Here is a 125,616-nt window from a genome sequence, read left to right as displayed (position 1 = left end):
CAACATATTTTTAAAGAAATATTCCAGCTCTAGCATAATGATAACTGTACAACAAAAAGGCTTTTTGAGTCTTTTCAGGATTTTGACAAATGTAACAATGGCATGCCAGCACACACTTTATCTATCTATCTATCTATCTATCTATCTATCTATCTATCTATCTATATATATATGTATGTATATATACATTAAACAATGTGACTGGCTATATTTTTCCAGATAAATTGATCATACAAGTATTGTGTGTCCAAGTCTGATATGTGTCAGTCCTCTGCTCCGTAGACTTGTATTGTTGTCCAAAAGCTATTAAAAACATGGTGACATATTCCTTCACCACAAAGGGTTTTGGGAATGGTAGTTTGTTGAGAAATGGCTCCAAAGACTAATAACAGCAATCACTTTAGCAATCACTTGAGTCTCCCGAGAGTAGTTCTCTGAAAGGCTGACACCGCTGGACATGAAAGCTGTTCCATCTACAGAGCTTTGCTAGCTTGTTGTGCTACATATCACAACCTCTTGACTTTGTGCTACATTGTAAATTTCTCACAGAACTTAAGTATAAAGGGAGCCATGTTTCAATGCATGCACAATTCTATCTGCCTCGCATGGAACTACTTTGGGGACTGAAAACGTGGTCGCAGTTCTTAGTCTTTGAAGCCATTTCTAAACAAACTACTGTCACTGTGTCAAAGGAACATGTCAACCAATGCAGCAGTGTGGCTCATTTACATATTTTTGATAGCTTTTGGACAATGAGCTTTGGATTTTGGATACACAAACATTGCTTGTAAGTAAGATCAGTTTATTGGTTTTTTGTGTCTGCACACAGAATATTTGTTGACAACTATATACATAAAGACAATCACCAGCCTTATCATTGTATATAAGAGTTGTTGTGTCCTTTTCCACATTGTATAGTTACATTACACTGGAGTGTGATGTTCCTTCATATACAAGTCCAATTACTTTTCCCCTCTGATTTTTTGGTTCTTTTTGGCCCTGTTGCACTAGGAGAGAGGGGAAAAAAGAAGAATGGGCCACCCTCCAGAACAGCCTTTTATACCAGGTTGATTAGCATGCTGGGTTGTTTAAATTGCCTCCTGGAGGGCTGACGTGAAATCGAACAATATCCTCTGACTTTAAAGGCTAGCCCCATAGCTTCTCATTTATTTTTATGCAGAGTTAGGACAGAGCCTTGGCATCGCTCCACTGAGGAAGCTGAGCCCAGGGAGGCCAGATCTGGGTAGGTCAGGACAAATCAATTAATATCAACTCAATAAAAGTTCTTGGCTCTCTCTGGGCCATACTTAAGTGTGCAACCTGGGCGTCCACTATAATTATGTGGATACATTTTTTGTGTGGTTGAGACACTATAATGGAATAATATCCCTTTCCTATTTCTATAAAAAACCTCTATTAAGATATGATTTGTCTTTGGACTCTGCTTTTACCGTATGAGGAGTAATGACAGGCCATTGTTTGTCACTGTTATTATTACGTTGTAGTAAACCAGGCTTAATTAACCTCTTGGGGAATGATGTTTATGACTGCATATTTGGGTCCAACCCAATTTGTATGCTCTTATTTTTCTGCTAACATTGGGTCATCATGTAAAATTCAACTGCACCCAAAGGAGAAAGATTATTATACCCACAGCAGTGCCTTACACAGTGGAAACACGTATTAATATACTACTTATATTCCAATAAATGCTACAAATGGGACAGATAAAAAAGGTGTAGAGTAGATTGAAAGTTGTTTGACTGTCCTCTCTGAACCAAAAATGATCTCAGTAGTCAGAAGAAGTTAATGCAACTGCAAATGTATCTCAGCTTCTTTGTGATCTTCATGAATGAGGCCTTGCTGTTAGTGTGTCTGTGTGTGTGTGTGTGTGTATGGGGGGGGGGGGTCATTATTATGTGATCATTATAGAGATTTATACAGCTATAATGTTGTCATTACTCCACTAATATGCAATTTAATTTTAGGATGTTATGTACTGTTTGGTTGTGCCCGAACAACACAGGGCTTATCAAACACAGCACTGTTGCCATGTTCATATTTGGTGACCACAGTATAAACACCAGTTATAGACCTCCAGGCTCAAGGAAGGTGTGCGCTGTACTAGCAATGTTTGCGTGAGTCATGGTGGATTCTTTAACATCAGGACAGCTTAAAGCTTATTAAAGTCCTTTGTGGCTTTGCTTTAGTCACATTTTTCTCTGTCACACAATGTCTTGATAATACTTTACCTCAATAATATAATTTCTTTTTTTAGTTAATAAGTAAATATTTTCCTTTGTATGGCCAGGAAAAATCTCATCCACATGTTTTCATTATGGTTTCACTTTAACATTTGCTTTCATCTTTGTGGAAGGAACACAGAACCCGGCCTAACTTGTGTATTTTATCTAAACAGTATGGACAAAAATCGTTTGTTAAACATTGGAAAATATGTTGACTTAAGTAATGTGCTGTATGTTGTTAGTCATATTAGCAGCTGGCAGTGTGGTTCAGTCTGTCCACCACTTCTGTCCAGACTGAAATATCTCATTATTGGATGGATTGTACAGGCATTCATGGTCCTTATTGACTCCTCTGGATTTTTTCTTTAAAGGATTTTGTTGGCATAGACACCTTTACGGTGGCCGAGACCCGCCATAGCTGCAAATAAAAGTAACGCTGCAAACAAAAACAAACGCTGCTGCATATAAAAGAAACGCTGCAAATAAAAAGACACACCGCAGCAAACAAAAAAAAACGCTGCAAATAAAAACAAACGCCGCTGCAAATAAAAGAAACACCGCAGCAAACAAAAAAAAACACCGCAGCAAACAAAAAAAAAACACCGCAGCATATAATAAAAAAAACGATGCAAATAAAAAAACGGAAGTGGATTACCGGGGACTGTTTTTGCCGAAACACCGGAAGAAGTTGTTGCTTGTACGTGTAGGTCAGGAAAAGACGTAAAAAGGACCGTATATGGTTTGTTATTTGTGTTATTACGTTACGTGTTGGACTAAATACATGGACATATTGAGGAAAGTATTTCGATGTTATGGAAACGGATTTCATATTTCACAAGAATGGATACTTGGCGAGCTGTACACAAAGTCCTGGGTCATAAGATGATCGTTGTGGATAAAGGGAAGACTTTGAAGGTATGTAGAGATTATGGCTGTTTTTACTTTAGCTGAGTGGCTGAATACTATTACGGCTGTGAGCAACCAATATAATTCGTGAGTGGTCTTGAATGAATCAGGGCAACCTATGCTTTCTAACAATGTACGGCATGAATAAATATGTTTAAGGGTTGGTGTTTAAAACATTCAGAAGGACTTGTGGCTACCTCCCAACCTACGACCCGTCCCGTAGGCGGAACAGCGTGTTTTAAGTGTCTGCAGTTCCGATCCTCATCCCCATGTTGGCTGAAACAGACAAGTCACCCTCAAACACTACCATTTTCACTTACTTTCTAGTTCGTTTTCCAATTCGTAGTCCTGTTGTTGTTGTTTCTTCTTCCGGTGTTTCGGCAAAAACAGTCCCCGGTAATCCACTTCCTTTGTGTCTTTTTGCAACCACTCGACCACCTGCGCACCCAACTCCCCTGACAATTCTCTTTGATTGCAGAACAAATCTTTCACTTATATACTGAAATAGTGTTTTGCAGTATCCAACCAGATGGATTGGTACAATGATTTGTGTAGATCTTCATGGTTTCAAGGGAATGTATGACTATGATCTTTTCATCTAATGCCACCATGAGCTTGACATTTGTGGTTCTGAGTGAAATAGTTCTACAACTATTTGATGGATTGCAATGAAATCTTAGAATGATAATGGTGATGATCCCCTAACCTTTCATTAAGCACCATCGTCATGTTAAACTGTGTCCAGTGCTGTCATTTATGACACACGCAAATGTCTGCAAAAATAATGTCAATCTGCATATTAACAAACTAAAATGGTGAACATGGTAAACATTATAGCCTACTTACAAAACATCAGCATGTTAGCATTGTCACTGTAAGCATGTTTACATGCTAACATTAGGATGTAGCTCAGTTCAGTCTCACAAGAGCATGGACATCTCTTGAGACAGTTGGATGTCATGTTAACATGAGTACAACTTCTCATCTGATTTCATATTTATTTGTGTCAAGCAACCAGCACCATATGATGCTATTTGTCAAAGATAAGCTCCACAAAAGTTGTTGAATGCTCTTGACTTTCATCAGCAAAGTTTTCACAAAACCTTGTTTTCCATTTGCTCACATTTTTAAACTAACCCACTCTGTAACCATTTCTAATTAATTTGGAGTGACAAAGTATGCGTTGCCCTTTTCATCAAATGGATATATATTCCCCCAGCACCATGGACAAACCGTTTCTGAGAACCAACCGAGGGAATCACTTTGTTTTTGTTTTCTGTTGTCATGTGCATGTGTTTCTGTAAATACTTTTCTCAAGAGTCAAGTCATTCAGTTCAGAGATTTGTCAGTTCTTTATTTGAACAAGCTGCCTGTCAGTGTGCCACGCTGACGTATCTTTGCTTGTGCACTTTCAGAACCTGACATAATTCTCTTGTGGCAAAATGGAAAACACTTGCAGCACATTGCCTGCTTTGTATTGTCTGATGAGAAGATTAAAGCCAATCCAAACAAAATTCACTCTCTTCGACTGTGAGTTGGTCGATGGCGAGACCACCAGAGGGGAACAGCTCGTGAATCTATGTCATCAGATCACATTATCATTGATCTCAGTCTCCCGCTTCCCTCCTCTGTCTGTGTTTGCCTTTCTGAGTCTGTGTTGTGTTTTTCAGTAACATTTCATATGGCCTACAGGTGCCTCTCATGTCCTGAGAGATGATCATTTCACCAGAATAACATACTACACGAGCACACTGAGATGTTCTTTTAACTGCTTTTGTCCCATAATATAATCACTTTTATTTGACTCTAAAACTTAACAGCCTCTGCTGATAATGGGAGGAAAATAATGTGTTGGGACCACAGCTCTAGATAATTGTTGCCAGTGTGATGGTGCATTTATGGCTGCTTTGTCTTCACACTGAAAAGATGGCATGGCTTCCTGCCACCGTCACAGAGCCCCATGTAGGGTATTCTGTAACAGCAAGAACCAAGTGGCATTGTTCACAGCAGTTATGAAAAAATATTTCACAATATTTTAGAGCCTATATGAACATTGCTGCTAATTTGAGAATATAACTAAAGATTCAAACTATAGAAGGCACAAGTTACCTCTCACACTTGCGGAAATGTAAATAAATGCAGCATGAAAAGGGAACATTTTTCCAATAACACAGTGCAGATGGTAGAAACTAAAACTTTGACATGGAGGTCACCCACATTTAAACTGTGCCTCAGTTAATGGTTTAATCTTAGAACTCTCTAACCAAATGGAATTGAACAATTAAGATCTAACCCAAAAGAGAGAAACTCAAGGTAATTATCCAAGTAATATTTTTTTCCATCAAAGCCCGTGTCCTAATAGAATGAATTAAGTCGTCAGAGGAAAAATATATTGAAAATATCAAATGATAATTGAGTTCAATGTGGTTCTTTCAGTAAAATGGATCCAGAATTTTTGGGACAATTGTGACTACTTACACTTTTTTATGAAAATGAGATGTTACCAAAACAAGATGTACAACACTCTGTCTGGCTCTGTTGTGGTCGATGTAGAGTCTGAATATTTCCAAATGCTCTCCATATGTCTGGCAACTCCACTGACCCCTCTTACTTCAACATGCTAGTGTGGATGTGTTCCACGCTCGGCCAACACTCTGTGGTGTTGTTGTTTTACTTTGCACAAGTATCACAGCAGTAAAAACTTCCAATGAAACCTAACAAGGAGAGATGGATCTACTTTTGTGGCAGGTCTAAATCTGGAGTAGAAGAAGCTTGCCACTGATTCAAATGTTCTTGCCAGCAGAGGACTTTTTATGGACTCCATAATGATGCATATAGTAGGTGTATGGAAAAAACACTATGTCAGAGTATGCTGTATAAAGCATACTGTGAGACAGACAGTTACTGTTTGTGAAAGGGAGCGTTACAGCCAAATGTTATTGTTTATTTGTGTCTGCTCAGCTTGAAGGCAGCGTGTCACTTCTGTTTCCCGGATCTGTGAGGGAATGATTCATGCGGACAGCACCACAGATTGGGTTGGTGATTACCCAAAATAGCCCTGGCATGTTGCATTGTACAAGATCATATGTGCATTAATACATAGAGAAGTGTATATGTTATTGTAAGTGCATAAATGTTTAGTCATGTGTGTATGTGCACGTAAAACATGTCTACTAGTGTGTGCACATTCCTCCTCTCATGTGAATGTAGTTTGGGACCTGGCGAGTTTCTTTCCACCCATGGTGGGCCTCTCTGAGCCAGATGGATGGTCTCAGCCAGTGTCAGAGGGGTGACAGCTGGCTGGCCTGGCCTCTCCTGGCCAAGGGTCTGGATCCTGTCCTCTGACAGCTCTTGACAGCTCCTGATGGGTGACACGTCTACCACTCCCCCCACCCATGAGCTTGCATCATGGAAACTCCTGGTTTGCTGAGAAATCAATGATGTCTCACAGCGTGCTTTAATGAAATGTAAATGATATGAGCCACACCCCGGTGAGATGACGCCTGAACTCATAAGCGCTCTAAAGGAAGTAGCCACCCTACTGATGATTGAATAATTAGGTCGTTTCAATGGCTGTAAAACATGTTTTACAGAGGAAAAGAGTAATAGCTGTTCCACTCCAAACTGAAATAAGACAACAGGTCATATGCTTCATATTGAAAAGCTATAAGAACTCATGTACCATGTCAAAAAGCTCATTAGGTTAGCTACACAAACTGTCACAAAATCTCTCATGAAAGTCATAAATTTGACTAAGCCAGTGCTACTTCTTTCACTTCACATAACACCCTTATCCCCCCGCCTGGCTCTCTCGTTCTCTTGTTCTCGGTCTTAAATGGACTCAACACTAAAGTCAACTCATTAGAGAGGCTGGGGGTCTGAGCTGCAGTAACCTGGGGAGTGGTGCTGGAACCAGGGACAGTGTGGAGGGACTTTGTAATGTGTGACTCATTATTTTCAGCTTCCATGCAGCAGGCTTCAGTAGGACAGAGATGGGGCTATGCTAAACCGAGCCTGCTAGGCTCTGTGTTAATGAGACAACTCTGCAGGGATGAGAGGAACACACACAGAGCAACTCAGGAGACGTCTGCTGGCCTCCCAAAGGTAATTCCCTTAAATGAAAAGCAGACTACATGCTAGTCGTTGTTGCATCAAGGGGGTGAGGATGAATAGTGACGGGGTTGTATTTCAACACACCTCCCCATGCTCTTATTATGGGGCTGAGATGAGCAGAGGCAGGGGTACCTTGTTCAGACATTCCCCGCTGATGTTCCTTTTTACCCAATTATCCTTGACTAGAATGACTTGTGTAACACTGGCTGTGTCACGCAGCTTTGGAATGGATGTTTTATCCTATCAAGGCCTTTTCATTTTTCAGATTAAGAGTTTTTCTTGCTTCCAACCAAGGACGCCAACATGACTGTACTACTCTACATCTGGGAGACATTAGGATACATGGAAGAGGCTCATTTAAGGCTCTTGTTAGCTCACCTGGCGCTTTAAGTAGGATCATTAATATTGATCTGCTTAAAATGTGAGCAACCTAGGTTCACACATGTCCGTTCGGTGAGAAAGACACACAGTCCCTCGATGTGCTCCAGCATGTCAATTCCAGACTTGCATCAGCCATCACTATCAAACTGGCCCAAGTTAATAAGCTTTCCAGATGTTCTCCCTTGAATTTCATTGAATCCAACACCTCTGCAGGCCACTGTCCAGCCATAAATCACAGGCCGCGTGCTGCATGAGAAGAGCGAGGGGATGTGGCTTGATGCATAAGTCACATGCTTGATTCATGAGCTCACTGCGAATATCTTCAGGACACAAGCGAAACAATTAGCTGTTACCTTAACCCCAAGGCCACAAAGTCTCTTAAAGGAGTTTTAGTATCCCCTTTATAAGCTCTGAAGCCCCAGCTGAAAGCCGTGGGGACAGCAGAGCTTTATAAGAATGATTTGGTTTTATGTGGTATTCTTGGATGACAGTCCACCACGAGTCACTGTGCAGTGTTAGAAACAGTTCACGGCTTTATTTGGTTCTGCAGGCGAGCTTCACTTCCAACTGTCTGAGATTAGCCGGGTTGAACAGATGTCTGATAAAATGTTCTGCTCTCATCCGTCTAATGTAAATGTACTGTGTGACCAAGGTTGTTATTAATCTCTGTACTGCATCAGCCAATGTTTTGCTTCCAATAGCTGGGCCAGAATAAGGCCTTGGTAAGAATTATGTCTGTATCAATATTCAACATTTATGCATAAACACACATGCATCCATTTTTTGCACCCAATTGAATTCCCCAGTGTGTAGTTTGTTTATCCTCCTGAGCCATGCTAACTAATAAGCATTTCAACCTTGAGCTGCATTGAGTTTTTATTGCATAGAGCCTTCATTTATCTGAAATATTATGAATCCATATACAGAACAAATTGCACAAATTCAAGATGGTTATATTTCACTCTAAGTCAACCCTCCAACTGCCTTTCTGTTGCTTAGGCCTTTGGGAAATCTCGCCATTTTAAATCTTTCTCCTTCCTGATAGGATGTCACCTCTGTCCTGCTTTTATAAATGGCCATTGGCAGGCCTGAAATCTTTTAATGTGTAATCCATCTACTCTTTGGCTCATACAGAGGAAATGAGCAGATCCATAATCTGTACCTGTGCTGGCAAGGTGAGCTGATGTAATGACAAGAATGATTGATCTGTTAAGGTTTATCTGTCCAAGAGATTTTTGTTTGGCATAAATATCTCAGTGGAATGATAGGGTGAAAAAAGAATAAGAGTAAAAGCTGCCTTTACTATCTGAGTGCTCCAATATCGTGAATCATCAAACATCAAAAAGAGGAAAGAAATGCTGCTTCAGACATGGAGGTTTATGGCCCGTTACTCACACGCTCTTAGACATTTCCCAAATAGTTCTCCACCCTTCACGTATGCTGGTGTGTGAATCTGAAGCCATGTTTAACTGTCAGTATATTCATGCCCAGGTTTTAACCTATGTATAATAAAGGGCCTCTGGATATACTGTTCCTCTAAATTAAGTCATACAAATAGGCTAAAAGATTTTCATACTTCAACACAATCTAAGATTCAGTATGGAAAGTGTATTTAACATAAATGGTGTGAATGGTGAAAGCATGTATTGAGTCATAACCCCTTCTCCCAAATCTCTGATGAAAGTAACAGGTGGCATAATATTCATATAGTTCTTTGTAACAAACAAGTTTCAAAAATAGCGATTTAATAAATCATGTCGCACCATTAAATGTTTTAGTAAAGACTTTATTAATGTGTAAATCTTTCGTTAGAAAAAAAAGATTGTAACAATGTCCATTGAAAAGAGATCCAATGTGTACACAGGAAGTTACTGGGACACACTAACTAAAGGATTAATGGTTAATGGATTATTATGGATCCCACTGCTTTTTTTGGCACAGCATACGCTGCCTCGTACTGGCTACTCCTTGTTGCCTTTGTTGGTTGAGTTGATTAGGTTTAAGTGAGATCGATTTGGGTAAGGGTAAGAATATCAAGGTAAGGCAATCAAAGGCAGAGGAGGGCAGGTCTTGCCAAGAAAAGCAGTGGGATCCATAATAACGGATAATTAATCCTTTCTAATTAGTTACATTTATTTATATACTGTACACATAAATGGGGAAATGTATTGTATGTGTTTCAGGTTTAATAGTAATCACGCAATTTAAAGTGAAAATCATGCTCACGTCATAATGACATCATTAGACCAAATGTTATCGGGTTTGGTTTTTGAAGTATGTTATTTGTTCTTTTATGAAATGTCATTTTAGTCAAGACAAATGTGTCGACGAAATTCTATATTGCATTTTTTACTCCTCACTCTAAATGGATCTTATATTAGCCAACTAACTTTAGCTTGCAGTTAATGGTCAGTTAGCTAGTAACTGTTACACTGTGAAGTTAGTGGGTATAAATATAATCTCAATATAAGAACTAGATTGTGTGGTGAAACCCATTTTTATCTCTTGATGCGTAAAAATATTAAGGTACAACTGAGCCAAGTTTGAACTTACAAAGAGCTGATGCAAGCAGTTCCATGTTTCCAACAGTGACAGCTAGCAGCCTGGCACTGTTACCTTCAGAGAGCTGCCTTTTCTAAGCCAACAACAAAGCCCAGAGCAGCTGCACTGACTGTCATAAGATCATCCTGTTATTTATTCTACACAAATTACTTGCACATGTTCAACGCTGTCTATCTGAACCCGAGGAGGGATGCAAAGAGGACAGTTGGCAGAGAAACAGATCTACTCTCAGCTACAGTGTTGCTTCTCGCTTCCCATCCACACCTTCCAGCGTGGTCCAGACACTGAGAGAAATGAGTTCCAGAGACATTCATGTGCAGCGTTATACAGATTCTTGGCCTGGTTGTGATCACACCTTTAAATTCAGATTAAAGTCAAATCAGAAGTAACTCAAGGGAGCACCTGCACAAGGCAAACAATTACAATCAATGTCACTTGTCCAAGTTGAGCTGCCTGGTGTGATGGGAAGCGGAGTAGGTGATGAATTGCTGTTGTTTCCATATCAAAGAAGAGCCCTTGGTTTTGGCATCCCTTTACATCAATGGTATGTATTGAAGGGTCACTGATAAATGAGGAAACTAATTAGAGGAAGTCGTCCCGCGGTGCTACAAGGAGGCTTGAGCTCAAAGTCCGGATGTCTTGTCACCAGATTTGTAACGTGGACGTGTCAGGAGGATACTCTGTGGTTGGTGCAGATGCTGGACAGGCTGACATTATGCCCTACTCAGCACCGTACATGTGAGAAGATAAAGCCTGCAACAGTCATCCACATTTATCATGGGCCTTGTAAATGTCAGCACAGGAACTACTCCAGACAGGACATGCGATGAAGGTGAATCTAAACAAAAATAGGTCATAACCTGGATTCCATTACATACTGTAGCCTCTTGCCTCATGCGGCTTCTATTCGGTAACTTGCTGTGCTGTTGCTCCACTTGCATATAGCTTTGGCTACAGTGGAAGATCTATTTGTAACAGCTTCTTAATACACTACACCAAGGTCATATGTAGGAAAAAAATCATTTGAATTTAGGCTGGATACCAACTCAAAGGTAGCAAAGTCAATGACACCATGAACAATAGCACAGACTCGGAACCAGCAATAACAAACACACTTTTATATCACTTCCGAGTTACGTTCCAGGAAAATTTTATGATATTTCAGGTCATTGGCGCAGTTTGTTAGTGAACTTTTCATATTTAATAAAATATATTGATAGCAAAAGCCATTCAGGAAAAAGATTCGGAGAACAGTTCTCTCTTAAAGGCGGGGTTGTTCCACTGGGGATGGTATATCCACGTGTTCCTTTCCTTGACATTCTCCTTTGCTTTTTAACAAGCTTGCAGAGACACATAAAGCCTCCTTCATCTATCCAGAGAACAAGGTTGATGCAACTCTTTTGAGCAGATCCTCAGTGGAATTCTCCTCCTTCAAATGCAAATCCAACTGGAAGAAAAATAAATCAAAAAGTAATCATCATATCATGTTCAGTGGCTTGAAAACAAATTCTAACATTTCTAAGAACGGTGTAAGTTTAGACACACTCGGCTGAGTTATTATTATATAAACCCACTCTCCACTAAATGGAGGCTAATTTTTATTCAATTGTATCAAGTATCACTAAAACCTAAAGTCTCTTTTGTTCCTTCATGTTTTGAAACTCATTTCCTCATGGTAACATAATTCATAATGGTACTGACAAGGATGTAATGATTAAGATGAACACTTTGATGGTTTGCTTTTGTTTTGAGATATGGATCTATTATAAATGGGTGTCTGACAAACAAACACATGGCTGGCTTCCCCCAGACGTCCTCAGAGGCTCGCAAAGCTTAGACAGAAACAATCCTGCAGCAATCATGAAAGGGAATAGCAAATCCTCTGCATGTCATGTGCTCTCACTATATCCATCAGCTTGAAAGGACTGTTTTGGAATGGGTGGACAAAATATACATATCCCTGGATTTGACATGGAATTATTTGAATCTCAGTCAGGGCATAAATCCACCCTATCCTAATCCTGTGGTAACTTGTAAACAGCCTGCTGCTCAAATATCTCATGCACGCTCAAGTGTTTTTCAGTATCTTTCTTGTCTTACGATGTCATGCTTTTAAAATATGTTTCCACATAATTCCACAAAGTCAATAGAAATGTATTTTTGTTGTTTTGTGCACATACCCTACAGTGTCATGTTGTCTTGTGCAAAGAACGTGAGTTCTGTGCTGCTTTGTGAAGTGTTTGCATGCTGCGCCATGTCTACTACTACTACTACTTGGCCCAGACATTAGCTCCATGCATTTGAATCAGAAAATAGTTTTTCACTGGATGGTGTAGTCACAGAGGAGCGGGTCTCAACTCTCTCCTCTCTTTCCTTGGACTTTACAATAACTCTGCGTCAAGGGACAAATATTCTTATTTTTACTGCAAGCCTTATATCAGCTCATGCTTGGATAAATTATTTTTTTGCAAAAGTTAACGTATGCCTGACTTTTATGATTTGATCTGAAGCACATGTGGAGAACACCTATGATTATAACAGCCATAGCTGTTAAATGAAACAATGCATGATGTTTTTTTTGCATGGTCACAGATAGACAAGTCATCTTTTCAATGACGTACGTAGTTAATTTTGCGTTCAACTCTATCTATCAAATCTATTAATGACGAAAGCACAATGTCACTCCGGGCATGCCTTCCTGTAAGAGTCCAAAGCTCAGATCAGCTGCATTGTATACATCCTCCGCAGTATATTGTACAGGCGTCATATCCCAGCCCCTCTGCCCTCATAAACACATCCAGAAGGGAGTGATTATTTCTCAAGATGTGGAGATCGAGGACTTGCCAGTTCATGCCTTTTTATGAGTGTTTTGGCATGACAGCCTGTTCCGTCTCACAATGCTTTTGTTCCTCTTCTTAGAAGAGATGCTTATCCCAACCACCCTGCCAGCCATGTGTGTCTCTGTCACCTTGAGTGCAGGGTCTGGGCTGATAGAAACAGCGCTGTGGGTTTCTGTGTTTGTGTCTCCCTCTAATGAAATGCACCATATCAAGTGTCCCCAAATTAGTAACAGTATTGCAGGTCATAAAACATGGCATCTCCTTTAATCCACAGTGACACAACCATGCTCGCATTCCCTCGTGTTGCAACATCAGGAATGCATTTTCGTCTAAAATGGTCTTTTTTTTTTTTTTTTTTGCCATGTTCATGCATTTTTGAGGAGACCAATTTGTCCCCAGATTGTGAAATTTGAAGATGTAATAAATCAGGACATTTTGCATGGATATTGTGAGTGGTTAAAGTGTGGGGTTTGGAAAAGGATGAATAAAAAATATGTGCTCCATCATAAGAAAGATTTTTTATTTTCCCTATTTTTGGATGGGTCCTCTGAAAAAGTGCCAAGAAGCAAATATGTGATTAAAAAGGCACAGATAAGCTTTGATGAGTCAATTCTGAAAGCTTAACTGCAGTATGTCTTACTTCATCTTTTCCCGCCTCAGATCTTCATTTAGCAATAAAATCTAATCCTAATACCTCCTGCGCCACACAAAAATCACATCATCTTTTTGTCACGCATTATTCCCCACACACACCTCTGAATTAAATTATATTCTAATGGGAAAAATTAAAATGGGAAAAATCTATCTGCTGATGAAGAAAGCATGATATGACTGGAAGATGCAGAACAGCCATGGACCTGGCGATATCTCAAATTATTCCTGATTTTGGAATAACATCAGTTTTGAAAAGCATTCTGTTTATTACACTGAAGAAAAACCCGGACAGTAAGGTGAAAAAAGTTCAGCATATGAAATCCATCAAATGTGCAATATTTGTTTTAAGTAGCCCCGTGTTTATTTCACTCTGCGTTTCTTCATTACTCACCACCGTCTCTGTGTCCGCCATGAGATTTGTGCTCTCTGGAGTCAACGAAAATGACTGAATAATGAAATCAGCACTACTCCTCAAAGAGCAACTCATCTCTGAATACCTATCATGTTATTTATATTGTGATACTACTGGCTGCTTTCCCAGATCTGTATGTATAGAATCAGTCACACAAGATCAGGCTTGGCAAATGTTTATTTTCCAATACTAAACAGGACCCCAGGGATATTATGCTTCATTCTCTCACTTCAAAGGCAGTGCTGGTAATCAACTGACATATTTTACAGACTAAGAGAGCTTACTTGTCCTATGAACTAGACTGAAACATTATGTAACATATAAATGTAGTTATACAACACATTTATCAGTGTATTACTTGATCATTTTTATTTAAAAAAAAGAAAGTTCTTCATCAGCAAAATGAATCGAACAACTACACAGTGCAACAAGCATTAAAAACTTTTTTTTTATTCCACTTAGTATTTCCCACAGCCAAGCATTATCCCTTTGCATCAACATTAGGGAGGAATGTGCTGGCTTCTATACCTACAGACCTCATAAATTCAGAGTGTGGACAAATTACTCACAATGGCAAAAAGTTAGACGACAGAAACTCGAGCTGTGTGTTTAGCAGCATGCTGCTTGACTCTCTGGCTCTCTAACAGAGCTCTTATTATTGTGCTGCTTCCCAGCACTCCTTGAAAGAACTCTCACACTCGCTTAATTAAATCCTCTATTGAAAAAGTGTTTGTTGAAAGAAAGGAGATATTCCGTGCAGAAAACACTTTTGCAGACAATCCGTGGCCCTTTGTTTTCCCAAAGAGGGCTGCTCTCACTCCAACCCAGATTGTGTCTGTCTTTGTTGGCTTATAAGAGAGTGAATTTATTTCCAACAGGCTATTTTTCCCTGTCAGCATCTTGCAGGCTGTGGCGGTGTTATTGCACTGCTGTAAGCTGACAGTCAAACACATACCCGGTTCATATGAGCAATTAAAATACTCAAGGCATCCAGGATTCCATACTTGACATTGTGGTGGGTTTTTATGACACTAATGAGGCATCCCTCCTGCTGTATGGTCAGGAGGTGTTTCCTTGGAAAAGCCTGCGTTCTTGATTCGTATGCTTTCACCGCGTCTAATGATTCATGTCCTCAAAATGGTTGTTTTCTGAGTGAGAGGATGAACTTTGGGATTCCACTGATTTCTAACTAGCTTGCTAGGGATGAACAATTAGACACCCTGATTTCTTCACAGCAAAGAACTCATTCTTCTTATTTCTAATATCTGCAATCGTATACATCTGGTTTTTAAGCTCCAACTAAACATAATTGTTTTAGTCACTTTATTTTTTGCCACTTAACATGAAGTTAAAAGGCATTCCTCTTGCATTATCATACAATGTGGGGAGTAGATCCAAGAGGGAAAAGCCACAAACTAATTCATGCATAATGCTGCTTGCTTCATGGTCAGTGGTTTTGGATATTTTTGTTGAATTTTAGCGGACTGACCTGTTTTGTAGCAACAGGCTTGTTGTGATTGACACCTTTCAAGTGGGATTTGCAGGGAATTTTCAGAGAACATGGGTGCATTCAAGTGGAGACATGGCGCCAAAGGCAATACCTGTAACACAAGTCACAGTTCCTCTGTGTGTGTGCTCTGCAAGAAAATGAAGTCTATTGGTGAGTAAAATCCAAAGGAAAAACAGTCATGTCTGTGGTGACCTCTGTTTACCAAAACAGGGAGATAATGAGGAATTTAGCTTTTCATTCCCTGCATTTGGGTTCATCTTCAGCAGCCAAATACCTTCCGTTATAGGTACGGCCAGGGGGTGCGGGAAGCAGGAATGCAGGAGGGATGGTAGCTCTGAGAGTGTACTTACTGTAATGAGAAGCAGACAGGAGGAACTCTGAGCTGCCATTGTTGTGCACAGGTTTGCTTTGGATTCCTGTCTCACCCCTGCAGGCTATAGACCCATGAATATTTAAATAGGAAAGAAACTTCCTCTAAACATCAATCAAAACCCTATCTATTCAATTACTGGCCTCAGATGTGAGATATTCGACCAACAGCAGCTTCTGATGAGAAGAAATTCTGCCCTTGGCGATGCCCGTGAATATCCCAACCATGTGGACAATGAGACAATTAAAAACAGCCCCTGAATGGCTGGCAGACCTTCAAGAAAGGGAAGTCATTGGATATTTATTCAGTGACACTGCATTTGGAAGAAAGTCATAAGAGGTTTTAGTCCACTGAAAGAGGATCAGAATACAGCAAAGTAATCGCAGCAAAGAAATATAATCCTCCTGTCTTGTGAAAAAAATAGACCCAGTATGAAAATTTAACTCAATTCAATATTTTCTCATAAAGTATGTTGAATGGGCTCAAATTCAAAGGCAGACTCTCTCCCTCTGAACACATTTCATCCTTGATAAATGCCAGAGGCTAATGCTATTCTTTTGTATGAAAAGAGCAAGACAAAAAGCGAGAGTATGCGTGTGGGTGTGTGAGAGGGGTGAAATGATGGGATCAGATACACAAACAGTAATGTTAAAAAAAATAAAAAAGAAGCTATATGGGAAGAGTGATGAGAAAGAACAACAACAGCTTTGGACACCTGTTCAAAGATGTTTTGTTAGGCCTCTGTCATGAGGATTAGATGACTCACACTGGCACAGGATCAGATGATTGGAGGTGTGTCATTTAGCAGCCCCGACATCTCTGTCAGTGAGTGATCGCACACAGTCTTCCTCATCAGTCCTCATTTTTGTTGAACCACAACAACAAACTCGGTCCAGCCTACAGAGAAGCTGTGCTTGATACAAACCTATCCTCTGCTAACAAGAGCCAGACACATCAGCCCGAGTGCTATTCTTGGCAATCCACACTGGTCGTCACATAAAAAAAAAAGACAGATCATGCAGCGAGGCCAGAAGATTACTAGAGGGATTTTATTCAGACCACTACAGTGGTTGTTTAATAAAATATTTTGCTTTATGTGTTATCTTTACATATTGTGGCTTCCTGTTCTTGATTTGGTCATACTAATAATCAAGAATCAATGGATCAGAAAACTGGTAGTAGTCCTATGAAAATAAGAAAATCAGGTTTGGCCAGTGACAGCCCTTAGTATGGTGAGGTTCAGCAGTCTGTCCTATACTGAAAAATATTAACATAGTACTGAGGTTGTAAAATGCATTAATGGAACCACGGGTCTTTTGTGTTTCAGCATTTCATACCTGGTTCATGATAATAAACTTATATATCAGTGTGATCAAAGATTCATGTATAACCTACTGGCATTTATCAGTTTGTGGCATTGTTTTTCCACTTATAAGGGTGCAAACGCTATCAATATTTGCTTGAATTTATAATGTTTATAATGTAATAAGTGTGCTCAACATTCTGGGGATAAGTTGGTCCAAAATGCAGAAGCTCGTCTGGTCTTCAACCAGCTAAAAACAGTACATCTCTCCACTTTCATTAGTCTCCACTGGCTCCCGTTGTTGCTCACATAAAGTTCAGGTCACTAATGCTCACTTATAATATAGCCTCACCTGAAGGTTTGCCTTATCTTTCACTATGATCTGCAAATGAACAATAGCTTATCCTTGTCAATGCAAGGCCAGGGAATTTAAGATAAAACTCTTCTCTTCAGTATTGAAACAATTTGCAGAATGTGTGAGCCACATCTTTTTCTGTTTTCTAAATAGCTTGAAGACTTTTTCCAAGAAACTTCACTCACCTAAACTTGATGCACCTGCAGTCTCGTGGCACTTGCAGAACATGGAGCATTGTAGGCACTAACTCTTGAAGGCTTCTCCTTGATCTACTGTGACTTGGATTGTACCTCATTTGTTCGTCGCTTTGGACAACAATCGTTTTCCAAAGGAATAAATGTAATTGTAATTTAAAGGCAACCCAGAAAGCCACTAAAATGATGACGGTAAAATATTGTCAGCGCTGAAAACAGTCTGCAACAGATTAAGAGCCTTTGCTTGGAGGAGCAGATGAAAGGTGCTGCCCTTATATTAAAAGTAGTGCCGGGGAGGTAAAGGATTCTCCTCAAGAGAAATCAAAAACATTCTTTTCCCACTGGCGCACTGACAGTAACTCACCGGGCTGTCAATCCTTTTTAATCAAATTACTGCAATATTTCAAACGGTCTATTTTAAAACTGGAATGACATAGTCTGAGGGATCACTTGTTTCACATTATGAAGGCTGTTTTCAATCAGATTCGCACAATATTTCATTGTCTTTGGAGCTTTACTTCGAAGGAATAATGTGAATATGAGGTTTAGATGAGCACAGAGACAAGCTGAGTTGAGGAGGAACTTTGGCAACATCATCACATCACATCATTGTACAGTCACAAACGTGAAGAGAAAGTACGGGTAAACACATCACAAATCATATTAGGCACTTAATCATTTCTGAAATGAAAGGAGTAAAATGTTTGTTTGCTTAACACATGTGAATCTGAAAGGAACTGTGTGGTTTTTCAGAAGTAATCTCTCTCGAGGTGCTTTGCATTGCCAAATTACAGAAACAGAGTCTCTTGTGTACAGCAATTAAACATAAAGCAATTAAAAAAACGAAAAAATATGTTGCTGCAGCCATCAAATGGTGATATAAAGCATTGGGTAATGAACTGCGCCTGAAAAATAACATGTTCTAGGTTCGTGTCATAAGTGATGAAAAGCAGATTGTCCCAAAAAAGTACCAGATAAGTAGTTGATAATGTCATTTATCCCATAGGTGAGACATGGTTAACAGCCACTTACCATCAAAGCATGGAAAAAGAGAGATCATCGTTCGTTTAGCTGTGCTGTGTAAAACTTCCTAACATGTATACCATATGTTTTGCCCCTCTTGAGTATCATAAACGTGTTACAGGCTGCACAGGCACAGTGGCCTGTCCTGACACTGAATCACACGATTCCCTCAGCTCACCTAAATCTTTGGACCACTCAACACCTCGACACAAACGGAACTGTTTATGTTGCAAAACTGTGTTGAGAAAGGAACACATGCAACGCTGCATTTAAACAAGGGATTTATGATGAAGGTGTCACTTCATATTGTTCAGTTTATACAGTGCAGGATAAATGCTGTTTTTCTTAATATCTTTACAAGTAACATCCATTATTAGCGACTTTAACAACACAATGATACCTGTTATCTGTTAAATGAGACACAGAGAAAAACTTCACTGCAGGGACTGTGAGAAATAGAGATCAGAGTGTGCTCCAAAGCATGAAGCACAATAAATGGTCATCCATCACTAGTTGTGTGTTTCCAGTAATGTAGTTTTATGTGCATTTTGAAGTTATGCATTAGAAAAGTTTAATGAAAACAGCAAAACTTGAAAAACGTCCTCATTTTCATCAAAAAGGTTCTTTATGCTCACTTGCCTTTTTCAAAAAAGTGTTACTGCACTAAATGGGAGATGGAAACATTTTTTGTGTGTTGTATGTGTAATAGTTTTTGGACAACAGGTCTACAGCACTGAGACATGTGATATATCAAGCTTTGGATGCAAACACAATACTTGTAAGCAGGATCAGTTAATTGTTGATTTGGAAGAAACCATAAGAAAAAGAAAATTGTAGAAAATGGCCAACCTAAGAAAAATATAGAAAATTGATATTATGTCTTAAAGAATATTTAACTATAACTTTACTATAACTTTTGATTTGATTGGAAATTTAGTTTTGTTATGTTATTGACTTAATTGACATCAATAATCAAACAACTTGTGAGACTTCAGGCTTATTTTTATTATCATTATTATTTAGTGAGTCAAGTCATTAATAAAGGATTATTAAACTAAACTATCAGAACAAAGGCTAGTCAAAAACAAAGCACATCAGGAGCATATACCAGCCCAAACTAATGTCCCTAGAAATGTTTTATTAATAATGTATAAGGGTGAATACATTATTTATTAATAATTAACAAAGCTTCATTAGAAAATTATATCAATTTCTCACCTTGTGTGTGATTTCTCAGAGAAAGTGCCTTATGTAATTCAGTCTATATTATCTGGGAGACATTACTGTATTAATTGATAATTATGTGAAAATTAAATAATAAATTATTTCTTTCCTGAAATCTTTCACAGATAGAACCACTATTTTATTTTATTTTTATTTTTTTGATCAACATTACAACAAGGATCAGGTCCACTAGGCTGATGAGCTCTCAGTGACTGTTGCTGGCGTATGCTGAGACGAGCGGAGAGTGAGAGCAGTTGACTTTCACCAGCCAGGCCCTCTGTTTGACATCGTGTTTTCTTAATGAGAGCCAGCTGCCCATCGCATCAGCATTCGACTTCATACCAGCGTAAAAAAAACATGAAAGTTAGTGCTTTAAACATGTCCAGATGCCTTTGTATGCCACGGGCAGAGCTATCCTGCTCGTCAGCATTACAATCAATGGTGCCTGTGATCATCAAGGGTGGAAATGAGCTCTTAGCCTTGGAGCACACACACACACACACACACACACACACACACACACACACACACACACACACATACAAATACACACTGAGGCAGGACAAAATACTGCATATTCATTATATAAACATTGCGGGTTGCTGCACCATGTGCTGGCTTTGTTTGTAATGTTTTAGATCAAGATCTTCATGCAATATAAATTCAAAAATGAAACAATCACATTATCCTGGTGCTAATTTATTTGTGGAGCCAATTGCTGTTCCATGTTGTCAGAGGCTGTGAAAGCTTTTGTCCCCATTGAGTGTCCAGTGATAACATGTAAAGCTGTTTTTTTTCTCCAGCAAAGTCAATTCCACGCTCCCCTTTCAGCTTATGCCTAATCTTGATTTTCTTAGGACAACAAATTGGCGTATTTTTAAGAAATGTCACAGGGCTCATTGTGACTAATGACTACCTCTGATGGGATCTTATACATTTAAACAAATAGGTTGTTTTTTTAAATAGTTTTACTTTGGGTATGATTCATATTTTGATCCATTACAGTCCTTCCATAAGGAGACAGAATACAGCAGAGAGACATAAGATCTTTGCCAGTCTACAACAATCAAGATAGAGACAGAGCAGATTGCACTCTTAATTAAAAATGCAACTGTTTTTCATTTTCAGTGGAAGTAAGTGATAATAAGGATATTTGTCTAAACAACCATCAAAACCCTTTTTCACTGATCTTCTTTCTGGCACGCATGTTTATTTCAAGATTCTCAGCAGAGGTGCTGAAACTTAGTGATGATTTGATGTGTAAACACTGTCGTAATTTCCCTCTTTTACTGCAACAGCCTCTTTGGATGCCAGATGTATTATCTTATTAACACCTTTGAATTAGTGCTTGGAGTTGAAAACTTGTTATGACATCTTGTATCTGGTTCTGTGCCTGCCTTGCGTATTATTCTCAGAGGCATGGGCCAGCAGGAAGAGAAGGAAGCGCTGTTCTCCCCTGACAATATCTATTTCAACATCCTCTGTATGGATTCCATCTGAACTCAACCCCTGACCTTTTCCTTGTCCCTGAGCCTGAGTCCTGCCCTCACGCTGCCGTCCACCCCCCTGGGTACATGGTGACCTGTGAACTTTGCCTCGCCTCAGAGGCTCTGCTGTCGACCCCGCACACCGACTTCACAGGAGGAAAGAACACAAGACGGAAAGTTGCCCCTCATTGCTTGTCACGCCCTCAGGGGTGTGCTGTATTGTGAAAAGCTGACACTAGCCAGTGGTCCTAATTTTAATATGTCAGCTTTTGAATTGTGGGTAATTAACTATAAAATTATATCATTTAGAAAGTTTGCTTCAATATAAGCTCCTTTTACATTTGTTTGACCACAGGGAATAGGTCATAGCATACAAAGCACAATGGCTGGAGAAACTTCCTAACTTCATTAATTAAGAGTGGGTCACTCAGGTCAAAATGTCTTTACTCTCAGGAAGGAGAATTAAGGGGATTAACACTAATCAGAGGGGATTATAAACAGCTATTACCCAGCTGGATGTTACTTTCCTGCCTGATCTCTTTGCTTTCTACGCCTGTGGAGAGGGATGTTTGGTTTGGAAAGAGGGATCTGGATAACGAGTGCTCTGGTGCTGTTGTCTCTGTAAACACAAACACACTGGACCTTGCTTACCTTTGACCCAAAGAAGCAAATCAGAGAAAGGTGTTAGATCAACACCTCTCTCTGCTTCATGTGGAGGATGTAGAAACAGTAAAGTGCCCTAAAGCTGGGATTCGTGATATTGGACTATATGAATAATAATTGACTTGACTTGAAAATACCATCCTAGTACATTTTGTCGATAACACTTTTGTACATAATACAATTTTGAGCACATCTTCCACCACTGATTATACCCCCCATCTAAACATTAAAAATATCTCTCCCTATAATGAAGTCCAATATATTTGAACTATAACTACTCTAAAAAGACCATGAAATTGAATCAGCACCTGCACCTCTCTAACAAACTGTATACAAAAATGAAATTGGACTTATTATATTGGCCTGCGTTTGATTGCACAGGTGTACTCAATAAACTGGTAACTTGGTGTACATTAAAGGATTCAGCTGTTGTGTGACTGTGGTACGACAGCTCAGTACAAGATGGCACATCTTCCATATCATCCAAAATATACACCACAGAAGCTTTTCCTGGCACAGAGTCTAGCAAACCAGGTTCCCCATGGAGCCACAGAGGCAAAGGAAATTGTTACTAAAATGAAAGGCAGATAAAACAAACACATTATCTTTCCCATCTTTGGATGTGTCAATGTTTTTACTTCAATGCCCCAGTAGGACTGTTTTTTTAATCACAGTACACACACACAAGTGCTTATCTAGTGTTTCTCTTTGTCAACCTTTAAAGAACAGGAGAAAAATACTACGCCTGTCAACAGTGTTGTAGCTCTGGCTCTTGTGTAATGTGTGGCATGCATGTTCTCAGGTCTGTCCATGTGTTCTGGTCTTCATTAGACTTAGACTGAACATCTTTGCGGCCTGAAAGAGAGAGCCTTTCATGTGTCCCCTGCCTGGTCCCACTCACCAGAGCCTAACCAGAAACACGCCACTGCCCAGGGCAAGGTCAGATTTCTCACCGTACCACAGCATTAAAGCTACATTGCCTCTCCTAATGGAGGGGGGAAACACTCTGGTTATTTTTCATCAATCTCACAGACAATATATTCCATCTCATCATATTGAAAGAGTACCAAAGCAAATGGACATAGTCCATGTGGTAGTAATCTGGAGAGAAGGTCTGGCTCTGCTCGATGATCTCACTGACCTGAGACTCACTTCAGAGTAAAATTTGGAGCTTTCAAATCGTTCAGGTTACGATCGATGTCATCTAAAAAGAGAGAGTAAAGTCCATCCGTTTTATTTTTCTGCTTCATACTTCAAAGTCAAGCTAGGATTGTACCTATCATCAAAACTCAAATTCCACTCATCCCTTAAGGAGTAATGTTACAGTTTCTCTGTCAGCTATGGTATGATGACCCATAAAAGTGGCTTACATTTGATAAATAGTGATGCATGGCTCATTGAGATGTTAATCTGCAGAACGGGTGCTAAAGGGTCAGAGGAAATGTGTGGGAGAAACAGCCTATCTTTGTTATGCTCTGCTGAAAGGACTCACTGTGTCATTCTCATTTCTAATAAAATAAGGGCTAATGTCAACCAGAAGACAGGCAAATATTTAACTGACTGTGATTACTCAAAGAGCCAAATGAATAATATTGTTTTCAGAAAATATGTGTTTCAATTTGAAAGCAATATCCTTTGCCTAACTTTCACAATAGGGATGTAATGTCATGCAAAGTGAATAAGCCCTCACTGGCCTTGTACCATCAGAGACAAAGCTTTTGTACTGACGACTGGCCTATTATTTAGCTGTTGCATTTTTTTTCTTTCTTTTATGTCCTCTGAGACTTGGACGTCTTGCAACATGCCTCAAAGGAGGCTGGAGGCCCTTTTGTTTTGAGGTTTTCACACTTGAGGGCCATGGTATTTGGTGTGTGTGGAGAGGGACTGTGACGGCCTGAAAGGGAGAGGGGCTGGGCTGGCTCACACAGAAAGGAGCCTTGGCTAAACACTGGCCCGGCTCCTAGAAAAGAGAGAGGGATTAGTGTGCACAGACCAAGAGGAACTAATCTCCTGTGACATAATAGAACTGTACATAAACAACATCCCTGAGAAGTGAGTGGCGAAGCATTGACTGACTGTAGAGGCTGAGTGTGTGAAAACAAGGGTTCAGAATAATTTGTTGAGACCAGCGATGAGAACAGACTGCAACCAGAAATATAAACATCTGGCAAACAACATCATATAGAAAAACAGGAACATATACACACACACACACACACACAAATATTCAATCACTGCCCTTTTCATACACACACAAACAATACAGTCCAAGATTGATTTAACAAGCTCATATTTGCAACACTGAATTAACTGAGGTTAACCTCTAACAGCAGAATGCCACAAGCACACTGCAATGATATTTAGTAATCTCAGAACAGTGATTAAACTTTTATCAAAGGTTAAGACAAGTAGAATTTAAATCTGAAGCAAGAACATGGCTGTGTAAAAATGAATGACAGTGCATTGATTTGAGGCTGGACAGCACATAACTGCAATGGTTGGAAAAGCTAGCAAAAATGTAAATTGATTACTATTGCTTGTTTGTTTGTTCTACTGCAATGCACCAGTCTTTTGTCCTTTGGGGCTTACATTTGGCTTGAATAAAAGTTATTCTTGGTATATGGATGACTTTTGCCATTCTTGACTGAGTAACCTTGGCAGAGCAGATCTCTGGGCGGCACTGTGGTGCAGTGGTTAGCACTGTCATCTCTCAGCAAGAGAGGTCTGAGGGTTCTGGGATCAAACCCAGTGTAGTCTGTGTGTTCTCCCCATGTCTGCACGGACTAAAAACAAGCAGGTTAGATGCTTGTCTCTATATTATATGTTAGCCCTGTGATTGGCAAACTGTCTAAGGTGCACCCCATCTCCCAATGTCCAATGTCAGCTGAAATTGGCTCCACCTCCACCATAGCCTCCTACAGGATAAGTGATAGAGAAACTGGATGGATGGAGCTGATTATTGGAAATATGTCTAATTTGGCCAGTTTAGATTGAATCCTGGACAGAATTCATGATGTATTCAATCTTCACTGAAATAATATCAATTTAAATACACTAGCAGATTAATCACATGCAGGGTTTACCACAAAGACTAAACAAGAAGTGCCTTTTGAAGTCATGCACAGACAACTCTGTTCTCTGAATGCTACAGTATAATGGCCCATTTAAAGGAGGTGAATAAAGTGTTCCTCTAACATACTTGAATAACCATCAAACTTCCCTTTAAGAAACTCATGCACCACAAACTGGAAGAGATAGTGATGTTCAATAGCGCAGTAAAAGTCACATTTTTAACAACTGTTCTAGTTCCTGTGGAGGTTGAATGCACTTCTTGTAAGTCACTTTGGAGAGAAGCATCTGGAAAATTAACTTAAGTAATGTAATGTAAAGGAAACGGTCACACATCATATAAACCTGGTGTATATAAACCCTTTATCCAACTGAAAAGTTGTCTTTAGGCTGAACTTCTCAGGAGAGAGTAATATAAGTTGACTTGTCTGGATACACTCATTAAAATATATAAAATGTGTAAAAGTACCACTGAACTATTCAGCATTCATACCTTACAGGATAATGTTTGCTAAAGAAAAAGTTGTTTTCTGACATACACAAATAACTAAATAGCTTTTTAACACTAAACTCATACACATGGCTTAATTCTCAGAGTTGCACGTCTAGCTTCATTTTCTTTTAAACATTTCCACTTTTCATTTTATGGGAATGAAAGGCACAGGAGGGATTTAACGCTTTTCAAACACACAAGTGCTCTGAGAGGCAGAGCATTATGTTGAGGGGTGCCCGACCTCTGCAATGGTAATTCACTCGGGACTGCTGAGCTAGATGACCTGTTTATTTGGACTTGCAGAGCGCATGTCTCAGGCTCCTGGACCGATCAGTGAATATGCTGTACACAGTCTGCCATGTTGGGTTTAACAGCCAAAATAAGCAAAAGTAACTGCCAAATAGTTCAGCACTGGGAGGAGAAACATGTCTATTTACTGCTCACAGCAGCTTCAATTAAACAAACAGCAAAGGAAACTGGTTAAGGATTATTTTATTACTTAGCAGTTTGTACAGTTTCTACCATGGAAAAATAACATGTAACATAAGACTGTATTTACAATTCCATTTTTACAAAACGACTTTACAAGATTTTTTTTGTAGGTTCAAAAAATTTGAGACTAAAACACAGAAAAACATACACATCCACACACATCCAAACCAAACTTTGTAATACACACATAAATAAATATAGACATTCACTGACTGTTCCACGACAAATATTTCTACAGCCAAGAACATGTACAATTCATCATTTCCACACGTTATAATTTCATTAATAAACATTACATATTACTCCCAATATAATTCTTTGTTAATCTGTTAATGAAATATTGCTAACATATTGAAAAGAGGTAACACAGACATCATTTCATGCCAACAGAATGCTAACGGTTGTCATGCAAAACCATTACAAGCTTTCAATTTGAAGCAAGTAATTGTAATTCATTTACAGCTCAAAAATCAAATGTACTACATGCAACATACTATGTGAAATATTCTGAGTTAGACAACAATGACTTAAGTTACATTATCCATCAGTACTGACTGTATGCCTAAGCGCCTCTTTAATGAGTAACACAAAATAAATAGATCAATTTCTACTTTTACAGTTCTATGCTGTTTCCCATCATCCGTGTTCAACCATCTTCAATTAAGTTGCAAGTTTTTTCTTTAAATGAACTGTGTCACATTCAGTTCAACTTGTGTTGCATGTTCTGTTTATCAAATCAAGTTGAAATTGTTATAATACCGTTTTGCTGCTTACAACGATTGCTGGATCACAACAACTTTTTGGGATTCTTGAATCACACTTTTGCCTGGACTATTAAAACTTCCTGATGAGTTGTGGATCTGTTTACTAACATTATGCAGAATATGGGACCTTGCAGTAAAAATTCAACTGTACAGACCAACCCGTCCGGTGACATATCAGTCAGAGGGGTTAAGAAGGAATAGCTGATGTATAGTGGAGCCTGGGAGGAAGAGGACCCATATTTCACGCGCAGGGGGTTCAGTTCGTGGTCTGGTGTGCTGTGTTTCTGTTTGGTTCCACACATTCCTTCTCTGACAGACAGGAGCAGAGAGCCACTGGTACTTCTCCCTATTGGGTTTGCCTCCATTTGCAGCTCAGTGTCTCTCTACTGACGGCTTCTGGTGATGAGAGTGGTGCTGCCGGAGTCTGGGCCCTAGAAAACACACATGATCAGAGATCCATTGTATGCCGACTCAGAAACTCCTTGCAATAATTGACTACATTTTTCCACCCAGTATAAATGTGCTACGCATCCTATTTTAAGTGGGACTTTTCCAGGAAAATGCCTCCAATAAAGTCATGTGGCAGAAGCAAAGCATATCTTCTTAAAGCTGCTATGCTTTTGCAATCCTATTATTCAGATTCAACCAGATTCAAAAACAGATTTTTTTGGGCACTCAAAGGAAGTGGAAACGATTTGTAAACAACACTGATATATCATTGTGCTAAAAAAAAGTTTAAATGTTGAGTTTTTTAACAATCAGTTGCTGATTTCCAGCAAACAGAGCAAATCTAGCATTCATTTAGTCATATTTTTGCCCACCTGATGAATTTAAATATGATATGAATGCTCATTTTACCTCTGTTTTGCTCTCTGCCAATTATTGAACTAAATATCTGACTTTGTACTTGCTAAATGGCCCACTGTGTTCACCAGCTTGTCATTTGATGGTGGGGAGGTACCATTTTTAGATTGATTGATGAGGGTGCTGAGACTGAACCAAAACAGTGAAGCTGTAGCAGTGAAATCAAAACAATGAGCTGAAACATACTAACATTTTCCACAGAGCTTAGAGAGTGTTATAACTCACTGTGGATCCATTGTTAATATAAAAATAATGATTTCAGCTGCTTAAAGGATGAAGGGAAGATCTACAGTACGCTATAAAGGACAGAGCAGTGACACTCCAAACAAATCCTCCACAGATAGTCCAAAAAATAAGATCTCATATTGCAGAGCATGATGTGGCACCAAATATGTTACTAAACTATAAATCCACCAGATTTAAACTGAGCTAATTCATTTTCAGCTCACACATTTCTTGAGTAAGCTGACATAGCAATAACAGACAGTGACTTACGGTGTTGAATGACTGGTAATATGTTTGGGGTCTGGAAGGTCTTGACAGTGGCGGGACCTTCCCCTCCAGTTGTTATTACTTGTACCTCCAGTCTGTAGTAAGTGGATGGTCGCAGGTTGGACACTACGAGCAAATTATGATCCTGCCAAATGAGGAAAGAGAGACATTGCATTGTGTGAGTGTAGCTGTCTTTGCACAAGCCACAGACAAAAACAAACACTTTGTTTTCATAAGGCTTGCTGTCTCTCTCTTCTTTGCAGTCAGCCTGATAGAGTGTGCGGTGGGTGGTTTTATTTATAGTCGAGCTCCAGAGGCTGGGAGGTGCAGATAGGCGGAACGTGTTGTTGATGGAGCAGATTATGTCAAAGAGCGGCTTCTTCAGAGCTCTCACCGAGGATGAAAGAGGAAGACGTGAAGGCAGATGAAAAGGTAGAGGAGGGGAACTTCAAGCAAGACGGAACCCTTCCTGAGATCTATCCCCATGTCTGTCTACACACCAGAGCTTATCACAAGATTCATGCAAAGAGGCCATAACAGTGTTATCCTCAAATCACCCTCACCTCTGACAGATGCTGTGAAATGAAACGCTGAAGATAAAACTTCTTTTCCCTACAGCACAGGACTATAGACTGACTGTATGTGACAGTGCAAAGCCCCCTGTGTCATGTTGAAACAATCTGCAACATTTGAAACCAGCCAATCCTGTATGGCTATTTCAGGAGCTAAAACATTAAAACCACCAATTCCTGTTGTAATCCAAATAATAGACTTACTGGAGGCAGGATCTGGGACTGGGAGATGATGCTGTTGGGCAGGCTGTTTTGCCGGCTCTCTGTAGTGATCTCAGCCCAGGTGACTTGAAAGCCTGTGATTCGCTGATGGGGCATCACCTTGGACACACGCCACAGGAAGCTGCCAGTAATGTTTCCCTCATTGATGGAAAAGGAAGCCGTAAGATTCTCTGGCTTGGCCAAAACTTTCGGAAGCCCGGTAGCTGTTAGGAAAAAGGTGGTCTCAGTCAGGGTGGTGATGTTAAAGGAAAAGCTTGACATTTAGGGAAAAAACGCTTATTTGCTTTTTTGGAGAGAGTTATATGAGAAGATTGAAACTTAATGCCTGTACGCTAGCTATGTAGCTAAAGGCAACAGCCTGGCTCTCACCAAATGTAACAAAATCCACCCACAAGCACTTACACAGCTCACTAACCGTGGTGGAAATTTACTGAGATGCTGAAGTTGTGTACTGAGAAGTCTAGTCTCTGGTAGGTCAGGGTCATTTATGATGCTCATAGAGCTCATTCAGTACAAATTAATTGAATTGAAAAACTGAATCATATATATATATGTTTGGTATACTTCATTGAACCTAGCTGAAAGATAAGATATGTCCTTGCAGGGAATCTTCTCGTATTAGTTGAAAGTCTGTGTAAAGTGGGAAGATTCTATGTGAACTTTAAGCATTCTGTATGTTCAATTCCTGGGCCCAGAATAAGTGCTCTCTTGTAAGACAATGGAGACTTGATTAGAGAGTTTCATTTTTCATAAATCAAACCAGTGTCACAAACAGGGTTTTAATACGGCTGGAGGCACAGCACCGGGTGAGTAAAAAAGATTTAATGTTTTCATTACCTTTTTAATACCCTGTGCTCCATCTGACAAAACTCAGAAAAAGAAAATTTTGAATGATAGTCATCAACGAATTAATGAGCGGTAAAAAGGATTGTAATAACACTGAATTTTAATAGGAGCTCTGAAAAAACCCAGATTTAATCTGGGATGCTCCTGAGTAGTGCAGAGCTGGGTACAAAAAATAGCGAACAAGCTAATGGTTGAAAAGTTTGCAGTGATGGATCCACAATTTACCACAGCTATTTAATTCACAATTTATTAACTCCAGTTGCATTGAATGTAGTGTGTGTGTTTTATGTTGTTTTGTGAAAATTGTTGCTGCTTTAATCTGTTACATTCACAGAAAGACACCACTAGCTTACTTGATCCCCTACATCAGTTAAAAGTTATTTTCTCATCCCAGATCTGTAAGACCACGGGGTCTGACATTCCTAAGATTCTGAGTCAAAATGAATTTAAAGGTCCAAAAACACAAAAAACATCAACATCAAAGAATTAGAGAGATACATAAGGGGATAAAAAGAAGATCATGAGTAATGCTCCACTTATTCTACCTGGCAGTACAGCTGCATCGATTGCAAAACAATTTGGAGATTATTTTGCCTTGCCTTTCTGTACTGAATTAAAAAAAACAAACCTAGATAAACTCTTACACCATGAAATGGAGAACATAAGTGCTACAACTCTAACATTTTCTCACAAATGCCATGCAGATTAAGACAAAAGAAATCCAAAATAGATCTAAACTACACAGGACTAAAAATGGATAGCCTTCATGTAATTCACTCCTGGGTCTTACTCTAGTAAACTGCCTACAACCTCACTTGGGAAATATCTATAAACTCATTGTTTTGGATTGGCAAAGAAACACATATTCACAGGCCAGACACATATTAACTTATTTGGAAAAACACACAGTCCTTAAGACCAAATAAAAAAACTAAACAAAAAACCTCCTCCTCAAACAAGGCTCATGTTACCAGAGTCTCTCACAGAGCGTAGAGAGCATTATTGTCCTGTTTAACACATTGCTATGCCTTCTTCTGACTGATTTCTTTGGAAAATCTCAGCACAGGGTAATTTGAATTGTTTTGGCTGCCAACACCATCAATGCAAAGTCAGTGATGCTGTGCTGATTATCAGTATGAATGTGATTGCTTGTGACTGTGTGGCTTTGCTGAAAGCTCTGTCTGGGTTGTTTTTGGTTGTATTCTGTTGTGTTAAGATATTGTTGTCCTATATAGGTTGAATAGGTTTCTCAGTTATAAAAGACATTGCCTTTTTATCGTCTCTATGAGTCTGCAGGGTAATGTGAACATGATGTGTAGAAGTTAATCAATCTGTTGCTTTAATAGTGCTGTGTTTGAAGTACCATTAGCATTATTAAGGTGTTAAGATAATGATGAGTTGATTTTCCTTGCAATTGTTTGTGCTGACTCTAATACATTTTGACATTTGTGTGTAGTTTAAGTTTACTCTTTACTGTAACTGCTGTTTTTTGTGTGGATGTGACCAGAGAACCATCATTGTATAGTAGATGTTTTAGATCTTTTCCCCTTACAGTGGGTGACTATGTTGTTTGGTTGCTGTCAAATAGCCACATGCATTTAATTTACTGTGTTTGTCCTTTATCCCATGAAATGATTTATTTAGCTATTTTAGCTTATAGCATGGCTTAATCTAGTTCTTTGCATTGACAACTGAAGCTAATTGCTAACTAAAGCTAAACTAACTTCTATTCAGAGATAAGCTACTACACGCTGAGCTAGCTGCTATAGCATAACATTGTTAGCATTGTGCATCCATGAGTTATAGCAAGTTCTGTTCTGCTTCTATTTTGATTCAGACCCAAGACAATGTTTATATGGTCCAGTACTGCAAACCTTAGGATATAGTAACTGTTTTCCATCTTAAACTTAACTGTAACCACTTGACCCCTATCCGAGAATTGGGACTTATTGTTATTTTGCATTACTGGTTATTCAAGTCAGGCCCGTGTCTGGTACTGAAATTGTGAATCTGTATAAGCCACTGCATATGCGTCACCATAGAGATTACAGCACATTCCAACATATTGCAGGTGTCCTAATTCCATCTTTTGACATCTTTATTTATCAAAAGGAGATCACTGCCTTGACACAAATACTAGAAAGCCACATTAACTAATGGCTTCATTGTTACCATACAGACACAAGAGAGATATCAATCCTCTCATCTAACTCTCCGCAAAAAAGCCAATAAGTGTGTTTCCAAAAATATTGAACTATACCATACTATAGATTTTTTCCCATCATTATATCTACTGTATAACATGCTGCGGTGTCTGCTTACAGTAATCACACTAATGCAGATTGATTTTAAAATGCCCTTTATGTGTCAAACAGCTGAATACTTGCCTCCTTCCCCTGGGCAGGGGATGTGTTTGTGAGTCTTGCTCCGGATGGTAGCACAGGATGGGGTGAGGAAGGTGGTGCTCTCGTCCTTGGAGCGTCTCTTGGACTTCAGCATGTGAACTGTGACTTTGTACTTGCAGGAGAACAGCAGGCCCGGGAGGTTGATGTAGTTCTCCTGAGCCAAGAAACACATTATTCAGCCCTGATGACTTTGACATGTCACCCAGGTCAGGTCCCATGTAGCTTCAGAGATAATTAAATACACAGCACCAGGGCAGATCACATTCCCACTCAGGCCTTTGGAACATGCCACACATCACAGGAGCACTCTGAACATTCACATGGTAGGGTTTAGAAGACTATTTCTCTTTTCAAAACTGCAATATTGTTGAGTTTTATAGCTTTCAAATGTTGCATAAACACAAGAACTTAAATTAAAATTGAGCAACCAAAGTGGCTTCATGTGTAATTTGAAATGAGAATGGCCTGTAAATCCATGCGAATGAATTCTGTGCAGCAGCATTACACCTAACACTCATGACAAACTTGAATCATCTATCTCAATGAAAAAAAAGAAAACAAAAAAACACCTTTGCTATCTTTTTGAGGAAACAAAAAAGGAAAATCCCACTGTCTAGTGAATTTAGATCTTACATTTGTAATAAAGAGACTCTACATTGATAGGCAATCCCTTGAGAAAGGGTGTGTGTATATTCCCTCTGATATGAAATAGCTTTGATTAAAAGTGAATGAGACGCTGTGCTCACATAAAAGCACAAGCCTGGAATCTTTCCCAGTGATCTACAGAAAATTGATGTATATTTCCTAGCAACCAGAGTCCTGGTCCCCAAAGAATGTGCTGATTGCCAGGCTTCTGCCATCCTGTATCAGCCTGAACCCAAACAGTTAACACTCCCCGCCCCAAGACCCTCACAACCCCTACACAAACCCTGATGCACCCTAGAAGAAGCCCCAGAATGCAGAAGCATGACTGAGGCCGTTGAAGGTGAATGATTATCCATTCCGGGAAACATTGTTTAAGTAAATGCCTTTTATTGGCCAACACACCACATGCCTGACCACACGACTGACTCATAATTTTCAAAACAACAGCCAGCGATTTGCTCAGTGCAAATCCAACACAACAGGGCCTCGGGTTCACTTGCTGGAGTTGTTTTCTTTAGAGGAGCTGTCCTCTCTAAGCATCAGACAAAAGGCTAGGCACGTGCTTTGCATAGCACAGAGCTGCTGATCAAGCCACAGCTCTGTGCTCTGCCCTCTTTGACCGGATTCTTAGTTGGAGGATGTAAAAACGGTTGCTGGACTAACCTGTGTGACAGATTTCTCTGGTCCTCGTGTCTCATTGTGGCTGCAGTACTCCGTCATCCACTGGACATGGTAACGACTCACTGCAGGGTCTGAAACATGTGACAGATAAGATATCAGTGGCTGAAGTTAAAATAGCATGTACAAATCCTGTATTTACAGAATTTTAGTACAAGTATGGCATTGTTATAATGTACCTAGATGTATATTAAAGAAAGGTGTAATTGGTTTATTATTACGTCATTTATATCATCATATTATATGCCAAAATGATTAGTCGATGAATCAATCAGTAGATGACAGATGACAAGTTAGCGACAATGATATGTGATTAACCTTTCAAGTCGTTCATGAAACAACGATTAAAAACTTGTGTTCGTTCTTGCTTCTCAAATGTGACGATTTTCAGCTTTTCTTATTAAACAGCTCAACCAAAAATAACAATATGACTGATGCACTGAGAAGAAGCAATGTAAATGTAGTAGCAGGTCAAGGTTAATAATGTAAGGTTAATATCATAAAAAATATATAACTAATGTCCTTCTACTTCTAAAACTGAAATGTAGTGGCATAGGAGTACACAGTAGTCGCAAGAATCATATATCAAAAGACAAGGCTGACAGGCTGAAATGATTAAACAATTGGTATCACAAATTAATACATACACTATCTGAAATCATATCAATATTTCCATCATTGATGCCCATGATAACTTATCGGTCTCTGAAAATGTAAAACTTGAAAGCTTCCTTCCTTATCTTTGCATGATGCCTATTAAATATAATTTTCCTGTTTCCTAAACCTTTCCGTTTGTAAGATGAAGGCTTGATTCCCGACCAAAACTTGGAAAACTTTTCTACTTCAACTTAAAAGATTTCTAATGCTCATGTTGGACACACTAGCTCTCTCAGCTGTAGCACCATTTGCTTCATTACTGTACAGTAGCTCCTCATGAGCTCATCATCAGTGTTTATCTGCCCATCACCCTCATCTTATGTTACTAGATTCATTATTCATTCGACTGTGTCGCTTGGATATGTGAAATACTTCTACGATTAATAATTAAGTTATGCTATGTTCGCCCCTCGGCAGCGGCCTGGGTTGTAGTGGGGAGATAAAAGGGGTCCTTTGAAGGCTTAGACACAGATCTGGCACTTGGAGCCCTTGAGCTCTTTGGAAGCAGAAGAGAGGAATTACAGGGAACCAGGAAATCTGGGAAAAAATAAACAAGATATGCTTAGCCGGGGTCTAACGGAGAGGGGAAGTAGTATGTAAAACAAGAAATGGGACATGAAAATCAGGTAGAGAACAGAGCCTCAGTGGTGTTCGATAAATCAAGACTGGAAGCGAGCCTTAGATGTGCCGCCACCGCCGGACCGCTGCCTATTGTCTGGGTGCTGGGCAGACAGCGATATATTATCTGAGCTGGTGGACAGTAAGGTTCTCTTTCGTCTGCTGGAGACAACCCAGAGGCTGGGCTGCTTTGGATCACGGAGACAATGAGTGAGAGTTTAATCATGGTTCAGTTAACCTGTCCCCTTCTCTCTGTCACACAAACCAGATGTCCAGAGACTCCAACTCTCCAGGCCATCTGTATGTCTGTATGTTTACAGTAGTGAAACACAGGTTGTCAGAGTCAAAGACAGGGTCATTCTTCAGACTAATGAGTGGCAGTGGCACATATACTGCAGACCAGGACTGCAAACAAGAGACAGAAAAAGAAGCAGGACCGAGATTAACTCTGCTCTGCAACACTGTGATTCCCCAGCCATGCTTGATCCCCGTCAGCATCACTCAGCTCTCTGAGTCCAGGCCAACCTTGCTAACAGTTCTGGGCCAATGCCACCCCCCTCCTCTCTCTCGCTCTCTGATTCAGCAGTTGGTGTCTCACTAGGCCTCTCCTTCAGCCAGGGTTTGCATTCTTGACTCTAAGATGTGGAGTTTGGCTTGGGCGATGACATATATTAGTAACATAACATAGACCAGTGAATGGGACTTGACAGGTTACCCTGAGAGCATTGCTTTCAAGGTTTCAATATTTCCACTCTGGTATTAACAGAAGGGTTGGGGAATGGATGCCGCTGGGACAGGCATTCCTATAGGCTTTAACCCCTTGCAGTGCTGCAACCCACGACCATTTCTCTTCTCTATGACATCAGGTCTTGTAAAACAAAATGGACCGCTGCAACACTAATGCGAGGGCGAGGATCTATTAAATACAGCTGTCAATAAACCCCATCGCACGGCTCCGGCTCTGTGTGTTTATTGTTCTTTACTAAACAGTGGCTCCGCTCTACCAGTCCATGTGCAGGTTTACACCAATTTCCCCAGCACTCACATTACCCAGGACTCACAAAGACACATTGTTTCATTTATTTCATTTGGAGCATCACATACCACATTTCTTAGAGGAATCTTTCATTGTTTGAGTAACTGAAAACCAGCCATAACCCTTTATCATGGTTTACATGAGTCATGGTGATTGATGGACATAATGGGGTGCTAATTGGATTCTAACAAAGCAATAAATCAATACAATATCATGCATACCTCCCCGGTTCTTCCAGTAGACACGGACCTGTAGCTGGCCATCCTGGTAGAAGGGCGTGCCTACCTCTAGAGGGCCAGAAGGGCGTTTGGCCAAGGTTGAACCAAGAGGGGATATCTCCTCTTTCTTTGACTTGAGCACTAATTTCACAGGGAAGAGAAAGGAAAAATGTTTTCTGTTGTAAGACACAATACTGGCAAACTCTTCAACATGGTAACAGAAACACACAATTATTTCTTTTTAAGATCACAGCAGTTACAACATGCCCTTTATGCATATATGTGGTGTAACTCGATGGGTACACGCTACCACTGCCAAGGTTAGAGGTTCAATTCCCTGTAGAGCCACACATGCTTAAAATATACACATTCATAGCACTGAGGCTTGGTCTGTGCTTCCTAAACATGCTGCAGCTCCAAATAAATGCAGATGTGCTGTCAGCGTACCTTGGCCATCCCTGCTTTTTTGCATTTCTCATGATGATTGTTTGCCTGAAGACTCTTAGTAATTTACGAAAACATAGACAAAGAAAATTGAATTTTGTTAGCCCCATATGGATGTGCAATCACAAAACTGCAGCTCCATCCAGGTTTTTTTTTACATTTCTATTTCAGGTAGTTGCATGACTTAATGTTAATAGCAACTGCCAAGCTAGTTGATTTTTGGTTGCCTTCGGCTCTGGGATGCTGTACTTAGGCACAGCACTACTTTGAGGTACCATGCTCACAATACAAATGTACTGATATTCAGCAAGTATAATGTTTATCATATTAATCACCTTGGTTTAGTATGTTAGCATGATAACATTTGCTAACTGACATAAACATAAATGTGCAACAAAGGACACAGGGATGACATTAGTTTTGCAATTTTTTGCCCTGAAAGTGCATAACTTAAAACCTGGCCTGATGATGGCGCTAGATGAAAACTTAGGGGTCGCTGAGTGATTATAATTCACCCTGAGTGGGAGGCATGACTGTCTGTACCAAAAATATACCCCATAATTGGTGAGAAATTTCCCCTAAAATGTCATGGTGGTACTAGATGAAAACTCAGTGGATTATTAGGATTCATCATCTGGGTACCATTAATGCCTGTACACAATGCCAACCCAGCCAGTATTTATTATAATATTTCAGTCTGGACCAAAGTGGTAGACCAACCGACAAGCAGACTGACATTGCAATTCCTAGTGCCATACCGCTAGCATGGCTTAAGTAACATTACATGTTTGACAGCTGAATGAACAAGTGTATATTATCCAAAGCGGTCATGCTTACCTGATTCGTTACTCTGGGTGGTACTGAAGTGGAGCGAGGCCTTGGAACTCTTTAGTCGCACTTGTCCCCAGTATGTGACAGCCTGCAGCTCAACAGTGTAACTGCTATTTGCCTGCAGTCCCCCCAGATCCACCCAGCTCTGAGCCTGTGACAACAAAAAAATCCTGGATGTTGGCATTTCCATGTTACCACAATGTCACTTGAGCCTCCATTCGAAGCCCTGTCACTGTGCTCGTCACAGTTCCAACTTAGCTTAGCCCCAGCCAAACCAGGCCTGTGGGAAAGCCCTGCTTATTAAGAGCACATGTGGAGCTGAGGAAGGTATCGTGTCAAAGAGATAGCCTTCAGGGTCTTATGAGGGAGCCATGTTATCAGAGCCTCCCAGGGCTTCCTCACTGTGTTTGACTGCCAGCATTCCACCATCAGCGTGAGCTTGATGAGTTCTTGTTATTGACTGTGTGTGTTTTGACATTCTTCTACCAGCAGGGTGCTTTCAAAGCCCCGAGGTGCCAAAGTGGAAACCAGTAGTACATGTGTCAATAGGTGTCTAGTGTCTCCCACCTCTATCTTCTCTGTGCCACATCTGCTATGCATTTCAAAAACTAATTCAGAAGAAGACTCTATAGGAGGTGCGTGAGGACTGTCTAGACAATCCGTCTATCTGCTCAGGTCCTTAATGAAATGTTCCTCACAGATACTGATCCACAGGGATGTAGCTAAGAAGTCCTATGTTACTGGATGCAAATGGATCTGATTGGACTAAATGCCAAGTCATGCATATAAGGAAAGCCTGTGATTTATGGAGAAAGAAAATGATCTAGTCATATGATTTATCCATAAGGTTGAATGAATTAAAATATGTTTATCAGTCTGCTGCCCAAATCACATTTCATTCTTAAGGTCTTTGACAGTATATTTGCAAATATGAATATTGTATTGTTAATATAGATATACACTATCAACTATATACTATTCTAAAAAATATCTTTTCTACACGATCATATGGAGGTTTTATGTGTGTGAAATCCCCCAAACTCTTCTCTCTGACTGGAGCAAACAGTTGACAATGTTAAAGTCTGCAAACTGCTCCATGCTATCTTCCTTTAAACTCATTTCTGTCATAAACAATACATGTTTCTTAGATGTTTTAGTTGTTTTGCCCTGTTTTACTGACACAACTTAGTAGTTAGTTTGAATATATGTATGAATGTAGAAGAAAGGATAGGACTCTGAGTATTGTTATGTAACCACTTCACTTTGAAGATACTGAGATCTATGTTAAAAATACAACAAATAAATATATAAGTGCACTTTACCATTTTAGAAATAGCTGCATTACACAATCAAAAACTGTGAGTAGGATAGAAAACAAAAAGCTCCAAAATATCAACTGCCAAAAATTTGAACAATACAAATTGAAACCTTATGAAACATGTTTCCTTGAAATCATGACTTATCACGATAACAAGACTATCTATCACAATCAATGTGTTTTCTTTCAAAGCTTAAATGTACGTTCTTAGTATAAGGAATTAGAACAATGAAGAACACATTGTATCAATAGTCTCGAAAGTATGTATAAATAATTGCAACTCCCATTCCATGTTTATCCTTTCTTCCACTGCAGGCTTGCATGCGTATTTACACTGATGTGTTGATGCCAGAGAAGAAGACACTGAGATAATCTTGGACGGGACCCCAAAGAGAGACAGAGAGGGAGATGAAAACACAGAAAGAGAACACATCTCTAAGACAGGGTGAGAAGATTACCCCGTTGGTGGTCTTTCTCCTTTTCTTCTTGGATGGCACCATTGATTTGGTGGGCACAGTCCAGCTCCAGAACACTTTGTAGTGATGTACGGGGATATCAGGCTCCTCTGGCAGAGTCCAGTTGAGACGAGCTGTCAGCATGCCTTCATCGCCCAGCGTGATGTTGGTGACATACAGATTGGTTGGGCTGGGAGGGGCAGATGGATCTGAAGACAAAACAACAATAAGAAACAACACTGTTAGTGGTAATGGACGTTGTACATCTGTAGATGTTTTGGGAGGGAGACAAAGTGGGCCTCTGGTTCTTGTATGTGATCAATTTCAGGCCAAGGCAGGCTTTTTTTCATAAATATAATCACAGGTTGAATGGATTACAGGCCAAGAAGCCTTTCACCACTTCAGGGTTTGCATTGCAGTTGAGGTGGGGGACCAGTATGACACTGTGTAAAGTAATTAGTCTTCCATTGACAATCTGCCATGAGATGTTATGACAGGTGTCATGTCACATCCATGACAGTGTTCGACGGGACCGAAAGCGCAGGTCAGGGGTTAACAAACACATGCTGCTCACTTTGGCTCAACATTCCGGGTCTCTAACTTATGTGTGTGTGGTTCTGAACCGATCCGTGCGCAGCCTGCTGCCGGATTCTGATGTCAGCTCGGGGCAGGAGGAGAGGCAGGGCCACATGCCAGACGCCAGACCAGAGGGAATAGCCTTGTAATGAGAAAATGATTCATGCCACAGCCCAGTTGGCTCCTCTCCCCTGCCCTCTCCCACCTGAAACACATTTAAACCAGTGCAAAAACACAATTGGACACATTGGTTCTCTGTACCAGCTGATGTTGGCTCTGCAAGATAAATAAGCAGTCAGTTCTTACAAATTGCCCTAACAAAGTGTAGTAGAGCAAAATTGCAATCAGACGATATACCCATACTATGTAAATAACAATGGCATGACAGAATGTCCAGGAGCTCATCAAATCCGTGACAGCTCCCATCAATCTATCAGCGTTCTGGCACTGATTGGCCTGATTGCGGATCAGTTTCCATCCCCGCAGCAGAATCCTTTTCCCACCTGGTGTCTGGCTCTGTCAGACAGCCATCTACAATGCTCTGGGGACCAAATGTATGACAAATGTTTGACAGGACAGGTCAACATACACACACCACTAAACACACTAATACTTTTTGTCTTTGGCACTGACTTTCAGTATTTGGCAGAACATGGTGTGTACATACAATCCCTGCCAGAGTTCAACTGGTAAACACTTTTTTCTATCTATGTGAATAAAAAGTTTAGTGACATGTGTTGACGTGCACTGTGCATTAAATAGATGGCCCACACACTGCAGACACTATTCTATATGACACACATTTACACACACTGTGCTTTCTGAGCCAGCTCATTATAACATGAAATGGAGGGCACATGGCTCTGCCTCTACATGTCAAACAAACACACTGTATCTCATCTGGATCAGATGCAATCAAGACACAATATTATTTTCGCAACTTGTACTCCCTGGGAACCACACAACAACTGGCCAGTAACTTTAACAAATGCCATCTGTAAAACAATGTGGCGATATTTAGTGTCATTCAGCACTGTAAACACAAGGAAGGGGAGTCAAGCTGTAATGCAGAAAGCCATCGGAGCTCGTTCACTTATCTGTGGCAAAGATCTTAAGTGCGCCTATGTTACGTCACTCTCTGTGGAGGCAAGACAACACTTGCATTCATTTGAAACCTGCGTATCCTGACTAATTCAGACATATTACATTTTATGTGGCTGTAAAGAGGGGGAAACCCCTCCTTTGAAGACAGAAATGAGTATCTGGTTGCAACACAAAAGAAGTGCTATGTGAAGTCAGTCCTTCCTCATTAGTTGTATTCTACTCAGCATCTCTCTGGATTACGCTTTCCTTTAATCTGGCTGGTTATATGTGTGGAAACTGTGGAGGGAAATATTTATTTACAGTTCAGGTTATCAAAAATGATAAATGTATGTTTGGCTTTACTGAATATGATTATATTCAGTATTTAAAACACAAAACAAAAACGGGCAGTTTGCTGATGGCATGTGGAGCCAAGAGGTTAAGTCAAACAAATGACGTCAGTTCTTACTAAAACCTTTATCCCACTGATTTATAGGTGCAGTGCAGGTCAATAAAGATATCAAAACATACATTTTCTTGTCAGTGATCAAGTAAACTTCACTGACATGCAAATATGACATGCACCACACACTGATTGTTTGCATGGCCAGATAAAAAGTTAAATCAGCTTTCAAAACTGTTTCCCAAAGGCTCCACCTGTTCCAAGGTCTTAACCATAACAAATGGAGGGCAGTGGGTGTCAAACAGGAACTTCCACACAAAGCAAGGCCACACACACACACACACACACACACACACACACACGCATATGTGCATACACACACAGACCTCTGGAGGAGCGGAAGTGTTTGCTGGGCGCAGTGAAGCCGCGGGTCCCGTGGACGTTGACTGCAGCAACTCTGAACTGGTACCATCTGCTGGCTCTGATGTCAGCCAGTTGGACATGCTCCTCTGCAGTCTGAGGGACAGATGGGGAGAGAGCAAACCACAGGGGTCAGGGTTCATGCAGGGTCACAGCCCCATGTGAGTTTGCTGCCACATCAGTCATCTGTGTGTTTCTCTTTACCAAACTTTAAAAGACACAGTGACTGTGAGGAATGTGCAACCGTGTGCAACTGTCTGTCAGCGCAATGCAGCACTTTCACAGCTGCAGCATGTGGCACGCTGGGACATGTGAGGCCTAAAGTTTCATTTTGATACAAATCCCAAAAAAGTGTGATCAAAAGAATCACTCACGCAACAAAAACTGGCAGCCAAAATATTTTATCTTCCTCAGTATTTTGAACGTATGGTATGTGGAGTCCTACCTGTGCCACAGTCTGCCACTCTGTGGCATCGTCTTCGCTGGGATGGATGCCATAGTTCCAGCGGCGCTGCACCACATAGAGGACGGGCTCCACAGAGATGTTGAACTTGGAGGACCAGCGGATCTCCAGCTGACCTGACGGCTGCTCCAAAAACACAAGCTCTTTCCTAGGCTTCAGAGGGACTCCTAAAAGTGCAAAATGATATTGTGACAAGAGTTAATATCACCACTGTGTGGAACATTATAGGTGAACTTCAACATGAAAATTGTTGTTTTCCTCTCTTGGGTGAAAGTCACTTGGAAAGATAAATGACACCATCAGAGTTGGACAGATACAGATTTGAGAATGAGACATGACCTCACCGCAATAGATTCAATGCATGCTGTGGGTCAACAGCATCATCTTTCTACTGTGACAGATTGTGATATTTCCTGGCCATGAAGATATGTTTTAGTAGCTGTGCTTCTTAGTAATGATTCACACAGTTAGCATCTAGGTATGTGAGATGGCGCAGATACAGTAACATCATCCTTCTCACTCTTTTGTGCAGACACAAAATACACCAGTGCAAAACATATACACATATACAATGAGTTAATTTGCATCATCACACTTCACATTCAGCCTTTATGATAAAGTTGATGTGGCCATGTGCAATAACTTAGAAATATATTAAATACTGGACTGGGCCAAATGCTCAGCCAAGTCAGACTGAGTCTCCCAACTGAATTTATTGCAGATGAGACGTAGTGAGTTGTTGATTGAGCGTCGGGCACAGTGATAATGAGATGGAGATTGGAAAAGCAAGTTTGGAAGTACAGGAGAAGGCTGAATACATCCTCCACTTCTCAATAAATCACAGAGCACTTTCAGACCATTATGTTAGGCCTCTCTCAATGCTGAGCTGTCCAGCACTACTCTGCATATATAAACAGCATCAACACACGCTCAAGGCTACGGCGAGGGTTGTCGGTAAACAACATAATCAAGACTGTGTTTTGAATGCAGAGTATTTGATCTACTTATATCTCCATTCAGTCTTCATACAGGGCATATAAAAAGTGATTGATTGAGGCATACAAAATCCTGGAAGATGGAGGAGGGTCCTTGAGCCACATGCATATGGAGGCAGTGCTTTGTTTTGTCGTGCTGATAACAGCTTTCTTCATACTAACAGCTGGGGGTCATTGTGCTGTGGTTTCACAGCTCCACAGTGTGTGCGTCTGCGTGCGCGTGAACAAACGTGTCACATTTCCTGCGCAATAATGAATGCCAAAGTAACCACAGCATTCCTCTGCTCCCTCTGCCTTAGCTCATCTTCCCACAAAGTCACACAAGAACTCCTGCGAAGCATAAGCCACATGCACAAAAATACAAACACGCGCACACACACGCACACACACGCACACATACGCACACACACAATCTCTCTCTCTCTTCCGCAATACGTGGGAGGGCAGCAAATACACTTTCTCAGTTTGCTCTTTCCAAAGATAACTTTTGGGTCAGGTTTGGTCCAAGAATCATACAGTGTGTTCATTTTTCAACGGCCGCACGCTTACTCCATGCTCTCCAAACCATGATGTAACTACTGCTGAGGCACGATCAGGAGTATAACGTCCATTCATGTCTTAATCATGCCAACAATTACACTCCAAGAATATAATTTTCAGTACTCACGCACATACTGTCATAATAACTGCTTATAATCACAGGGGTTGCTGCTTGTATCACACAAAGGATTTCCCGTAAACTGAAAATAGCTGATGGACTGACTTGCTCTGACGCTGTGAATATAAAACTGGCTAAATTTGATTTTCATTCTACCACCTACATCTTTCACATACACTTATTATTCCCAACGCTCTCTTTTTCCTGTCTCTCACAGTATACTGAAGAACTCTGAGCTTCTTTTGATCAGGAAAAAAACAAGTTGGGTTGCATCATATTCAGTATCTTCTTTTAAATCACTACTCAAAACTCATTTCTACAGACTAGCTTTGATGTGATGTCATCTGCTTGTTTGTTCGTTTTGCTTATTGCTATACTGTCTTTTATTTAATCTTATTTATTTTATATATATTTACATTCTCATTATCTCCAACTGTATTCCATTGTCCTCTCCTCTCATCTTGTCAATGCCAGTCTTGTTACCTCTCTCTGTGTTGTGTGTCTTTTTTTATTGTAATGCTCTTGCTTGCCTTGTCTGTCAGGTGCTATATAAATAAAGTTATTATTATCATTATTGTATGTGGTGCTATTTATTCCAAGGAACTGAGAACTAGAGAGAGGAGAGTATAAAAATGAGAAAAACCTTTACAAACCACGTATTTCCATACATGCACAGCATATTTAATCTAAGACACACCTCCACTAACATAATTTGAGACTACATTAGAGAGGAGTGGATGATGTGCAATGGCATTGGGCTCTTTTGATGTAAAGAAGAAAAAAAGAACCTTTGTTATTCATCAAAAGCCCAGTGGGGGTTTCAGGGTCTCTGTTCTTAAGACAGGGATCCTGAACACTAAAGTTTTTTCTGTCAGGCACATACACACCGGCTGGGGACCTGGACACACACACAAACACACATCTGAGAGTGATCTCAGTGGGGGAAACGCTCCATTTCGCTCCGCTTGTGTTTGCTAATGGCTTCCAGCATCATGGATCATCATGGCAAAGACTACACACACACGCTTGCGCACACATAGAAACAATTACACTCTTCAAACCATGAGCTACTAATTAGACCTTTAACACTGAGGACCAGGACAGGAATTCCATCTGAACTTTCACCAAAATGCTCAGTGTAATTCTGTATAAATGTAGTGCTGACTGCTGCCCGTCATGAGCTCAATGTTTGGACTAAATCAGCGGGGTAGGCGGCCTGATTTGGAGGTCTCACAGCGCTGTGAATGGTTTTCATTGACTGGGTGGCTGTATTGAAAATTGTCAAGGTTACGCCTCTTTTCATCTTTCCAGATTAACGTGCCGTTCACCTTTTGAGCATGACATCTACCATGAAGTCCCTCAGGATTTTTCCAAATCAAATATAAACACTAGCATGTTCTTCTGTGTGCACAAGCTCAAACTCAAAATCTCATGCACTTGCCCTAGTAAAGTACACAAACATGCACTTTACTGCAGTGTGATTCAAAGCATACACACAGTTTAACCACAGCTGCAGTTCAAAGCTTGATTTAGACTCATCTTCCACTGCTCTCACTTCAACATCTCAACTTTGTTATGGCCTCGGGCTGCCAACAATTGTGCGCTGATGGTGTATATAATGTAGTTCCAGCTCCATCTCCAAATTCAGAGGCTCTTGGTTCTCTCACATAACGACTCCGCAACCTCTAAACATCAGGCCGCCTTGGGCAGCGCTACTAAACAGTTTTACTGGAGTAAAGATTCCTGGGTACAAACCCTCAAGCTTATCCAACATAATTTAAAACTGGCGATAGATATTCCAATTTACAAGAGCAACAGCATGAGGGATGAAGGATGAAGAATAACAAAAGCAGATAAATAAAGAAATAAAGATTTATGATTCTGAGGAAGTTGTCAGAGATGATCTGCAGTTGGCATCGATGAGATTCAAAATGAGAGAGAGAGAGAGAGAGAGAGAGAGAGAGAGAGAGATTAATTGGTTCAACACTATATATGAAAATTATGGAAACTGCAATAGCTAATCACATTAAAAACATGACGTTTGCATTGGATCTTTTTCAGATATAAAACGTCATTTCTTGAATAGGATGAATAGAGAGCCAGTATATATGATTCAGCTGATGAACCATGCTAATCTCGTTCTTGGAAACAGCATTGAGCATTGATTAAATAAAGAGTTAAGTTGTAAAGAACATGGACAACTAAGCAGCTTTATCAGTGCAGTTTGTCTGTCGTCATGTCATGGTTTGCTTTCCTTAATTTATCTAGAAGGTGGGAGGATTCTACATATCAATGCATTTTCAAGTAAGGTAGTCCCTCTCTCTCAGTGTCAGAAATTTTAAAGATACAAAATAAATTTGGCAGAATTCTGGGGAGATGTGTAAAAATTATTCAGAAGACATCAAGAACATTATGATTTGATCAAATGGTGCAACATAAACACTTATTAAGAAATCACTAGCTTCTCTATTATTACATATTCATGAAGCTGACAACATGTATTACTATTTAATACTATGTTTATACTTCAAAATATCTTGCATTAGTAATATAGAAAAGTGTGGCAGAATCATTTCTTTGCAATGTAATGTAATGCATGCTTGTTGCATTACCTTTGTAAAGGTTCTTGGGCAGCTGACAGGTGTGACCGCAGCCATTGGGGCAGCACTTTTTGACGGCTGAACACTCTCCATCCTCCTCGCAGCTCTCCACGCATGCTGCTGCAAAGCCGCTGGCCTTCTCCGGAGCGGGACAGTCACCCTGCTTCACTCCCTCTACCGACTTCAGGAACTCACAGCTCGTAAGACACTCATAGTGCTTCTTGGGAAAGAGGGGCTATGGAGTGAAGGGGGAGGATGAGAAGAAAGAGGAGGAGGATAAGGAGAGGAAAAATATATGTAACATTACTTTTCATGTCCGACCTGCCTGGCTTCATACAGGCAGCCCTGTGAGCTAACAGGGATTGTCCTGTTTACATTTCAGCTTATGACTCAGGGCAGTGGTAAGTACATTAAACAGCTTTGATTCAACCTCACAGAGAGTGTCGTTACTGTCCAGAAAGTGTTACTTCACACACCTCTCAAATTTTCCTCTTGTTGAATTTTCCCATTAAGTCGCTATGCAAAGCTCAAATACTCGGGTCTGAGGCAACCACGGTGTTTGTGGTGGTGACATACCTCGCATAAATCCTGGCATTGGTTTTCCTTCAGGTCCCAGGATTCCTTGCAGGGCTCCAGGCACTGTGAAAAGGAGAAGGGTGTCAGTTCTTCAAAGAGTCAGCCACATCAAAGGGCCACTGCTGTGGGGAAGGTGCTTTTCTGTGCTCGTGCGCTGGCTTCCTGACAGGTACCTCACTCAGTCACTTCCCCTACATGTTCACAGTAAGCAGTCACACCTTTTTTTGTTACAGATGCACAAAATACCTTGGCAAAGAAGGGTTTATCCATTATGAGTAGACAGGCACGCCCTGCCTCTAAAAAAACCTACTGATTCTTGGATTTAGCCTAATGTGGCCCCTGACAGATTTCCCTCTTCACGCCTTAACAGTACTAGCCTCCCAAACCGTCTATGCCTCATTCCCCTCCCTGCCACTTTTCCCGCGCCTCGTGTTCATGTCTGGGCCTGATGCTGTCTGGCATCGGCACCAAACTCCCTTCTCTTCACCACACTGAACAGAGAGTGCTTAATAAATGATACACTTGGTTTAATGTTCTTGGGATTCCCTTTTTTAACACGTGGAACAAATTTACTGAATGTTTGGCACAGGCGCGGGATAAAAGCAAAACCTCAGCATGAGTGCAGCTCAAAGTCATTTTGCCAAACATAATGGGATGATAAAATTTTAAATGAAAGTTTACCAATCTAGTCAAAGGGCTTTAAATACAACAGCTCACCCCGAACGAATCAAATTCAATAATAGCAAATGTAATATAACACAAAAGCCAACGCACGTCTAACAGAATCAGGCAGATGCTGCCGCAGGATAGGGCAGGCGTTCAGATGGAAGAAGCAGTTGCGGGTGGGGTGAAGGGGATGGGGTGGAGGGGAGGGAGGGGGGGGGGGGGTCTCATGTGCTCCTGCTGCTGGCCACAGAGAGCTGGTGTGAAAGAGAAGAGCAAGCTCAGTCAAACACTCAAAAACCTCTGCCAGGCTGCTTCTGTGTAGCACTGGGAGAAGCCCAAACCACACCAAGCGGAGACCTGCCAGAGTCGCTCATTCAACTCCATTTAATTTAGGCTCCTGCACCAACTACAGCATTAAGACAAGGCATAGCAGTAAATTTTCAACACATTCCCCTACATGCTTCATCTGGGACAGTCCAATAAGTTGGACAGCGGGAGGGTGCGATATGATAGGGAGAGCAGAAGTAGTGATTCTAAGGTGAACTTTGAACAAAAAAAAAAGACAATAAATCTCCTTTAAAAACAACTATCAGAGGAATATGCAGTGTTATGTAAGGTACAGTGCAGAAGACTGGTTAAATGAGGGCATCTACTGTAGGGAGTGCATTAAACACAATGTTGATGTAACAAATTTCGAGTCTCAGTCGGGGCCAGAGCTGTATTTATGAGTCTTTAATTTGCTCATTAGCTAGCTCTGTCGTTATTATGCCATTGCCAGTGAAAAGTTTATTTGCTTTTTATGGAGTGCGGTGGACGGGCACATGATGAAACATAAACCTTGCTTCTGGAGGAACATGCTGCAATCAGGGCCGCGCACACGCCTGCCAGCACTCAATTACACTCAGCTTCTCTGTCAGCTCTCCGCTTTGCTCAGTCTCGTCTCGGGCGCCCGACAAAAACTGTGTGGACAGTGTGTTGAGTGTTTAACTGCCAGTTCTTCAATACAAAGAGGGGTGGAGGAGGTATTTTCTTAATTACTTCAGAGGAATATAGATATCAATCCAGTGATGATATAAAATAAGTGTCAGAGGCAGAATTGGACGCCTTAGTGGGAGAGAGAGCATAGTTATGACTGCTGAGAGCTCCAAAAGAAACTGCTGTGGTTTCTCCAGAGGTGATCAGGTGTAACCGCTGGAACACCTCTGAGTTTTAAGAAGACATATAAGCACAGCTGCCACTTCCAAACTCTTTCCTCGCGGTCCAGAGGGTTTGCAGTTTTATCATTGTTCTGCTATTAATAATAAGGTGACCTTCTATCATTAATCCTGTTCTCAATTGTGTCCTCTGAGAGTTGTGCCTGTGGCTCAGACGGGCAGCAGCAGCAGCAGCAGCAGCAACCTCAGCATCCCAGCCTTACACAAGCGCTGCGCCGGAAAACAATGAGGTGTTGAAGCAATAACTTGAGCCGCACCAACGTCTGAAGGACATTCTGCCAGTAGACGCACATGTTAAAGCCCCAAATCCCTTCTACAAATCACTGAACATACACTCATAAGCCAAGGGATCAAGCTCATTTTACTCATTGAAAGATCCTGTGCACACGGACTGAATGCATTCCATTGGCTTTTTCTCGAGGACAAATCTTTTTCTGGTTCACCACAACTCACAAGTGTACAAGTGAAAATAGATTCATCTTTACATCGGGATGCTCAGGGTTGCGTGCCAAGCAGTGTGAATTAATACACCGCATTGGGAATTGAGGATATTGCGACACAGATCAGAATGCTGGCTGTGTGTTTCAGTGACAGTGACGTCTCGCCCTCCCATTACTAGCAATACAAGTTTTTGTTTTTTCTAACTCTTCAGGACATAAGTCATCATCAAACAAAAAATTCTGGATTCTTACAGGAACTAGTGTTTAAAAAGAAATTATCAGAAGAGGTGGGTAATGAGGGAATATTTCGTAAACAGTGCTCTTAAAAAAAAAAAAAGAAAAAAAAGATAAACATTTGTGCCGAGGCAGCGAGAGCTCCTTGCAGGTGTGCTGAAAAGTGATGATCTGTCAGCGTTTCTCCTCAACCACACCCACAACCTGACATTTAAGTAGGGAAGAAGAGGACCGACGACAGATGTCTTGCCAAAGCAAATACGACAGCTGTATATAATTACAAAGGTGCTCTCATCAATCAAGTGCCTGATTCCTATTTACACAGTTTGGAGCTCAATCTTAACTATACCAACGTCACCAAATACATGTTTGGGAAAGTGCCAAAGTAAGATTTCCTATAAGAACTGGACCCCATCACATGCAGACATACACCCCTCATCCTCAGGAAGCATATGCTCCTGCTATTTTTTTTTTTGTTGAGTTTTGCATTTGGCCTTTAGCAAGCGATAATCACAACAAACCAAAAAGTGCTAAACCACATCCATAACCATAAGTAAAACATGTATAAACAGTTTTACTAAAAGGGAAGTGCGTTAAGATTTTATACATTTTGCACTCCCGATAGCAATGATAGTGTTTGACTTGTGAGATCTAATCTGGGCAAACACACCACATAACTGGAGTGGAGAACATAATTGAGCTGGACATAGTGTATCTGCTGGGTGTGGGTGCCAATGTCTGGGTCTCCCTCAAGCAAATCTCTCAGGCTGGCAACACAACTACCATCTGTTTGGATTGCCTCAGGAATGCATGTAATGATCCTCCTTGATGTTAACATATTTCTGGACAAATTTCACCTAAAAAGACACAAATGGTTTCGGTCTCGGAGTTGTAAACAAGAGCATGGGGTTGTTTCTATGGACTTCAGCAGTAACAAAAGCGTTTCCCCCCTTTGTGCTCTTATCTTCGTACACACTAGTGACACATTCTGCATGGTTAAGTAGGAACATCCATAGCGCTCTTTCACTCCCCATTTCACGCTGTAATAAAACGCAGCAGTTGTTACTCTGGGGGACCCTGAAAGACATTCTGTGGGGCCGATGAGAGAGTCAGGCTGAATGGCAGCCAATGCCACAGCCCATCTTTACTTTGTCATGGCTGGGACGAAGCAGCAGGGAGGGAAAAAGGAGAAAGATGGGGGGGGGGGGGTTGGTTGCAGCGCATGGAACGCTCTCATGTAGGCGCATGGTTATCTCCACCCATCGTAAAAATGCTTACTGCCCTGAGTGCGTGACTGGAATAACACAAACTATTAAAACAAAGTGCATATATAAAATGTCATGCAAGTGGTTTGTTTAAGCTAATGAAGCATGAACTTCTACCAGTCAAGAATGCCCCCAGGCTCAACAATATATAGTGTGAGCCTCAGTCCTGAGCTCCTCTGGGAGACTCAGATATGGAGGAATCTCCAATCTGTGTGTGTGTGTTGATCACACACACACACACACACACACACACACACACAGTGTAAATCTCACCTCCAATCTTATTGAGTTATGGCTATTTTCTGCTGCCCTGGCGCTTTTCACACTCCTGACCACCGGACACAATCATTCCAGCAGCTCTCAGCTCCTTGCTCATATCTATCGACCCACCCGGGAGCAAGTCACCGGGGCTCCGCTCCCTCCTCTACTGAAGCAGGCACTTACTCCACGTACTCACTCACCTCACTCTATTTCACTTTTATTTGGCTGTCATCTCCCCTCGACTTCTTCTCAATTCTTATATCCTCTCTTCCCTCATTTTCCCACCTATGCCTATCATTCTCATCACTCTCAGACCATGTCCACTCTAATCCAGATCAATTTTAAAACTCATCTTTCTTACTCTCTATTTCGGCCCTTTCCATCTGCACTAAGTCAGTGTGTTCATATTCAAGAAAATTGATGTTTTTTAAAACTCTCTCCAAAGCAGATAAATTTGACAACACCCGGCTCACATTGCAGCGCGGACACGAAATGAGCGTTTTATCATGTGATATATCTTTCACAAACATGGCCAAGGGAATTTCACTTGCCAGCAATGTTATGAGGCCATGTTTCTGTAGCCTCCAACTTTTTTCGGCAATCTTTTTTTATGTTCGTCTCCAAAGCCTGCAGGATGCAGGTGACTTCACTGATACATTTTGATTCTATAGTAAAACAACTGCATTAGTGCAAAACAGCCATTTAATTGAATATATCAATCACAGACTGTAGGGGACTGAGGAGACTTTTCACAGCCTGGATTTGTGTTTACCATTTTCCACAATCTTGGCATAGTTGTGCGTGCCAAAAATGTGCTCAAAGCAGAGAAAGGGTTGAACTGATACCGGGCAAGAAAGCAATGATACCACCATGACTGCCTGCAACCAAGAAATCCCGCCCCACATACCTGAGATATTGTTTCAAAGAACAAAGATTTTTTTCAATGCAGTCCATCCTCGTACTGATGATTCATCTGGGAGAGTTTAATGCCCATACAAGCATCAAAAGTGCTCCCATAGGTACTCAGCTAATATTGTCTCTGCAGCAAATTAATAGGACTTTTAATTCTATAACCTCACATGCAAAAAATAATCCCTCCTGCTGCGCTACTATTACCATTAAGCTTAGATAGTACAACAGACTTATGCCCCTTAAATCAAATCCATTTTTAGACTGGCTGCATTTGACAACTGAATGCAAAACATGTCAATAACAAAACTGTAGTGTTTGGGTATCTGAACATCACGTATCTTCAATCCACAGCATTTTATCTAAGAAAAACACCATTAAACATAAAAGCCACATCTCTACAAGAACAGCTAACATTTAGAGACTCAATTGAAAACACTTGAGTGGATGTAAAACTTGTGTGTAAATGGCCTTTTCAAAATTATCAGAGCGGATCGCGGCATGTCACTTATTCCCTTTCTCACCCTCAGTTCTAAGAGAAAAGCCACATTGCCCTTAATGTTTTTGTTTGTTCCCTCATTTTCATTCAAGGCACATGCTCTACTTCAAGCCTCAATACAAAACTCAAAGTCATCTTGATTTCTATCCAAAGTGTAAGTACTTTTTTTTCTTTTTTTGTACACAAAAAACAGTAGCAAATCTTTATAGCTGCAGATGCCCTCAGAGACTCTCATTGAAGGTTAACAGGCTGAAACATATTTCATCAAGTGTTGGAGCTATGATCTGAAAGAGTGTAAAATCATATGCTACCTCGGCTTTCCAATGTGTCTCTAACGTGCCATTAGGTTTCAAAGGACTGTAAAAAATATAGCGAGTAAATCAGGAAGAAGATATCTCTGTCCTGAGCTGTTATGAAGTCTAGACACAGTATTTCCTCAACCTTATGTGACCTCCATGAGATATCAGATATTTCATTTCTGCACTGTTACAAATCAGCACAGGTGTGTTTTGGGCAGACATTGAGGTGGACTGGCCAGATCAAAAAGATAAACAGTGTTTTGAGTGTGCAACTCTATACCCAGCAAGCTTACATGGCTCCTCATAAATATGAAATGAGGTTTTCCAATAAGCAGCAGCTGGCTTTTGTATTAATGGCACGATTAATTTATCAGAAAGGAAAGACAAATGAAAATTTAATTTGTTATTTTAGAAGAGCTGTTAAATTTATTGCCAATCAAGGTTGATGTTTCTATGTGGATGAATGGCAGTGCATCTTTAATATTCATAAAAAAACTTTTTATCTCATATTTGAAAGGGGTACAGATACAATTATACCACATTGCTTACTGTGAGGTTGATTATTCTACTATTACGTAAGCCTCTGCACACTAACAGGAGTGTCAGTGGAGGATTGATGTATTCAAAGCTAGAAAAGACAACAATTGAAGCATTTTGGTGCATCTGCAGTTAGAGATAAATGAGGGCCTGTGTGGGAGCCTGGTAACCAATGTATGTAACACATTTGTGGCCGTGTGCTCTCCTCTGTCTCCCTGGAGGTACCAGTATCCACATTGTATGGGGATTTGGCACTAGGTGTAATATATCAGTGTCTACTGCTGTAGCAATATCCTGCAGCACCTGAGAAATAAAAGTAATGTCATGTCTTATAAGAATTATTGCCTAAAATGGAATGATATACAGGACTGCAGGCAACTTGCTTTATTGGTATTATCACTGGAACATATCAACAGCATTGCTTAATTGTAAGTGATACAAGATGTGGTTATGATAACTTTGAGTAATATGAATTAATTCTGACACAAAGTGCTTGAATTTCCCTTACACAAGTAATGACATATTTTCCATATCTCAGTGTTTTACGACCCAATGAGGAACGCATGCTGTAAATGTTGCCAGTGTCATAATTCCTCAATATTTACAACTAAGTCAAACACTGTACTATTCCAGCTCTGGTGGGGTGAATTGAAATGTATACAGTTCATGACTTTCTACGTTGTTTCTCAACGCAGGCTAGGGAGACGGTAAGTAACCTAGCAGGTGGTGTCACAGACATTCCTTGAGCATCACTTTAATTATTAATTTAAATGCAGTTGAGGGCACAGACAACAAAGAGCTGAAAAGGAATTGCTTGGCAGAAAGTGAGAAGAAAAAAGAGGAGGAGCAGGAGGGGGCAGTGCATGAATTATACATTTACCCCACAATCAGAGGTGCCTGCCTTATTTATGAGCAAAAAGCCCACACAGCTTAGCCAGAATTGTGCTTTGTCTGCTGTGGAATGCAATAGCAGTTCACTTAATACTTAATGACTCTGAAGTTTCACCCAGACACCAACACACACACACACACACACACACACAGATGCCACCCTCCTTCCCCTTCCCCGCTGAGGACTCCTTCTCTTACAGGTCCTCTGCCATCTCACGTTGTTATCTTCTGCAGTGACAACAGTCAAAATTACAGTGGCTGTAACTAGAGCCTCAGTTATCACCTACCTCTGGGCTCAGTTTACATTTCATGACAATTAGACTCAACAGGATGTATCCATCATGTGGGGTCAGATTGGTGATAAAGAGGCCGATGGGGCTTTCGTTGTGACGTGGCATGGGAAAGCCAAACCCTCTCTGCTGTTTTCTAAAAAACCAAGTCAGATCTGCTCCAACTCATGATTTACTGTATTTACTCTCACCCCATCCACCCAGAATAACGTTACGATGACAGATGCGAGGGAGCAGAGTTGAAATCACGTGGTAAAGCACTCAACTCACACGCCAAAGCCATTTATTCAAACTGTCTGTTCAGCTGAGTAACATTGGCGATAATGAGTCCACATTTTGGGATGAAAAATACATCTCTGTCATGGCACCGCAGTCACTGCAGATTGAGCAGATAGTAAACGAGATATAGGATTTCCGCCTGGCTTGTTTGTTCCTACAGTGATCACTTAAGCTGTCTCAATCCCACCCCCCTACCCCCCCCATCTCATATGAAATAAGATCTGGAGATTCAGTCTCAATGTAGGCCAACAACATGTAAAACATGGCACGTCGTTGAGGGGAGGAGAGCCGTCCTAATCCCACGCTGCAGTCACATTCCAGCACTATCTACATTTGTTTATCCGAGTCCCTAAAACACTTCAAATTCACTAATCCTACTTGTCCACCCCAGTTTCCTCCAACAGTTCCTTACAGCAGTGGTCACTTCAGTGTCTTTGAAGTGTAATACCTCCAGCTTGAGAATTCATGTACAAACAATAGCAGTAATATCATGCATATTATTTGTATTTCAAAAACTGACAATCAAGACTTGAACAAGTTTAGTGTTGGGAGTTGTAGATAGAGCACACAAAACAAAAAGGAAACAACTGTTTTCCTCATCACTGAAACACATTCAGTCAGAATTATCATCTAACTCTAAAACAGTCCACTGGGAGCCAAAGGTTAAGAGAGCTGTCGATCACTGAGTATCTGACACACATTCCGGTTTCCCATCAGCCTGAAACTGTCACACACAATCTGTGAGATTTAACTGCAGGACGCAGCAGCTTTGCCTGAAGCTGGAATAAATTGATAAGCCCACATCGACTAAGCACATCATCTTAAAGATTCTTACATCCTAATCTTCCTTTCGTCAATGTGGCTGTTGGCAGGATCAGTTCAATAACAAAATATTAACACAGACTTTTAATAAAGCAGCAGAATCATATCTTGTTTTAGCTCCTGGTGAGAAATTAGTCTCTCCACCCATGAGGTTGGAAAGAAAAAGACAGCACAGTCAATGTGAGTGGTGCGCTGTAGCCGATGATATTTAACTAATCCATCCTCAGAATGAGAATAAACACTTAGATGACAGCAGATTGTCTCAGTGTGACTAGTCATTATTGCTAAAAGAGGATTTTGCAGCAGCTTTGATTACATTAATCCTTCAAGAGAATGAAATCCCAGGGGGAAAATGTGGAATCAGGTTTTCTGTGAGAGGTTGATTATCTTAGAAAAGAAATGACAACTATTTTAAAGACCCTATACTCTGTAGGATTAATTTTAAAAAACATGTGTTGGTGTGAGGTAGTCAGTGTATTTCATCGTGGAGAACTTCTTGGAGTGCTCATCACTCCGATATTGAACTGACAGCATCGCGGAGAGCAGGTTCAGATGTGGGATTTAACTGCTGAAGAAGTCTTAACTGCAGTCCCACAGCCCTTTTTTGCCTCCTCTGCTGTGGCCACGTCTTTGCTTTTTGCTGTGGGGGTTTTCATTTTCTGCCACCCACCATGTGAATAATGAGCTCCACAGATAGCAGCCAATGGCGCAACCCCCCCTTTAGCCAATGAAACTTAACAACCATGTCCAGATCAGGTCCTTCCTGCTGGGACTGACCAGCCCTACTTCACACTCCTCTGCCACCCACACACACACACACATTAACACGCTGTCTCACCGCCTCAAACTAAAACACAAGAATGAGGAGAAACTATAGAGAATACCATCTTAATCAAATTCAATAAAATCATCAAGTAAAAATGGTTGAGACTGTTTCTTATACTTTGCTTAAGAATTGACTGCCCACTACTTTCTAGTCCAGTTTGCTTTGAGCTGTCAGTGCTGGTAATGTGGCCAACACATCGTCTCACCTCCCTGTGTTCTAACATGACCAAAAGGTGCTTTGAAGTCTGTTTAAGCACCTAACATACCCCACCATGCCCAGCTGTAACCTACCAACCATCTTTTTAGTGAGCCACATGATAAACTACCTACTGCAAAAGAGGAGATGACCACACAAAAGACTTGTAAACTGCACCCACAAGCTCTTCAAGCTTCAAGCAAAAGTGACACTTCCCCACAATATATTATGTTTTCTAATCAAGGTTAACATTTATTGAAGGGTGAGGCTGAGAACAAACTTCCAAGTTTGACCATTTTATTTTGCCGTGAGAAAATGTGGGGGTTGGTAGGGGGGGGGGGGTTGACAGTGGGCTTTGAAAGACACTTTTGAATGAGACATAGTAGCATTCCAGGGATTGTTATTCACGCAAACCGCTCCAAAGCGTCCAACATGTGAAGACGAAGGGGCATGTAATCCAAAGAGTAAACACTTCTTATTCTTAAGCTGGTATGTGAAGTTCAGGGTGTGATTGGGAGGAAAGGGCATTCAAAAGAACCACCTGGGATACATGAGGGATCTATGAAAGACGTGCACAACTCATTGCCACCAAATGGACACCAGAGAATGTTGCCCCAAAGGGTTTGCTTTTCTCTCTGCAAACGCTTTGGGTTGCGGCTGATATACAGACAAAATGTAAGGTCAAGTGAAAATCCCCCAGCTGAATGTTATATTACAGACTGGTGCTTTAATATTTCTTCAGCTCAGTGATCACCACTCAATCCAATTCACTGAGAGATCAGTCTCAATGGAGAAGCAGTCCCGGATATTCTGTCTTTTTTACAAGAAAAATATTATAGTTTCTTCCTCAGGAACTATAAATGATGGGCACTTTCCAAAGACTCACCCACAGGCCAACTTATGCAGGCATAATGCACATGTCCTTTCCTCTCTTCCTTCGCTGACAGCAGTTTGAGTAATGAAATGCACTGCTTTGTTGGAGACCGGCATTTAGCTGCCTTAAGTCAGTCCTAGCATTTGATTTGGTGGCTGGATCACACCCGTTGGGATAAGCGGCCCTACAAATATCAGTCATGGTCTGAATGTGCTTCTGCACATGCACAAAATCTATTTTCTTTGCACCAGCAGTAAAAGAAGAGCCCCCCGGAGTATTTAAAACTTTCAGGGAACACATCCAAACTTCTCAAGAGGGGAGCTCTAACAGTAGGGAGACAAAGTGACAATAGCTCATAGAAACGCCTGCTCTTTTCTCCTGGTGTCTCCCTGCTGAATGGAGTTTGTCTGCTGGTCCAGTGTTATGGCATGATAATGACTCCCCAGCTCTCCAAATGCCACCTCGCTCCGCTTGGAGAGAGAGAAGGCAAGCAGGTTAATTACCATGACAATGGGGGACACTGAGAGCGGGGCTGATGCTGGACACTGCATACGAAACGACCGGGATGACTTTCTCATCGCGAATGGGAGGCTTTGATTTCCTAAAACGCCGACAGATGGACGAGGTCACAGTATCTTTGTCTAAATTATTAGGCGGCCCTTCCTCACATTTTCCTCACAGGCGGGGAGCTCTCTGTGGCTGTTAAACATAGCTCTGGGTGGACAGGCCTTTTACCCTAATGCACTCCCCAGGAGCCACTGCCTTTGTCTCTCTGTTTGACTGTGTGTTGTTCATGAAGTGAAGAGGCTAATCAGTGGCTGTAGAGCTATTCACAGGGAACCACTGTACAGCATGGGCCCGTACAATTGTTAAGAGTGGCCACAATAGCTCAGTGTTTTGACACACTACACGCAGGCCCTGAGTGTGCACTCAAGTCATTAATGTGGATGTGAAGTGTGGTGATGTTTGCTACCAAAATATTGACTTTCGGCCCCAAATTAAACTTCGGCACCATGCCCTGGCTTACATCCTGAATGGCTGAACTAAAACCTAGGATACAATTAAATTAATTAAATTCAAAGAGCCCTTGAAGCTGTTTAGAATTGCAGAGGAGTAGAGTTTTACATTTGTACAGCACTTATGCTGGCATATCATTATTTTTAAGGGTTTACATCGAACTGAGTCGCATTTGTTTACAGCCTACAAGTGGGATAAAGAAGTGCTAACTGACATTCTCGTTATAGAAAGGGAAAACAAAAAATCCATTAAAAGACTTTGGACCTTTGCAGAGTTTCAGCAATGTTAGCTGGTTGATTATGAAAACAGTATGCTGTGTTTGGACTCGCAGCCAGCAAAAGCCTTTTCAAACATAAAACTCTGCCGAATAACTGGGGAATGATGAATGCCAAGAGCCGATGTTGGCCATCACAGTGGAAAGGAGAGAAACAAGTTTCACAGCATTATAGTGAAAACAAAAGGAGCTCTGCCTCCTTTACAGCCTATTCATTAACTTTAAAGATACACGCTGGATACAGATGGTTTAAAGTAATAAGAGGACTTTTTTTATCTCACAATTTGTTGGAGGCAATCTGTTAAACTTCAAAATTCAATGTTGTGACAGAACACCATGTTGTGAATATGTGTTGAGTAGAGTAAGACAAATAACCTATACATTCCCAGATGTTATTAGAAGGCACAAAGCACAATAGATCTGCTATATCACAGGCAATGCAAACTGCCAAGGAAACAATTTGAATTTTTAAAAAAAAAAGGAATTTAGAAATCAAACAGAAAGGGCCATTTTGCAAGGCCGTTGATACTAGACACTGATTGTGATTAATATGTACACCAACTGTGAGGCCATGTTAAGTAAGCATTTAAAGAAAAAAGCAGCCACTCTGCATTTTCCTGAATTTCCAATTAATCACCATCACTGCAATAATGTGATTTACCTAGCCTGCATTCCTCTATAAGTACCCCAAGGTCTTTTGAGAAAAGCCAATAGATGACACACAAGGATTACAGATAACCTGTCACCACCTGGACAATAACATACTTCCTGTATTTTATTTAGACAGGTTTTTATAGTGTGAAGGGAAAACCCAGAAGCACAAAAACAAACAGACGCTTAGCTCCATGAAAGGGAAACGATCCTACCATGAATATGTGTTGTATATGTCCTATTTTGAGTCCTCATGGGCTACCAGCATTGAATCCTGCTTTCACGGTCTGTGTGTGAGGAGACGAAAGCCTCTGGCAGCTATAGAGAGCATTGTTCAGATTTCAAACTTGGACCAGGCTGTGCTAGCGTATCATCCTTCTTATTTCAGCCCCACAGTCTATACGGCACATCTCTGAGAGCCTTGTCAACAGATCCAGGAGAGTCTGATAGAATATGTCAGCACCATCTTTTCAGAGGAGCTGTCAACACCAGCTTTGTCTCAACCTTCTTTGGGATGGGGCACGAAACACAAACAAGCCCTGCGGGATGTGTGCCGTAATGCATCCTACTGAACTTCCACATGAAACACTTTCATGAATCAACAGGCATATAACTTCTTCAAATCTTCTTTAATCGAATCCCATTTACAAGAACAAATGAGTGTCAATGAAAGCAGAAGAAATCCAGTAAAGACTGGCCGAAAAGAAAAAGAGGTTTTCTAGTGATAGTCTGTGTCAACAAGTCTCAAAGTGATTCCTGCAGGCATGACAAAACTAGTCTTGTTGTGACTCGTGCACTTTATGTTGTATTATTCTCTGATAATGAGGCATGTATGTGGCATGTGTCTCATTCATGAAAGAAATGAAACCACACTACCTTGGAGCACTGCTTGTGATTCTGGCACCAAACCAAGGATCCATTATTCTGTGAGAGAAAGAGAGAGAGAGAAAAACATGCCATAAGTCACCAGACTGTAAAAATGCATTTACAATAATCAGTTCACCATATTAACATGCTGTAGCTTTGACCCTCTGTTTTTACTATTACAATGCATCTTATTTCCCTGAACTCATGGCTTTTTTGATTAACGATAATGCTAACTGTACACAAATTTCAAAAACAGACTTCGAGTCAGCTTTGTGTGCTCAGGGCATGTAACCTAAGCAGGAAAGTGGGGTCACTACACCGGGGGCCAGAGAAGAAACCTCTGGTCAGTTTCACCAGAGCATGGTGACCTCAGCTTTTCAGAGGACCACGTTTGATCTCTCAACAGACGTCCCCGAGGTCACCGAGGTGGGAACTGATGTCAGCACTCCCGTGTGGACTGCAGATACTGCTAATTTCCTCCAATTAACTGAGGAATTGACTGAGGAAGTGCCACCTTCTGGACTGCAACGAGGCAAACATTTGGCCCTAATAGAGCTGTGTATTTACAAATCGTCTATGTGTAAATATGGAGAGATGTCAAGCGAAGGACCAGTGGGAGTAAGTGGCTTGTGCAAGTGGCCATTTCCTGAATATTGTGAGAGCAAAGAATTATGCTGTCAGTCTCTGCAAACATAATTGTGCTTGGATGGCAAGTAAAAGACTAGTGCTTCAGAATAAATGGACAGCAGATTAACATGAAAGACTAAATGTTTAAATCTGCTTTGTATCAGAAAACAGGACATTTCAGTTGATGTTTTAAGCCTGAAATAACAAGCCATAAACACACCTTATGAGTTGATATGGGGATACTTGTTATATCTATATACACATCCAGCAGATACAGAGCAACATTACCATTCATTAAGAGTCTCCATCTGATGAATGTGAGTCCAAAATTCAGTCTTCTTTTTTCTCTGTTTTGGTCTCTATGAGGGAATTATCCCATGGTTTAACTTCTCCAAGCTCAAGTATGTGCAACACTTAATGGCTAACTTTGCAGGCCTTAAACTTAAAACTGAAACAATGACCTGAAATAGGACAAAATACTGCAGTTAGGAGATAATTCCCTGTGGGACACCTGTCACATTTCATATAGTAATTTGTCCATTGTTAATATGAAAATATTGATTATAGCCATATTAAATCCAACTGCTTCTTATTTCCTGTACCTTGGAGTAAGTCATAAAAAATCTAATTCACAACGGAGGCTCTGAGTTTTAACATTAATGCAATTCATTCTAGTCAATGACCTGGATCTGAGCTTCACTTTTGGATGTTCTCTATGCGTCTGGAAGCTGTGGGACACAGCCAAACTTTAGGGGTCTGCAGGCAAAAAGTCTGCTTAAATTCAATGTCAAGTTCAAAGCTTTTCCCTACAATGTAATCCAGAAGAGATTTCCCATGAGACCTTAGGAGAGAACTTATCATTAAAGGGTTTAATTTGACATCCAGTACCAGTAAGTGCTGTGCTTTTAGTGTCAATGATAATGGTCAAATGGCTTCAAAGGAATTCATGATTGTATGGTCATGTCTTCAGAGAATCTCCTTCCACAAAAAAAAAACTGGATTGATAAGAATGAAAAATATTTGAGTCTGAGAGCTAAGGAGATTTGGAATAGTTGTTTCATTTTGTCATCAAACGAAGTGGAAATGAGCGCTAACTTGGCTGAGGTGTTCGCTGTGCATTTGCAGTATTTTAGCCTCTGTCGGGCTGCATGTTGATTAAAATGTGAATTATTCCCCACTAGTACATCACTTTGTGCTGTATGACATGATTAAACTCCCTTTGGACTTCACTAACTTATAAGAAATGATCAATCCAAGCAGGTTGAATCCCCCTGTTAACGACAACCAGTAAATAAAACCTTGACATTTAAATTGGCATCCAATGACTCAGGATAATTTATACAGCTTGTCACAACTCAAGACCATGTTCTAAATCATCAATCGTGTTTTTTGACACCTTTCTTCGCCCATCAATCAACAGCGACAGGGCCAGATCCACAGAGGAGCTAATTCTGTTGTGTGACAGCGTCCCTGTAGCAGAGAAGCTCAGCAGGATGTTACCCCAGCTGTCCAGGCCTGACCCCACCATGTCAGGGACCAACGGGGGAATAATTATAGGTCAGGACTTCATCCTTCTGACTCACCATGACATTCCTCTGCTGTCTGAACATTATGCAGTGCTGAGGACTGTCAAGGACTCCGGTGAATGAATGCTTTCCAGATATCCTCCTGTGTGATTGGGGTCGAGGAGAGAAGGCCAGACAGTGGCCCGCGAATGTGTGGCTAAGGTGAACTCGGTGCTTTGTTACTGGCGCTAGTGGAGTCATGTAAACAGGGCACTCATCACAGAGATACATTATGGCTGTTGTCAGCTGAGAAGTTGGAGCAGGTGGCCAGGGGCATGCTGTATTGTCTAGACAACTGAGGGAAACATGAACAAAAAAAACCCTTTTATCTTTGAGCATAGCATTCCACCTTTTGAAAGTGGAAATCTTTTGTTTCCTATGGGCCTCTGGTTTGGATTAAATGAATCTCACATTACATTGGAGAGGAGTTTTTGAATAGTGTTATACCTTACCTATATGTTCACCAGCATTAAACCAATCAGAGTGGCCTGCATAGAAAATACTCCAGGTCTCTGAGACCTTGTACACTTCGGGCCAGGTTAACAGGAGACAGGACTTCAAAGGACAGACTGGTGTCTCTGTGTGTCCTTTGACAGCTCAGAGGTCCTCAGGCAACACCAAAATAACTGATCTTTAAGGGCACATATGCTGCACTAAAATAAAGGGCCTGAAGATTTAGGCTTTAACTTGAGTAGGTGTGAGGTCTGTGGTCATTCTACCAATCAATTATTCACTCTAAATGAATTATTTGACAGGGGATGTGAAAATGAGCTAATGTGTTCAGCGCACATCCAACGTTAACATAAAAGGGCGTTTCAGAAACAACACTGGGGTAAAGTTGTCTCCAGTTAGGAATGAAGGCTCTTTGTCAAACCAAGTAGCTCAGGGTGTAGCAGCGCTGGCAGCTGAGATTTACAGACGGGACTGTCATGGTTTAAAAGCATTTACAGAGAGGTGAGGCCAAGCTACATAGACCCCTATTCATCCACTGTCTTTACTAATGAAAAACTCCACACATGAGACGAGCACTGGCCGAGGTCTGATTCCATCGCGGGTTATTTAATATCAAAGGCGAAAAACAAGGGGAAACGGAAAAACTACTTTCCAATGTTTTTTCTTCCCTTCACTTGAAACACAAATCTCTCAAGCAAGATGTTTAGGCTTTACTGCACCACACATTACAAAATGAATGACTGAATTTTAAAATGTTAAGATTTTTATTGCTCCGAATGTAATAACAAGACCTCATGGACACACCTTGTTTTTGGCTTCACAGGTCCCCACATAAATAATCCACTACAAGGCTGATGCTTTCAGAATACATTATTGCACAGGGATCCCAGCTCGCTCTTAATATTTTAAAGTGTCCGAGACTAATATTTATGGTTGGGTGTTCCCCCGTCTACTGTACTGGGGTGACAAGTTCCCCAAATGTGGAGTAAAATGTCAATAAATCTGTATTTGGAATTACTATTGCATCAATAAATCTACAGTTGCTATAAATCTGACAACCAATGGACTACCCATGGGTTTTCCAGCTCTGCAACTCCATGCTTGTTGCCATTTCACATTAAGTCATAATTGTAACAATTAAAACAAAGATTCTTATTTGTCCTCTGTCTCTCAACCACATAAAAAGGAGAGATGTGTGGGTGTTCATGACATCTGCAAGTGCTAAACTCTCCCACTTTCATTCTGAGAATGATCAAATTAAAGCTGATATGAAAAACAGATTTCTAAATTACAGCTGCAAAACCTGTTACGAGAACAAACCGTCTTATGTACCATAACCAAAATTGGTACTGGTCCATATAAATTACTAGATATTGAGATATTGAAATATTGAGAAACAGTAGGCAAGAGTCAAGGTATTTCATTTCCAATGAAATGGAAAAAAGGAAAGTGTTGCATGTCTTGGTTTTCATTTAAATGACCCCCAAAGGATGTCCAAGTTGAATTAAGAGGTCTGTCGTCTCAATCATTGGAGTGGAGCTCTGAGCGCCCTGTCGGCCCGTTACTGTAATAAGATCTGGCAGAGGAAGCAGATCCACCTGTAGGTTGTGCTGACTGAGCATGCTCCAGTGTTGTGGCAACAGTACATTAGAGCTTATCACATTTAGTGCAATTGGGCGCCAGCATTTAGCAGGAAGGTGACCTCAGCGGAGAAGCATCAGTAGCTCAGTATCTCCTACATGCCTATGAGGTGTGATGCTGGCATTTATTGGCAGGGCCAGAGGGTAGAGGGCGGGGGGTGAGGAGGTGGGGGTTGATGTTTTTGCAGCTGACCAGACCCCCCATTTTCACATGAAAGGACTGTTGAGAACACAGTGCATAAGACAGGCCTTGTAGATTATCAACAATTGCCTTCTATTCTTGGATCCACATGCTTGCTCAAGCAACCTTTCTTATCACAAACCACAAAAATGCTCCTCACTTTAGACAAATACCTCTCTCTCATTTTCTGCTAACTAAATAAGCCTGGCTGCACTGACTCTGAGGCTCTGCAGTCAATTACATAGAATGCTAGCTGTTCATTAGAGGTGAGACTTCATCACTTATTTGACTTTTCGTTTAGCTGGTGGCTGATTTAATGCAGCAACTTTGCAATGCATAGCAGAAATATACTGTTGGAATCTTCTAGAAAACTAATCCCTGACATTACTTGCCAAACTGAGCTTTAATAAACAACACTGTTTTCAATCTGTGTCCTTTGGATTCACAGCAGTACTAGTTTCTGTACTACTGGCTATCTGTACTATCACTGCATTAATCTTTCACTCCACTGTGTGTCATCCCTTAATAAATAACTGCTTGAATTAACTGTAGTAGGTTGATGTGTCCCGTGGACATGCACTGAGAACTACTGCACTAAATCAATTAGTGTTTTTCAGATAAACTGATGAGAAAGAAACAAGTCATTTCCTCTGTTGATTATTACTCCTAATTGTTTGTACTCCTAATAACAAATTTACTTCACTCCACTGTTTCCTGACAATTGGAGATTAATTAATGCACCTTGAGAAAGACAAGCCTTGCAAATGCAAATGGAGTGAGTATAAAGGCAGTCACCAGATAGATAGCTGATGAAAAGGAGCAAAGGGGAGAAGGATCAGTGACCGGTCCTTTTCTCTAGAGTCCTGGGAGAGAACAGTGTGTCCAGTGAAGGGTGAAAAACAACTTCTGACACCACATACTGAACCATGCCCAGAATACAGCTAATTTATATTGGTTTCAAACAAGGACTGCATCACAACATGCTCTGCTACTAGTGAAAAATTCGTATTATGAATATAAAAGGCAGTGGTGCCTCTCATCTGGGAGGAGTCATGTATCTTCAAAATAAATGGGCAATAACTTATAGTTAACAAAAAAAGCCCATAAAAAACATAAACTATGTGAGTTATATGTAATGAAGTCATAATAATAATAACAATAATTTTACAATAATTAGCAAGTCATGAATGGAAACTGGCTCCACTGAGAGGCATCCATCATCTCTCAGGCTCAAAAATACAGCAATATATTAATTGGTTATTTTAAAGGCGACCCAATCTACACACACAGTCTGCTAGTGAAATAATGCATGTGGCAACTTTGTAAATGACTCAGACCATTTTATAGATGCTTATATCTGCAACTGGTGTCTGTTGACACTTTCTTTAAAGACATTTCTTGTTAATGATAATATTGAAATAAAAATAAATAAATACAAATACAAAAACAAAGCACAACTGAGAAAGTATTTCAGCACCAACCCATCAGTGATCTGCTCCTGTCCGCTTACAATGGGCTCAAGAGAAACAGGTTTGACTTATGTGGGGAAAGATCGACTATAGCAAATATGAATTCATAAATGAATACAACACTGCACATGTCTCTTATTTTCAACACACAGCCAGAAGTTGGATGAACTGTGGCCACATGCTCGTACCTGAGAGTGCTTGAAAAAAGCAGAGATGCGAGTGATGTGCAGACTGAGGCATCTCGAAGCGCATCTTGCCCGGTAAATACTGGCAGTGAAGAAAGAGTCGTCCTGCTTCCTCGCGGACACACTTCCCGGGCTCGTTAACGCCGTAATCCACAAACACAGGGTCACGCACACGTTCACGCTCCTGGAAAACATGGTCCGGCGGCTGTGTATTTTAATCCCTCCACGGATCGGACAATACTGCGTGCAGGCTCCGCCGGAGAAACTAAAGAAACTTCAATTATACACTGGGGAGGAGTCACGGGCTCACGTGCCCTGCGATTGGGGGATCCGGCTGTGACTGACAGACACGAGGAGCGTTAAGCAGGTAGACTGCTGTATGTAGTCCGCACAAAATTCAAAGCATGGGCAGGTTGTCCCGCGCACAGGCCAAGGAGGAGGAAGAGCGTGATCTCCATTCAAATATGTAGGAACTGTATGAATGGAGAACATGGTCAAGCTGATATGAGATGTTTCTATCTATCTATCTATCTATCTATCTATCTATTTAGGCTGACTGGCATTCAGTCATGATTGTTTGGATCAAACCACAAACACTGGGTCCTGCATATCCCATATTGCACCCAGAGATCTTCTTTCATTAGACAATCCCTGCCCTACTAAATACACTAATGTAAACACCGCACTAACACCTAATGCAGGCTTTAAGTTTTAAAAACGTGCTTTTTCATTAAAAGTTAAATTTAAAGTCAAAGCTGGGATAACACCTGCATTTGACATTTTCTGGACAACTGTTTCAACAAGCTTTGTGTATTACTGCCCCTTCATGGTGAGACTGATTTCATAAATTTTAGTTAAAGGTAAATAACTTACAAACATTGTAGTATTACTTTTAAATTTCTTTTGCCCCAAATATATTGTAGATTTTGTGCTTTTTTATGTATTTAAAAACTAATTTATTCATTAACTTCTAGTCGATATATCAACCTCTGACTTCATCATAAAATAGTACAACAACATACCCAAACACCACGTACACCACACCTGTTTACTCCAATGTAAGCAGAGGGGTTAGACCTACTGCCATCTACTGATGACACAACTCATCAGAAATGTGGAGTCGACAGGTTTTCTGTATCAAGCCCTCACATATGGCCTTGGTGAAGCTTGCCAACATCCCAGGGAAGCCCTTTCCCTTAGCTCTCGCCTCCCAGTTTAACAGTAGCTTGGAAAAACAATTCTACATGGAAAACCATTAAAACCATCCTGAATGAATTCCTCAAGATGGACTCCTAACTTTTGGCATCATTTCATTGCCTAAGGTACGGAGAAAATATGACATGTAGGAAAAGCTTGAAATCCTCACTATTTATTGGAGTAAAGGAGTGAGTATTTAATTAGAAAGTTCCCTTGAGGGTTTACAAGACACTCCTGCTTTTGTCAGCTCATGAAGAACTTCCCTGAACCCCATTACAGCAGCAGCATAATGAACTTTTATAGGTGTTCTCTTAAACTGAATGCAAGAGTGGGAGTGAAACACACTTACACACCATCATTAGATTTGGCTTAAGTCGCCGTCTTGCCTCGGGCCATTCATGGATTGTGTTAAATTACTCGACCTCTGACTCTCAAGCGAAATGATAATATGCCCTTATGAGCACATCCTGAACAACAGACACTGTCTCCAGCAATGATGGGAATCGAGACAAATCCCCATGTCATTCAGAAAAAAACTTAACATTCTGCTTGGTGAAAATAAGCAGAGCCCTGTAATGAGAACACTGGTCTGCTATAATTTGGTGCAAGTTTGGCTATGTATCATACCAAAGCACCTCTTAGCTCTCACACAGCCATCATATCTAATGATATGATGGCTGTGTGTTCATTTCCCTGGTGGTCTCAGACATACAATGTAACTTGCAGTGAGAGATCCCTTGCCACTCTTAAAACATTTAAACACGGATGTCTGTGTACCTTAAAAACAGTATAATGGCTTAATTTGTTGGCTTATTACAGCCATGTGTGGTGAGGGAGTTTTTATAGTGTGGAGTGAAGGAAACGCACTGTCTGTGTGCGGTCCTGATGTCTCCTGCAGCCTGTGGGTCATGTATCCCTCCGACGCCATGCTTTCATTGAATGGGAAATGCCTCTTGCCGATGTGAACATAGACTGTGGAGCAATCTAAAGCGGACATGTTTGTCTGACCTGAAATGGGACTCTCTAATGAACGTCACTACATTAATTCACACCTGCATTTACAACGAGTAACCATTAGCAACACATGTTTACTTATATAAATAGACCTGGATGTAGATAAACTAGCTCACAGTACAATAAAACACACAGTACCATGCACATTTTTTCCTGTGGTGCACCAAGAGTTCATTACTTCATGCCCTTGGCTCCCATAGCCCAAAACATCTTTTTAAAAAATTCCAATCTCTTATCATCTCTGTTTCCTCCTGTCTTTGTACATTCATACCATAACCATATATGTTATTCTAATGATCTCAATTGAAACCTTTATCTGATCTTCACTCCATCCTTGAAGCTCATTCTGCTCTTACATACAAATAAATATCATTGGTGTTCAATCAATATCCTTGTGTTCAGTGAAAACCAGGAACTGATATGATATATATAGACTTTTAGTTCCCATACAATCACTATATGATTGCTATTTGAGATCTTGTTCACACTACAGCCTCTTCGCTCTCACTTTAGGTATTACTCTAAGGCCAGGCCAGTCGCCAAGACCACTCGATATGCTGGTGTGGCAAGGGACCAGCTGCAGACCCAGAGCTACAAAAATGTGGGTTCTTTCTGCCACATGATCTGACAAAAGGCATCTCAAAAGACAACACTCCAGTATCAGTATCATTCAGCCTGCATAAGCCCAAGAAAGAAGGAGCATTGCCATCAAACACATGAGTATCTTTGATCCTTAAAGGTACAGGTGGACTCAAAGTTCACACCTTTGATGACACCTTTGATGAGCTACCCGGATCAGAGCAGACAACCGGCTTTTGTTGTGAGCGCTAGCAAACAAAAGAAAAGGATAATAGTTCAGATGGAGGCAGTGTCCCAACATGGATAGCTTGTAGTGGTGAGCGCAGTAATAACACAGATGCATTGATGGAAAATGTGACAGTGTATTTCTGAATTCAACAGTATGCCTCCAGTATGCATCATCTATTGTTCCATTGTATCAAGTATGGAAACAAGCAGAGTGTTGACAACAATTGGGCACATAAATATGAGAGATTTTATAATATCTAGTATTGTTTCTCACCGCCTGCTACAGAACAGGTTGACACCCGCTAGAACAGAAGACGGAAACTATGAAGGCGTCCTGTGTGATGACAGGCCAAACTCCCAATATTCCACCAAACCTGACATTATCTTTGCTAAATCTGCACAGCCTGTGGATTAAATATAAATCAAATCTCCTGAGTGATACTAATTGCAAGAAAACAGCTTTAGGCAAATGAGCAGCCAACACTGAACAGAAAACATGAGATCTGTCTCTGAAAGAAAGATACAACAATGACATCATTGCAACAGATAACATCTACAGTATCATCCACCTAGTAGAGGCAGAAAACATTATTATTCACATAATTATTGAATAAGGACCTTTAATCACACGCCAAGCTAAGAGATCACTATTCTTGAAGTGGTGTATGAAAAGAAAATCAATTTTAACAATTTATTTGATTTATTGATCATCTTTTGCCAAGTCAAATAACATGTTATGGCAAGACGCAGTTTCAGCTGCAGGGTTCAAATGTGGGCAGCTTCTTAATAAATTCACCAAGCATCTGTCATATTTTTGACATTTCACTCGCGATAACTGGAGCAAGTTGATCTGCATTGCAAGCAAGTTAATTTTTGCCTCAGCAGATTTTATTTTTAGCTCAGTATTAGTATGTCTGGCACAGGGAGAATCGTATCATTTCATAAATGTTGAGTGCATCTCTTGCAGATGAGAGAGCTGCTGGTATTGATCTGTAGGCTGTACATCATAAGGCAGATGTACAAACTATACACTATCTCTCATTTGGTCTGTTACTTACCATTCATGCCTGTATGTCTATGATACTATATGCTGTTATCCTTTTCAGGTGAACCATGATAGTTATGTCTTAAAAGCAATAAAACATAGCATGTGGAAAATGTTTTTCTGTCTCACTGATTTAAAAAAAAAAAAAAAGACCCTTTTGCTGTACAGACACCCTTTGTCTATTCATAATTTCAAGGTTCTTTACTCCATTCACTGTAAAAATATTTGTCTTCAACATGAGGTTGGAAAAAAACCCACTTGGCATGGAGTGCTTCTAAATAGATGCCTGCATGGAATATTTTCCTTCTTTTACGGTGTCCCAAAACAATGCAGCGTTGTGAAATGTTGGGGGATGATATCCAGCACAAAGTGTTTTTCACATGTGAACCACCCACTCAGTGCTAAAGTTACATTTCGTTTTCAGTTTGGACAGTGATGGTTGACTGACAGCTGAGTATCCCTCAGTGGTTGTTATTATGCCAGATTATTATAACTGAACCTTTTTCACAAAGTGTGCCGGTGTTTGTTATCTTATTTGATATAATAAATAAACAACAGGAGGGGACAGTGTTATAAAACAGCACTGATTAAACTGATGCAGAAAATATATTATCCAAAAAGGGAAGATCTGAATGCTGATTAACAAGTAGAATATCATCTGGAACCACTAGATGGCACTGTGTCCATAGGCAAATATTAGGTCTAGACAAGCACATTGACTAATCTCTTTTTCTCTCTCTCTTTCTCTCTCTTTCACACAATATTTTCAAGGAGATGATCCAGCATTAATACCCAACAATGGAGAATTTAACAGGGGGATTTTGTTCTCTCGTCTGAGGCAAACAATGATCAGATATGATGGAAAATAGAACACATTTGGAAATTTAATGTAATCTCACTCACACACACACACACACACACACACACACACACACACACACACACACACACATGCATTTGAATGTTTTTACACACAGACAAACACACAACTTTTACATAGTGTCTGCAGATTTATCCATGTTTTATAACCTAATTTGGTAGGGAAATTCTAACAGATAGTATTCAACTGTGAATCATTTTATTTTACAGACCTGTATCAGATCAGGAGGTGCTTGGTATGTCTGTATGAATGACTTTCATCAGAAGGTGAGAACACACAGCTACTGTTGTTCTCTCATGTCTGTTATACAACCCCATCATTCTCAGCCACATGTAAATATCTGTGCTTCTCTTTGTTGTTGTAGGTTATTGCCAGATGGGAAAACAAAACCACGACAGCCATGTTCAAATATCATCTCCTGAACCTGGAGGTCAGGAGGGTGATTATGCAGAGTTACATGTCACAAAGTTGTGTTGGATGTCTAGCTGAGTGGAAGCTCATTACACAGCATTATGTTGCTATGACAAAGCAAGAGGGTGAAACCAGTGATCCACCTCACAGCAGACCTGCCCATCCCCCAACCTCTACAGTAGCAATACAGTATCACTGGGAGATCACAGCTCCAGTGAGATTCTCACAGCTATAAATCATACAGTAGAAATGATTTGAAATTACCTGTGGTTGTAAGACGAAAGCTATCTTGACCCAGCCCTATATTTTCAGCACCAGTCTGATAACCATAGATATATTTTGAGCTCAAGTCAACATTAAAAATATAAATATGTTCAACTGTAATGTCAATTGGCCTCATTATCCAAAGCTATACACATATTAATACATCAAACCAGTGAACTGTGCCATAATCAGTGAAATAAGGAGATGAAACATGTTATATTAAAGATGTGGTTTTTACAGATATCCTACCATCTAATTAAATTACTGAATGAATAGGCTGACATTGTGATACCTAAAAGGAATGTATAACATCTCAAGCTTGTGACACATACAATGGTCTCCATGGAAACCCATCTCTGACATTTGTGCTGTACAGAACCATTTAACTTCAACATCAAGACTGACAGTTTTTAACCCACTGTTTGGAAATTTTAAAATGATCGAATGTAAAGTATATATGGCAAAAGATAGTTTGCAAAAAGAGATTGGCATACATACAAGGCAAGGCAGCTTTATTTATATAGCACATTTCATACACAATGGCAACTCAATGTGCCTTACATAAAACAAGCATTTAACAGTAAGAATTGGAAAAAAACATAAAAACATGCAATTTCTGAAATAAAAATACAACCCAAACATTAAAAAGACAATTAACCCCCACCCCACTAATAGTCATAGAAATATTAAAAGAAAAAAAGAAAAAAGTGCAGAAAAATAGAAAGAATGGAGCATTAAATCTAAGGTTGTAGCATAAAATAATGATTTGATTTGCTTTAAAATCATTAAAAGGACATACAGTGTAAATGAAAGATTAAAATTTAAAGTGCTTTAAAAAAGCTCAATTGTAAGCACAGGATTTCAAAATGTTCACAGTTGGGGCTGATTTCAGTTCTGCTGGTAGTTTGTTCCAGTTGCAGCATAACAGCTAAAAGCTGCTTCACCATGTTTAATTTGAACTCTGGGCTCAACTATCTGACCTGAGTCACTAGATCTCAGAGCTCTACTGGGTTTATATTCCACTAACATGTCATTCATGTATTCTGGACCTAAACCATTCAGTGATTTGTAGACCAGTAGCAGAACTTTAAAATCTATTCTATAGCTGACTGGGAGCCAGTGTAAAGACTTTAGAACTGGAGTAATGTGCTCTGATCTCTTTGTTCTGGTCAGAACTCGAGCTGCAGCGTTCTGAATGAGCTGCAGCTGTTTAATGCTTTTTTGTGGGAGTCCAGTCAGAAGACCGTTACAGTAGTCGAGTCTACTTGAGATGAAAGCATGAATCAACTTCTCCTGGTCTGTTTGAGACATAAAACCCTTCACTCTGGATATGTTCTTAAGCTGATAGAAGGCTGTTTTGGTGACTGATTTGATATGACTGCTGAAGGTCAGATCTGAGTCTATCAGAACGCCATGGTTTCGGACTTGGTCCCTAGTTTTTAGAGAGAGTGACTCGAGATGTTTACTGACAGCAATCCTCTTCTCTTTATTGCCAAAAACAATGACCTCAGTTTTGTCCTGATTTAATTGAAGGACATTTTGGTTCATCCAATTTGTTACTTGCTCTAAACAGTGACACACATTATGCTCCCTTGGTTGGTTAAAGGGGTAGTTAGGTATTTAGGGAAATATGTTCATTCACTTTCTTGCAAAGAGTTAGATGAGAAGATTGACACTAAATCTGAAGCTGGAGCCAGCAGCCGGTCAGTTTAGCTAAACATAATGAGTGGAAACGGGGAGAACAGGGAGCCAGTCTGGTCCTGTATAATGGTAAGAAAATCTGTGCCGACCAGCACAGCCAAAGCTCACTAATTAAACACATTATATTTCATATGCTTTTATCTGTACAAAAAACAAACTGTAAAAATGACCAATCAATGTTTTACAGGAGGTGATACTGTACTGCTTTATCTTATTGGCTGGGAGCAGTTATGGGGTGACTAGCGGAGACTCAGAAAGCTACTTGTCCTGATCAGGAAATAGTCCTAGACATAACCTTCTATAAAATAGCAAACTTTTTACTCTTTTTGTGTGGATTAAATAAACAAAATATATGGTATTCATGAGTGAATTTACAAGGAGATGATAGGTAGATTCTTTCATATTTGGACAGAACCAGGCTAGCTATTTCTAGTCTTTGTGCCAAGCTAAGCTAAATAGCCTCTGACTCTGGCTACATACTTACCGTACAAACATAATGTGGCATCAGTTCACAAATGTACCTCCCGGCAAGAAAGCAAATAAGCAGATTTCCCAGATGGCGTACTATTTCTTTAATGTTCTATAGAAATTAATTTGCAGCGTTTAGTTTAATTTTATGATCTAAAAAGGGGGAGGAAAGGGAGGGGCAGTCTATGGGATGGCCAGGTCACAAACCCTTGACCTCTGTCCTCGACCCTTGAATCTCTGACATCTGTCTGCTTTTCCCGCCTTCTTTCCCTCCCCTTGCTCAGTCAAAGGAATTTGATTATGGCAGGGGGAGGAATGTGGCTTCCTAAAGTAACACACATTTCTAAACACTCAGATATTTGTAAAAAAAACAGTTGAAAAATTGTGATTTATAAACAACATGTTTGCAGCAGATCACAAACTGCATAATTCATTTGGAGCTCAACATCAGGCTTCAGGCAATTGCTACATCTATTTTTCCTTGCTTATGTGAAGCCAGAGCACGGGCACGTGAAAGTAGAGATGGTTTTTTCTTGTATTCTGCTTTGCTTTGTCTGGAAAATGGGTCTGTAGACTATGACATAACAGTGTACCACAGAAACCTTCTGCGCCTGTAGCCGGTGTGGATGGCTGCAGAGGGGGAGGGGATGTGTTGTACAGTGAGTACACAAAGCTCGCTCTTCCTCTCTAATACCACACACACACACACACACACACACACACACACACACACACACACACACACACACACACACACACACACACACATACACACACAATTGCTAAAGACTTGTCTTCCAGACAGGCTCTGACACTTTGGTCCCCATGCTCTTATTCTCTTTACAGTGTAAATAAAGCAGCAGGGCTTAAGGAACCAAATCCAATATGCCAATGGACACCAGAGCACAGTGAGCAATAGATACCCAACTGGCTATTCCCCTGCTACAGACTGAGCTTTCCCTGTGCTTTCCTGGCCCTATTATCAACACAGTCCTGTGACTTGAAGCACCCTTCCCCCACCCTTACATATTACCATTGCTCCTCAGTGCTGTCTAGAGAGGTCATGTGACCCTCATCAGCTTCCCGGGTTGGGGGAGGGGAAGCAGATTGAACCTGTTCTTTGTTAGGAGGTCAGCCCCAGCTCTATGGCAGGAAGCGCTCATACCATACACCATGTAATAGAAGTGCAGAAGGGGCAGAAGGCAGTTGGTTGGATCAGAGGCAACTGAATGAGCTTTTGAGGCTTCATGCAGTAGACAGAGAGCAAGCATGCAAATAAGGCTGTTATAGCATGGAGCTGAGGCTTGCTTGACAAATGCAGCAACAAGAAGCTTTAAAACTGCACAAAGCTGATGTAACGGAGGGAAAAACAAATGTATAAACATGACATTAGTACTGCTGTTTGTGTGGGGAGAGGCTGTGACAGTTCCAGAGAGTTTACAGCTGCGGGCGAACAATTATTTTAAAAATCGGCTCAATGAATAAAAATAAAAATAAAAATAGAATGAAAGTGCTTTTTCAGTCTGTTTGAATTTTAGGGCATCCCCACTATTGCACATGATGTTATCGTGTCTTTATCAGACTGTACCCAGAGCCTGTTTGCAGCAGTGTGACGGGGCTGGGATATCAGCACCTGTAAATCCTCGGGGATGTTTTCTTTCTAGAGAAGGAAGTATTGCTCCTTTTGGTGGATGGGGAGTAGCTGTATTGAATTGAGGAATTTTGGTATCTTTCTTATTCATGAGTAAAGGTAAAAGTCAGTGGAATCAGCTGCAGTAATACAGGCTGTGTATCAGCTCATGGTTATGAAGGTGGAGCTGAGCTATAAAACACTGCTGTCAGTTTACTGTCTAATCTTTAACTGTAACTCCCTATATTCACAAGCTTTGAACAATGTGACTGAAACCATGTGAGATTGAGAAAATTGAATGTTTTAATGTATGTACGGTACATTGTTTAATTTCTAATCAAGGCCCAATTAAACAACGAAACTTATTTACGGAATATGGAAACATTAACAGAAACACCATACTATAAAAAGGCTCACGGTAAATGCCATTTTACCAAAGTTTAAGATGTTTTTCTTTTTTTCAAAACGTATCGATTCATCTAAACATTAATCCCAACAAGAACCGATCAAGGAATTATGAATACAGTGCCATATACTTTGTCATTTATAACAGAAATGAGAAACCTCCTTTCTTCACTGCACTCTACATAACAATTTACTATCAAGAAAGAAAGATTCAGAAAGAAATAGATTTCATATAACCATTTATCTGCTCCCATCAGAAATGGGGCAGCAAATATGTATTCATCTGTGACAGAAAATAGTCGCCAACAAATACAAAAGAATTTCTCCTGTGTAATGTTTTCTAAAAACTACAGTGCTCAGCTGTTTTAGGAAAATCATTTCCCTTTTAAAAACCCATGTTAAAGATTTATATCTTAGAATAGAATAAAACAGTAAACACTATTGTCTACTTTCCTGTGAAAAAGACAGAGATTTGTCTTTGGCTTGCATGCAAGGGGTACATTAAAACACACCATTTAACATCCAGACAGTACACATTAACCCACATTTACATAAAAACACAATAGAAGCTGCATTAAAAGGTGCACCAGGTACTCAATGGTGAGGACTGAATCAGGGTTGAATACATATATAAAGTGCTGTGTGCTGAGGTAGCAGGCTGGCTTTAAAAAAATGGCTGTCCTTTCTGATTAAGACATTTTATGGTAATAGGATCAGCAGATTTTCTGTAGATGTTTTTAATAATAATGATAATAATAATAATAATAATGAATGCTTTATTTTTGGATAGGGACAGTGCACATTAATGAACATCAAAAACATCTCTGTAAACATGCCGGATTATAGCAAAGCTGCTAATTTGCATCCATAGTCCCTAATTAATAAATAAAAAATACAAATAGAAGAGACAGCACATAAATAGATGAAATACAAATAGAAGAGACAATACACACACAACACAATACATTACACAATCAGGAGGATACCAGACACAGACAGGGTATAACAATGCAATAAAAAGTCCAGTTAGTGGTCGCACTTTTGGTTTGTTTTGAGCAATTGTTTTCCAAATGACCCCCCACCCCCACCCCCACCCCCCCACAACAGACAACACATTCCTCCCATACATAGTGCGCCTGTGGGGAATCTCACAGTCTCCTCTATCACAGGCGCCGCATCGAATGTAATGCTGTATAACTGTTATTGAGATGTTCTACTAACTGTTTAGCCACCCATTTTTCTATTATTTTGGAGATGACAGGAAGAATACTGATTGGTCTATAGTAGTTCAGTTTACTTCCAGATTTGACGATTGGATTCACCGTGCTCACCTTCCAGTTAATTGGGACAACAGAATGCCTGATAGACAGATTTACCAGCTGCATGATGGGCCAAACCAGAGTCTCTATGTGAAGTTTTAAAAAAATTGTGTCAAATCCATAGTCATCCTTGACATTAGAGTTGTTAAGAGAATTGTTAAAAACAGGCTGTTCACAATTGACAGGATGATAAACACAGTCAGGTGCAGTGAACAGACTTGATATTTCTTGAACAGAATTTATAAAAAAAGAATTCAATTCTGCAGCACAGGAGCTGAAAGTGGTGATTTAAGGGACAGCTGCAAGAGCGTTGAACTGCTTTGCCATGGTGATAGGACAGTTGGGTTTGTTTGCAGCCTGTATTTGTACTGCCCAGTTTAACTACTTTGGAAAGCTTCAGTAGGAATGAAAGGGCTTGGGGCTGGGTGCCACAGACAGGGTAAGGAAGTCAGGAAGTATTGAGAGACAGACAAATACATTGTTGGTTTTGGTCTTTTTATTGAATAAATAAATAAATAACAGTGGTCTTATCCTCATCCTATTTGTGGGACACAAATAACCCTTTTGTGAATACTAAGCACTACTAAGCAGAGTTGTCTCCATGGCTGACATCTCATATATTTGGATTGATGTTGCTTGAACTGCCTCCGGCTCAATACAAACAATACAGAGGAGTAAAATGTCCCTCTTCAAATCAAGCTGACATCAGTTTTCTAAAATGACAACAGACTAATTCACTGTACAAGAATGTGAACAGTATAATCTCTTCCCACTGAGAAGATTAAGGCACCAAAGACACAGGACTATGTGACATCAGCCATCTCCTATGCATTGGTCTGTATTATCAGTAGCATTTCGTGTGTGGCCTTAAACAACTTGTCAAACAGATAAGCAAGGCTGGCTCGCTTTCTAAGGGCTCCTGTCTGAGTGGACACCGTATAAATGGAAGGGTGGTAAATACGATATGATGACAGTCATTATGGACAACACTTTCTCACAAATACACAACACCCAGAATGTTTTCCAATTCTGTGTCTGTTTTCCTTCAGCCCCTGCCCAACTGTATTGTATGAAGGAGTATGAATGCAGGTATGTACTGCTTAATATCAGTAGTGATACATACATAGTCAGTTATGTGACTATGTATTTTATTTTGAAATTATACATGGTAACTATACATTAACAATTACGGCTGTGGCCAGGATTTTAGAAACCTGTGGTCATGGTTACTGGTTGACTCCAAGATGAGGGTGCAGATGCTGACTGAGAGCCACCATATTACCAGAAATGATTATGGATAGACTATTTATAGCTTTGTTTTTGTTGTCCTAAAAGTAGTTTGATTTAAAGCCTTAAAATACGGGAATCAGTCTATAAAATGTCCCCTTCATATGTACATTTTATTTTGAAGGCAGGGAAACTTTATTTTACATAGCACCTCACTACCTACACCTTGATCTGCTTGTTATTATCTTGATTGATCGATTAGGCACTATGTCTTTAAAATGTCAGAAAAATAGTAAAAAAAATTAAAAAAAATCATAATTTCTTAGAGCCCAAGGTGATATCTCAAATTTCTTGTTTTGTGTGATCAGCTTTGCAAAACCTAAAGACATTTGGCTTACTATCATGTATGACACCAAAAAGCTTCATATTATCACATGTAGGAAGCTGCAACCATAAAATATTGGGTATTGTTCTTCAAAGATGACTGAAATGAATATTTGATTATCAAAATAGTCGATTGACTATTTGACTAACCTCAACAACCATTCATGCAGCTCTACATGTTTCAAACAAAGAAGTAGGTCAAGAGATGCTTTGCAAAATGCATTAGAACAATGCATAAAAAAGTATAAACGACTAGCTTTAAATAGAATAAAATGAAATATGATCAGAAACAAAGGACCAGATATTTTGGTTATCGCTACAGTGCAGTAAGTTGCCCCATATTCAATAATCTATCTATTATGGGGTTTTCGTTGTTTTTTAAGTGATTCTTGAATACATCCTATACTCACATTCTTATACTCATAGGTATACAAAAAACATACAGTACAATCAGCGTTGGGGAGTAACGTCTAAGGAAGTTACATAATTTAATTACAAAATAAATGTAACTGTAATCTGTTACTAACTGAAAAAAAATGTATAGTATATAGTAAAATTACAGTTAGTTATGAAAATGTTGATGATTACAAAGGGCATTACATCTGAATCTCACTTTTGAATATTTAGCCTACATTTTTAATTATTTGAAAACAATATATATTTTTTTTAAATTTGTAAATAAATCATGATGTGGAACACACATGGGCTTAAATGGTGTCACAGTACCAATTAAGCACATGCCAGACTTTTGACTTTTTTCATAAAATATCTTTATTTTATATTCCAAAATCTACATTAATTAATTAATACATTTGCAAAACGAGAGATAAATCTTGCTTCATAAGAAATGGATGTCTCCCTTGTACATCATGTCAGTATAATGAACTTTACCCTAACAAATGAAAATATTTGTTAGAAAATTAGAAAAGTAATCAAATGTAGTAAGTTACATTACATTGATTAAGTAATTAAAATAGTTACATTACGTATTACATTTTAAATAGGGTAACTAGTAATCTGTAACCCACTACATTTACACAGTAACCTTCCCAACCCTTTTGTTATTATATGTTATTCGACTGTAGATATACAGTACAATACATTTAAAGCTGTACAGTGCAGTTGTAGCAGGCAATGTCATGCGCACATACTACCGTGTGTACGGTAACCAAAGGAATGTGTCACACCAGTGTAGAGCCGTAATGATGTCAACTTGTTATTTACTTTCCAAATCTGAATGACTGAGCAAGGCGAAAGGAGAATTAATCAACCGCTGTGTGACCAGGCAGGCGAAAAATAGAGGAGAGTGGGGGAGGGGAAGCGGCTCACAGGCCGGATAGGCAACATGCTCGACTGTATCTCAGCTCAGTGCTTTACACTATAACAAAAACATCAAAGTCATATTACACTTCAGCGCGGTTTCAAGGGAACTGCATTAACTGTGCAACCAATGTGTGTGTTTCGGTTCAAGTTTGAACCCTGTTAGCGCCATTGTAGGCACCCATTTTAAAGCTAGCTGTGTCAAACATACAGTAGCGACTCAGCCGTTGTAACCACGACAACACATGTTAATCTCTTTATGTAAGAGTTCGTAGTAGAGATATCTAGCAGTACATCATCTGCCTAATTAGGGAGATCAGATATGCAACACATAACACGGTTAGTAGTAAGGGTGAGTTTCAATATTCAGGTTTAAGGTCAGTTAGTCCCCCCTCCTCTCTCTCTCTCCTCAACTCCCTGTCTACGTCTCTCTCCCGTTGCCGTTCACCGCCTGCTGCTGTCTCTTTACATTGCTGTTCTCAGTGAACGGTGAAACTCCAGAGTAGCCTGCAGCCCCAAGCCACAGAAACTCGGGTTTATTCCAACTTTACCCCAGTTGTGTGTGTGCGTGTGCGTGTTTGTGTTTATGTGTATGTCTGGGTAGACTACGCTTTGTTAGCGCCCCCAAATTAGCCGACAGTGAGTCATATGCCAGCGGTCGGAAGTTGAAGTATGACGATAAGCAAAATGGGAGGAAAGTCGTTGCTAGCTTACTGAAGTTGGAGGGTTCTCCTTGTGGAAGAGGAAGAGGTGGCGGCGGACACCACGAGTTCACTCACAATAAAAAGGTAAGCCGGTTAAAAAAAAAGAAAGTCGGGTGGCGTGGTTTTAAGCTGCACTGCATTCAAGGCTGCGTCTTGTGTTTATGTGTGGTTTTTTTATGCGAAGAGGATGACTTTCTGAAATTGGTGATTATGGCGTTGATTAGGAGGTTGCCGGCACACATCTTAGTCACCCGCTGACTCCACACGTGTGTTGAAATTCTACTTCTTTCTTTCTTTCTTTCTTTTTTTTTTAATTTCCCTCCTTTTTTCTGTGTTAGTTATGCAAACATCTGACTTTGCTGGCATTGGTTAGTTGTGGCGAGTTGTTCCACTCGTGTCTAAATATTGGTAGCTCAGCTTCACTACTTCGCAAAATCGAAGAAGTTTTTTAGAGGTTGAAGGTTGTTCCTTTTTAATGAATTGTTAGGATATATACTTTGTCCTTAATAGCACAATACTGAACCTTCGCCACGTTTACTTACACCAGTGCAGTTTCAGTCATTTTATTCAAGCTGAAATATGAGTGATACATATTTATATTGCACATGAGTGGGGGAGGGGGACGACATTCAACTGTACTATACACTGCAGCCAGTTTTCAAGGGACAGTTACTGTATAATGTTACTGTATAACTACAAGATTAAGTTATTTTTTCAGATTCTTTGTCTGATTGTACTGTATTAAAACACAGCAGATTTACCATTTTATGAAAAGAAACTCAGCTACTTATGAAGTCATGGGGATCCCACATGTTCACATAGCACTTTATAAAACAGTTTACCTCTTTAAATAGACTTAAGAATCCAATGTGACCCATAAAATTCCCCCTGTTTTGTAGTGTGTAGCCCTGGCTGTTATCTGTAGTTCAGAGAGTAATGGGATACAGCATGTACAGACATGGTAAGATATCTCACATGGCTTCTGAACATCAAAGTGTTCATTATCTCTGTTCAAGCAATAGTGAGAGGGATTCCAATGTATACCAGCAGAGACATATCGCTGTTTTAACGCTGTGTTAACCTGATTCTAATTCAATGGCCTGAATATTTAATGCCAAAGAGATGCCCCCATTTTCTTCTTGACCTAGTGGGTTTTGTTCACAATATCAGTAGTGTTGTTAAGCTACTGAAATCAGACAGAGGCACTGATGAAGTTAAACTGGCGGGGGACTTTGTTGGTGGGAAGGTCCTCACTGGACTTTATGTGACATTTTTGGTGCTGTTACCACCTCTTTTTTTAACTGCTTTTTAATTTTTTTTTTTTTATGAATTAGATGTTAGTTATATGCTAGATAACACTTATTACTCCAAGCCTTTGACATCCCACAATGGTTGTTTTCGTTACATATGAAGAAAGAATACACTGGCGGGCAATATTTCAGTAGTATTATTTAGTCAGGGTCTTTCCCTCAAGCCATAGTGTATAGTGTAATATGACTATGTAATAGGGCTGTCCATTTCTCCCCCAATAATGATATATTGGTGGGTATTTATTTATCTTTGGGAGTAGAAACTCATCATTTTAAAAAAATGTGTACATTTTCTTTTTACAATTGGGACATGGAAACGCACTGGGCAGAAGATTTTACAATAGATAAACTATAAATAAAACATGCTTTATGGGCTGTATGCCAATGTACACCACTACAATGCAATAAAGAAATGCTGGCTGATATGTAAGGCTGGCGGATTCATCTTATTATAGCTAACATGTAAATTGTTTGTTGAACAATTTACATTGTTCTGTTCAATACCATTGCCTCACCTGAGTGATAAGCTAACAGGTGACTTCAAATGTATTCACATAATAATGTTAGTGCACAGCAACGTCCCCACACTGCATTTTGCATGAAGCAATAGATCAGCATTCTAGAGTTTATTTTACACACTCCCACTGCTGGGGTGCAGAGAATGGCTTGTTGGGCTTACACACTGTTCTTTTGGGATATCAACATTCATTCTTGATCATGAGATATGGAGGCCGACTGGGAATTACAATGTTAGATGTTTTATAAATAAATGATTACAAGCAAACTGTAGTCAAAATTCAACTGGTTTTGCATGTTTGAATGTAGATGAATCTGAAGTGGTACATTTCACTATGTGTGTTGATTAGAGTGAACACCACTTTGACGATTGTGTAATTTTTGCATTTTGTCTATATATATATATATATATATATATATATATATATATATATATATATATATATATATATGTGTGTGTGTCAAAGGATATTCCTGTTATTGTGATACTGACTTCCACTATATTGTCCTGCTCTACCAGCTTGTTGACCAGTTTTGTCACCAGGGTCGAGGATTTGCTGTGAACCCTAAAGGCAGTCATTGCAAGGACGGGTTTAGTGCCTCCTGTTAAAGGAACAATAGGGGTTTTATTATGTCCTAATGGCATGCTTTGGATGACTTTACCTTGTCCAATAATTGATCTCTAAATATGGTAGTGTCACTGTCAAAAGATGATGGTCCCATTTTCACAAAGTGAGTAGCTATAAGCTTCCTCAATGCTTCATAACATGTGAGTAAATTAATGTTTTGTACTTGGGGGCTCTTATTGTCTTTTTAATTTGGTGTTTCATTAGATGGACACAGAGCTTTTGTACTGAGTCATTGAAGGGCATTAATGAATAATGTTGTTGGCCCACAGCTTATTGTCTGTCTACATCTTGTTCAGTGACATTTGAGATTAAACCTATTGTCATTGGTTTCTATGCTGTTTGTGGTTTTAGGTCTTGAATAAACTGGAAGTCTGTAATAAGGCTACAGAATGTGAAGGATTGTAATTCATTCATTTGATGGCCTGTAGATTTTTGATAAGTCACTACTAACAAAACTACAGTGGACTCAGTGAGCAAACGCACAGAACAGGCAGCAGCAAATCCACAGTAAATAGTGTTTGACTGTGTGTTCAAAACAGAAATGTATCCCATGCTCATAAGTAGGGCAAGGGAGTCCCTGAGAAAGCCCATGGCAGCCTTCTGCTATAAAGCTCTGTATCAGGCTGTCCAAATATTTCTGTAGCAGTATTTATTTATGATAGGCCATGGGGGGAGGTGAGCCATTCTATCCCTCCAAAAGGGACACGCAGTGTGCATGGGCTACCAGCCAACTGGAGGTTACTCTGAAATAACATCCATACAAGTACTGGCTAGTTCAAGGCTATAGTTATTTATTTGCTTACTTTGGATTTAGGGCTGCTCTGTTTATCGTTGTGTGAACTTGTGTCTGTTGTGCCAGGACGATGTCCTTTTGTAAATGAAAACTAGAGGGAGGAAGCCATTTGACTGTAAGGGTGTGTTCAACCTCAAACTGTATCAGTGTCTAGCAGCCAATTAGTTTCTATTTCTATTGTGTATGAACCAATGATTTAATACCATCTCTTTGTTTTAAGACTACACTTATTTTAAATGGAGCATGTTCGCTTTTTAGCACTCACTTGTCTGTGTTAGGTTATGCTCAGTCAACAGTCACAAACATTTTTTCCAGTGCCTGTAATTTTTAACTAGTTTTTCAGAAGGAAAGTGTTGGGAGCCACTGTTGCTGGATGGCTGTTCAGGAAGTTGTGCAAGCACATGCATGCCAGAGTCTGAAAGCTGTCTACTAAAAGGAATATGGCTTTTCTGTTAGTTCATCTTTCACCCCCTCCTGATTCAGCCACGTAAACTTATCTTGTTGGTTTGCTTTATGAATAGTGTAGCATTGAAGATTGTAGTGAAAATGTAAATGTGGAAAAAAACGTGTGTAAGCCAGACACAAAGAACGCTATCTAAAATATTTATATTTTAAGATTCAATATCAAAACCCATGAGGCCTCAACATGTTTGTCTACTATGGCTGTTTCATCATTTTATTTATTTATTTTTTACAAAAATTTCTGCATTGTATGAAATCGGGTTATTTTGCATGCCTTCACATAATCACATTGGGACAAAATGGTTAGGTGTTCCAATCACTTTCATGGCCACAGGTGTATAAATTCAAGCACCAAGGCATGCAGACTGTTTCTACAAACATTTGTGAAAGAATGTGTCACTCTCAGGAGCTCAGTGAATTGGTACTGTGATAGGATGCCACCTGTGCAACAAGTCCAGTAGTGAAATGTCCTCGTTCCTAAATATTCCACAGTCAACTGTCAGTGGTATTATAACAAAGTGGAAGCGATTAAGAACGACAGCAACTCAGCCATGAAATGGTAGGCCACGTAAAATGACGGAGTGGGGTCAGCGGATGCTGAGGTGCAGAGGTCACCAACTTTCTGCAGAGTCAATCGCTCCAAACTTCATGTGGCCTTCAGATTAGCTCAAGAACAGTGTGTAGAGAGCTTCATGGAATGGGTTTCCATGGCCGAGCAGCTGCATCCAAGCCATACATTACCAAATACAATGCAAAGCGTTGGATGCAGTGGTGTAAAGCACGCCGCCATTGGACTCTAGAGCAGTGGAGGCGCGTTCTCTGGAGTGGTGAATCGCGCTTCACCATCTGGTGATCTGATGGACGTGTCTGGGTTTGGCAGTTGCCAGGAGAACAGTACTTGTCTGACTGCATTGTGCCAAGTGTAAAGTTTGGTGGACGGGGGATTATGGTATGAGGTTCTTTTTCAGGAGCTGGGCTTGGCCCCTTAGTTCCAGTGAAAGGAATTTTGGACAATTCCATGTTCCCAACTTTGTGGGAACAGTTTGGGGATGGCCCCTTCCTGTTCCAACATGACTGTGCACCAGTGCACAAAGCAAGGTCCACAAAGACATGGATGAGAGAGAGTTTGGTGTGGATGAACTTGACTGGCCTGCACAGAGTCCTGACCTCAACCTGATAGAACACCTTTGGGATGAATTAGAGCGGAGACTGAGAGCCAGGCCTTCTCGTTTAACACCAGTGTGTGATTAAATACAATTAATACATTTGTGAGGTAATCCTGGTTGGTATCCCTTTTTATTTTTTACGTTATGGTAAATCTGACTTATGGACTTAGTTGCTGTGTTTGCTTCTCAAAGCAAACACAGCAACTAAGATTCAGTTTCCATTCATCACACCTTACTAAATACCAAGTCTTGTGCACATGGGACCAGGATTGTTTCCCAAATTAGTTGCATGGTCACTAATCATCCTCACAGGTATACAAACCTTAAACCAAGCTTTAAGGTGACTCCTTACAGAGAGACTCCTAACAGACTCTTGTGAAAACAGCCGTCAAGTCAATTTCTTTATATACTCAAATCTGCTCAGTATATCTCAAGCCTGAGTGCTTCAAAGACATAAAATGTGTTTTGTTCATTTTTTCTTCATGTGGATGTTAGAGCTTAACATTGTTGGCGTCTATCTACTAAAGAAAGGTATATAGATGTCTTTTACGTTTATGCATATTTGTAGAAAGAGCCGCTAATGCGTGTGTGATATGTGGCACCTGATGTGTGAGAGGGAGCAGAGAGATTAAGAGAACAGTGGTGAGTTAAAATGTTATGATCAGGAGGTTGAAGACTGGCTTTTGTTCTCTCGCAGGCTGACTCACTGATGGACTTTCAAATCTATTATGCAGTCACACCCAGGTCGCCTACTTGTGAAGATCCATGCCATATAACCGCAATGTACATGGTTCCATTCTAGCAGTGGACCTTTGTTGCATGTCGTTTCTAGGCTTTACGCGATCAGGATTTTTGGGGCCGATCAACGATTAGTGAATTTAAATAAACCGATCACAGATCCTAGTTGTTTCCCATCTCTCTCGCTCAATATCTCTTGCCTCGTTTCCTGTCATCTCGATAATGTCACTATGTTAAAAGGCACGAAATTTCCCCAAAATATTTTAAAAACTGAACTGAAGCTTAAATCAATAGAATAAAATACAATTTAAGCATTATCAGAGAGCAAACCTTTTCTCATAAAAGTTGTCAAGTGTAAGCTTTGAACGACAGAATTTTAAGTTGGGATTCTCCTTTAATTACTATTAGCTCACATGCTGTATATTAGTTTTGTTCGCTATTTATTTATTCATCCATGCAGTTAGAGTGTAAGGAGCGAGTGATCATCAGCTGATTATTGCATGTATGGTCTTTACATTAATCAGATGACATTCAATTCCCTTTAAACAGACTTCAGTGTATAAAATCGTCAGTGTTCATCTTTAGCACCTTGAGCATTGTGGAAGTCTTCATGGGTTAACTCTAATCCAGCCCAATCCTAATGCGATCAACGTTTATCGTCTCGTATCAATCAACAAGCTTTCACTATAAGAATCCCGAATAATAATGCCCTGAATACAAATGTCATAGAAAGTAACTCCAAAAATAATTTGTTTATATGCTTCAAAGACTCAGTTGTAGAAACAGTTGGAAGTCATGTTTTCATCTACTTCAATAACAACAACACATTTTGTAGCCAACTGGGTGATTGATAGTGAAAAGATAGAGGCTATTTCAAACCAATTAAATATTATGTGAAAGGAATCACAAAGAGATAGATGTCATGTAATACCATTTTATCTTTTACACAGGCTACTGATTTCTGGAGATAATTTCTCCCAGTGTGGGTATGATGGCGTAGTCAGAGCTGATAGGGAGAAGGCTCGGACCCACTCGGGTTTCAGACATATTGACCCACAGAACCAAGACCAGCAGCAGTAAAATGAGACCCTACCCAATCCGATTAGACTGTCATTTGGACTCTGTCCGACTCAGGTTCCGGGTCATGTCTCAGGTTCCTCAGAACTGACTGGACTCATGTGGACCTCTACATCTACATTAGGCTCTCTTTCATTTGTACACACAAGTTAGTAAAGTTCTCTTGATAGATTTGCAGGTATTTCTTTTAAGACTTCAGTCTGCGCAAACTGCTCCAGTAACTGAACAACCATCTTTGTGAAATACCAGTGAAAGTTTCATTTTTGCTTCTGTTGGTTTGTAATTTCCTACTCCTTTTGTAGTTTTGAAACTCTTCGGTGTCATACCACAGTCTCACCCCAGCAGTGGTAAACATGAAGGTATACCTCGTGTAGTAGATGCATCTTATCCAATATCCAGGTGCTATCACAGCAGGTTTATCAGTCTGCACTTGCACTGGTAGTGTATAAAAACAGCAAGAGTTGGGTAATCATTTCTTAAAATAATGTACTGCAGGTGTTGCTCTGACCTGTGTGCTGTGACATATTACATGATCCATTTTTTTTATTACAGAGGATTATTTCTGAAACTGCAGATTGATATAAAATATGTGCACTCTGCTGTCTCTGTAGTTACAAGGAGACTTCCCAAACTTTTTTCCCGTGTGTACAGGCACAGACAGTATGAAGGGAAATGTTTTATATGCAGTAGCATTGTACTGTCAATGCTGTGTAAAGAAACAGTCAAGGGATGGCCCAGAATAAAGATCAGTATTTCACTTGTCTGCCTTGTTTGTTTGACCCTCAAGTCAGAAGGAAAGAAAGCTCGAGGAGCGAGGGGGTTGTTTAGGGTGGCATGAGCAGCTGTTGACAGAGAAGCAAGATCCTCCTGTTACCATAGCAACCCGTGTATTGCCCACACTGGTGTGTCGCTCTGTTTAGAGCTTATTTGTGCAATCCTCATCCTGCTGAAAAAAGAATTGCCTGGCCGAGGCTTTTATGTTGACAATTACAATCTCAAGGGCACTTGATTCTTTCCTACTATTGAATGAATTTAGGAATATACACTACTCACATTTCCTCTTCCAAATAAAAATGACTAATATCATTAAATGCTTAAGTGAAACTGTGCTTACGATAAACCTTAAGGCACACAATACTTTCCCATAAAGATGTAATGGTTTCACTTCCCTACCGTTGGGGAGAAATTGTAGCATCTTAAAATATGTCAACACAGCTGGTACACTCTTTTCTTCATTACGCAGTCTGTTATTTTTGATGAAGTGTACAGATTACTTTCTATTTCCGTTGCAATACACAGGAACTTGTGGCTCTTTCTCACATAATGCAGCATTAAGATAATAACTGTAAAGTCTGTCACCTCGTCCCTCACTGGCCTAGATTTGAAGTACCAGTTTCTATTTGACTGTTTTGCAGGAATGTGTTCAGTTGTTCATTTGGTGTCCTTGATGGGTTACAATGGAGCAATAAACTATCACGTACAATTAGTTTTATCTGCACATGCAGTGATATGGTGAGATTGCTGAATGAAGGGTTGCAATTTATTGTCCTTGGGCAAAGTAACAAACAGCATGTAGGATGTCTGAGGCTGAAGAGACGATGGGAGATCTTATAGTGTATGTGTGCAGCGCTGAGCATTAGAAGAGCTCTGTGTCCCACAATCTCTTCCATATAAAGTATATTCTTGCCACCCACCCCCACACAGTCATATACACACGCAGCTCCTGCGGCAACTGGTTCATTGTGTGCTTACATTTACACATAAACCAGGTTATTCAAAGAAACCAGATTGAGGCAAGAAATCCAAGTGTTTACATGTCCTGCGATAACCTGTTTACTGTCAAAGCTGTCTTTATATGTAGCTGATCAATAATGGAATTGATCCTCCATGATACATTCTTAACAATAGCTGGCATAGTAAAGAATTAATGGCATATGCAAAAAGACCTACTTAAATTATAAAATGTCTCTGACAAAATTACATATATAATCATAATAAAATCAACTCATAAATTTGTCCAAAGCTGCCACATTGATGATTGTGTTTCATGTTGAGGCGACTAAACCAAAACCAAAAAGAGGTTTTGAAAAGAATGTAAAAATGTTTGTGTGGACATGCTGCTCATTTTAGTTTGAAGGCTGAAGTTTCAGGTGTAGTCTTAACTTTGAATAGTGGAAAACACGCTAAATAATTTTGTCCTTGTCGGTGATTACGATATCTGTATAAGTCGTTGTTGTCAGTAGTTGTTACTCATACATCCTGCTCATCAGTAGCTGCTGTAGGTGGCCTTTTATATGTGTGTCTTATGGTGCTTTTCCACTATACAGTTCTAGCACTACTCGACTCGACTTGGTTTGGTACCAGGAACACCCTTTTCCATTACTGTAGGTACCTACTCAACGTGGGCGGGGTCGTCATAGCACGGCTGCGGGAAACTGCAGTGACTTCGTTTTATATGTGACACAAACACATAAACAACGGAGGACATGGAGGCGATGTGTACTTGCTGCTGTATGTGGCTTTTTGTCACACACAAAGCAAGAAAACTGAGCCTAACTGCTGTAACACTGTTGCCGGTATTTAAAATGCTGGGTTTGATTCTTGTGTAGGAGGGCTCATGACTCTTCCAGTGAAGACTCTGACCAATCAGTGGCTGGCAGTCTGTTGACGTCACATTTAGTATCGGCTCGGCTCGCTTGGAACCTCGGCAGAACAGGTACTAAAAAAGTACCAGGTACCAGGTACTATCCCTAGTGGGAACGCAAAACAAAACGAGTTGAGTTGAGTAGTGCTAGAACTGTATAGTGGAAAAGCGCCATTATAGTCCACATTCACAGGAAGAACAGTTGAGTCCTCTTCTTTGAACAATGGTGGGCTGCTGATATCGTTTAGTTTCTACAGAAAATATCATGGTGCGATTGTAAGTGGGAGTTGTCATTTTTATTTGACAATAATGAATCTGCTCAGTGATCCTCACTGTCTGTTTCTGTCCGTGCAGTTATTTATTGAAATGTAAAAATACACTTCAGACACTGCTGCATGCTTGAAGCATCAGTGTCTGTAGTAGCACTAAGATTCTCCACTACTAACATGTTACCCTGACGACCATTCTCATTGTAAACTGCTCATGGTTTCAGAAGTGGCCAACAGGCTGCAGGTTTCCAACTGATCACCTCAGCAGGTAGCTCCAGTCTTCCTCACTACTGAAAAGAGTGTTAATCAGTGGGTGGAGTCTTGAAACCTGCAGACTCTTATGGCACGCGTTCGGCCACCGGAGCAAACATGAGACCTTTTTACACAGCCTCCTCTAGGCAGTAGGAGTGTTGTGCTGTGATTCTGGCTCGCTCTTCTGTATAAAAGTTATGAACCCAGAATGGGGGACAGAGTTGTTCCAATAAGTTGGCAGAGGAGGTAGTAACATTGCTGGACTGACAGCTGGCTTGGAGGGACTACACACACTGTTGTGTTACACATCATGCCTTTGATTCTGTAACACCGGTGTGCTGTCTAAAATCACACACACAGTTAGCATCATGCTGGCTTTGTTTGGTTCGGTGTAAAAACGCAAAGGCGGCATAACAGTGGGTCTTTATGGCAATGTTGTGGTATCTCTGTATAAAAGGGGCTATTAAAGGGAAATTAACTTATTTTTCAACTTGGACCCTATTTTCCCATCTTTCTGTGTCTAAGTGAGTAACGGGGACAACATTATAAGTGTGTGACTACTTTATGGGAATAACCATTCACCAGTGTTGTTCTGAAATCCTGCGAGAAATCAGCTACATATTCAGCTATGACATTGAAAATCTTTTAGATAACACGCAACAAACTCTTCCAGAACTCCTCAAGTGAAAAGTAAGGAAAAATGTTTTATTTCTCTGTATGGTTGTTTCCGTAATGTTGTCAGACACTTGTAATAACAGTCTGAGCCTTTCAGTGGTAAAAACAAGCACTTTCAGTCGATGTACATTGATAGCACACAATTGCCCCATCAGATTACATTTTGCGGCAGCAGTTCTCTAGCTCAATACTTGACCCATTAAAAAAATTGTTGTACCCATTAGTCACTTAGCCACAAAAAATAGGGTCCAGGTTGAAAAACACCAAAGTTTCCCTTAATGTGTTGCCACTCGCCACAATAGGAAGCGTGGGAGAAGTGTTTCCCCCAGAGAGACTGAAGGCTAACACCCCCCACCCTCCCCACCCCCAGTTTGCCGACCTACATTGGCTGTCGCTAAGTGATTTAGAGGCGAAGAATAGACCTTTTTCTCAGCCGGAAGTTTGATATGTCAGTGTAGGAAAGGCACAGGTGCATTTAATAACATTAATGAGGGCTGAATCACATTTCAGTGAATCCAAATTCATGACCCCGGTGTAGTGCACGATGGTTCACCGGTACGGCTTCCTCATATGACTCTTGGAGCTGTGAGACATTGTTAACGTTATCAGTTCCACCTGTGCTTCTCCTGCTATGATAAGTCAAAATGTCTGCTGTGAAAAAGGGTCTATAATGTATAAATGGTTGTTATTACCTGTGTGAGGATCATTATTTATCACCCTGCTCCCATGCAACCATCCCCCTCTCATACCCCCCCTTCCCCCTTTCTCTCTCTCTCTCTCTCTCTCTCTCTCTCTCTCTCTCTCGCTCTCTCGCTCTCTCGCTCTCTCTTCTCGCTCGCTCCCCCTCCCCCCCAAGACTGCAGCCCTACCAGAAGCTTCAAAGGCGGGTTTTACTCAGCAGAGCAGTTCAAGAGAAAATGGCTGCTGTTTCCAGGTCTTGTTTGCACATCTGTCAGGAGGTGACTGTTCAAGAGAAAATGGGGTCCCTGGTATGCCGGTTTTCGACATCATTCTTTTCAAATCCTGCATGTGCAAGGAAAAGGCTGGTTATGTAGTTCTCACTGCTCCATTATTTTTGCATTCAAATGTTAGTTTGTTTGTTTGTTTGTTTTTGTTGGATCCCATTTTTGTTTGATTTTCGTGGTGGACGGATGATTTTAAATGACAAGCCCTGTTTGTAGAGCTGTTCAAATAATTAGTCACAGTGGTAAATTTATTTTAAGCAGGGTAGCTGAAATCTAACTTACAGTTTTAAAATAAATGCCCACCTAAAAATTATTGCACTTTACTGTTCCAATCAAATATATTATTTCTAATCTATAAAACCATTTAATGTAAACATGTAAATCAGGTCTTCAAACTAGTTTACAGTGAACAATAAGTCAATTGACCAGCATGCTCTCTGTTCTTTCTTAATAATAATGTTTATATATTGCTATTGACACTGACACATTATCTTATTTTCTTGCCTCCCTTTCATCCAAACTCCAAATATCAAAATTGTCTCTGTATGTTGGCAAAGTGTTGTGTGAATTAATCATTTCAGTCATCATCTAATACATTTGGACATTTTTAATTAATGTGCATGCTCAAAATGCCCTCATTAGCACTGAAGTGTGTCTGTGATGACGGTTAAAAATGCAAATAGCGTAACGGGAAAACTGGACCTGGACTCTACCGAATCAGTGTTGAATTATTCAAATAAAAACAAAGAAATACTTTCATACTGTATGTGACTAGCCTGTCAGATTTTTACCAGGAACTCACTCACTGAACTTTGTATTACACAGTGAGCTCAGAACAGTAACTGGTAGCCATTCTCCATGGTTACAACCACACTCAAATTACTTGTAGTGAGCAAGTTCTGTCCTTTACTATATAGATTCAAAGATTTATTTGCGGTACTTATATTTCTCAGTGTGTGCTGTGAAACTCAAGGGTGGCATACTGGCAATAATTATAATACTTTGTAATTGTACCTTTGACTACGTGTCACAGCGTGTAGGAAGCCATCTTATATCCTTCACATCTCTGACAGGCAGTGCTCAAGTGCAAGCAGCAGCATACCCACCCAAAGCAGTGCAGATGATCCATGCGTCCATCACTCAACGGATTCTGGTTCAGAAATGACCAAGCCGTCACTCTGGGATGACATTATTAGCTGCTGTTGCCATGAAGCTCTTCAGTACGTCCACAGACTCACTGATTTTGTTGGAGCTTATCCAAGAATGCAACATGTAATTTAATATTACTTACAATACTTAAATCTGATTAAACGAATATGATTCAGTTTGAATCAATACAGCTTTCTAGACAGCTTTTATTTGACTCATGCGTCACGTGAGTAACTGCAACTGAAGCGTTTTTTGTTTTTCTTGCGTTGAGCTTAGGTCACAGTGAGTGACGAGCAGTATGACCAACACGCACAGAACTATGTAGCAATTTAACCTATGATATACATGACGCACATGAGATAGATACCCAAAAACTACAACTGAATCATGCCCAGTGTAGACAGTGTGAAGGCCTTTTGTTATTCGTTTGCTTTGACCACAGCTTTAGGCCACAATGCACTTAGGTACACTAAGTGTGGGTGAAAACCAGGGAAACGGGTGCGGTACTTCTACACTGCCAAGTAATTGCTGTAAGAGTGCAGTAAACGTCTTTAAGTTACCCCTAATTAGCTTGATGACCAAAGCAGGGGTTCTCATCATGGCCTCATTAGGGTTTCCATTTGTCTGTCTTATCTATGTAAATTCCATTATAGATGCATATTGGTTGTACTCTTGAAAAGGTGTTTATGTGAGTAGACATTACATGCATTGATGTATTGGGTGTGACTTGCTTTCAAATAATTGTCACTCAAAAGTAATACACTGTAATTCAGGCAGGAAATTAGAACATCAAGCTACAGGAAACTAAGTCAAGAATTGATTGCTAAATACATGAGAGTTGTGTCAGAGGTCTTACCATCAGCTCTTAGAAACGCTCCAACAACTCCCATATAGTCTTTTTACTTGTTTTTTAATCTTCATTTTTTTAGTCTTTGTATTGCATCACCGTAAGGACAAAAATGTCCATGGAGGATAAGTCGTTCCAACGCTTTCTGGGCTATTAAATGGTGATATCTGAGAGAACATCAACTTAAAGTGTAATTTGGAAGAATTTTTAGCTTAAAGGTTTATAAGAATTTCAGTCAGAATTGGATGGAAAACTGGACTTGTAAACAAGATGAAGAACAGGACTGTTGTGGAGCCCAGCGACTTGGGAGTCTATACAAATGAATTGTGTATTGACACATTTTACTGTTAGGGTTGTAACTTTGGGCAGAGGTGTAACATTGAGCATAGTGTGAACTCATCCTTCATTCTCTGCTTAAAATACACGCAGCGGTGACCGTGTACAGACCTTGTTTTGCTCTCTCATATTTCCAGGTTGTGTTGTTGAGGGCTCATCTGGCTGAAACATACAGTTAATGGCTGTGGGATTTCTCTCCTTTTTACAATGTGCAAAATGATTCATATTGCCATAGCAACTGAATCCACTGAAAAAATTGCATCTAAATTACATGTATAGCTTCACTCAGGTGCCAGTTAATTGGGAAAACCAAGTTACACCAGGCTAAAACAAATACAGTCTAGTACAATCCTTTTATCAAGACTTCAGTGTTGTTGTATAAATTATAATTTGACCTAACATGATTCTAAATTTCCTAAACATTTTTTGTTTGTTAAATTATAATATCACAGCATTAACACAACGATGAATAGTGCACTACTCTTCATGGTACATCTCTGTTGTATTAACAGCTGCCTTCCAAGCAACTGTTGTTTTTTTCCCCCCTTTGTGTCTCCCTTTATTCAGAGGAATCATATCTTCAGACTTTGACTCCACTTATCACTTCAGAATGGATAAACGTCAGAGCTTTTGCAGAGGTTAGCATTTTGTCTGTTATCCTGGAAGGCACATTGTTTTGTCAAAGGAGGCCTGGATGCCCAGGGAGTTCAGTAATGGATGGTGGCATCATGGGCCCATCTGATAAAAGGATTATTGCTGCTACCCTTCCCCAGTGGGACTTGAGCCCCTTCAGACTGCCTGTTAATTATGTTTCCAGTTGTTTGGTATGTAGTTGTAGTGGCCTTGGGAACAATGGCCCCCTTTTCTTTGATGTGGCTAGTCCTCCCAAGTCCCATATGTACACTAATTAGCTAAAGTGAGCAGTGGTAGTGGTCAAATCAGGGCACAATAGCGGAGGTAGGCAAGCGAGTAACAAGTTTTTGCCTTTTGTGTGTGATTTGTTTGTTGATGCAAATAATAATGAGAGTCTACAGATAAAACCAGTATGTGTAGTAATATTACTGAGAGCTTTTGCTGTGCTTCATGCAGGTGTTGCAGGATGTTTTTTTCACCCCCAGTGGTAACTTGATGGCACCTTTTTTTATTCTGTAGGAAAAATTATGGCTGCACCACACACCAGGAGCATGTGTGCTGTCGTACAATAAAGGTTGACTCTATCTGAAAGAATATACCAAGGTGAAAGAGTGAATAATTCATGTTGAGTAACATGTTCAACCCCTCTGGCTGTATGCCCACTGGTAATTGGGACAACACTATTCTCTGTCTATTTTCCTCCATCTCTTGTTGCTATGCTACCAAGGGCAACTTGAGTGGGCTTGGGCAGTGAAAGTTGGACAGCCATTTAGTCTTCATACCTGATAGCACCCTACTTTTTATTCCTTATTGTGCTGAGTGACAGCAACATATTTGTCCCTTTTTCATTTACCGATTGGAAAGTAGGAAGTAGTTACACGTCATGAGTCATTCTTAGACTGCAGTTTGGTTCTTTTGTTGAGTGTTTCATTTCCATTTTGCTCACCTTAACCTTCTTCATAGATCATTCAATTTCTTCCTGTATGTATTCTATATTATCTTACCTTACTCTGGAAAGATTGAGCCATTGGGAAATTACAAACTCTACAATACTCTGGCAGTGTTCATCAGCCCGAGGACAAAAACTGAACTGTCTTTTGTTTCTTCAGCTCCCTTCAGTTTTGAGAATGAGATCTCAATTGAAATGTTAACATAAAGTCATTTAAACACCTCCTATTTGTTGAATTATCTCAAAATGGAAGGTGAGGTTTGCTGCTATTAATAGTTGGCCTCTTGCTTTCTGCTGTAAATGACTAGATTGTGAGTGGATTGACATTTAATTTCTTTACTGCTTTATCAGAGCTCTCTCCATCTACATGGTTAGCTGGGTCACTAATGAGAAGCACCATTCACTTCTCTGTTAAGGCTAAATGGATGTAGGCACTTCCATTAGAGAAGAAAAGAGTCTGGAAATACTTACATTCAAGTGCTAGACATGGATTCACATGTTAAGGGACACCGCCATTGATACAGTTAAGAGAAAGATTAATGTAGTAACGGGCAAGACACGAGAGAACGTATACTGACAGAGGCTACAGGTCAGGGTTATCCCGTGTTTGTGTTTAATTAAAGTACGTTGGCACATGATTGCATCACTTGGCAAAGATAGGTGCAGAAGTTGTGCCTATTTATTAATCATACTTCCCATTTTTATCTTTTAGGAGTGAGCCCAGCCTTCCAACAGACCTCCTCCGTTTCTTTGGGCTAAAATGAGTATTACCAGTGACGAAGTGAACTTCTTGGTCTACAGATACCTCCAAGAATCAGGTTTGTCTCACAAAGAACCACTTAACACATGGATGCTGTTTTTATATTTAGAATAAATTAGGATTGATAAAAATGAATTGAATATATTTGAGTTTGTTTTTGCATTACAGGCTTTGGTTTTGCTAACTATGCACATCTAATTTGAACATATCTAGAAAATGCAATTACCATGCCTAAACTGTTTCAAAAGACTCAGCTTACATTTCTGTGTTATGCCTTACTTACTTACACAAGCAGAGTTTATCCTCATGGTAGATGAAAATGTAGCAGTCAATGTGAAGTTATTGCCTTATTGCCTTTCTTCTTGATGTTTAAACATCAACATGTAATTTACTCTTTCATAAGATGCGGATAAATTATTAAAATTCTTGCTGCTGTGCTTTGTGACTCTTTATTGAGCCTGCCTGTGAAGCCTTCTGGCAGAATACAATCTATGTGTAATCCTAAGAGGTCAACATTGACATTGGCATGGTGTATTGTACTCTAAAATGTCAGACTTGTGTTATTTGGTTTCTGTATATGATCACTGTTAGTGTTGTTTGGATCAGACAAGAAAGTTCTTTGAACATTGTTTGCCATGTTTGTGCACATCCTTTGCTTGGTAGTCTCCCATTAATGAATGTGAATGGTGTTTTTGTTTTCAGGTTTCTCCCACTCAGCATTCACCTTTGGCATCGAGAGCCACATCAGCCAGTCTAACATCAATGGAACATTAGTGCCCCCTGCAGCCCTCATCTCCATCCTGCAGAAAGGGCTTCAGTATGTGGAGGCAGAAATCAGCATCAATGAGGTGAGGGCAGGGACCTGCTGTTACTGACTCCCACAGATATTTTCTATTGCTTAATGAGGCAAAAGCAGACTTTGATCTCTATGACAACACATGAGGTTCCCTGCAAATGCTTTTCACATTTACAGTCATCCTCATAGTAGGAGAAACTTTGAAGAATGTTTGTAGAAGATTGCCCTTTTAGGAAACACTCTTCTCCTCTATGATTGATAATTAATGGGAAACATGACTCTAGACAAGTTGCAAATTAAAGTCACACCTCCTCATAATGTTTTGGTAATTACCCTGACAGGACGGTACAGTCTTCGACGGTCGGCCAATTGAGTCTCTGTCGCTCATCGACGCAGTAATGCCAGATGTGGTGCAGACGCGGCAGCAGGCCTTCCGCGACAAATTAGCCCAACAGCAGGCCGCCTGTGCTATGTCAGCTTCAACCTCTGGAAACCAGTCCAATGCACCAAAGAACGGAGAAGCCACTGTCAACGGGGGGGAGGAGAATGGCACTCACAACATGAGTAAGATTAATGTGTGGATATCCCCATTATCTCACAGTGGGAACTGATATTCTTGTAAAATAATTATGTGATCAGATAATAATCAAGAACAATTTGAAGACTGTACAAACTTGAGTTGTTAAAAATTGTAGTCCAGCAAAATACAAAAAAAAACTCTTCTAAGATTTGGCATACAGTGCACTGTTTTCCATATAAGTGGTCTATAGAGAATTGAAAGTCATGGCAGGCAGGAGCTGCTCTCCTTGTGCTGTTTTGCCTTTGTAATGTGTTAAGGAAACAGGCTGCATTGCCTCTACCAAACCATCATTTTTCTACTTCTGATAACATGTTCAAATTATACACAGACAAACAAAAACAGCCATATGATCGTCACAGAATGTGCAATCATGAGCTGCTCTTTAGCTTCCTTCCTTTAGTGTCGATCAGGTGGATCACTAGAAAAGGATTGGAGTGGCCATTCATGTGTCAGCACATCCCTTTAGGAATTTAATTAGAAGGTATGGGTGGCAGCAGGAGGGTTAGTTGTGAGTAAGGTTTCATAGTCTGAGGATACTGGAAAGCTTTTAAATTGTAGAAATTTTGAGATTCCCCTTATTCTTCTAACCAAATCTTATATTATAAACATTATGTGCTGTTCAAATGGATCAATATTTTCAGACTGAGAGGGATAAAAATAGCACTGGCATATACATGCTCACAAACAGTATTGATTTTCTGTTGTTATTAAAGCTTCACATCATTTGACAACAATACATGTTCAATAGAGATACAGTTATCATCAGTATACTTGTACTACCCTACAGCTTGCTTGGAAAATGTGTGTATAGGTGTGTTTACATGTGGGCTTTGTGCATATGTATGTGTGTGTCTGTGTGTATCTGACCATCTGTGTGTGCACACCGGCTCTCCTCAGATAACCACTGTGAGCCCATGGAGATGGATGTGGATGTGGAGATACCAGCCAGTAAAGCCACAGTGCTCCGAGGCCACGAGTCTGAAGTGTTCATCTGTGCCTGGAACTCTGTCAGCGATCTGCTGGCTTCAGGGTGAGTCTCTGTCAGTGCTCAAACAGATCTTGTGGGATGAGTCATGCTGTAATGTATGCACACTTCAGCCTATATTTTGTAAGATAGATTTCATAAGACTGCTTATATTCCAACAATCTTGTGACAACCCCACCCTCCCCCCACTCCCCTCTTGCTGCATTGCTATTTTGTTCAGCTCGGGGGACTCCACAGCCAGAATCTGGAACCTCAACGAGAAAAATAACTCCAACTCCACCCAGCTGGTGCTGCGCCACTGTATCCGAGAAGGTGGCCAGGATGTCCCCAGCAACAAAGATGTCACCTCACTAGACTGGAATGTATGTTTCAAATCATCTATCCTCATCTATGATTTTCTACTTTCGCCATGTGATAAATAGACTGTGCAGCTGAGGACAGTTAAGTAACTATTCTGTCTTTTCATCCAACAGAGCGATGGGACGCTCTTAGCAACGGGCTCATATGATGGATTTGCCAGGATATGGACAAAGGATGGTACGTCCTTCCCTATTGTAACACAGTGTTGTGTCTGTCATTAGTTTTATGCAATTGTTATTGATTACATTGTTATATTGATATTGTCATTTTTTTGAAAGATCTTTTCTAAAAGAAATGGATATGGCTCTTATCCATCAGGAAATCTGGCAAGCACCTTGGGGCAGCACAAAGGGCCCATATTTGCACTCAAGTGGAACAAGAAGGGGAACTTCATTCTCAGTGCTGGTGTAGATAAGGTACTTCACGAGAGCTCAAGCATGGATTTGTGTCTTTCAATAATATCATCTTCATCTTTTTCTTCTTTGACAGTAATAAGGCCTTTTACTTACTTATTTACTTTCATTTTCATACAAGACATCATAGCATTATTATAGCTTGTTACCAATATTTTGTTTCACCCAAGTGAAACAAAAATCAGCATTATGAATTTCTTAATTTTTTTGTGCAATACATACAGTAGTTTCAGATTTTATTTTATTAGTTTATTTGTCAGAGACAGTGCATATTAATAAACATATCTGTAAATATGCCAGAATTAGCCCAAAGGCTAGTTGTCATCTGTTGTCCTTGGCCAAGTGTGAGTTGGCAGCCTAAAATCAAGAAAAAAATTTAAAACATAAGACAAGTGAGTTACAATAAGTATAACACAGAGAGTAACATAAGCAGCACACAGTAAAGGCAAAGCAAACTACAACTGACCAAAGCGACAAACAAACAGTTACAGAGCAGTTACAGGAGCAGACATAAGCAAGAACTAATGTGAGCCAAAATGGACATAAGCAAACACATATGAGCAACAATCAAACAAGAAGAAGGACAACAGTAACACAACAGGGATAGACATAAGAAAAACAAGTGCAAGAAACATGATAAAAAATAAAACAGGTTGGGCAACAAGACATTTTAACAGCATACTCAAAGACAGAATAGCAGGAACAAGTAAACACAGGTAAAACATATGAGCAATAAGGCAGCAGTTTTAGTAACAGGTCATTTTTGTGATGGGTTTATCCAGATTAGTGCTGACAGATTTGTAGACTTATGAGCCATGTTCTTAATTGTCTAGAAAAAGACCTATAAGTGGTAATATCCCTGATGTGGACTGGTACAGCGTTCCAATCATGTGCTGCTTTGATTGAGAAGGCAGATTGACTAAAAGCAGATTTTTGAAGTGTGATAATGCAGTTTCCTCTTGTGATCTGATTTGGATTTACTCGAGGCCTAACAAAGCTACTGAATGGAGGAGGAGCCAGACCATGAATTATTTTGTAAATGAGGCATATGTTTGCGTATTTTATAAGGTTTTCCCCAGCTCAAAAGATGATATTTTTCCAGTATGTTGCAGTGGTGAAAGCTATTAGGTTTCTTGTCGAGGGTTTTCATGGTTTGTTAATGATTCCAGTGGTCTAAAGGTTGAGCAACTTGTTAACAGTAAGTTAGGTGTGATATAATCATGGCATTCGTGTACACTGTAGCTGCCTCAGTTGACATACAATTCCTAATGTATGAAAGTCATGGCAGGCAGGTAAAGTACAACCAATTCCTAAGGTTGTACTTTACACTGTTGCAGACCTTCTTAATCTGAGTTTTAAAAGAAAGATAAGAATCTATCATGATCCCAAGGCATTTGACCTCTTTAACAATTTCTAGTCTTTGTCCAAGTACAAGTATGTGTGGCTCAACAGTATTACTGGCTTTCTTAGTAAAATACATGCTTGTGGCTTTTGACACATTTAGTTGTAGACGACAATGGTTTAACCATTTAGTAATATAAGTCATTGCATTAGTTAAGATGGAAGCAACCTGACTTTTTGTATTGCTGTGTACCTATATTACAGTGTCATCAGCGTACATTACAGTCTCTATCTCAGGGCAAACAGATGGCAGATCATTTACATATAGGCTAAATAGGAGTGGGCCCAATATGGATCCTTGTGGGACACCAGTGGAAAAACTGAGAGCAGTAGATGATTATTAACTCTAACAATTTGCCATTGGTTGGAGAGGTAAGACTCTATCCAACTAAGGGCAACTGATGAGAAATTAAAAGAAGATAACTTAGACAGGAGAACACCATGATTTACAGTGTCAAAGGCTTTCCTAAGATCTACAAACACAGCCCAAACAACACCACCCTTATCCAGTAATGCTTTAATTTTCTCTATAAAGAAGCAGCTGGCTGTCTCGGTAGAGTGTTTGGCTCTAAATCCAAACTGCATTGGATGTATGGAAAAGGTGTTGTTCAGGGGTAAAGTCAGTTGTTCTGCAACCCATTTCTATGCTATCTTTGATACTACTGGTAAGATACTGATTAGTCTATATAATGCAGGTAGAGAGAGGGCTACCAGATTTTAGAATCGGTGTAATGATAGCTGTTTTCCAGGCACTTGGGAATGCTCCCTGGGAGAAGGACTAATTTAGTATCTTGTGAGAGGAGGGGCTAATGATGTTCTTAAATCTTAAAGCATGGAAGTATCCATCTCATACACGTCTTTTGCTTATCATTTTATGGAAAGTTTTTTGAAATAATAAAACAATGTAATTTTAATCTGTACACAAAAATCCAAATTGAAAATACCAGGTTGGCTTGTGACTTCAGTCTGTAATATGATAGATGAATGATTTGCATAGAAATGTGGCACAGCTGTTTTGAGATGCTCAATTTTATTTTCCAGACTACGATCATTTGGGATGCACACACAGGAGAAGCCAAGCAGCAGTTCCCTTTTCACTCAGGTAAATTGAGAACATTATGGTCACAGAACAATAAAAGCATATCTTTGTGATTAATAAATCCAAATGCAAAATGTTTTCCTGCTCACGTGTGGTTGTAGTTTGCACTGTGCACCCAACATATAATGAAATGTGGACCTGTGAATTCAAATATCCCACAGCTCCAGCACTGGATGTCGACTGGCAGAACAACACCACCTTTGCCTCCTGCAGCACAGACATGTGCATCCACGTATGTCGCCTCGGCAGTGACCGACCCCTCAAGACCTTTCAGGGCCATACGGTAAGCATGTTTTTCCACTTAGCTCTCTCCACTTTCTGACCACATTTCACACCATACTGTCCCACTCCCTGGATACTAACAAGTGTTGTGTTCTGCAGAATGAAGTTAATGCCATTAAATGGGATCCATCAGGTATGCTGCTTGCTTCCTGCTCAGATGACATGACATTAAAGGTAAGATTTGTCTTCAGTTTCAGATATTAAAGCCAACCTGAGTGTTGATTTATATTAGGTTTGATTGCTGCCACTTTCTTGTACAGATTTGGAGTATGAAGCAGGAGTCCTGTGTCCACGATCTCCAGGCTCATAGTAAAGAGATCTACACTATCAAGTGGAGCCCCACAGGCCCCGGCACGAGCAACCCCAACTCCAACATCATGCTTGCCAGGTGGGAAATCAGTCACACATAACCTGCATTCACTATCATAGAGACCAACCACTAATGGGTGGTGAACGTGTCTACATGTGCATATGGGAAAGTGAAATCAGCCATTCTTTTCATCATCACTTGTTTTGAGCATTGTCTTGTTTTAGAGTCATTGATTCCCACAACTCACACATTTTCTTAATTGCACATGTCAATTGTGACTTCATGTTTTTTTCCCTTGAAGAAGCACTGATTAAAGATTATGTTTTTCATTAGAGTTTAACTTGCTGACTTTATGAAGTTCCAATTGTTCTTTTGCAAACATTCTTCAAGGTTTCTTTTACTGTAATTCTGACAAAAACAAAAATACTAATTACGATAACGATCTGTAGCTAGCTTTTTATCATTTGTATGACTTTGACAAAGACTTTCCTAAAAGGATTGATTTTTATTATACAAACATTTTTGACAATGAAGATAGGAAATCTGAAGTGCTGCTCTCATGTCTGATTTTTGGGTTCTTTGTCTTCTCCTCAACCACAGTGCATCTTTTGATTCAACTGTGCGACTGTGGGATGTTGAACGGGGGGTTTGTATTCACACACTGACAAAGCACCAGGAACCTGTCTACAGTGTGGCCTTCAGCCCTGACGGAAAGCACCTGGCTAGTGGCTCGTTTGATAAGTGTGTCCATATCTGGAACACCACGGTGAGCATCTCTGCAAAAAAAACCTATTGTGGTTGTTAAATCTTGATGGAATTGGACATTCATTCATTTGTTTGTGCTGCTCTTTCTTTCAGACTGGAGCCTTGGTGCACAGCTACAGGGGTACCGGTGGTATTTTCGAGGTGTGCTGGAACAGCACCGGTGACAAAGTTGGTGCCAGTGCGTCAGACGGCTCGGTAAGCCATTATCATTGTGATGACTAAGTGGTTATTAAATATTTACATGTGCAGCAAGTGAAACTGTCTGAAATATCTCATGACTACTTAGAGAACAGCCAGTAAAATACAGTCATGTTCCTTGAATTGTATTATTAATACTACCTAATCCTTTAACTTCCAGGTATGCGTTCTTGATCTCCGAAAATAGCCAACTTGACTTTGATGAATACTGGAATGTGCAGCAGATTGCCTTCTTCTGACATCAGCTAACACACTCTTTGCTCAAGAGGGGCTGTGAAGTGGAGCTAAACAAAACCTTCACAGGAGTAAAACCAGATGACAAGAAGAAGAAGAAGTACTTTATTGATCCCCGTGGGGAAATTGATCCTCTGCATTTGACCCATCCTGTACACACACACTAGGAGCAGTGGGCAGCCGCAGTGCAGCGCCCGGGGACCAACTCCAGTGCCTTGGTCATGGGCACTGACAGGAGTAGCTTCTGAGGAGCCAACACCAACTGAAATCAGTGCACCTTATAGTTTGTTGATGTGTGTTTTAGGATGCGCCCGTTTGAGACATAAAGGAAACCGCTAAGAGATCCCCAAGACTGGACAAAATCCAACTCCCTCGGTTCATCCATGTATTACAAGGTTTCTAATGAGGAAGTGCTGTGATCCCTCTGGGCTACTGGTCCAGGTGTTATCAGGTTGTAAGGATGGAAACACAAAGATGAGTTTTATAAAAAAAAAGAAAAGTGTTACTGAGACGTGCATGTTTGGCTGTGAAAGGCAACAAATTGTGAAAGAAATGGTTGTGGTTTTACAATCCCTCTGAGCAAATGTTACTTAATGTCCAAGTGAACTAACTGGACACGTGATAAAAGTAACATCAATACTGAAACACTGGTGTTGTCTGCTGATAGAGTGCTGAACCTCTCCTCAGTGGAGAATAGTTTGTTTCAAGAGTACTTCTTACTTTTTTTGTGTCTTTCTTTTCCATAGATGGACTCTTGAAAGTTCAAATTGAATGTGCTGCTGCAAGGCAGTTCTTAGCTCACATTTAACATCAGGTCAACAGAAGGAAATCCTGCCAAGAAATAGTCCTAACCTCCTAAAATGACCTGCTCAATTCACTTAAGATTAGAAAGTCATTTTGTGGACAAGATGTGAAGTGTGGTTTACAAAGAGAATTTTCTCCCTTTTTTGGATGTAAATTTAAAAGAATGTAAAGATATGTAAATTAGATTAATACACAGACTTATATACTGTGTATATATGTTTATATACAGTACACTTTATTGCCGTCATGTAGGGGCTCATTAATGGCTAGAGCTGTCACATCTTTGCTGATAATCCCAGACGAGACCTCTTTTTAAATGAAGTGCATGTCTCATCTGCGTCTTTTTAATACAGTCTTTCTCAACTCGGCCAATCATATCTGCATCAAGTTGTTTTTTTTTCCCAGCAAGTCACAAATGGCTTTGAGACAGCAAGTTTGCTCTCCGTCATTGATCACTGAAAGCCACGGAAGAAATGTGCACCTCATTACCTGCATTCAGGGAATTAACTGGTCTAACAGCCTCAGCAGAAACAGTCATCACAGTCTCCTGCTCGGTTTTCTGCTTTAAGTTTCTGTTGTACGTGGAACAGGACATCACAGACTCAACAAAATCATGCCTGTGAGAGCATCATGCAGACCCGAGTAGGGAAAACAACTAGTTTGTTTGGCATTACCATGGTTTTTCTGTGGCACTTTGCCTCTGATCAGCCTGCTGAAAATTCAGAGCCCATCTTATGCTACCAGCTTATCAGATTTGAAATGCCTGTGTTGTGAGCCAAGCTTCGACAGTGTGCAGTATGTCTGTCTGTTTCTGCTTATTGGGATCTAATGTAAAAAACAATCTTCAAACTAACATGTCCCCACTTTGATTTGCCTTTTTTGGCTGGACTGCAGCGGGTCAGCCTTATAAACACAAAGTCTCTGACTCACTGACTGAGTGATAAAGTTACACCATCGGTTGATTGAGTGATGAAATTAACTTCATCAGTTGTCTCGGCCAAGTGTCGCCACTTCCTGTATCCGTCTTTACCATTGATAAAGCCCTCTAGCATCTCTTACATGGTCCAGCCATACACTAGGTTTTGACCTACTGTTATTTTTCTGGTCTCTCTCCCTTTCAGTAAATTTCTGCTAGAGCAATGCAAAGTGCACTTTTTGTTATGGTGGGTTCGGCAAATTTGCTGAAAGTGAAGGGCCAACATTTTTATTATTTTTTATTTTTAAAAATGTCACAATTGGATGTTAATGGGTGGTTCATTTTCTGACTTTTTCAGAGTCATTATTGTCTGTGTCAGACTGAGAATTGGGCTGTGGGTTGGTGGCCATTGTTGGCGTGCTAAGGAGCTCAGTAATGGAATAAGCGCTGTGACAGCTACAATCTCTCACATCCTGATCCAGGGTGTGGTCACCTGTTTCCAATACAAAATGTTCAAGTCATTCAGTGTCTCAAATAAATCACTCTATTTTGATATCAGAAAAGATGGAGCATGTGTTTTGATTTGTCTTTTTTGCATTATTTTGAATTGGAAGTGTTGTTTAGGGTAATAACAGAAGGGTCCTATGCAGCTACTCATAAGATACAAAGAAAGTATCACCAACAGAACCTTAAGAAATATTTTTGATATTTAATAGTATAAAATAAGAAGTGTGCAAAAATACAAGACGGACAGCTGGAAATACAGTAACTACCCCCCAAAAAAGTACACTAATTAGCTTATTCTATTCTGTTGTACCTTAGGAGCTTAACACTAAGAGTGCATATATCACCAGAGCGGAGAATTCGCCAGGAGAAATGTTTCATTAAGCACTTAAGGCACTTTTAAAGGTCAACCTCTCAGTTATTAATAAGAAAATGTCATGATTGTTCTGTTGATGACTGCTACAAGAGACAGTGCAGTAACCTGATGTTACTGCAATGTAAGACTACACTTTACCTACAGACACATTCTGTTGCACCAACTAATGAAATTTCATAACCAGTTAATATCTGGGAAAATATCAACAGGACAATTAAAGGAGCTAAGAAGAAACAAACTTAAAACAAAAGTAACTAAAAGAACAATGTCACACAGCAAAGTAGAGCAAGGCGGGTTGTTGATGACCCCAGCTAGTGCCTCACTGAGTTCTCCAAGGATTCTCCATCAGCGTCTACATCCTCAAAGTCTCGTAGCTCGCTGGAAATGCGGATTTCAATTGTACTAGACTCTGAACCTAGCAAGACAAAATAGGGGTATATTACTGGGTGAAGTCAGTTTCTTTGAATGCAAATGACAGCTGATTTAACAGATCATAAGTGCGTCTATTCAAGCACATTGATTCACAAATGTATTTTGGGAAATCTGAATTAATGCACTGCAATTCACAGTTGGGCTGTAGATGTAGTTGACTGTGGAAACAGACTGAAGGCTGTATAAATGAATGAAAAACAAAATCCTTTTAAATATTAACTTTATTTCTAAGGACTTGTCATTTCAGAGACACTGAATGTTGACACACAACATTAAATAAAGTATGTACATGAGCTAAGTGATGCACAAACACAAAATGGTAGAAAATGATATAAAATGCTTTACAAAATCATCCCAAAATACATTTGATAGAGTCTTAAAGGGCCGTTTTCACAGCAGGGTTTTGATTGAGCAAAGTAGGAAAAGCATAGGCGTTACTAATAACACTGAAGATGGATCTTTTATTCAAGCCTCCCAGTAAAGAGTGTGTCATTGGAATTCAGCCATCATCCATTTTATTTGTTACACCTGTGCTTTCCCTACTGTGATGTGTCAAAATATCTTGTGTGAAAACACCCTGTAATCACTCAGTGTTACGAGAATGAGAGCGTAAACATTCTATATTTTTATCCAGTAAATGCACATCTGTGTTCAATATACACTCAGTTGCCAGTTTATTAACAGAATAAAAAAGATATGTAATAAATCTTATCTTCATGAAGGTTATATTGACAGGTGTATATGACTGCTTCAAGGGATGTAGCTGGAAGTACCTGATAAACTAGGAAGTTTTGTTGTTATATTCCACATCATGTTAAGCATGTAATGACACTTAAAGCTCTTTGTGATGACTTAGCACAGTAAGTGCACCCTGAACACTTTTTGCATCCATGATGTTGTTACAGTTATCATGCATGTCCTTCCACAGTGCATTAAGAAGCATAAGCATGATAGAAACACTGCATGTGTCATTTCTGTTCATTATCATAAAAAGTATGTGTAACTTGTAGTGAAATTGCACACTACTGCACTAGCTGGTACACCATAGATCAAAACAGACAATTCTGAATGGTGTTCCATCCTGCTAAGTGCTTTATTATGAAATGCATTATGAGTCAGCTGCAACACTGGTGAAAAAAAAGTTTACTTTTAAAAATTCATCACAGAGAGCGTTAACTTCTGTCCTGCTCCAAATCTTAACTTTAAAAGAAAAGAAAAAAACCTTCTCTAAAGTAGAACTTAAGACAGTTGGATCAGATGTCTCAGTGGATAGTATTTTGCCATAATGATTTCATCCACAAGAAAATATACAGTGAGAGAAGAGACAGTCCAGCCATAGCAGCAGAAGACACCATGAATCAGGGAAATGTGTCAGCCTCACCAGCCCTGATATACCGGTGAGTCATTAGTGGCACTGCGAGACCAATTACCTTCTGAGAGAACACTGATGGCATCAGAATGTTGCTGGCCATTACCCATCATGCTCTTTTTGCCATCCTGGACGTGACCCTGGTAGAGCAGAGTGGCTCCCCCTATGGGACCTCCTGTGTTTGGCACTGAGGTAGAGACCGAGTCCCAGGCCAGCTCCCTCCTCCGCTGCAGGCTGAGGTCAACATCAAATCCTGTCCAGCCATGAAAGGCCAGAGTGTTGAGGAAAGCCTGCATGGGATTCAGAATACCCTGAAAGAGCAAAAAATACACAATACAAGGTGTTAAGACATTTAAAAATGTTCTGAATGCAGTGTGTCGATGTATTGTAACCTACCATTATAAACCATGTGATGAGGGCTGCATTCCTGATGTTCCTGAAACTGTTGTCATTGATGTCCGCCTGCATCTCCAGGTAGAAGAGGAGGCTCTCATTGATGATGTTGGGCACCCAGCTAAAACAGAGAGAACTGTCTTTAAACATGTCTCTCTAGATGAAGCTGTCCTTATTTTAACGACAAAATGTATTATTCTTTTTCACAATTAGGCAGCTGATGTCCAACTCTAATTATCAACAGCTGTGGAAATAAGGGTAGTTAATTAGTTTGACCTCTGACTTTTCATGAGTTTGCATTTTGAGTCACATTACTTCAAGACTGACCCACAGCAAGATGACCTCATGACCTGGATTGAACAACTGTAGCACATTTCAAGTGTCTGTTAATAAATTTTCACACTGTATGAAAATGAATGGAAGCAAATGTCTCCATACAAACATACAAAATCTAATATGGTCAACATAAATGTAAAGAAAACATGATTTGTAGATAAGAGGAACACATGGGCATGCTTAAAGTCGATCCCTTTCTTAAAGAGAGGTAACATACCAAATAAAGAACACCAGCATTATTTTAAAGAAGCGTATTTTAATCTCGTTGGCAAGCCGTCTCTCATTTTCTGTGTAGATTCCTTGCCGCCCTTTCAGTAGAGATGTCACTAAAGGAGGAAGAAGAGAGAGGTCATTCATATTCGTGCCCATCTGTGTCTGTTAGAAAACATTTTGTATTTTGAGAGCAAGAAACTGACCTGCAGATATTGTCCTACTAAAAAAGACTGGGTTGGCCACCAGGACCAGCAGCATTGGTGCGTATGTGGTGACATAGTGAGGTATAGCGTGCTGGAGGCCTTGTTCACAACTGCACGGAAAGGCAATAATATCAGCATTTAGTCATTTAGTCTTCTTTCTATTATCAGTGTCAAACAACAATGGGACAAAAATCATCAGCCTAGTTTCACAAACACTTTTCTATGGAAGTATACACAAAGAAATGGTTAAATCTGCATATTTTTAGAAAGTTGACCTGTATATTTCCTGATAAGCTCAGGCTCTAGCAGGAGAAAAGACAGCGACACAAAAAGGTTATGAACTCTGTTTATCTCCTGACAAGACTGGGCGTGGGGGGTGTCTCAAGGACAACAAAGTGTCTTACTCTGAGATGGATGGGTAGTAGAGCATGGCCACTCCTTCAACACACAGCAGCACAGCCAGACCCCATGTAATCATGTGGTAGAGGATAATGGTGCTGTTGGGGGAAAGAAACAAGTCATGAGACTCAGCTCACAATGCTGCAGCAGCTCTGTATCTCAGGGATTTTCTTTTTCTTTTTTTTCTGTTCATATTTTTCTGCTGTGAAGTCAAACTAATGTACAGCACAGACTGTGGAGAGAAACCTATTGTCAGCCCTTTGAAACACAAGGAGCTTATATAAAAAACATCTCCATCTCTTGGTATAAACGTTTTCTGTACAAAATTCAAACCAGCTTTAGTAAATGAGGGTGGTAAATCTATTTTAGACAGTGAAGCAAAGTGAGAGAAAGATGTTTCACACATCCTGCTTAATGTAAGTGTCCCATTGCCTCAGTGCGTAGGGGAGGTGATAATGACTGTAGATGAGAGGTGAGGATGACAGCACCTGATTCCTGCAGATGTTTTCACCACCAGGAAGACGTCAACGGCATAACAAAAGGTCCACCAAAAAGAGGCGCTGAAAAACAACTGGATCCACATCTGTAACACATATATAATGGTTACCTGCACCTCTGTAACATACTATTTATATAGGTCACAGTTATAATCAAGCATTATTAATCATGTATATGCCTTGTTTACGAAGTTAATCTGTGTCTTTACAGTTTTAAAAAGATGTAACTGATGCTGTGCACATGAATGAACACAAATAAGCATGTGTTTACCATGAAATTTGGATTTTACAGGATCATGCATGATTTATAATGAATAAAATGATGTGTTTGTTCTTTCACTATAGTCATTTTCATGTCATCTGTCAGGAATAAAGCAGGTGCCTTTGTTCAGTTCACATGAAGGGTTAAATAAGGTGAGGCTTTGCCAAAGAGCATCATACATACTGCACTTCCAACGCAAAAGACCTCTGGCCAGACAACAGTGCTGTTGGCCACCGAGATGCGGTCGATGATGTTGGGTAGGCCAAGCCAGACAGATGACCTTACGATGATACCTGGAGGAGGGAAAAGGACCACATGGTTTCTAATTGTATCTGCAAATGAGACAATTCCTGCTTTGCCAGGAAGAAGAGAGGAACATAAACACAAAAGAGGACTGGTCTTAATTAACATTTAGAACACATCAAGCTCTTTTGGTATGATTAACTGTGTTCAGCCATGAGTCCTTTTAATTGCAGCTTTACATCATGGAAATATGAACTGCCTCCAGGTGTGTTTTATAAGGGGGAGGGGGTTTCCATTTCCGACATGAGACTCCCATGGAATGGAAAATCCGGGAGCTCTCCCAGAATCATTATGCGATGCAGACTACATGCTGTTATGTTATTTTTGTTTTAAACTGTGTCACGGGCGTACTTCAAGCTGTTAGTCTGCAGTGCTGGATAAATCTCACAGGGTACTTTAAGTACACACAAATCCATGACTTCATTTGGCTTCCCTTTCACCAAGCGCTGAAACAAAGTGATGAATGAACAGTTCTGATGTCATGCAGCAGTCTGAAAATGATTAACAGCCTTTTATGTCATAAACAGAGTTAAAATAAATATTACTATTAAATATTAGTTTGTTTTGGAGGCTGTTGCTGCATTCAAATCACAGTCATGATCACCTCCCAAATCAACATAAGCCATCAGAAAAGTTCTTGATTGAGTCCTTTCATTACTGAGAGGCCCATGATTCATTCATTTAGTGTTGCAAAAAGACAGAAGCTGTATGAATGTAACTAAAAGGTGTAAAATACATCTATTTGGCCTGAATTGCCAGTTTGTTATGGAGTTTCCAACTGAAACAGGGTGACATGTGGCTCATATAAGATCAATCTATATTATTAGTTATTTCTTTCCTTCTTTCTTTCTACATATATATTTGCATTTTCATAGCTGTGTAAAAACGTTTCAAATGTTATCTCTGAGTTTGAATGAGGCTGGCAACATAGGCAAATGTAGAGCAATAAAAGGGTTAAAGACAAAATATTTGCGTGCGTAATTGGATCCAGAAATACGACCCGTCCTTTTTCTTCTTTTTTTCCCCCCTCTGTAATAACTAAACAAAAACAGGCCTACAGCAGCATTTGGCTCATTACCTGTACATCCTAGTATGTCACAAATGCTGATGATGAACAATATTCGTGATGAGGACGCAGGCCTTGGCACAGGATATTGCCCAAGTCTTCTGTATCCTTTGCGTTTTGGCAGCAGTTGTAGAATAGAGAGTATGAGGCTGAGGGACGCGCTGCCGACAGTCAAAGCCCCGAACAAGACAGGCTGGAAGGTGACCACAAACTCCGTAGCTGCGTCTCGGTTCGGGCAACAGAAAGTCTCCAGCCTAGGGGAGGCCATCACGGACCGGAGAGAGAGAGCGAGAGAGAGAGAGAGAGAGAGAGGGAGAAAGAGACAGACAGACAGACAGAGAGAGAGGGAGAGAAGTGGGCTACGGTGTCAGGAGAAAGAAGAAAAAGAAAAGAAAAAGGAAATGACTGAATCCATGACCCAACTCTCTGAGAAATCACGGGGTTGAATCATCATGTGCTTCTATTTAATCCCCGCAGTTGTAGCTTTGCCACAATACAAAAAAAAAAAAAAAAAAAAAAAACCGACAATAGGCTGTTATGTGATGGAGTGTGATGTAGGTCTTAAATTGTGTGAGCTCAGGGTTAGGGTAAGGGTACTGTGTATTTTAATTAGCTGATTAATGACCAATAATTGACTGAACTTGGTCTGTGCAGTATCTCTGATGAAGATGCCCTTAAAAAGGATAATAGGATGATTAGATACACTTCATTTTCCTCCTGGGAGAAAAGTCAATAGAAGTCAATATAAGAACCTCAGATGGAAGACAGTAACCTCCACATTCACAAATCATGAAATATTAAGATATATAATCAATATATAATATAGTGGGAGTTTGTAAACATTGTATTTTGTATTTTATCATGGCAACACCATAGTAGATGAAGTATTTCAGACATCCAAAGCTGGATTACCAACTGGGCATTAGTGACCAATTACCCCAGTGGCCTAGACTTTCAGGGGCCTCAAAGGCATGGGATCACTTTTTTGCCAAATCTGATTTATTGATTCATATAAACGGAAATGGAAAAGCAACTCCTGTATTTGTAAACTTTAGGTCTTGTAGCAGATTCCTTTGCCAAAATCTACTATTAATACTGTTTATATTTTTGGTAGATTAGTAGAACCAACAAACTAAATAATTAGACCAAGTTGGGGAACAACAGGAGCCCACTTGTGGGTTAATTAGGCCCTGGACACACATGATGCACATTTGATCTTTACAACCTGATAGGTCCAGTACAGAGGAGTCAGCCATTACTGTAGTGCATCATTATTAATATAATTAAGTTTCTGAACTCATGATCCAATTAGCCTCAATGCCTCTGGTGGTAATCCGGGATGCCACCACATTATGCTGAGCCTTCTACAGGTGAAACTGGGTCAAACTCTGCAGCCACTTGATCATTTTGGCACATGCTACATGCAGAAGGTGGCTGGTGAATGCTGCTGTTTGATGACCTTTTGTGAACTATTGTGTGCTATTTGTAGGAATGTGTTTCTTGTGTGTTTCAGCATGAAAGAAAGTTTCTTCACATCCTGTAAAAGTCAGATATGTTTGACTATTGAACTGACATAAAAGCACTTCACAGTCTTAAAGAATTAATTTGCACATGAACACAAAGAGGATTGTGCATTTTGTCTTACAGTACTTACATTGGATTGGAAATGCATTATGAAGAGATCTCTTACTGGTCATATGAACAAGAGGAATGATTACAGCGAGAACAAATGTGTTTCAGTATTAATTTGGGCACTCGACCATTATTTTCAGACAGATTTAAAAAACAAAAAACAAAACTGTGAACCTATTTTCTAAGTCAGCCATGAAAATGTTCTGCCACAAAGAGAAAAAAGTGAAATGTCGGGAAGTGGGATGGGAAGCCCGAGAATAAACTAGGTTCAGCCCTGTGATTAATTAGATTCCTGACAAAACAGATGACATTTGGTGCACTTTGCTTACACAAGTTAGCTCCACAATTAAGAGCCTACTCTTGCAATAAATTCCTCTCCAATACATCCAGATACAGCAGAGCTCATGGCAGCTGCTGGATCCGCCTGCTTGGACCAAGATCTGAGGAAACCAGTGGACATTGAAGCGGTTTTATTTGGAAAAACAAAGCATCAAGGACTTTCATTATTCAGTACTACAGAGAGGGTATTCATTGAGTTTCTACAATGGCATTCTAATCCATATGCACCTTCTCTAGTAAGGCACAAAGTCAGTTGTATGGCAAGTTTGTAGCCTGCTGCCAGGGATTAACAACTCCCCAGAGAACACAGTGGTTTATATATTGACTTGCTGTTCTCTGCTGTCTTTGTCTGCTCTCTGTTGCTGCCCTCTGCTGGCCCTGACAAAATATAACGTGCCTCTCAAGATCTGATAAATTGATCTGATTACTTGTGCTGTACATTTCTAAAGCTCACTGTGTGAAATGATTTAGCTACTACACAAACTGATATTGTAAATGTAGTCCACATAAGCTCTACCACTAGCCTGATTCTGTAAACACATCTTCCCATAACACAGCTGTTGTCTCCAACTCAAAATGAGTGTATTTAATTAGAATCATAAAGACATTACATCGAAACTTAAATTACCCCTGCAGGGAATTTTTAATGTTTTTTTAGGTTGTGTCCTTTAAAAGAGGCTGGAGATCAGATTAGCATGCTGCCAGAGCTGGGAGGGATTCAGTTTATTACACAAGGACACCAAAGCCGAGCAACTATTAATATTTATTAACTTATTAACACGGGTGCGTGAACCCAAGCTTTTAGAGTTTAAGGAAGGTCTTTCTAATCATAAGACCACCCAGCTACTTTCTGGTTATTCTGAATATAAGGCCAAACACAGCAAACCACAAAAGACTGTTTAATCCAGGGCACATTTGGCTTCAGAAAAAATAAATATCTGGGGAATGTTAATATTTTAATGCTTCTTCAGTGCTAAATGCAGATACCATCACAACATAAAAAAATCAGTGTTAATCTTAAATAAATTACAAATAAGGAAACAAAATAAGAATAATTTGGTCATTAAAGGACTTAAGACCCTAATTACTGGAGATGATTGTTTGTTCTTGTAATGAAAATATGTTTTACTGATTCATTTTGTTTGAATGTGTTTGTCAAATAAAAAAATAGTCATTACAAGTATATTTTTATTTATGTACTGTACCTATATATGACAGACCACAAAAATACCTCAAGGGGCTTTACAATCTGTACAGCAGTACAGTCTCTTGTATCATTAGACCCCCTCAGACATGGAATAGACCTATAAAGCAAAATTATAGTATGGAAAACCTGCTAATAACTTAATGTGCATTTCTAGATATTCAAATTTCACATCCCTGCAATGACAGCCACGTCCAAATCATTGCTGGGGACAGTAAAATTGTTTTTATTGTGATTGTGTCAGACTGAATATAAATGAAGGCCGGCAACATACAAATGAAGAATCTCCAAAATAGAGTTTCACAATATAAAAAAATATTGCTCTTAAATCAGGAACAATGTAAAGAAATATAAACAGATGTAATTAAATGCACTGCTAAGTTCTTACACCAGTGTGTCTTGACTGTAGCCACATCCTCTCTAGCAGAAGAGGATGGGTGTGGATGTGCAGTGTCATATTACACACACATCACAGACCTGCTCAACAGGCCCTTCTTCCCCCCTCTCTCTCTTTCTGCACCTTCATTGGTTGAGACCTAACAACTACATTCAACCAGCCTGCTTCCTGCATGGCAAACCCTTTGCCGGAGAGGAAGTGACATCACAGCACTGAGACTTGTGTTGCCAACAATACACTGAAAACAGATGAGGACTATAACTTGTGCACAGTTCGGCCTCAAATGCAGACTGAAGAGGCATAAAACAGCTTTTGGAACATCACTGTGAAATATGTCTGCTGGACAAAAAGAGACACTGCGGGACAGTGCATGTCAAACTGGATCTGTTATTTTTTTCTCAAACCCTTTGATGAGTGGTGAGTAGCAGCTGGCAGCGTGAGCTCAAACTGCAGCTGGAGTGTATTTACTGCTTCACACAGAAAGTTTCATCACGTCCTTGTAATGCATATTCATGTCATTTAAATGTATGATACTGATTAAGTTATGAATAACTATTGCCTATAATTTCTACTCAGATAGTGAATCAGACTGGTCTCCGATTCATGATGCTGCATTTAATGGACGTTTCCTGGCTCTGCAGAGACTTATCGCTCAGGTAACTCTTTGTGGGGGTTTTGAAGGTTAGGTTAAAGGGTTATTTTATACTGCATGAATGGTTTGATTACAGTTGTTAAGCATTTTAAAATCTTTTACCAACTGAAAAATGCATATTTGATGCAAATACTTTATAAACAAACTCGTATTTCATTTTGCTGTAGATTTTTAATTTTGTAGCAAAGCTCTTAATGTGTTTTTAATGTATTTCAATGAATCTATATGCATTATGTATTGTTCACAGGGTACATGTGTAAATCTGAGCACACTGGACCAGGTTTCTCCCCTCCATGGAGCATGTATACAGGGCCATGTAGCTTGTGCAAAGCTTCTGGTGGAAAATGGGGCAAATGTCAGTAAGCAATCATCTGGTTAGGCTTTTCACAAACATGACAGAAATCCCAAATTTAAGCAGTGTGTTTAGTGTCTTTACTTGACAGAAATTCCCAAATAATGCTCTAGTCTAGTTAGATGACAACCATATCAATTATTGCTGGATTTAACTTTGTGCTGGCGCATATTAGTAAGAGATTAACCAGACCTGGATACAAACAGGCATGCAAACCCATCAATGAATGCACAATAACACATTAACAAGCATAAATCTGCACCTGCACCTGCATCTGACTTTGAATTGAGTATTTTTTGATGCATTCTCTCTATGTCAGGTAAACATTTCAACGGTGGATGGACAATCCCCCCTGTCAGAAGCTTGTGCCCGGGGCCATATGACCTGTGTATCGCTGCTCCTTCAACATGGAGCGACTCCCTTTGGGACCAACCAGTTCAATTCCCCAATCCACATGGCTGCAGCCAAAGGTTAGAGGTGACATTCCTCTGCATACGCACCGATAATCTATGCTGAACCAGTTTATTCAGGCACTACAAAATGCGTGCCACAGTGATGAGTGCCAAAATGTCAGAAAAGCTCTTTGAAATAAACAATGTATAAAAATGTTTCTTGTCAGCTACAAAGTAAAATGATTGCATATTCTTCCCCCGTGATGCCAAGCACAAGCATATTTTCAAAGCACAACCTTTCAAGTACCTTACCTCTCATCGTGATGATTCTTGTAATTCTGTCTAGGTCATCCAGAGTGCATTGAGTCTCTTGTTCAGTATGGTGCAGATGTGGATCAATATGTGGACCAATCGGGCTCCCCTCTCCATGCTGCCTGCTCCAATCAGCATCTGAGTAGTATAAAGAAATTGCTTCGACTTGGTAAGAATGCTTGTCACTTTACCTCTAACCTGTCAAATAAATTCATTTGAAGATGGAATAGGTTCACAATACTTTAAGTTTGTCTTAAAACAATAGTCAGATATGAACATACTGTTGTTCCATGCGATAATCATTACCCCTGTTCCTACTGGCCATTTAGAGATCCATTCTGGTTACAATGACAGAACATCCACAGTTCTTGTTGTTCGCAAAAATATATTCCAATATTAAGCTGAAAGCGGGCTGCTTTTGATGCAAAGGAGCAGCGGTTCTACTCCAAGCCCCCTCTGGATGTCCGTGCTTCTCACCCTATCTCTAAGGCTTAGCGTAGAAAGACCATCTCCAGATGAAACTCATTTCAGCCACTTGTATCCACAATCTCATTCAGTCACTACCTAAAGCTCGTGGTCATCGGTGAGGGTTGCGATGTAGACCGACTGGTAAATTGAGAGCTTTGGCTTTGGCCTCTGTCAACCTCATGCTCTATCTTACCTACTGGTGAACAAGACCCAAATACTTGAATTCCTTCACTAGAGGCAGCAACTCACTCCCAACCCAGAGGGAGCAGTTGACCTTTTCCATCTGAGCACCATGGTCAGATTTGGATGTTACTCTCATCCCAGCCCCTTCAGATTCTGCAAACTGTACCAGTGCCTCCTGGAGGTCACAGTGTGTTGAAGGCAACAGAACTCATCCTTCAAAAATCAGAGAAGCAATCCTGAGGACTCCAAACCTGACACTCTCCACTCCCCAGCTGCACCTTGAGATTAGAATTGGTTACAAGGACGTTCCCAGTCCACCATCACTACTCATTTGGGTCTCTCAGGTCTGTCAGGCAGCCTCCCCTGTCAGTTCAACACCAGGTGGCAACAACTCTGCTCCTCTCTTTACCCAAAGTGTCCAAACATGAGACAACTATAAAGTCATCTGTCTTTGGCCTAAGGTGTCCTGGTACCAGGTACACTTATGAACAATCTTATGCTTGAACATGGTGCTTGTTATGGCCAATCCATGGCTACCACATCAGTGCACCACTTGGGTGAGTTCAGTATTGGAAACAATGCTGTGTGTAGAGCTCAGCCCAGTCAGTACAACTCCACCTCCTGCACTCCAGCTCCGTCCCCTGCAGGGAAGTGAACCAGTTTATGATGTCTGTGATCAGCACATCCTGGTCTCTGCCCCTGCCTGTTTGGCAACACACCCAAACTCAGTCTTTATCCCTGTAGGTGGTAGGCCCACAGGGTTGCAACTCCCCTCCCGGTGCAGTTTGGTATAAATTATTTTAAAACATTGAGAAACATTCTGTGTTGTTTTAGTTGGTAAATACCGACTCAATATACTTTTGATCAATATGTAATTATTAATTTTCAAAGTTTATTAATAAAATAGAATTGCAACAATTCTTTAACAGAAAAATACTAATATATTAACAGTATAGTAGGTTGCTTCTTTAAAAACAAGTATAACTAAAACATGTTTTGAATGTTTCTGCAAAATGTCCCAAAATTAACTATATACCTGAGAAAAAAGCAAAATCAAAATATTTTAGTGGCCAGTATGAGCAGGAGATATGACTACAGCAAGCAAAAAAAACCTTTCATTTATTTATAAATAGTCATTATGGACTGTGCACTATTGTTGATGCAGTATGTATCTTATAAGCAAAGCACATGTCTTGTATGTGAATGTATCTGCTGGGTAAATGTAAAAAAAAGTGAAATAAATTGCAAACTCTGCCTCTGAAATGTAATATAATATAAAGTATAAGGATCACCATATGAAAATAGTCAAATAAAGTACCTGACAATTTTTACTCATAGGCCATACAGTCCTCGAGTAAATTCGAGTCAATTTTTGTTTCCCATGGGGTTCTGCCAGTGTACAATTCATGGGTTATTTTACTTCAACTCACGATTTTAATATTCATAACCCCAGTAAGTGTAGTCCAACCAAGAAATGCCCCCCAAAATTGTATGTAAGCAGTAAAAAGAATAAGTAGTGCTCTGTTCTGTAAAGTTAAAGTTAGGATAAAGTTCTTCCTGAACTGTCAAAGATGTTCTTCACCTGTGAGGACATCATACCTCATTAGTCTCTGCTCTCCTTCAGGTGCTAGTGTGAACAGCAGTGTGTCTGGTGACTCGCCCCTGCACATTGCTGCCCGTCTGTCAAACCCAGAGATGGTGTCTGTCCTGCTTGACCACGGGGCGGATCACTCCCTCAGGAACCTGGAGAGCAAACGGCCACTGGACCTCGCACCTCCCAACAGCCTGGCAGAGAGGCTGCTGAGACAAGCTGGAGGTATTGCCGTCAAAATAACCAAATAGGCTATACCTGTGAAGATTGTCATGGCCTTGAAATTAAGTTGGTGCAGTAAGACGTAATAATTAAAACATCTTTCTGTCATGGCTCATGCCCCCTACCCTCCCCCCTGCCCCCACCCAGGAATATCTCCTCTGATACACTTGTGCCGGCTGTTCATCAGGAAAACTGTGGGCAAGCAGAGACTAGGCCGGATTCATGACCTTCACCTCCCCACAAAATTGAAAAAGTATCTTCTCTACCAATCAGACCTGAGATGAGATATAATGCACTGAAATGACTGTCAACGCCAGATTTAGTGCATTTCACCCTGAGGCCAACAGGGGGTGGGCTTGGATAATCTTGCAGAGAGAAGACTTCATAGCTCTTGGGTGTAATGGTAATATAATGAATAATTCTTATTTATGACAAACATCTGTGAACACACTGATTCTCAAGATTGACTCAAGATTGAAGATTGACTGACTTTTATATGGAGACCTAAAAGTCTTAAAGCAAGATTTCTATGATTACAGTTCAGATTACAGTTGATTACAGTTTAGAGTTTTTATATTATTATTTTTGACATTAAACATGCACAAAAGTAACACAAAAACGAGACTATAATCCCTTATAAAATCAAATAAATGCCAATTCATTTTGAGTTTCATACACTGGAACTATATTTTTATATTACACAAGTATCTACATTCTGTATATGTCGCAGTTTTTAATATTTATGACAGGAAGAGGTTTTTTTTGGTGCTGTTGTGTTGAAATGTTTCTCTTGGGATTCACAGTAGATACATATTTGTCTCTTATGAAATATTTTACATGCCAGGTCCATGTTGTTCCTACCTGGAAATGGCTATTGATCCTTAGAGAAAACCTGTTTCTTTTTATATCTTCTAAAAGCTCTCTTCCATTCAGCTATGTGTTTTGCTTCTTGTTACTGGATGCATGGATGTTTGACCTCCACTGTGGAGAATGATGTTTGACACTTGAATTCATCTACTGAAGAGGGAAAGTTTCTCTGTGCTCACTGAATTGAAGAATTGAAGACATGCACCTGTATTTTGTGATAATAAAACTAGTTTGGATGTTACCCATCTTTGTGGTCCATTATACAGCTTACACAAGTGTGATGTAGAAACTTGAAGCCTTGTAGAAACTCATAATGTAATAACTGCACATAATGAACAAAAATAATTGAATAAAAACTAATTGAAAGTAAAGTAAGTACTTTTTGTGCATAATGTAATTACCTATTATTAGTTTTTCCATTATGCACTTTCCCTAGTTATTATATTTTGAGTTTACCAGTGGCAATTTATTGTTAAAAATGTAATAACTTGACACCTATTGTAATAACAAATGTGATGCTTTTGGGTCCAATATCACACCATGGCCTGCATGAGTCACATTTCAATTGTGCCTTATATGTTTTCAAGTAAATGGTTGGTATTCAAATGCAAACCACATATGAGTAAAATGCCTAAACCCAAAACATAACCAAGATATTGGCAAGTAAGCACATAATTGCATTGTATTGCTGTCCATGAATGGAAGTGGATCATACTGGTTTCACAACATGCTTTTTGTAATTTGCACATACACAAAAGTATGCTCTCAACAACAGATAGATGGTAGAATCTGGAAACATAAGACTTGTGAACAATAACAAACTCACTAACTCAGTTCTATAAAAAAATATTATCGAACTGTTGCTTCTCCCTGAGTCAAGAAGCCCTCATACTGTATGTTTATACTTCAAGAAAAAATGATACAAATAAAAGATTCTGTTTGAAATGATCTAAAGTCATATATCTTGTTAGGATTTTTACTTAAACTATTTCTGAGCATGTGGATCCAGGCAAATGATTATACTCAAGACATGCATTGTATATTATGTCATTGTATTTTGTCTGCAGAGTATGTTTGAAAAAAGACATGTATTTATAAATGTATCTGTCTGCCCGTGGTTGTATACAGGGTGTGTTGAGATATAAAGCTGTTTCCCAGAGTCTAAAAGGTTCATGTTATACACACACACACATGAGGAGGAAGCAAAAAACTAAACATGTGAACCTTGAACATGGATAAAAGATGAAACACATTATATAGAAAAGTTACAGTATTAATAGTATGAATGTTTTAACCTAGTTAGATGCTGCTCATCTTTACTTAAACCCACGTTCAGTTCAGAAAAGCCACGAGGACAGTTTTATATCATGTAATAAATGCGCCTCCTTGTGCCTGTCTGAGAAATGAAGGTTTGTAGCCTGAGGAGAGAGGGCACCACTGCCAAGACAGAGCATTGATCTACACAATTTTTGATTCCCATTAATTCAGAAGATAGAAACCTGTGAGTCAAACCAGAGAATACAATGTTTGATTTAGGTTACCACTTCTCTCCATAGCCCCAATCTAGATCTTGTATTTCTGATGTGCTGGCTGATTTTATGCTAATCATTTGTTTATCCGCTGCCTCCAGCTGCACCATGCAATGCAAAACATATTCATCTCTTCTTCTTGATTTTCTCAATAGTTTTGTCCACACAAGCCCCATAAATATTGAGTGTGAGTGGGGCATCTTTCGTAATGTTCCCAAAGCTCCTAGAGCAGCATGTCAGCTGTCACCATGCTTCCCCATGTTGAAAAACAAAATTACTCTTCAATGGTTCACTAGCCTCTGACCTCTCTGGGTTTGTCTGTGCATACAGCCAATCAGTGCGGCTAACACATCCCACAGGGAGGGGAAGCAGAAAACAGGTTTAGGATAGATAGAAAGGCAAGGAGGATGGAGAAGCTCGAGTAAGGAGAGTGTGTGGACTTACTGGCTATGGACATGTTTCTATTACTGCACAATGATGAGCAATGAGTCAGTCTGACCACCACTGACTGTGTTACCAGTGGTGAAAAGTAACTCAAGTATAATTTTAAGGTACTTGGGCTTTACCTGATTATTTACGTTTTATGCTGTGTTAACTACATTTATAAAAAAAGAAAAAAAGTACTTTTTACTCTGCTGCTTTTATCTGATTGCAGATTGAAGAACAGGTTTACAATTTTTCAAGTGTTAAAACAACAGTCAGGTTCTCCAACATACAGTACATTGAAGCATGTCCTTTCTTGCTGTAATCATTCATCTGAAAGGACTAAGACCAGCAAAACCTGTTTCAACGTTCACTTGAGCACCGGACTGTTGTTTTAAGAGAGACTTGAAAAATTGTGAACCTTGCCTTAATATTTTACATTAAAAAAACATGATGTACTTCTAAAAACAACACATTGCTAAAGATTAAACTGGTGGTTGCCAACCCTTTTTAGCTTGAGAGGCTTTATAAAAAAAAACAGTGTGTATCTTGGGCCATTTGTCCTGTTTCAAATGTCATGCTAAATTGTCAGCAGTTCTTCTAAAGAACATTTCAAATGGTTTTATTTAAATAAGCAAGAGGTCTAATTATCCATCATTACACAAAACGGCAAAAAAAAGAATGTTCTGAAATTAAAAACAAATAAAAAATGCTTTACTCCAATAATCCTTATATCATAACACAATCCCTCAGATTTATTTTGTGAACCTTTTCAAGCTGCCCGACCCTCGACTGGTAAAACCTGGACTAAACTATCTGAACATATATATAAACCTATTTGAAATTGAAACAGACCACTCCACCTAAAATCAGCTGCACAAGTAAAACAATATTCTCAGATTGTTGCATCTCTAGGCTACTTTAACAATCTAAGGAGGGGGCCAGGAGTACTTTTACTTGTAACACTGTTAGTAAATTCAACTGATAATACTTTTGTACTTTAAGGATTTGGCCAGATTTTGAATGCGAGGCTACTTGTAATGAAGTGCTTTCACATTGCTGTATACTTCCACTTCCACCACCGAGTTATTATTACAACCCTCAATTCCAACAGGTCATTTAACGATGAATGATGAAAAGGGCATCATGTGGCAGTGTGAGAACATCATCAACATCATCCTCATCATTCTCATCATCCTCATCATCTTCTACAGGGTGACAAAAGCAACAGTTGCTCAACTCACCCACCCCCGTCTAGTTAAATGCAGCACTCATTAACTTTCCATTGATTCCCCCTTGTCCCAATTTGCCACTTGAACTAAATCATTGTCCCCTCAAACCTTGCATGAACGCCCGGGGGCAGCCACACATTGAACCGGATTTCGATTTTACTGGCGTTTAATGTTACATCAATACTGCGGAGGAGCTTCTGACTTCTGAAGCTGCCAGGAATCCACTGCCTGTAATTACTGACATCTGGACAATCAGGTAAGGTGAGTCTGTCTGGGAGTCACTGTCATGTGACCGTTCAAATCATTTTCTACTTCAGTCACCATGGCATTACCGGTAGTGGTGTTCAGTTTTGCTCTTGTGCAGTGCAGGGTATATCCTGAATGACTTCCCAGGTTCAGTCAGGTACTGCGTGGCACTAAGATGCACTTAAAATCAACCCACCTATATGTGATACCAAAGCTTTTACTTTGATTCTCTAGAGGCAAGCACTCCATTAACCCCCATCCTTTTTTGAGCACATAGGCACTTACTACCCAAATAGCTAATGCATTTCTCACTGAGGGTTAAAGTGAAACACATAATGCAAGTTTCACATCCGGCGCACACGCTCACTTAAAACTATCCAATTCCCTTTAAAACAGCTAGAAAAAGAAGATCTACGATTGCTAGGAAGGAAGAGGAGAAGGAGTGAAGAGTTGCTACTAAAACAGAACATACGACACAATGCAATCTTCAGGGAATAAACATATTGTGTATCCCCCAAAACAATCTAGTGTTTATAATCAAGGCAGGATTAATTTACTTGTTATTGC

The 125,616-nt window shown here is 40.0% G+C and overlaps 4 protein-coding genes across 5 annotated transcripts; 2 read left to right on the top strand and 2 right to left on the bottom strand.

Annotated features, from left to right (window-relative positions):
* Positions 1–27,105: 27,105 nt before the first annotated feature.
* LOC128367978 (anosmin-1) lies at positions 27,106–66,803 on the bottom strand. The gene is made up of 14 exons (XM_053328692.1): positions 66,570–66,803; positions 60,456–60,503; positions 47,137–47,199; positions 46,573–46,795; positions 42,290–42,474; positions 41,811–41,940; positions 39,366–39,571; positions 37,596–37,740; positions 36,318–36,455; positions 33,771–33,859; positions 32,445–32,616; positions 29,194–29,414; positions 28,421–28,562; positions 27,106–27,492 (listed from the first exon to the last, which is right to left on the bottom strand). The coding sequence occupies exons 1-14, from the start codon at positions 66,759–66,761 to the stop codon at positions 27,434–27,436; spliced, it is 2,013 nt and encodes a 670-aa protein (XP_053184667.1). The 5' UTR covers positions 66,762–66,803; the 3' UTR covers positions 27,106–27,433.
* Positions 66,804–81,218: 14,415 nt separating this feature from the next.
* Positions 81,219–107,212, top strand: tbl1x (transducin beta like 1 X-linked). Of its 2 annotated transcripts, none has more exons than XM_053328940.1 (15): positions 81,219–81,426; positions 97,465–97,570; positions 98,215–98,360; positions 98,650–98,872; positions 99,786–99,918; positions 100,094–100,235; positions 100,347–100,410; positions 100,552–100,649; positions 103,089–103,149; positions 103,308–103,429; positions 103,528–103,602; positions 103,689–103,816; positions 104,339–104,504; positions 104,597–104,698; positions 104,862–107,212. In XM_053328940.1, the coding sequence occupies exons 2-15, from the start codon at positions 97,513–97,515 to the stop codon at positions 104,886–104,888; spliced, it is 1,545 nt and encodes a 514-aa protein (XP_053184915.1). In that variant the 5' UTR covers positions 81,219–81,426; positions 97,465–97,512; the 3' UTR covers positions 104,889–107,212. The 2 variants fall into 2 exon arrangements, with proteins under 2 accessions (XP_053184915.1, XP_053184916.1); XM_053328941.1 differs by lacking the exon at positions 81,219–81,426 and adding an exon at positions 92,777–92,862.
* A 490-nt stretch (positions 107,213–107,702) lies between these two features.
* gpr143 (G protein-coupled receptor 143) lies at positions 107,703–113,300 on the bottom strand. The gene is made up of 9 exons (XM_053328948.1): positions 113,021–113,300; positions 111,823–111,932; positions 111,369–111,463; positions 110,886–110,978; positions 110,482–110,591; positions 110,283–110,391; positions 109,733–109,850; positions 109,398–109,647; positions 107,703–107,950 (listed from the first exon to the last, which is right to left on the bottom strand). Exons 1-9 carry the CDS (start codon positions 113,274–113,276, stop codon positions 107,847–107,849), a joined length of 1,245 nt encoding a protein of 414 aa, XP_053184923.1. The 5' UTR covers positions 113,277–113,300; the 3' UTR covers positions 107,703–107,846.
* Positions 113,301–116,846: 3,546 nt separating this feature from the next.
* Positions 116,847–121,117, top strand: LOC128368181 (ankyrin repeat and SOCS box protein 9-like). The gene is made up of 7 exons (XM_053328947.1): positions 116,847–116,997; positions 117,157–117,236; positions 117,480–117,587; positions 117,904–118,054; positions 118,323–118,457; positions 120,564–120,755; positions 120,900–121,117. The coding sequence occupies exons 1-7, from the start codon at positions 116,913–116,915 to the stop codon at positions 121,034–121,036; spliced, it is 888 nt and encodes a 295-aa protein (XP_053184922.1). The 5' UTR covers positions 116,847–116,912; the 3' UTR covers positions 121,037–121,117.
* Positions 121,118–125,616: the final 4,499 nt, after the last annotated feature.

Source organism: Scomber japonicus, chromosome 11, assembly GCF_027409825.1.
Source record: "Scomber japonicus isolate fScoJap1 chromosome 11, fScoJap1.pri, whole genome shotgun sequence".
NCBI classification, from domain to species: Eukaryota; Metazoa; Chordata; class Actinopteri; order Scombriformes; family Scombridae; genus Scomber; species Scomber japonicus.
The sequence above is the reverse complement of the archived record's forward strand: the minus strand, read 5'-3'. Positions and strand labels throughout refer to the sequence as shown.

Bases quoted from the DNA above. Each gene is read 5' to 3' on its own strand.
- LOC128367978 (XM_053328692.1), bottom strand. From the start codon at position 66,761: ATGTTTTCCAGGAGCGTGAACGTGTGCGTGACCCTGTGTTTGTGGATT. The intron at 29,415-32,444 runs GCAAGTATTCAG...TTTTCCTAACAG, and splicing joins CCCCTGCCCAGGGGAAGGAG to CTACCGGGCTTCCGAAAGTT. The intron at 27,493-28,420 runs GTAAGTCACTGT...TGTGTTTTCTAG, and splicing joins ATTACCAGTCATTCAACACC to GGCCCAGACTCCGGCAGCAC.
- tbl1x (XM_053328940.1), top strand. From the start codon at position 97,513: ATGAGTATTACCAGTGACGAAGTGAACTTCTTGGTCTACAGATACCTC. The intron at 100,411-100,551 runs GTACGTCCTTCC...CTTATCCATCAG, and splicing joins CAGGATATGGACAAAGGATG to GAAATCTGGCAAGCACCTTG. The intron at 103,430-103,527 runs GTAAGCATGTTT...TGTGTTCTGCAG, and splicing joins AGACCTTTCAGGGCCATACG to AATGAAGTTAATGCCATTAA.
- gpr143 (XM_053328948.1), bottom strand. From the start codon at position 113,276: ATGGCCTCCCCTAGGCTGGAGACTTTCTGTTGCCCGAACCGAGACGCA. The intron at 110,979-111,368 runs GTGCTGTCATCC...TTCCCCCAACAG, and splicing joins AAAACATCTGCAGGAATCAG to CACCATTATCCTCTACCACA. The intron at 107,951-109,397 runs GTAATTGGTCTC...TTGTCTTGCTAG, and splicing joins CATCAGTGTTCTCTCAGAAG to GTTCAGAGTCTAGTACAATT.
- LOC128368181 (XM_053328947.1), top strand. From the start codon at position 116,913: ATGTCTGCTGGACAAAAAGAGACACTGCGGGACAGTGCATGTCAAACT. The intron at 116,998-117,156 runs GTGAGTAGCAGC...ATTTCTACTCAG, and splicing joins CTCAAACCCTTTGATGAGTG to ATAGTGAATCAGACTGGTCT. The intron at 120,756-120,899 runs GTATTGCCGTCA...GCCCCCACCCAG, and splicing joins GCTGCTGAGACAAGCTGGAG to GAATATCTCCTCTGATACAC.